Source organism: Pinus tabuliformis, chromosome 4_2 (assembly GCF_031772625.1).
Source record: "Pinus tabuliformis cultivar Carrire ecotype Pingquan chromosome 4_2, CPIR1, whole genome shotgun sequence".
NCBI classification, from domain to species: domain Eukaryota; kingdom Viridiplantae; phylum Streptophyta; class Pinopsida; order Pinales; family Pinaceae; genus Pinus; species Pinus tabuliformis.
In genome coordinates, this window is record NC_142304.1 from 872,880,490 (window position 1) to 873,024,668 (window position 144,179).

The 144,179-nt window shown below is 40.7% G+C and overlaps 1 protein-coding gene across 1 annotated transcript; it reads right to left on the minus strand.

Moving 5' to 3' along the window:
• Positions 1–8,974: 8,974 nt before the first annotated feature.
• LOC149172466 (poly(A)-specific ribonuclease PARN-like) lies at positions 8,975–85,597 on the minus strand (the record flags this gene model as incomplete). The annotated part of the gene is made up of 8 exons (XM_089426331.1): positions 8,975–9,843; positions 9,944–10,181; positions 10,347–10,461; positions 10,579–10,695; positions 44,734–44,846; positions 44,929–45,120; positions 45,262–45,392; positions 85,116–85,597. Coding segments are annotated over 8 exons (2,046 nt in total), but the record flags the coding sequence as incomplete, so codon positions are not given.
• Positions 85,598–144,179: the final 58,582 nt, after the last annotated feature.

Here is a 144,179-nt window from a genome sequence, read left to right on the forward strand (position 1 = left end):
CCTCTGCAACAATCATCTTGGGCCAACGGTGTTCATCCATGCTTTCCACCTTTTTTAAATAACTTAACAAACGAATGATTGTTGAAGCCTCCATCAGGAACATTTCAGCCTCAGCTAACAAGATCTCATATGGGATAGTTGACTTGACTTTAAGGTTACTAATGATTAAATGCTTTTGAATTCTTTCTAGTTGTCTCTACTTGTGATTTGACATGTTACTCCCCCAAACTTCACATCCATAGAGGGCAACCGAGGTAACCAACACTCCAAAAAGAGTTTTATTGGTTTTCTAGTCCCATTATTTTGCTTTCTTGCATCTGTTTTGAAGAAGGTAAGAAGTTCTCCATCCCCCTTGGATCCTTTTAGTTATGCATGTCTCTCAATTGAGCCTATTGTGAAAAACAATTCTTAGGTACTTTGATTCTTCCACTATCTCTAAGGATTTTTGCTCAAATATAAAGCTAACCTAATTCTTTTTCCACGTTAAAGAGAAGATCATGACTTTGGTTTTGCTAGTGTTTACTTGCATCCCAACCTCTTGATAGAAAATCTCTAAGGCCTTCAAATGATCTCTCAAACCATGAACATATTTTGCAATTATGATAAGATCATCAACATACAAAAGTAGCTTCACCGCATAACCCGCTAGTTGAATACCCTCTCCACTGGTGTTGTTGAGCCATTCTTCTAATTTATCAATATATAAACCAAATAAAGCAGGGAAAGGGGGCACCCCTGCTTGACCCCAATGTCACTACCAAAGCATTCTGAAAAGCCCTCTTTAGTTATGACTTTAGCACTAACTTTCTCATACAGGTTATGGACAACAACCCTATATTCACTTGGGATTCCAAGCTCTTCCTTTCTTCTCCAAAGCCTATCCCTAGGAACAATGTCAAATGCTTTTTTGAAATCAACAAAGCAACAAAAGACTTCCCCACCCTGAATATCCCATACTTTTTCGATGAAGTGCCTAAGAGTGATGCAATGATCAATTGTAGAGTGCCTTAGCCTAAAACCAACCTGTCCTTTTATGCTTTCACCCTATTTTTTTACCCAACTGTTGATTCTGCACTTCATCATGCTCCCAAACAATTTTCCAAGGAGAGGATTGACCATAATAGTGTGATAATTAGAGGTATTATTGATGTCTCCACTTTTGTAAAGAGGGATAGCAACACTTCTCCATTCAACTGGAAAATTGCCTTGTGTGATGTTGTTGAAGATCCTTTTGATGATTGGGGCCAAGATCTCAACACCCCATTTTAAAAATTTTGCATGTAGCCCATTAATGTCTTGGGCTTTACTACTTGCTAGATTTTTTATACCACGTTTGACATCCTCCACTAAAAATAACTCGGTTGTAGCGCTAATTATGGGGGGGGGCACTTTTCTCTTGTTTTCTCTCATAGAGGAGCTTTGCATATTCCAACCAATGTGTTACCGAGATATTATTATCTATTTGCTCTCTCTTTTGTTGTAGTTCACGCCAGAATCCTTTGGGGTTGTGCTTTCCCAAAGATATTAATTCATTCCTTCTTGAAGTTACATAAATTTTTATTTTTTATTTTTTTACCAGATTTTTATACTTTTTCCTGCTTTCATTGTTTGTCTCCTTCTCCTTGAGGGACCTTTCAGCAACCTTGCACTCTTCATCATACCAAGGATTAGTTGGAAAAGTGTTTGAGGCCCTCTTCTTAGGTCGAGATCTTTTGCACACCTTTAAGGCTTTTTGGATAGAGGGATCAACATATTGTTGCTTATTTCGTTATTGCATTGTCTTCCTTGTTTTTTGTTTTGTTTTTTTCCCAACAAAAGTGTTGTTTTAGAGTAGCAATAAATAGCTCTTGGTTTTCTTGATTTATGAGGATTTTTCCATTTGCATGCACTTTCTTATGACATTGTTGGGTTTGCTCTTCCTGTATCCCACTTGTGTGTATTCCCAACTTAATACAAAGAAGCACATGGTCAAAATTCATCTCCATAGGACACACCTCAATATTGAACTCTAACAAATTGTAAACAAAGCTCTGAGAGCATATTACATAGTCCATCACACTTTGACCATTGTAGGTTTTACACGTGATGCTCCTGGATATTGGCCAAGCTTTCATGGCATTGCAAATTACCATGTCATAGAGGTTGCATATGCATAACAACTCAACGCTAAAGTGTGACACACTCCCATTCCCATCTAAGAAGTCCTTTTCCACATGTGCTCTTCATTCTCCTCTAACCAAAGAGGATTGTTGTCCAAATTCCCATCACTTCCCAACTGAATACATTGATTGTTTGTTGCCCTAGCATTAAAGTCACTGATTAGAACTACATCTACTAAACTCCTGAAAGCAGAAATATCTCTTTTTAAATCAACATAAGGGGCTTCTTTATCTAACTTTGTCTTCTTGTAGAACTTCAAGTTTTGTGGGGCAAAGTAACCTGCTGCCGACCTGAATGCTACTTTGTTGTCTATTATATTGAGCCATATAAATTGCTTATTTGGATCCCCTTTTTCCACTTTCACTATTCCACTCCACCCTTCCCTTATTAGAACAATGATCCCTCCATGTCCTATCCTTGTACTAGTCTCTTCGTTCCACACTGAAATTTTATTGTATCCTTCAAATTCTAGAACCCTGCAACCCTCATGCTCATGGGTTTTCGTAAGGATAATGATGTCTTTCCCTTCTGCTATGGGCCCCAATCCCGATCCTTTCCTCCATTGGTAACCTCTACAATTCCAACTCACCGTGTTTAAATACTCCCAAGGAGCCCCACATCCCTATTTTTTATTTGTTAAGTTCTCACTGACTTGGGCTTTCCAATTTTTCAACCACGCCCTTTTTCCTACTTCTCTTGTTGATTTCACTTTCTCCCATTCCCTCTTTTGCTTGCCTTGTTGTTCAAGTGTCAAGTCATCATCTAGGTAAATATGAGTGCCTCTAAGTAGTCCCCTATTCTTTAGGATAACCATCTTGTCTTCTATACTCCTTAATAAAACTCCGACATGCTTATCCCTTCCATTTTCTGATTTCCTACCAATCCTATTTACTTGTTGAATATACCATGTTCAGTTCAACTTGTCCTTGAGAAAACCCCTTGCTAGAATATTTGTTCTTTCTTTTTCTCCATAGTCTTTTAGGCCTTTGATAATGACGTTTGTGGCCTTGTCTTGCCTATCTTTTTCTTCTCTTATTTGCCTCTTGATTTGTCTCTCAATGGTTTCTTTTTTCTCAACCAATTGTTCCTTTACCACTTGGGCCCATGATTTAGCTTCTTCTATTTGTTGTTTTAGTTTGTTTTCTCTCATTTCCATGTTTCAATTGTTGATTGAAACTCTTCCATTTGATTTGCTCTGCCAATTTTCCTTGTCTTTGTATCTTTGTCTTCCACTGCCTTTCTTTGCTCTAACTCTTGTTTCAGAGTGATCAACTCTTGCTGCCCTCTTTCCATACTATTTTGTAAGCTTATTACATGCTCTTTGAGAACTTTGTTTTCCCTTTCCAGTGTCTGATTGGTTTCCAAAATTTCTTTTGATTTGAGATCTTCATGTTGCCCCTTTAACTCAATATACTCGATTCCTTTTTTCATGCTCATGAGTTTGCTTACATAGAGCTCCGATGACCACAAGAATGGAGTGGTTGTGGGGTCGTATGTGACATTATTGCTCTCCTTTGTTTGCTGGAATAGCTTCACTTTCATCTTGCTTTGGCCTAGGTTCATCTTGTTTTGAAATTACCTCTTTATTTTTCATAATATCCACAACTTGATTTCCCTGCGCTTCTCGTAACAAATGCATTTTCGCAGTGACAATTGTATTGTTCTTTGTTGTTTTTGGTAAGATCCAAGTGAGTTTTTTTCTCTGTAATTGTCTCATCTTTTTGGCCTGTCTGCGTTGTAAAATCCTCTTGTACTGCTTTGCATTCACATAGATCAATCTCTCATTTGCGCCAAAAGCTTTGGCTTGAGACAACTTTGGGAGACATGGAGTTCAGTTCCCACTTACATTCTCTGCAATAATTTTGTAATAGGGCTTCCTAACTCCTCTTGAGATTTGGAGATTGTGATTCCAAGGTGCGCACCAACCATCCTCCAGAAGCCCCCTTAGGACTAAACTCAATGTTTGCATTTGATAACCACTTGCTAAATCCCACCTGTTGGCAATACTTTTTTGTAACTCTATGTTTCTTGGCTATTTAGTTTCCATCAAACCCTGTGTTTTTCTGCATTGGGCCCCCTTGTCCCCATGCCAAGTTATTTTAACAATATCCTTATCGGTTGCAAGTGGTTTAACAGAGGTTTAAGGGACCCATGTTTGAAAGGTTTTCAGTTTGTTTGCTAGTTTGAAACACATGTAATGAACTCAAACAAATAATCTAAAAAAAAATGGGGATGTGGGTCCGACCTGAGCTTCCCGTTGGAATCAAAACTCAACTTGGACGTTGTGCCTATCCGTTGTTTGGCACTCTGTGACCTCTATTTGAACCACTTCCTAATTGTTGCTTGAAAACACAAGAACGTTGCCTAGAACTCCGCTATCTGCCTGGAAATTCCGTTGTCTGCATGTTTGGAACCCTGATGTGTCTGTGAACTCCAATGTCTTCCTATTCGTTGTGCCTATGGACCTTTCTACAATTCATCAAAGTCACCCACACTAAAATATTCACACAACCCATATCATCATGCTAATCTAATCTATATTTGATTAATTTCACATCTCTTTTATTTATGGGCCTGGAGATAACCAGCTTTAATACCAATTTATAAAATTAATTGCACACCAAAAAATTATTTGCATTATATTATATACACATAAATACATTAGTTATTGGTTTAAGATAGAAATATTATCTTAACCACACAGTTAATTAGTTGAGAAAATATCTCAACCAATCACAAAGTAGAAGTTATTTTAATTGGACTAAATCTCTCAACTAATTCACACAACAATTATATTTATGATGGGGAATATCACTCAATATGCATAAGACAAATAGATGTTAAATTAGTCCGCAGGAAGTGATCCCTTCGAGTGGGTCTGCCCAGATACTTCTATGGACGTAGTGGCCACCAATCTAGTGTCATTGAACTACACAAACAAAAAAAATTCAATTTTCTACACAATAATACAAAAATAATATTTAAAAAAAAAAACATCAAAGTCAATCAATTCCTAAGTGATCAATATATTCCTAACCCCTAATAATAATAGAAATATAATAAATATTATATCATAAATAACCTAATAACATAAAATATTTCATATTGGGTATTTGAAAAAAATATTTGACATATTTCAAAGTGACTTCACCAAAATTGAGGCATACATATAGCGAAATATTGTCAAACAGAAATATGATAATCATTCTTTTTGTCTATCCAACTCAACAATTATCATTTGATTAGTCTTGTTTTTCAACCATATGCAATTTTATTTAATGGAGATAGTAGTGTGTTCATTAACATGCCAAACAAACATCCCTAACAAAATAACATAGAAAGTAGCAACTCATGATGTAAATTGGTCCGGTCAAAATGTCAACATATATTTTTTTTATGAAGAAATCTAACAAATAAGAGCAAAACAGCGAAGGATTTTGTCCATAATCATCTCACCAATCAGAGAAAAGATTTATCAAAAAAATTATAGTAAAAGAAAAATCCTCAATTAAATATGATTCTATTTTTTCCAAATGCATTAAAAAAATATAAGAAAATATGTCACCAAACATGCCAAACTAAAACAGTTCTGTAAAATGACAACTACACTAAAATGAAAAGGCATGGCTAAAATTTTACAATATCACCATAATAGCTAGTGATTTTCTCCTTATTATTTATTTTACTCAATTGATAATATAGTCATCTACAAAAGACATAATCTAAAATTTTGCAATATTGTTGTAAAATAATAATAATATTGTTGTCATAGTTAGTCATTTCATCTTCTTTCACAATCAAACTAAATACAATGTATTTTCTTTAGTTCTGACCCTTATATCTTGAAACTTTAAAAGAACTATAACCATTAAACGGCCCATCATTACAGCATGTTAGTTTAGATATAATATAAATTAGAAATTTAAAATATTTAAAGTCATCGAACCATCCAGCAGAAGATCCATAAGAATCTTAATGTGATAGTTCAAAATAAAAAATAAAAAATATGTAATAATATAATTCTTTAGTTTTACATTATATAAGACAACCTAAAAGCTTTAATAAAACATTTTCAAAAATTATTAAATTAGTGCATTGAGACGAGAAAACTCATCTAAAAATGCAATCTGATTTTGAAGATCAACTTTCAGTTGAAAAGTGATATTTAATATAAAACTCAAATTTTAAATTAACACAAACAATATCCCAAAAAAATAAAAAATACTTCTATATATTATATAGAGAATATAAAACTCAAATTTTAAATTAACACAAACAATATCCCAAAAAAATAAAAAATACTTCTATATATTATATATATTCTCTTTAAATAAATTTTAATTTATTAAGTATTATTTATTGTGATAATTTAATTATTAAAATGATTAAAATTATCACTTTACATAAATTTTAATTTATTAAATATTATTTATTATAATAATTTAATTGTTAAAATAATTAAAATTATCAATACTCATTTAACCTTACACTTCCTTTCTTATTCCATCCTAAATTATTTTCAATTTTATTAATATTATTATTTATAATATATATATTTCTATATATTCAATATATTCTCTTTAAATAAATTTTAATTTATTAAGTATTATCTATTATAATAATTCCACATTTAATTATTAAAGTGATTAGAATTATCACTTTAATTAATGTACTTCTCATTTAACCTTGGACTTCCTTTCTCATTCCATCCTAATTTATAATTCCACATTTAATTGTTAAAGTGATTAGAATTATCACGTACTTCTCATTTAACCTTGGACTTCCTTTCTCATTCCATCCTAATTTATTTTTAATTTTATTAATATTATTATTTATAACAATATATTATTGTAAAAAATAAATCAAAATTTATTTATAAAGAATTTGGATTTACAAAGAACTTGACTTTATTTATAATAGTGTATTATTATAGAAAATATATAAATTATTTATAATATTGTATTATTATAGAAAATATATAAATTATTTATAATATTGTATTATTATAGAAAATATATAAATTAAAATTTAATTTCTTTTCTTTTCTAGGGAACTGATATCACACGAATAGGGTAAAAGATCGTTCAAAGGGCCTATAGTGATTAGGCTTGCTTCAATCTACTTGTGTTTGCCAGGGCCACAGTGCTCATATAAGACAATTCACCAGCAATTGTGTTCAAGTTTGCTCATTCTTGAGTTTCATTGTTCATTTCAAGATCAGAGTGTAGTTTCTGTTCAAATGTGTCAAACTGGAATGCAAATTCAGATGGTACCCTGTTTCTTAGTGACGGGAACGGGATTAGATACACATGATGTGTATTCAATCGGGTAAATGAATTACACCTGGTGGAGTCTTTTACTGTCAGATCAATGAGTACGAAAGAAAGGAAGACTCATTCCTACAGCCCATATTTACTAAAGGAAGACAGTCGAACCTACTGGAAGAACCATTCCTACAACCAACCTTTTACTGTTACGCACTGTTCGATGCTAATGCCTAGGCTTTGATCCTAGCTTTAGTATGCCATATCACTAGCAGTAGAGACAGGTCTAACAATTCCTACTCCGGGTGCCGAAGCCAGTATGGGTTGGTAGGACGAATCTATCTTGGGCATTTTGAGGGATAACTGATAAACTTTATTGAAAAGAACTAATTATATCAATAATATTTTTTTAGCTTATGTCATACAAGGCTACCAATAAACTTTTGTAGTTTGGATCCTACAGTCTATCTTCTAAATAATAGAGGTCACAATCGAGCGATTTGAATCTTGGATTTCTTAGTTACCACAGACTCACATTACTTCACATAAAATTACTTCACATTACTTAATCACCAATTGAACTGCCCCCTAAAACAATTATATCAATAATTATTTACTCTAAATTAAACTCAATAAAAAAATTATGATCTTACTGAGTTATGATCTTACTGAGTGGACTTGATAAGAATAATAATAAAATTTTAAATATTATTTTTCAAACATCTACATATTTTTCAATTAAAAAACTTAGAATTTCCTAAAAATATCTTTGATGTCCAGTCCATTAACTTAGAAAATATGATTTTGTGATACCGTTCGTAGTGCTTTGCACATGCTGCCAGTTTCCTAATCAAATTTTATCTAAATCTGTGAATGTTGATAGAAAATCTCGATAGAATTTATCAAAGAAATAACAATTTCATTCATTAACAGCAGGAAATTGTGAGAATTTTTTATTGCAACCAATTGATGATGAGCTGATAGTGAATGTTATAGTTACCCCATCCTGGGCAGGGGCTCAGAAATCACTAGTTACTTCATTTTTCTAACGATCGCTTGATTTTTGCACTACATGTTTTCAAAAACCCTTCTGTATTGATTTTTGCACTACATGTTTTCAAAAACCCTTCTGTATTGATCTTTGCACTACATGTTTTCAAAAACCCTTCTGTATTGATCTTTGCACTACACATGTTTTCAAAAACCCTTCTGTATTGATTTTTGCACTACACATGTTTTCAAAAACCCTTCTGTATTGATTTTTGCACTAACACGTTCACAAAAACCCTTTCTGTATTGATTTTTCCAAGTGCAACAACGTAAAACAGATTACTTAAAATACAGCCATTGTTTTCCGTGAACAAATAAGCACTTCAAAATTCAGCCAATGTGTTTGTTGAGATTAAAGTAGCACTTTCATTTTCCCTGGGTCAGCTTCGAAAGATGAACATTGGACGTGCACATTTCTTGTTGATACAACCCATTATGTTCGTAGTTATTCTACATTTAAACACAATATGATTCAAGTAGATATATATTCCTGACCTCTGTTAGCCAGCCTATACTAACCAACACGTACTAAAAACTTAAACTTTGAACCATTGAGCACTGACATTTCAACAGCAACAACAAATACCGATTGCTATTGGCAAACTTCTTTTTGCAACTGAGAAAATAGGCAGATTACTGAAAGCTTCCGTGTGTAAAATATGGATAGCTGTAACCTTTGATGTTGATCAGAAATACATGCCGATCTCCTCACTAAAGGTTGTCTAATTCGAGAATTAAAGCACTGTTTTTGGGTGATGGTAAATCTGCAGTAGGATTGTAAGCCAAGTAACCAGATTCAGACAAGACCAACTCCAAGGAATTGGCTAAGTTGGTCCTCGATAAAGATGATTTACAAAGTTGTTCATACACAGCATAGTTAACAGCTCTCAGTCCTCCAAAACTGAAATCATCTAAGGGCCTGGACTTCGCAAACCCTGAACTTTGATTTCCAGATTGTAAATCTTGAAGAAAAAACTCTGCATACTTTGCCCTTTTGAATTTAACATATGCACAGCTCTTGTCCACCAACTGTACTCTGAAACCTTCTTGACATATTTCATGGATGGTGGTTAACATTTCTGAAAGTGCCTTAGCGGAGGAGCCAATCTTAAATCCCCAGAGGAAAATTATGTGCGAATTTTTAGAATACGAATCTCTCTCTATATTCACATCTTCCCCATTTAATTTATTGAGGCATATAGCCCCAGGGTAAAGAATATTTTCATGGCTTGCCAAGGCTCCTTTACATCCATCAATCGATATGCTCAAATCTGATGAGCTGATTTTCAATAACCGACAAACTTTAGCAAACAAATAGGTCAACCTCAGCACAGTATGGCCGTGACTTTCAGCTCCTTTGGATCCATAACTACACAGCAAAATCTGTTATTAGACCATGTAGTCCCATATGTTGGAAATAAGAACATGAATTTTAATATGTGATTCTGCATGCACAGTGTAGAGAATACCATTTAAATTCAAGGGGTACTTCCAGATCCAGAGGCAGGGAGAACTGCCTGTTCAAGTAGGAGAGAGCAGCATGCAAGTTTTTGGCCTTCTTTATGGAAGGGGTCTCCCTAGATTTAACCTCCTTCAGTAGGTGACGGATGTCTAAAACACGAGGAAAGATGCTTTGGAGAGAGCATAAAAACTCCTTCACAGTTGGCGGCAAGGGTGCTATGAAGCTTGAATAAATCATAGTAAAATCTGCAACGAACAGTACAGGTGTAACAAGTTTACATATTAGCAGGCATAAAGATATAACCCAAGATTACTCTCAGAAAATGAACTCACTGGCATAACTATAAAAGGCATGAAAGCCATTCCAATATCCAAATATCACGAAATGTACAGATGCTTGTATCAAACAACCTGTTAGGCAGTTGTAGCCAACAATGGTTTTTCCTGACTTGATGAGAGCATCAACCACGTCCTCAAATCTCAAGATCTGTTTGCATTGGTCTTTTACATGCTGTTGCAGTTCGCTCTTGAAGTAAAAGATTAATGTCAGTGTGCATCTCCACCTAATATGTCAACTCCAAGCACAAAAATAACAGATATACCTTACTGGCTAGAAACAGTTGAATGCCAAGCTTGGTTGTACCAGAAGGAAATGTTTGTCCTCCTCAGAACTTGTGAAAATCACTTTGACTTCCTTCTTTACGTCTTCTCCAACTGAGCTTCTCAATGGCACAAGATTGTGTGAAAACTCTCGTAACACCTGCAACAAACAACCTATACATTTAAAGATGCTGCAAGAGAACTAATAGATGTCCAGACTCCACATAACCCATGTAGCCATTTCATTATGAGCTTTGTTGACAAGGTATTTCAAAATGTTCAAACAAAAGCACCAATAATTCAAGAAGGGCATGGAAACATAAGGAGAAACTACAACAAAGGATACCTTTTGCACAGGTAGATGGCTAATGTCGCCAGGATACTAGAATCTGGACATTTCTAGACATCCTTCTCAACAAATTGAAGGGCTTCCACATATAGTATCCTAAAGAAGGAACTAAGATAGATAAACAAATAGACAGATATCCACTATAGATTAAGATGGACACCCATCATTTTAGAAGGTAAAAGTAGAGTTAACAAATTAATAAAATTGGACTTACGAAGGTTATAAATAGCACAACAAACTCATTATGCGGTGACTTCACTGGAAAGTGGTGCAGAGAGTTATATTATTGATCCAAATGCTCACTAGCGAAATTAACAGACACAGAGACAGCAGTGATAAGCTCAGATTACATATACAGCCACTAGATTATGGCACCAAACCAGCCTGCTTATGAATTTGCAACTATACTGTCTTACATGATTAACAAAAATGTAATTAGAAAAAACAAACTAATTTTAACAGATAATTAAAGCGCAGAATGGGCGTCATCTACAAGGTCAATGTGGTCTCCAAACTTCCATTTTCACCAGAAATATTAGACTCTTATGTGAGGCCAGATGCAGCAAAATCAACAAAGTGATCAGGCAGGCCAAGTGTAGGGTCAAGATTTATGTGAGCTGAAATACACACTACCAGGTCAGATATGGTGTCCAGAATGGTGGACCACTTTGTATGTTTCCTATGCAAAATCCGCAGTGGCCCATGGTTCCTCTTACCAGTCTCAAGGGCTAATGACATATACAGCCTCAAGGGTGAACTAGACCCCAGCCTTGTTGGCCTCTGAGTGCTCCTCAAAACCATGCTTCCAATTTGCCCATGCTAGTGCCAAGTAAATTAAACTGCCATGGGCATCCACAATGTCTTTCTCACATTTATGAAGACACTTCTTTAAAAGACAAATCTCCCTGAAAATGCAGCAGCAGTAGTGAGACCTGGAGGCTCTCAGGTAAGGACCAATAGAGTTGCCTTGATCCCAGGGAACCAGTTGGGTCACTCAGTGTCAGGCCCTCCACCAAAATGCGGAGCTCCAAACTAAACCCTCAAGTCAAACAAGAATGACCATGCTTATGTTTCAACATACCGATGACCCTTATTAAGCAGCCAATTTAAAAGCTAGAAATGATAGCCATTAACCCAAGGCCACACGGGAATCGAATGCCACGGTACTGCTAATTAAAAAAAATCACCAAATTGTAATGAAGGGGGGCTCATGTCTATGGCATTTACCCCTCCACTCCTTGACATGCTCTTGAATTGACAAGTGGAAGGGGGGGATCCACCCCAAAAAGGCAAAAACCTTTTTTAATGACCTCCATTAATTATTAATCATGGGAGGGGTTTGGTCAATACCTTAGCCCCAGTGCAGTTGCTTATCAAAATTCCCCCTCCCAAGGCTGTTGGAAGCGGAATTCTTCCAGTAGAGGAATGTTTCAGAAGCATTTTTTATATAATACATATTTTAATATAATTGTTGCATATATATATTCAAAAGAAAACATGCAAAAAGTTGAGTCAACTACAGAAAACATGAAAACATATATTTAACTACTAGATTAATGATGATCATTAAAGCATCAACCATTTGGTACACAAATAACATCAATCATTTAGTAGCTATAGCATTATCATCAACCACATTCCACAACATCAACCTTCAAGTTTCAACATATAAAATTTGTCAACAACAAAAACTAATAAATAACATCAACCATGAAATGAAGCAAAGCATCATATTCATTACCAAAGAGTTGTTAGATTCAGTCAACAGTTCAAACTTCAAAGGCAAGTTCAAAGTTCAATCTTAAAAAGTCATATAATATTTACGAAATAGGCCATAATAAAAACAAATTACTAATTTCTAGGGAGTGCTTTTAAACAGCAAAAAGAGAGAGATCTAGTATCTACTAAGCTTTCTTCTGGCCACAAGAAACTTCTAATTTCTTTTCCCATGATATATGAAGAAGAGGAGCAAGAGTAGGTGAAAGTGTTCATGGAACATGACCAGCAACTACATGGCCCCCATGTAACGCTAAACATTGCGAAGCTAAAGGCAAATCCCCTACATCCGGAAAACTGCTAGTGGATGGGGGTGGTGTGTTTTCTCCATGAATATGATCACCCAAAAGTTCAGCTTCCAAGCACTCTATAACTATGAATCCATCCTGCAAATTAGCCTCCTTTGGATTGTTGTCCCAAGTCACATATGTTGTATCATTCTTCCCTACCTCACAATAATGGGGCAACAACCTCAAATTGTAGTGCACATAAACCAAGCTTTCTAACCAATCTACATTCAAGTTGTTTCTCTTCATGTTGTGGATGAAGCTATAGGTGTATCATTCTTCCCTACCTCACAATAATGGGGCAACAACCTCAAATTGTAGTGCACATAAACCAAGCTTTCTAACCAATCTACATTCAAGTTGTGGATGAAGCTATAGGTGTATCATTCTTCCCTACCTCACAATAATGGGGCAACAACCTCAAATTGTAGTGCACATAAACCAAGCTTTCTAACCAATCTACATTCAAGCTGTTTCTCTTCATGTTGTGGATGAAGCTATAGGTGTTCCAACACCTCTCTGCAGAAGAAGTGTTAACAACCTCCAAAAGCACCCTCACCGCAAATTTATGTAGATGTGTGATATAGAAACCATACAGTTTCCACCATTTGATAGGGATTCAACCTGTCTTGATCTTTAGTTGCATGGAAGTTAGCAAATAATCCATGTTCCTTGATGTACTTGCTTAATTGACTCCGTACTTAAGTACACTCTTCATCAAGGACCAACTTGTCTAATGCAAGCATATACCAATTTCGTGCCTTTGGATTTATGTGTGGTTTTCTCCTAAACACATTGTAACACACCCAACCCCCTAATACCTTATTAGTGTTGTTGGGTGTAATCTAAACCCAATCCTCAAGGTTTATAATGAAGATGGGGTTATCAAAAATCCTCTTACTCCCATCACGTCAAATCACAATTCCAATACCACCATTGTCTTCTGCTAGTCGAGAGCTTTCCAACGATATAAATTTTATTTCATTCCAGCTATATGAACAAATTTATGCCCCTTTGAAGATTTACCCATTATGAGGCCACATCATCATCTGTACAACAACGTGGTTGACATACAGTTGTCCTTGGCTATGCATTGCTCCCACATGGGTACACCTCCTCATCTCGCCAGTCATACTGGGACCTTGCCATATGAGCAAATTTCGATATATCCCTTGTCTAAAACCTTTGGGGGTTCCAATGTCAAATATGTTGATAGTGACCATTGTGTTGATATACCGATATGGCAGATATGGCATAAACATGCATCCACTGATATGCCAATATAGCGATACTTGTTGTGCCGATAGGCTGGGGTACCAAGTTCTAGACATATCTGCAATAACAATAAAACACTTACAAACTCCTGAGGGATGATAAGCCGATGACCAACTCGGCATGCCACCTCATACCTCAAATGTCCTATCATCACCTGACATGTGGCAGAGGCTAATGTATCCTCTAACATGTGGCACTTCCTAACATGTACCACATGTCACTCATATTCCTACAGTTGGGATACTTAAATCGGCCAAATTTAGGTGGCATGTGTTGTACACGTGGCATTGCCATGTCATCCTTCATGACATGATGCTAACATCATCTTTAAAAACTTTCGATACTCGAAAGTTAATTGATAGGCCCGATAAATGGAAATAAGGTCGTCATATGACGGTCTATTGCTTGGGGCCGCAGTGTATCAAGGTCTTTCCATCTACAGTTTTGTTCATTCTCCAAGGGGCAATATTTCAATAAGCCCACTTTCGAGATGGCTCTTGGTCATGACTCCCGTTGGCCATCGACCAAGAGCTATAGCCAAGACTTCCAAACTCCTAATACTAAGGAAAGAAAACTCGAAAAGTTGTACCCGTCTCCTTTCGATAACATGGAGCTCCATAACAACTCCCAATTGAAACTATGCATTGCCTTTAACCAGGCAGATTCAAACCTCTAGTGTTGAAAAAATTGACATAGACAAAAAATATCAAGGGTCCAAAAACCATCTTCTCAGAAAAATCAGCAAAAAAATTGGCAAAAATCAGAAAACCACAACACATTAAAAAGTACGAAATATATTCATTTTTCCAAAATCAGCAAAAATGGGGGAAATATCGAAAAAAATCGCAATTTTTCCAGACATTATTGAAAAATTGGCGATTTTATCAACACTGCAAAACCTCCTCTCTAGCATAGAAAACACGAAAAGCCCTGCCTACAAGCTCATCTACAGCGACATATTGACCCTTAAACTCCTACCAACATACTAGCTTCACTTCACCATTGTGGCAAACAATAACTCAACACGATAGCTTTCATAAACGCTAAATAAAGAAAACCATTACAACCACTACAAATCTCTCCATTTGGGAGCATGCAACATACAAGAATCCCACATAACTAAAGATGAGTTGTCACACCCTAAAAGCGTCCCTCGAGTTAAGGCACGTTGACACCTCTCGACACGCGGCGCTAGTGTGGTTTGTCGTCGTGGCTTGACCAACTTACAACTACTTACACCTGGACTATGCCTCTCGCACTTGCACTTAAGTCACGAGTTAGATATGTTATGTTCGTAGAATTAACATGCAATCTTAAGTTTTAACCCAAGTACAATGCCTGTTTACTTCACTTCACAAGTATATAATCATCCATATATAAAGATATGCCAAAATAATACATAACAGTATAATGTCACAATGCTACATAAACATCAATGTACAATGTGCACCAAATTATACAAGTATAAGGGCAACCTCATCGGTTCCCAGCTTACAATGCTACAACTTCAACAAATTTCAACCTCCACTTACTTCCATGTACAACAAACCCCAACTCGTGCCACAACCCTCTAGGCTTGCTGACACAGTTTACAAAATCCAAAATGTGCCAAACGTGCCCAACTTGGTCATGTCACAGCTCTCTCAGCCAACCCATGTGATGTCTCAACACAAGTCCATCGTTTGCCCTCAAGACACGGTCATGCAACAGTCTTTCCCTACCCACACGACTATGTTGGAAATATTGAGCAAGGTGAATTAGTATTTCACTTCAATCAATTAAATTTAACTTCATAGAGCATTGATTATTTTTAGCATTAGATAAAAAACATCAGTCAGCATCACATCACATGAACAAAAAACAACACCATTCACCAATGCACAACATCCAAGACAGTAGAAAGGAATTTTTTTAGGTGGAAACCCTTCTAGGAGAAAAACCACCGAACGATTCTTAATATAGGTCTTCAAAATTTACATCAATAGGAAGCTCCAACTTCCAAGATTTTCGGCATCAACTAAAGGAGGCTCCAACCCCCTGGTCTACAGGCTCCAACCTGAAGGAAGCTTCAACTCCTTAATTTACCAGCTCCAATTGGAAGGATGCTCCAATGCCCTGATTTACCAACTCCAACTAGAATGACGCCACAACACCTTGGTTTTATCAGCTTCGACTGAAAGGATGCTTCACCACCCTACACACGCTCTGCCCAATTGTTGCACCACCTTGCTACACTAAAGTGTTCTCAAGCTCCAAGTTGAAGGAGACTCCAATCTCTTGCCTTGCTCCACCTTGCCAACCTTATATTCACCACAGCAGACCACGTTTCACAATTTTCAAACTCGGTCCACTTGTGCTCAATAAAATAAATAACATCAAAACAATTTGTCGACTTTGTCGATCTGCAATATTGGCACAAGGCCATCAACAACAATATCAGATCTTTCTGCTCACTCAATTTAGCAACTCAGTGTTATACTCTCACGGATAAACCCTCCAATAGCAAACCCTAGCATCATACTTCAATAATCAATTCTCTGCTCATCATCATTGTTAAAACCCTGATGGCATCAACATATAAACGAAAACCTTAGCAGCGTTGTTCAAAAAACCCTAGCAATAGTGTCCTGACTTAAATATGATCAATTGTAGTACAATAGCATATGCTCAAAATACTCAAAACAACTAGCACCAACACCAATCTTTGTCCACATATAAATGAACCCTAATAGATGTAGACTTTAGGTCCTCAACCCAACACTTTCCAATTGCAAACCTTGGGTCATCAATAGATCAAGAAGCCTCTCTGTTAGCTCAAACCCTAGCAATAATTTGATCAACCACAATCAACCCTGCAACGTCAGTGTCAAAACTAGCAAGCACTATATTTGCTATTTCTGCAACCACTGCAAATGCTTCAATAAGGTCAGTTTCCAAGCTCTAATATCAATGTTTTTCCCAGCTCTCAATCTGGGCCAATAATGCTCTCAAAAATCATATTAAACCATATAGTAAACTAAGCATTCTACAAATTGCCCAACATCTTCTAGTTTCCAATTTGGATCCAAAATAACTATATCTATAGAACCATATATCAAATTGAGTGTTCTATAATCTGATTCTTTTAGGCATCCTTCTACAAATTAAACCTTTTCAGTGTCAGTGGAACAAAAAACGAAGGCTTGCTAGAAAACAAAAATAGTGTCATTCCATATTCAAAAAGCATGGGACCTATTGTTGCACAAACTAATAGGCCTTGTAAAGAGGCAAAAGCTAGAGGGCATAACAACACTTGGGACAAATGCCCACTATCACCACAGCATAAGTCCCATGCTCTTCTCGGATTTCCATTGACAGGGGGAGCCTCAGTATTACTCACTTGTGATAAATGTCTTTATGATAGGTTTGAAGTGAGGCAAGGTAGCTCATTTAATGGAAAGTTCAACAAATGGTGGAAGCTTTGGGAGAAGCTAGTAAGACTTACCACGAAAAACCCCTTTGACAATAAACTACACAAGACCTACAGTTGAGAGTTGACATGAGATATATGTGCATCCAAGGTCAAGATAGGTGAGAGAAAAAGCAATGTATGATTTACTTCACCAAGGAGTAAAGAAATTACCTTTAAAAAATTCGTAAGTTGAAGGATTAGCTTCTAGGGTTCCCACTTGATGTGACAACTAGGGCGTCAAAATTTATGGAGAATCCACTATGGGAATTCCACCAAAATTTGAGGTCCTCTAGAGAAGACACAGAGGAAGACTTCTATCCAAATAAAATTAAAAAATTCCTCCAAAAGATTTTGCACCAAGCCCTATATTAGCCTTCTTATGCTTAAAGGGACGAAAAATATAGGTTAAAAGAGAGGTAATTTTCAGTTTTAGTGACCACTAAGGAAATTTGACCAGTGCCTAGACCCTTGGGAGGTTTGGAGTCATGAAGGATCTTGATATGGGATTTTCGCTCTTAAAGGAGACCTAAAGGAACAAACTTTTGCTACCCCTTTAGATATTTATACCTCTTAGACAATTGTTAATGGATTTTCAAGGATAAAATACAATAATCCCATAGGAACATTCATTCATTCACTATCAATGAGTAACACATGCAATAGCATCCAACAATTACAATTTTAAACAATATTCAACAATTAGGGCACATTAATAACCATGAGACATTATCCCATGCATTAGACATTAGCGAAAATCAGAAATCCGTTATAAAAGAGCACGTAAAAGATAATGAAGAGTATATCCATCCATAACAATGTCATACAGAAGCTCCAAAATTAAGACAAAATTATTGTTGAAAATTAAATAACAAAGCAATGGAATGCATAAAATATTGCTGCAAAAACAAGCACAGAAAACCATAAAGCAAGAGAGACACAAATATACGTGGTTAACCCAATTTGGGCTACATCCACGGAGAAACAATCAATCATTCATTTTATATTATCCAACAAAATGAAGAGATACAACCTACAACAAATCCATTGTCATTTCCTCTTCCTCTTACACGGTCTCTCCTCTTTTCTTCATGCACAGAATAATAATCCACAACCGCAATACAATTCACTCATATAAATCGAGGGTTGCCTTCTAAGGAAAAAAAACCCTAAATTAACATAATTTCTACCGTCAGATCTTCCGCCTAATGAATGGCTCAAATTGACTATGAAATTACAATATTTTGCAAGGGGTGTGGGGGGGCTTGCCCCCCCTAGACCCCCTTTTGCAGCAATAGTGGAGGGGCAAGGCCCCTCACACCCATAGTTTTAAAATTAGGTCGGTCTGACTTGGACTGACTGACCGAACCATACCACTGCCTGGACCGACTAGGTCAATTATCCGGTTCAGCAGTCGGTCCGTTACCGAACTGACCGAGTTGGTCACCGAATCAGCCGGTTCAGTAACAGATTGACCGAGCCCCGACTTAAACCGACAGGTCTTGGCAACAAGAAAAAAAGGCGGCTTGGGCGGACTTGAAATCATTTTTTTTGTTTATATTGTTTCCTAGCCCCTCTACCCCTCTCCCACGCCTATAAAGTTGATCCAACCCCCTCATATTTCCTCACAGCTATCTCATTGCATTTGTGTGAGCATTTGTGAGAAGTTGGAGTTGGTTTTTGAAGCTACATTGAGGAAGTTCTTGGGTGATCTTTGGAGCAACATTGAGGAGTTGATTTTGGAGCAGCATTTGCCATTGAGGGGTTGGTTTTTGGAGCAACATTGGTTGTGTTTTTGTACTAATCTCTATATATTACATGTATTGGACAGTGCACTAGGTGCCATTTTGATGTAATAGATATATTAATGAGCATAATTTGATTAGGTGTGTCTTTTCTCTATTATTCTAATGCTTTGAGTTTGGAAACATGAATGAAAATCTTTAAGAATATGATTTTTCATTAAAAATTAATATTAAATGTACTTTTTACAAACACTGAGTCATTGGAATCAACTAGTCTGATTCGATACACAGTCGGAGTTGACCCTTGGCCGGTTTGGAGTCCGAGTTTTAGAACATAGCCCACACCCCCTTGTCAAGGATTGGGATACAAACGCTACTGAAACAAGACCTCTGAATCAAGAAGATAATCAGACTCCACACCCAACAATCCCCCACTTGGAGACTGATTATATCAACTCCATCACTGCTTCACTTGCTGGACAATGCTTCCACTTGGATTTAGTTGTTTCTCATCTTCACCATCATACTTGAAGACCTATTGAAACTAAGCAGACCTTTGTCAACGTATCTACAAGATTCTGGCTAACGTGTATCTTTTCCAGCTTCAACTGTCAATCTTCCAAAACTAACCATATGAAATGGTACCTGAGTTGTATATGTTTTCTCTTGGAATGAAAAGTTGAGTTCTTTCCGAGATGAATAGCACTCTGGCTATCACTGTATAATCTACCAATCTCCTGCTTCTTATCTAATTCATCCATAAACCTTTGTAACCAAATCATTTCTTTACTAGCCTCTAGAGTAGCAACATACTCCGCTTCTGTTGTTGAAAGCGCAACAATGTTTTGCGATTTTGAAACCCAACTGGCAGTTGTTCCACCTACAAACCTTGTGGTGCTCTTGTTATCTCTATCAACTACCATATCTACGTCGACATATCCCTGTAGAACAGTGCTTAAAGTTTGAACCTCCAAAACATAATGCTTGATTAGTGGTACCTCTCAAATACCTAAGAATACACTTCACTACCATCCAATGCTCTTTTCCTGGATTGTTCATATATATGCTCACAACTCCCACTACATGTGCAATATCAGGCCTTGTGTAGACCATTGTATACATTAAGCTTCCAATTGTTGATCCGTATGGAACTTTAGACATATAATCAAACTCTTCCTGGGTCCTGGGATACATCTCCTTGCTTAGTTTGAAATGGCTAGCCAAAGGTGTACTAACTGGTTTTGCATTCTACATATTAAATATTTCCAACACCTTTTCTATGCACTCACTCTAAGACACTATTAATTTGCGATTTTTTATATATTTAGTTATTCTCATACCAAGGATTTGCTTTGCAGCACCCAAATCCTTCATTTAAAATGAAATAGCCAATTTTCCTTTGAGCAAATTTATTTCCTGCATGTTAAGCCTTGCAACAAACATGTCATCTACATACAATAGCAATATAATATAGTTGTCCTCATTTTGTTTCTTAAGATAAACACAGTGGTCAGAGTGACATCTAGTATAACCTTGTTCAAACAAAAACTCGTAAAATTTTAGATACCATTGCCTTGGAGCCTGTTTTAAGCCATAAAAGTTCTTCTTCAACTTATACACTAATTTCTCCTTCCCTTTGACCTCATACCCTTGTGGTTGTTGTTGCATATAGATCTCTTCCTCCAAATCACCATGGAGAAAGGTTGTCTTTACATCTAACTGTTCAAGATGCAAGTTTTTGTTGTCACTAAACTTAAAATAGTTTTGATTGAAGTCATTTTAACAATAGAAGAAAATATCTCATCAAAGTCTATATCTTTTTCTTGTGCAAACCCCTTCACTACAAGTCTCGTCGTGTACCTCTGTTTTCCTCTATCTTCTTCCTTCAACCTGTAAACTCATTTATTCTACAATGTTGTTTTACCTGTAGGAACCCTGACTAAGTCCTAAGTCTAGTTATGTACCAAGCAATTCATCTCTTCTTTCATGGCTTGCTCCCACTTCTTCCTGGTTTCTACCTACATTGTTTCTTCATATCTTTCTAGTTCACCAAAATCAATCAACAATACATAATATAATGAAGGAGAATATCATCCAGGGGGTCTACTTAACCTGGTAGATCTTCAACCATCACTGGCAGGAGTTTGAGGTGTTTGTTGTTGTTGTTGTCGCTATTGTTGTTGATCATTATGATTTCCTTGCACCTTTGAGTTTACTCTTCCTGTGATCTCGTTAAGCACTATGTACTCTGTGTTTTCTTTTTCTAGTTTCTTTACCTGCAACTGATCTTTGTACAAAACACTTTCATTTTTAATACCACATCTCTACTCCTGATGATTTTATGGTTTCCATAATCATATAAGCGATAACCAAAATCATTAACACCATATCCAATGAAGGTACACTTCTTTGATTTTGCATCAAGCTTTGTTCTGTTTTCTTTATTAATGTGGACAAATGCTTCACAACCGAAAGTGTTTAAAAATGAGTAGTTTATTGATTAGGGGCAACATCGAATGTGCTCTGGCCACGAAATTTGGTGGAGAGGTTGGAGCACATGAGATCTCCAATACCCAGAAAGGGTTTGGGCAGATTCTAAACAGTTCAGGAGATATTAAAATAATTAATATTTTTAATGGAGTCCCTAAGCCTAAACTTAGGGAAAATAAAATATTAATGTGGATTAATATGAAACTGTGTTAGAATCCATGTTGCTTGGGAGCGGGAGCGGGAGCGGGAGCAGGAGCGAAAACGGGAGCGGGAGCGACCATTTTCAGAAGTCCCCGGTTTGGGAGCGAATCCGGGAGCGATTTTTTAAAAATATATATATATATATATATTTTAATTTTTGATACATATATGTCAACAAAAACATGTAGAATGATGAATTAGACATAAAAAACATAAAAAAACATAGATTGATCATTGAACCATATCACATCAATCATCTAGAAATTATAATCGTCATCAACCATGTCCACAAGTTAGTAAAATACATATTACAACTGCAACATATTGAGTCTCATGAATCATGATTCATCAAATTCAATCTTAAAGTTTCAACTTCAAGCTTTCAAAATTGAAAATTCAATAACATTTATCATCATTAATCACCAAAGTTGTACTTGTAAGCTAAGTTTAACCATTACAAGAAGTAATATCTTAGATATTTCTAAGTCCTAACTTCTAACTGTTAACATGATATGAAATGTTATAAATTTATAAAATGAAACATGAATAATGAAATGAAATGAAACAACTTTAGTCTTTCACGAAGCATCATATTCATAATTCACAATCATTTGGTGAAGTTATAATTGCCAAGGCCCAACTTCAAACTTCAAATTTTCATTGTCACAGTGATATATTGTTTACAAAAAATATCATTATGATATGAAAGAGTCAAGAGTCAAGGACTCAAAACTCAACAATTATGAAAACTAAAGTCTAATAGAAACTAAAAAAGACAAGTAAACTGTAAATCTACATGTGGCCCTTGCCACGAGAGTCTCCAGGAGTATACGCAGGTCGTGGTGGTCTTCTAGGAGTCTCCCGCACAGACCGACGACCAGAACTAGAACCTCCACGTGAGGGTGTAGATGGAGGTGGCGACAGCAAAGGAACAAGACTCAGACCTCGAGCACTGTTACTGGATGGTGGAGGTGGAGGTGGAGGTGGCATGGCTGCTGCAGCTGCTTCATCTTCATCCCTTACAAGTTCCTCTTCCAGTTCTTCAATATGTACAATGCCATCCTCCAAATTGTCATCCTTTGGGTGATTGTCCCAAATTTTATATGTGGGATCCTCATAAGCCCGATCACAGTAATGACTCAACAACCTCAAGTTGTAGTGCACATAAACCAAGCTTTCTGCTCGGTTTTCATTGAGTCTGTTTCTTTTCACATTATGTATGTAGTTGTAGGTGCTCCAACACCTCTCTACAGAAGAAGTATTTACAACCTGTGAAAGAACTTTTTTTGCCAATTTTGGCAAAAGTCCCTGGCCGCCATATGTTTCCCACCATGTGAGAGTATCAAATCTATCTCTGTCGTCCATTGCATGGAAGTTACCATACAAACCAGTGCCACTGAAGTATATGCCTATTTCAAGGCGCACAACTGCACATTCCTCCCTGTCAGGTACCAACTTTTCTAATGCTTCCAAATATCCTCTAGTTACCTGTGGATCTAAATGGGGTTTGGTCCTAACCCCACCCCCTGCTACAGGTTGGCCCAACCAAGATGTAGAGTAGTATTTTGGCGTAAGGATATACGCCAAGCAATGTAGTGGAAGATTAAGTCTATTCCACTGTTCACACACACAATCGTGAATCAGTTTGTACAAGTCGGGATCTCTGTTATGAACAATATCTTTTATTTCCCCCAACATGGTATCCATCTGCTCATACACCTCGCCAATCACTAGTTTGTCTGTATCTGCAAACCGAATCATGTGATAAATGGGCTTGGTGAAATCCAATACTTGCCTCACACTTGTCCAAAACTAACCATCAAGAGCGACCTCCTCCACCATTTCAAAACCTCCCTTGTCCGCTGCATTTGTAGCCCTTTCCTTTAATACCTACCAATGTGGACTTGATACCATGCTAGCCAATGACTCTCTTACCTTCAAAAGGCGCCTGAAGGTGAGGTAATAGCTATCAAATCTGGTCTTCGCAATCTTCAACAACTCCAATCTCGAGTGACTGCGGAAAAGGCCATGGGTATTGCTATGATTTGTAATAAATTTTATCATTTGTTTGCCTTTCTTGTACAAATCACCAATCCATTGGTATTGTTCATTTTTGTTCTTGACAATATCATGCAACAGAAGGTTCAATGTGTGAACCAAACATCCAAACCAAAATATGTTGGGGTATTTATCCTCAATAATTGCTCCCGCTACCTTACAATTAGGAGCATTATCAGTGATGACTTGGATGACATTGTATGGCCCAATACGGTCAATTGTTTCAAGTAATGCTTCTGCAATGTTGATGGCGGTCTTGAACTTGTCTGAGTAATCATGTGCAATTAGAAAGATGGGACCACTAACAGACACAGCAAGAACACTTATCAATGGCTTGCCTTTTACATTTGTCCATCCATCAGATACAATGGGCACCCCATGGTCAGTCCAAGAACTTGTCATTCTATTCAAAGAATGTGATATTTTTGCTTTTTCATGATCAAGGCCAACGGTTCTTGCCTTGTCATACCCAGGGCTCTTGTATCCTTTAGGGGCATCATTTATGGCAGAAACCATTTCGTGTCAATAAGGTGAGCAAAGAACATTGAATGGTATCCCACATGCATAGAGAAACCTGTAAACCTTTGAATCCACATCATTCCTACACCCCTCATCAAGGAAATTTGATATGGTTCTATGCCTTAAAGATGATGACCCTGTGCCTCCATATCCGCTGCCTTGGGAGGATGCTAAAGGAGTTTTTTGTGATTGTGAGCTTGGTTCAAAGAAACCCCTTGATTTTTTTGATCTGTATTGGGCTTCCTCCTCTTCCCTTATGTATTTGGCTCTATCCGCTGCTGACACCGCTGTACAAGTTTTGATTCCTATTTGTTTGTCTCCATCCCATGGCCTTTTCCCGCAAAGGTGTCTTCTAACACGGGTGTATGAACCTGTGTAATCAGTGTTGCAATGGGGGCAATGAAATTTAGTGGTTCCACCCCCTCTCCCTGTTTCAGCCCTGTTAACATATTTCCACAATGGGGTTTGGTCTTGTTTAGTTTTTTGAGGGTCATGTTCACCCTCGTCCAACTCCTCCTCACCGGGGTTTTCATCAATTCGACTTTCTCCAACTTCTTCATCCCCCTCTTCAGTTTGGCCCCTCCGTTTCCTACTCTCAAGCACCATAATAACCATAAAAGGGACCAAGAAGAGGAAAATGCCAAGAAATATAGCCAGGTCCATGGTGTTTGATGTTTGTAGGGTTTTGAATCTGCAAATTAATTTAATTTATTGGAATTAATTAATTTAATTTATTAATTTAATTTAAATTCATGATTTTTAAACTAAATAAACTAAATTAAATTAACTAAATTACTACCTAACTAAATTAAACTAACTAAACTAACTAAATTACTAAGTTACTTACCTCTGCAGGCTTGCTCCTCGCTCCTCGGCGCTTGCTCCTCGCTTCTCCTTGCTCCTTTGCTCTTGCTCTCCAACAAACTCAACTCAATGAAGTGATAATGAAGTTTTTTAGGCTCATTGGGCTTTTAAAACAAAAAAAACAAAACAAAAAATTATAAATTTAATTTTTTTTGAGGTCCGCGGAATTTTTTTTCCGCCGGATCGCCCCCGGCGCCGCCTGAAACGCTCCTAGAGCGAAATTTTAATGCCCGGGAGCGATCGGGAACGATCGCTCCCGAGCTTAAAATTTCGCTCTGGGAGCGACGGAGCGACCGCTCCCGAAAATGGCAGGGAGCGCAAATTTTTTTTCGGGAGCGGGTTCGGGGGGGGGGCGCTCCCCCGCAACTATGGTTAGAATGGTCCAAAAGACATGGATCAAGCCAGATCTAATCTTAGTCGTTGATTAGGGACTTAATATCGGTCGTTGATATGTCAACAGGAAAAGTATAAGAGGAAGCTTGAGTGTCACTTGGAAAATACACCAGAGTGATCAGTGATTCTATTCTCTAGAGCGGGGTTTGCTAAGAGAGATAGAATTAGTGATCGAGAGTTGCAGCTGAGGGGCATTGAGTACAAAGAGACAGAGAGGCAGAGATAGTGTCGGGAGAGCAGCGCAGTAGCCGGGAGAGTAACGCAAAGCCATCCAGGGCTCACGCAGGGCCACGCAGAGGCAGTCGAAAGCTGCGTAGAGCCTCAGAGAGGCCAGCGTTGCTGACGCAGAGGGCCAGAAAGCTGACGCAGGGCCTCCTAAGGCTGACGCAGACCCATCCAGGGTGACACAGGGCCAACGCTGGGCAGAGAGAGGCTAACGCAGTCCAGAGAGGGCAGACGTTGGGGTTTCTGGGGCAGATTGGTGCTAAGGAGCTGTCGAAAGGATTATCTGAGGTTTCAGCCAGGTGATTTGTCTCAAACTAAAAAGTATTACTGCCAAGGAAATTCTATGTTGTGTAGGCCAGTTTCGGCACCCAGATTGTACTTTGATATTGCTTAATAAGAAAACCCTCAGATAGCTGCACCGGTTTTCCGACATTGGGTTTTTCCAGGGATAATGGTCCAAAAATAATGGTGTCATATGGTGTGATTGTTTTTGTTTCCTTCAGTTGTTGATCTGTAATATGTTGAGCATGCACTAGTGTTTATTTTCAGTATTTACATTGTAAATAACTTGTTAAGTAACATAACAAGTAGGTAGGAATAAATCAGATAAAGTGCATGGAAGGTTTCTAACTAAGTAGACTTATAAACTTCAACATGGTATCAGAGCGTGATTGCAGATCACAGGAGGACTAAGGACATCAGCCGAGCGGAGCAATAGCAGCACAAAACAACTGTCCCGAGGTGACAGAAGTTGCATCATCAAGGGTGAGCCGAGAAGAGACAGCGCAGAGGCTGAGGAAGGCAAAGGGAGCCTCACGCAGAGCCACGCAGAAGCTGGGAGGGCTGACGCAGTTGGCTAAGGAGGCCGGGTTGCTATTGTCGGGATTGCGCAGAGCCTAGGAGCTCTCACCTTTAGGTTGTTAGTGTTTAAAAGGTTGTGGGAATATTACAGAGTGGTGTTGGTGACGTACTGTAGTCAGAACAATACCTAACAGAGCAAGGCCAAGAGGAGGGAGTTGCTACCGAGGGTTTCTAGCAAAGGAACCTGGATCAGTGGTGCGGTTGCACAAGACTATCAGAGTAGGGGGCATCTCGACAACGGCAGAAGGATTTCCAGGAGGGAAATCGGGACTTAGAGAGAGTCTAGAAGAGAACTTCCAGAAGGGAAGTAGAGACTCAGAGGAGTCGAACAGAGAACTTCCAAGAGGGAAGTAGAAGAGCATCATGGCACTACACGGAGTAAGAGACCAGGATAGACTGGACAGAGTGTCGAACTTCGCAGTCTGGAAGGCCAAAATCTTATCCGTACTTGACAGAAATCATGTCAAGAACTTCGCCTTGAAGGTTATAGCTATCCCAGTCGACCCCAATGATAGTGACAAGTACGAGGAGGCAATGGCAAAGGCCAAGAGCATCATCCTTGACGGGGTCAAGGACCATGTAGTACCACTCATTGTCGAGAAGGAAACGGCATATGAGATGTGGGAAGACCTCAAGAAATTGTACCAACATACTTCTGTGCAGAGAAGAATGCTACTTGAGAATCAGTTGAGGTCGTATCAGATGAAGAAGGGAGAACCGATTGACACCTTCCTCGGAGGACTGAATGAGATCCGAGATCAATTGACTGCTATAGAAGCCATGCCGGATCAGGTGTTGATGGTGAGGACAACCCTGAATGTTGTCTCAGAAAACTGGGAGGTATTTGTCCAGAGTATACTAGGTAAAGGGACTCTCCCACCTTGGGACGAGATGTGGGTGGCTTTTCACCAGGAAGAGATCAGACAGTAGTCGAAGACGAGTAGCAGCAGCAAGGGGATCAAAGTCAAGCAGGAGGAGGAAGATGTTGCCCTAGCATCTGAGGGAAAGCAGGAAAAGCGGAAGAAGAAGGATCTCTCCAAGATCAAGTGCTTCCACTATCGGGAGCTGGGTCATTATGCGACCAAGTGTCCAAGGAAGAAGAGTAAGGGAGAGTCTTCCGAGAATAAGGCAATGCCAGCAAGGGCAGAGAAGGAAGTGTTGACAAACGATCACTATGCCATGAGTGCACACGCACCACTTGAGCGGAAGTGGGGAGACATAGAGCTGTAGTCAGGCGGACTACAGGCGATGAGGGGCAGGATCCTCGAGGTACCCAACCTCTTGGATTAGACCTTGCTACGGAAGCCCCGAAGAGGAGTAGCAGGATTGGCTGAGTCGGGTAGAGACAGATGTGGATGGAGCGACAGAGAGAGCTACAATGAAGGAGTCTTGAGACAGAGCGAGGCTAGCAAGCTGCAACAGTGCGAGAGGCATAGGAGTGTTGCACTAGTGCAGGATGACACAAAGAGGTGTGTAACGAAGTGAGATGCAGGGGGTTGTTGCAACAGTGCAGAGGTCGGAGAGGGAGCACTTGTCAGCGACAGAAGGAGCTTCAGCATCAATGGGTGTCTCTAGCCCAACAAAGAGGTCAGATTGGGAGATCAGTTATTTACTTCTCAGTAGCTAAGTTGCAGTGCAACAGTGGGCAGCACGATGCAACATGATGAGAGGAGGTGCAGTGCTGGGAGAAAGGACCAGCGGCAGCACGGATGCAGAGGGAGCTATCGTAAAGATGCAGCAGTGGCAATGGCAGAACCATGGGCAGCAGTACAGGATACAGCAGTGTAGAGGATGGTGGGCAGCAGGTCTAGCATCAGCACAGGGACCAATGCCGGATGATCAGGGTAATACTCAGTAAGGAGTATTACTAGAGCACACTCCTCGCTAAGAGGGAGTGTTGATTTGGGGTAGCATCGGATATGCTCTAGCCACAAAATTTGGTGGAGAGGTTGGGGCACATGAGATCTCCAATACCCAAAAAGGGTTTGGGCAGATTCTAAACAGCTCAGGAGATATTAAAATAATTAATATTTTTAATGAAGTCCCTAAGTCTAAACTTGGGGAAAATAAAATATTAATGTGGATTAATATGAAACTGTGTTAGAATGGTCCAAAAGACATGGATCAAGCCAAATTTAATCTTAGTCGTTGAATAGGGACTTAATCTCGACCGTTGATATGTCAACAGGAAAAGTATAAGAGGAGGCTTGAGGGTCACTTGGAGAATACACCAGAGTGATCAGTCATTCTATTCTCTAGAGCAGGGTGTGCTAAGAGAGATAGAATTAGTGATCGGGAGTTGCAGCTGAGGGGCATTGAGTATAGAGAGACAGAGAGGCAGAGATAGTGCCGGGAGAGCAACGCAGTAACTAGGGAGAGTGACGCAGAGCCAGCCAGGGCTCATGCAGGACCACGCAGAGGTAGTCGGGAGCTACGCAGAGCCTTAGAGAGGCCAACGTTGCTGACGCAAAGGGCCAAAAGACTGACGCATGGCCTCCTAAGGCTGATGCAGACCCATCCGATGTGACGCAGGGCCAACACTAGGCAGAGAGAGGCTGACGCAGTCCAAAGAGGGCAGACGCTGGGGTTTCTGGGGCAGATTGGTGCTGAGGAGCTGCCGGAAGGATTATCCGAGGTTTCAGCTAGGAGATTTGTCTCAAACTGAGAGGTATTACTGCCAAGGAAATTCTCTGTTGGGTAGGCCAATTTCGGCACCCAGATTGTACTTTGATATTACTTAATAAGAAAACCCTCAGATAGTTGCACCGGTTTTCCCACATTGGGGTTTTCCAGGGACATTGGTCCAAAAATAATGGTGTCATATGGTGTGATTGTTTGTGTTTCTTCAGTTGTTGATTTGTAATATGTTGAGCATGCACTAGTGTTTATTTTCAGTATTTACATTGTAAATAACTTGTTAAGTAACATAACAAATAGGAAGGAATAAATCAGATAAAGTGCATGGAGGGTTTCTAACTAAGTAGACTTAGAAACTTCAACATAGTTTACCTTTTTACCTGTCCATGCTTCCTCTGGAATACCCACCATCCAAGGAACTTGAATGTCCTCTATTTATTAGATAAACAACAATATCTACAACATCTGCCCAAAATTGTAAGGGCATTCCTGAATGCAATGTCATGCACCTTGCACGCTCCATGATTGTCCTATTCATCTTTTTTGATACACCATTTTCTTTTGGTGTTTTTGGAACTGTCTTCTCTCTACGAATTCCATGCTTTGAACAGTAATTATCAAACTCCTTGCTACAATATTCAACTCCATTATCTGATCTGAGACACTTCAACTTCTTTCCTGTCTCATTCTCAACCAAAGCTTTCGTTTTCTTAAAAGTATCATACAGCCACCAGCTAGCTCATTATGCCTTTTCTCCATCACCTGAGCCATCTATGTGGTCCCTCGCCCATCTGCTGTGATCGTATGTTTGAAGGTGGGCCTACCAAACCTAAAGGTATGCCTTGTCATTTGATAAATGAGTATTGTAGTTTGCTTATCATGGACACTTCTAGGCATGGATTAATGGAGGGATTCGGCGGAAAGAATGGACTAGGTTTGTGCTCTTGTCCCCTAGACCCCTTTTAGGTATTAACCTTAGATTCTAGTCCCGTGGGATCTCTTTTACTGACCATTTGGCTCTAAGGATGGTTTTTCATGGGAAACCCCGATTTTGGTTGCATGGTCCAGCTCCCTTCTCTGCTTATATTACCCTCTTTCCATTCATTATTAACCCATTCATCATTTCTCCCACCTGGGTCCACATTCCTCCACTGGGTCCACAAAGGGTTAGCATGCCCCTTCCCCTTGCTCACACCTTGGGTCATGGCCTCGAATGAAGCCTGGAGGTTGATAAAGCTAAAAAGAAAGATAAAAGCATATATGGCCACATTCAACAGGAAAATGTACCACAAAATGCAAAAGATGGTCGGGACAAACACATTTAGCACATGGGCAAAAGTCAATACATGAGCTCTACCCCATCATTATGGCCATCATCTTGGTTCCTACAAATTCTATGAGCCTCCTTCATCATATAAGAACCTGTGATTGTCCCAACCCCTGGTGGACAATGAACCGCCCCACCTTAAAAGGTGGTATTCACTGCTATATCTTATACATCGGGCTCTTACCCCTTGAGCCCCGAGCAGTTAGTCAAAGAAAATCATAAAAAAGCAAATGGCATATAAAGAAGAGTTGAAAAATCAAGGTCGAGGCACCTGATGTACCATGATTGCTCCCTCCTAGACATTATAAATCCAAGTGTAGGCTTCCCTCTTATTAGCTACCCTTGTACCCCAGCATGTGACTCAGCGCTGCCCCTTCTCATCCCCCCTATTTCATTCACCTATTTGTCACATGCCACCACCTTTTGAGGGATGTACCTTGACTATATTATCCCCTTTAGAAGTAGAAACCACCTAATAGGATTATTGGTTAACCCCATTTGGAATTTAGAAGACATTGGCACATCCCGAAGTCCATTATGGAAGGGAAGGCCATTATGAAGTCCCCACTTGTGTTCCATGATTGGTAAGCTCATTTACTCGATTTCTCTAATGAATTGTTGTACTGAAAAGCTAGGGGACGCATTAGATCTTATGAAGGATTGCAGATGGTCTCCATGTTGGGTTTGGTCTCCCTATACGGGGTCCTAATCCTCCAGAGGGCTACATTGGCACATGTAGGGTGTGTATTGAGAGCCATGGGCCTCCACAACAGCAGACATGGATCCCCATAGCCATTCAGAAATTGCTCGTGGTTCACCTATTGGATGAGGAAGATGCACCTGATCCATCATGCCCAGCTAGCCCAAGATTTGCACCACACACTTGGCAAATGATCCAGGAATTGCGCGATGATGTGGCATCACCTACACCATCATCCTAGCCCTTATGGGCGATATACAAGCATCTTCGATTTGTTTGGAGACCCATGAAGACACTTGTGTGCCCCCCACATGTAATTTGGAGCACAACAGGTTATTACAAGGGGCCAACCCCTTGTCCACTGCTTTTTAAGGTCCTATTCTTCATTCACTCATGGACCTCATTAGGCCTCTTAGAGGGCCCTACGACATGCATAGATTATTATTTGACCTCTTGAAAGGCTTACTCTTTCATTTATGAGCTAGTTGGTGGGCGTGTTACCAAAAGTTGAATTATTAGAACATTATTTTATTTTTGGGGCTTATGTAGGCGAAGTAGGCTAATTCGAACTCCTAAGTTGCGTATAAATACAAGTGAGATGAGTTCATTTCTCATCATCACTTTGGATTGGATCTTTTCTCTCTCTTGAGAATTTCGCACTTTTTCTAGAGGATGAATTGGAGCGTTATGGATGAATTTTGATGTGTGGATATTGGTCTGTCTTCTCTTGGAGCTTCTCTCTTGTCAGTTGTGAATGTTTGGATATATTTTGTTACATGTAAGTACATGTTTTTAATGTTATTCTTGTTTACTTTGTCATATACATTGGACTGGATTTTCGTTGTTCTAGTGCTAATTTTTGCATGCATTTATTGCTTAAAATTGTGGAATTTTGTCTCTATTATAGCATCTCTCAATGTATGGGCCATGTAATATGAACGAAATCTTCTAGGGGTAATTCTATCAAAGAATTTGACCTTGATAAGCCATTTCCTTTGCACATCAAAGTATAAAAGTTGCAAGATTGCTTCTCCTTGACCTAGAAGGCTAGCAAAGTGGTCTTGAGGCCTCATTGACTGGGAATCAAAAAATCCTCCTCATATTCATCATAGACTCCATTCTCCCAAAGATTAAGGCACTGATCTACCAAGAGGAGGTCACCAAAAATCACATGCTTTCACTTTCTTTCAGGTCTAGCCAAGTTGGGGCACCTAGGGCATCAATTTCCTAACAAGCTAGAACTCCAAAAATTTCGATCTCTTAGGGTCTAGTGCGCTGGTGTTTCCTCAAGGTCTCCTCCAATTTTGAAGCCATTCCAACGCTGGAGTTGGGAGAAAAGCCAAGCCCCAACTCTAGGATCAAACTTTGCCTTAACATCCGCAAGGCCAGTACCTCATAGGATCAAATCAACACTTTCAAGAGAAAATTCTTTCTTTGATCTTTTCCCCACCTTGTCTAGGGTAAGTGTTGGAATTTCTAAGTTTAACTTGTTGGAAATTCTTCCTGTACTATCTGGTTTATTTCTTCCTACTTGTTTAATTACTTAACAAGTTATTTACCATGTAAATACTGAAAATAAACACAAGTACGGTATCAACATCTACAGATCATCAACTGAAAGAAAAGAAACACACAAGTGACACTGTTATTTTTGGACCAATGTCCCTGGAAAAACCCAATGCGGGAAAACCGGTGAAGCTATTCAAAGGGTTTTATTATTATGCAGTTTTCAGAATACAACTAGGGTGCCAGAAATGGCTCACCCAATAGAGAATGCCCTCGGCAGTAGTACCTCTCCTCGGAGACAGATATTCTGGCTGAATAATCACCGGATGAACAATCCCACAGCAACAATTGCAGCTCCCATTGCTCTGCATCACTCTGATAGGGACTGCATCACCCTATCCGGCTCACCAACACCCAGTCTGTCCCACGAAATCCTTCCAGCGCTGCCTCTTGGCCCTGCATCAGCTCTGCTAGCCTCTGCGTCAGCTTCTAGAGCTTCTGCGTCAGCCCCTAGACCCTCTGCGTCTCACACGCTGGCCTCTCCTGGCTCTGCGCAGCTCCTGGTTGCCTCTGCGTAGCACCCAACTGCCTCTGCATCAACCTCTCCGGGCTCTGCGCTGTCTCTCTGGTACCAACTCTGCCTCTCTGCTATGTATTCACTACCCCTCGCTGCTGATCACTGATTCTATCTCTCTTAGCAAACCCCGCTCTAGAGAATAGAATGACTGATCACTCTGGTGTGTTCTCCAACTGACCCTCAAGCCTCCTCTTATACTTTTCTTGTTGGTCCATCAACGGCCGAGATTAAATCTCTAATCAATGACAAAAATTAGATTTGGCTTGATCCATGACTTTTGGAACCTTCTAACCCAGTTTTATATTAATACTCATTAATATTTTATTTTTCCTAAGTTTAGACTTAGGAACTCCATTAAAAATATTAATTATTTTAATACCTCTAAAACCGTTAGAATCTGCCCAAACCATTTCTGGGTCTTAGAGATCTCATGTGCTTTAACCTCTCCACCAATTTTCATGGCTAGAGTACATCTGATGCTACCCCAAATCAACACTCCCTCTTAGCAAGGACGGTGCTCTAGTAATACTCCATACTGAGCATCACCCTGATTATCTAGCATCAATCCCTGTGCTGATGCTAGGCCTACCAACCCAACATCCTTTGCACTGCTGCATCTTGTCTATTGCCCATGTCCCTGCCACTGCCACTGCTACATCTGTACGGCAGCTCCCTCTGCATCCGAGCTGCTGCTGGTTGATCCTCCCAACACTGCATCCCCTCTCATCGTGCTGCATCGCGCTGCCTATAGCACTGCCACAACTAACTGCTACACTGCAACTTAGTTACCAAGAAGTAACTAACTGATCCACCCAACTCTGACACCCGTGTCAGGCTAGAGACACTCCCAATCTTGAAGCTCCCTTTGGCACTAACAAGTACTCCCCCTACTGAACTCTGCGGTGGTGCAACAACTCCCTGCATCTCGCACCGTTGCACACCTCTCTGTGCAATCCTACACTGGTGCAACACTCCCGTGCCTCTCGCACTGTTGCAGCCTGCTAGTCTCGCATTGTCGGGGGCTCCTGCACTATAGCACTCTCTGTCGCTCCATCCGCATCCATCTCTACCGACATCCGTCAGTCCTGCTACTCTTCGGGGCTCCTGTAGCAAGGTCTAATCCAAGAGGTTGGGTACCTCAAGGACCCTGCCCCTCATCCCCTGTAGTCCTCCTGACTACAACTCGATGTCTTCCCACTTCTTCTCAAGTGGCACATGAGCACTCATGGCACAATCGTCATCCTCCTCGACTTCTTTCTCCGCCCTCGCTAGCGCTGCCTTGGTCTCAGAAGCCTCTCCCTTACTCTTCTTCCTAGGACACTGGTTCGCAAAATGACCTAGTTCCCCACAATGGAAGCATTTGACCTTGGAGAGGTCCTTCTTCTTTCTTTTCTCCTACTTTCCCGCAGATGCTAGAGCCGCATCCTCTTCTTCCTCCTTCTTGATTCTGACCCCTTTTCCGCTACTCCCCGCCTTGGTCACCCGTCTGATCTCTTCTTGACGAAGAGCCGCCCACAATTCCTCCCAATCTGGAAGGCTCGACCTGCCTAGTATGCTCTGGACAAATACCTCCCAATCCTCTGAGACTGCATTCAATGCGGTCCTCACCATCAATTCCTGATCCGGCGTGGCCCCTATGGAAGTTAGCTGGTCACGGATCTCCTTCAATCGACCGAGGAAGACATCTATCTGCTCTCCCTTCTGCATCTGGTATGACCGCAGCTGATTTTCAAGTAACATCTTCCTCTGCACAGAAGTATGCTGGTACAATTTCTTCAGGGCATCCCACATCTCATTTGTCATGTCCTTCTCGGCAATATGTAGCACCACATGATCCTTGACCCCATTAAGGATGATGCACTTCGCCCTGGCCATTGCCTCCTCATACTTCTCATTTTCAGCTGGGTCAACTGGGATCGCTATTGTTTTCAAGGTGAAGTCCTTGATGTGATATCTGTCTAGAATGGACAAGATCCTGGCCTTCCAAACCACGAAGTTGGATGCTCCATCCAACCTATCCTGATCTCTCAGTCCATTCACGACCATTATGTTGCTCTTCTTTCGACTCCTCCGAGTCTCTTTACTTCCCTCGTGGAAGTCCTGTGTTCGACTCCTGCTGAGTCTCTCAACTTCCTGTCTGGAAGTTCTCGGTTCGACTCCCTCTGAGTCTCAATTTCCCTTCTGGAAATCCCTCCTCCTTGGTCTTGCCCTGTTAGGTATTGTTCTAACCACAGTACCCCACCAGCTTCGCTCCGCAAATTACCTGCAGCCTCCTATACCCCAGCAACTGAAGGATTTAGCCACATAGCTCTGCGCAATCCCAGCACCGGCAAATCAACTCCCCTAGCCAACTGCGTTAGCTGTCCTGGGCTCTGCGTGACTCTGATTCTGCCTCCCTTAGCCTCTGCACTGCCTCTCTGGCCCAGAATGATGACGCAGTCTCTCTGCGTCACTCCTTCCTCTGTCGCCTTCGCATGGATCAGCGTTGTCACTCAGGACAGCTAAATCTGCTGCTACTGCTCTGCTACCTGATGCCTTCAGTTATCATGTGATCTGCAACTTGGCTCTAATACCATGTTGGAATTTCTTAGTTTAACTCGTTAGAAATTCTTCCTATACTATCTGGTTTATTTCTTCCTACTTGTTTAATTACTTAACAAGTTATTTACCACGTAAATACTGAAAATAAACACAAGTATAATGTCAACATATACAAATCATCAACTGAAAGAAAACAAGCACACAAGTGACACCATTATTTTTGGACCAATGTCCCTGGAAAAACCCAATGTGGGAAAACCGGTGCAGCTATTCAGAGGGTTTTATTATTATGTAGTTTTCAGAATACAACCAGGGTGCCAGAAATGGCTCACCCAACAGAGAATACCCTCGGCAATAGTACCTCTCCTCGGAGACAGATATTCTGGCTAAATAATCACCGGATGAACGATCCCACAGCAACAATTGCAGCTCCCACTGCTCTGCGTCACTCTGATAGCAACTGCGTCACCCTATCCGACTCACCAACGCCCAGTCTGTCCCACGAAATCCTTCCAGCGCTGCCTCTTGGCCCTGCGTCAGCTCTGCTAGCCTCTGCGTCAGCTTCTGGAGCCTTTGCGTCAGCCTCTAAACCCTCTGCATCTCACATGCTGGCCTCTCCTGGCTCTACCCAGCATCTGGTTGCCTCTACGTAGCACCCCACTACCTCTGCATCAACCTATCCGGGCTTTGCGCTCTCTCTAGTACCAAATCTGCCTCTCTACTATGTATTCACTGCCCCTCGTTGCTGATCACTGATTCTATCTCTCTTAGAAAACCCCACTCTAGAGAATAGAAAGATTGATCACTCTGGAGTCTGGTGTGTTCTCCAACTGACCCTCAAGCCTCTTATATTTTTCTCGTTGATCAATCAACGACCATGATTAAATCTCTAATCAACGACTAAGATTAGATTTGGCTTGATCCATGACTTTTGGAACCTTCTAACCCAATTTTATATTCATACTCATTAATATTTTATTCTTCCTAAGTTTAGACTTAGGAACTCCATTAAAAATTTTAATTATTTTAATATCTCCCAAACCGGTTAGACTCTGCCCAAACCATTTCTGGGTCTTGGAGATCTCATGTGCTTTAGCCTCTCCACCAATTTTCATGGCTAGAGCACATCCGATGCTACCCCAAATCAACAGTAAGAACATCATTGATTGCCATACTCATTTATCCTATCCTAGACGGGGTCCACTTGGTCTAGTGTGGTCCTATTCGTTTGAAAAGACAATTCATCAAGAACCATCCCAAATACCAATTTCAAAACAGTGTTTAGGGATTTGGAAACTCTTTCACAAATCATATCCCCAAATCCTAACCCTTAAATCCTCTCATTCCTCTCCTAGAAGACATTGTACCTTTCTTAGAAAGCAAGCAAGCTCTATCCTTTAACCTCTTATGGAAGGGGATCATTTGGGTCACTTCACATCCACTCATTGATATATCTTTCATTGGTGACTCCATAATATACCAGGTCTCCTCCCATCGGTGAAAGTCTGTAAATAGTAGGGAGCCTTAGCTGAGGTGACAGTGGGCTAAGTCTCCATTTGTTGCCCTTGGTCGAGCAATTTCCCTTTAGGGATCCCCTTGAGGTCTCCTGCTAGTTTGAGCGGTAATAGACCCAAATATCACTTTTCCCATTACAAGATTTGCTCAATGAATGGTAAGGGTGGGGGGTGAAAACATTTGAGGACCATGCATAAATGGTCATAAACAAGGAGGGAAAAGAGGAATCCAACTCACGCAACCTTTCTTGTAATGAAAATATGGAGAACTCAATCACCAAGCTCATAAACTTTCGATGAATAGAAACCTCGGGCATATCCTCCTCATAGCATAACGAGATAGATTGCTTATCCACATCCACATTTACATTTTCCTGATTATCAAGGGAGGAACAAGGTGGACTATGATCATCATATCTTGGGAAGAACCACAATCCCCTTTCAGAGCATTGAGAAAGCTCCTCAATTTCATGGCCCTCAAGAGATTCATTAGGAGGGGCACAGGCTCCTCTTGGCTTCTAATCAATGTTTTAAAACTCTAACTCCAACTCCGACCCGGCCGAGGGTCGACTCCGACTCAGTATCGACTCGGCCGGTTTGATTTCAATGACTCAGTTGTTGTAAAAAATACATTAAATATTTATTTTTTTATAAAAAAACATAATTTTAAATATTTTCATTCATGCTTCCAAACTCAAAGCTTTAGAATATAGAGAAGACAACATATGATCAAAGTAGGCTCATGAATATATCCATTATATCAAAATGGCACCCAGTGCACTGTCCAATACATACATGACGATGATATAGAGATCAAAATAAAAACACATAACCAAGGAAGCAAGAAATGGCCTCTACAACAAAAGTAAACAGTGAAACATCACTAGTCACCACTGACCAATACTACTAGCTACTGCTAGAGGAGCCAACATCATCTGGCTCAACCTCTGAATCAAAGTCAGACAGGGAAACCCATGGCTCCTCATCATCATCATCTCCAATTGCAACTGTAGAAGTGGTAGCACTAGCAGGTTGTGCAGCAGCTGCACGCTGAGATAGACGAGATATGCGCTTCCGTCATGGCTGAGCAGAAGAAGCGCCTGCAACTAGAGGACTTGGCTAGTACAAGTGGATCTGCATTCAACTGAGCATTTTGTTTAAGTGATGCCACCATCTGTAAATCCAAATCAAGTTCCTCATCAGAATCAAACTCTGTTGGATGACTCTCCACTACCCAATCTGATGTTGGATCAATATCTTCTAACACAATGGGATCTGAATCAGGTCTTTTGTTCAGAAATTGGTTGCGTCTGAGCCGGAGGTTGTATTGTACATAGACTAGATCATTTAACCGTTTTTATCCAAACGTTTTTTCTTCGTGTGAATCCTCTCAAAGACAGACCAATTGCACTCACACCCAGTAGCACTACAAGTTTGACTTAAAATACGAATTGCAAACTTCTGCAATTTAGGACAATGGCTACCAAAAGCCTCCCACCATTGTGCTGCAAAAACATAGTAGTATAATGAGTTAGCTCAACAAAATTACAAATTATATCCAACTTTCAAATTATAAAGGATTTAACAAAATAAGTATTAAAAATTTGAATTGAAATTTTCGTCTACCTAGCTCATCTGCTTCCCTTGCAATCTTTGCTAGGTTCTTCCCAAAGATACCTGTGGCTTTGCTGAAGGTTGTGATCTATCGGCGTATCTCCAGCTAATCACACTCCAATGGGATCATGCAATCAATGCAGTGAATCAATCCATCTCTAACCTCCCCACTCAAAGCTCCTGCGCCTGAGCTTTATAATGATACTGTGGGTTCCAAAAATACCCAGCTGCATGTATAGGGCGGTGGAGTTGATTGTTCCATCTTTCATCAATGATTGCCTAAATGGGCCCATACTTAGCCACTTTATCCTTGTATGCCCTCTTTATTTTCTCCTTTGCTTGATCCATAGCCTCATAAATGAAGCCCATAGCCAATCTTTCCCCATCCACCAACTGCAACACCTTAACCAGTGGCTCAGCAACCTTCACAATCTCTGTTGCCTTTCTCCAAAATATTTCTTCATTAACTTTCTTTTTCAATTCTCTGCCTTCCTGTTTGAGAGACCATTGGCTTTGATTCCATTCATCACTGGAAAATATCTTTTGCAAGTTTTTATGTTGTGAAAGCATAGATTGCAATGTCAAAAAATGAGTAGCAAATCTAGTGATGGCAGGCCTAATAATATCTCTGCCCCCTGTGTGTCTCCTCATAAGGCTCAAAATCCATGAATTACTGTAGATAAATTTTGTTATGCTTTTGGCATGATTTACAATGTTTTTGACCCAATCTAATTTGCCAATATCTTCAAGCATGAGGTCTATGCAATGTGCAGCACATGGGGTCCAAAAGATGGTTTTGTGTTTTTCCTCTAACAGATTACCAGCAAGAACATAGTTGGAGGCATTATCTGTGATGACTTGAACAACATTAGCCACCCCCACCTCCTCAACAACCTCATCCTATAGCTGAAACAACAATTGTCCATCTTTCGCCCTATCAGATGCATCAACTGATTTTAGAAACATGGTTCCCTGTGGGCAAAAGATAAGAAAGTTTATGATGGTACGGTTCCTTTGATCAGTCCATCCATTTGACATGATGGTACATCTTGTTCTTGCCCATGAGTCTTTGATATCTTTCAAATACTCATTAATGGAGGAAATTTCTTTCTGCAAACGATACCCCTTTCCAACAGCAAATATGGCATCAAACATAGGCTCATAATATGGTGACCGAGAAGCATTGAAGGGGATATCAGCATCATACCATCATCTACATATGTAATCACAAGCAGTCTCCCTCAATTCTTTCTTCCAATGGTCATCTAAAGTGGGCTGCAAAGTTCTACTAGCTTCAAGACCATGTGGATATGATAGAGAGGAGGGTGTGACAGTGAAATAATTTTTGATATTCATATCACCCTTCTTTTTCATTTTACCCTTACCCTTTTCTTGAATAGACTCCAAAGAGGGAGGAACATATCGGAAGGGGTTGGATGCATCAGTAAAAGGGATAGAAGAAGAACCCTCAAAATCAAAATGGGGTTTAGTAGCCATCATTTTTTGTATACTCCTCTTCCTCCCAATTTCAGCCTCTATTTCTTTTTGCCTAGCCTTTTCTTTTTTAAACTTCTCAAAGCTATTTAACAACTCCTTCCTAATCTCCCCAATTTGTGGTGATTCACATGGAGTAATTTGGCCTCTAATCCCTGCCAAGTGTTGTTTCAGCCTATTAATGGCCCCAGGACCATCCTTAATTTTTCTATGGCAAAATTTGCAATGCATTTGACTATCAAGCATTTCAACATATGCCCAAGCAGCATCTTTCACTCTAGGTGCCAATTTTTGACTTGGAAATTAAAGGAAAAAAATATGAAAATGAAAACAAAAAAATAGCATTGCTTCAGTGTTCATTTCTTTCACAAAAAACACTCTTTTCAATTTCCAGATTTGCACAAAAAAATAAATAAGCAAAAACATATTTTTAGAAGTTAAAAAAAAAAATACCTCTAGGCACAAACTGCCTCCTCAAAGTTGCTCCAATAAACCAACTCTTCAATGTTGCTCCAATGGCTGCCCAAGAAGCTCCTCACTCTTGCTCCAATGCTTGCCCAAGAGTCCCCACTTCTGCTCCAAAAACAAACTCCAGAACTCTTCACAAACTCCTCACAAATTCTCACTCAAATGCAATGAGATGGTTGTGAGGAAATGAGAGAAGTTGGATAGGTTTTATAGGGTTTGGGAGAAGGAAATGGACCCCAAAGAACCCAAAGACACATTAGAATGGGCTTTGGAGTACCCAAAAACCCAAGTTTAAAAAAAAATCACATTACGGCCGCTTCCACCAAAACGGCCGGGTTGTTACCGAACCGGCCGAGTCGATAACCAACTCGGCCGGCTCGGTAACAACCCGATCGGTTGAATCGAGCTGACCGCCGAGTCGACTCGGTCATGCAATGACTCAGTCTGACTTGGCCGTTTTAGAGTCGATTTGGTCGATTTTTAAAACAGTGCTTCTAATGACATCATGATCATTGGAACGAGGATCACCATCTTGAAACATGTAAAATAGGCCTCTCCAATGAGCCATTTATTGCCATACAAATCTTCGTAAGATCTTAGATATGGAGTCGCCAGGATGAATTTAGAAATGCCTAGAGACATGCTTGCTTCACCCTACAAGCATTGACCTTAAAGTTCAATGAAGAACTAGGGCTTCGTTCTTCCAATGGAGTCGCCAAATGATATATCAATAATGTCGTATGGGGAACAAAACACACATCTCGTGTCCCCTGCAACGGCACCAAAATGTTATTGCTCAGACTAGCAAGAATCCTAAAGCAAATCCTTGAAGGGCTATTACTAGGTCGAGGGCAACAATGGAGCAATAGCCCGTTGTCACCTGGACTAAGGCTCCCTACTATTTATGGACTTTCACCGATGGGAGGAGACTCGTTATAATAAGGATCACAAAATAATGGATCAATGATAGGATGAGAGGTGATCTCAGAACCCTATTCACAAGAGAGGCTCAGAGATATGGCTTGCTTGCTTTGAAAGCAAGATGAAAGGCTCTCTAAAAAGGGCCTAAGGGAATTATAAGAGCTAAGGTTTGAGTATATGCCTTGTTAAGAAGATTGTTAGCTCCTAAAATCCTTGTGGAAACTTGGCTTCCAAGTGGTCTTTGTGAAATTGGCTTCAATAAGTTGTGGGACCACACGGGACCAAGTGGACCCAAGGTTAGGTCAAGAGAATGGGGTTGAGCAACCAATGATGTGCTTGACCTAATCTGGGAGGCGAATGGGATAAAGGAAGGAATTTTCAATGAAAGGTCATGCAATGATCCTAGTGAGATTTCCAGCCTAAGGGAACCAAGGGCAAGATTCAATCTCGAGGTTAGGGCTTGGGATATCTCAAAATCCCACCGTTGGAATTTCTTCAAAATTGGAGGGCACCTAGGAGCCAAGAGATCGAATTTTTTTGATGGGTGGCTTGCAAGAAATTTGATGCTCTAGGAGACCCAATGGTGCTAGACCTAGAAAAGAAAGGAAGGAAACATTTAGGGTTTTAGGGTGATCACCTATGGTGGACCAGTGCCTAATCCTTTGGCGAGATTGGAGTCAACAAGGAGGCTTCAAAGACAACTTTGCTTAGCATTAGGGCAGAACAAAAGCAGCTTCAAGGACTTTACACTTCGTTTTGCAAAATAGATGGCTTATCAAGATGAATTTCAACCATGAAACATCCCTAGGAACATTCATTCATTATGCATGGCCTATACATGAAGCAACACTATCTAGAAACAAAAATCCCACAACCTCGCATAAATGGATGCAGTAAATTAGCCCTAGTATAGCAAAATCCCAGCAACAATGTATGTGAAAAATTTCGATTTGCCTAAAATAATGTACAAGATAACATATCCAAGAATATATTTGGAAGATTATGCATATCCATCATGTCCTAATATCTAAGTTGTGTGAGGAGCTAATAAAAGATTTGACCCTTTCTTTGCACTTTTATGATCTCTGTATAATAAACTATATACTCAAACTCATCCTAGATTTATTTCCAATCCATCAGGAATTTAGGCAAGCTGTGAATTAAGAGAAAACCAAGAGGAGAAAAAAAATGACAGCCAACAACACACAGTAATTTGCTGAAGGAAACTGTTAGGTATAAAATTATCTGCTTGAGATTACATCTTTAGCCTCATTATAGTCCCTCACTACCACGCAATTAATGCAATTAAAACAAGGAAAAAAATTCTAGTGCAACTACTCTAGTATATACATTTTCTTTCAATATCTAGCAAGCACATGACGCTAAGAGAAGGATAGCTCCCCCTTCAGAGATTGTTAAACAATATATGAGCTTTCTCTAAAACCTCTATCAGGAATTTGTTTCTCTTGACATTGGAGGGTATGGGACTCCTCATTCGGTGATCCCCCCGGGATTGTACAGATGAGCCCCCTTCAGAGATTGTTAAACAAGATATGAGCTTTCTGTAAAACCTCTACCAGGAATTTGTTTATCTTGACACTGGAGGGTATGGGACTCCTCATTCGGTGATCCCCCCGGGATTGTACAGATGAGCCCCCTTCAGAGATTGTTAAACAAGATATGAGCTTTCTCTAAAACCTCTATCAGGAATTTGTTTATCTTGACCTTGGAGGGTATGGGACTTCCTCATTTGGTGATCCCCCAGGGATTGTACAGATGAGCCCCCTCAGCCCTAGTCACTGCCCAGGGATATCATCTGTCAGAGCATTGGCCCTTTCATGGTGATTGACAATTACAACAGTGAGCCCATATCCAGGTCCCCACCCTTGCCATCAGTCATCAGGACCTGCAAAACTAACATTTTCTTTCCCTCTCCTATGCAGTGCCAAGATCCTCAATCTTGGTTCTCCTTTTATATCACAGCATCCATACCCTATACTCCTATTTTTTTCTGCTGGACAGTTAGTTTTTAGTTCCTTGCTAGATACGCTCTACCTTTACTCTCACTATTGATCTAAGAGTTGCTTTTGCATTCCCACGTTGACTGTCAGTCCCTTTGACCTACTTTTGTGGCCACTCTTTGGACATTAATAGAATTATCTTATCATCTCTGAGTAACCAATCTTTCTTTAAAAATTAATCACTCTTCTTTCTTTTTTATAAAAAAGAAAAAAGAAAAAAACTCATCTTTCAAGTTCAATCTCCAACCCGTCATGAACTTAGACAAAATCTCTGGTAAGCAGAAATGAAAGGAAACATTAAATTGAAAGCAAGAAGCACTACTCTACTGTATAGATAGAAATTGGTTTTAGATTGGGAATGTGTCAAATTGTGAATTATAGTCTAACCTCTAGAATCAACTGCATTTGGCGATCACTAGCAGTAATGATTCTCAAGCATGGTCTGGAACCAAACATTTCATTGTTGAAAATTGTTGTCATGAGAGAGTGCACCAACCTACCTGTAACAGGTGTAATTGCATCATAAGCATACTTGCCTTAAAGCATAGATCGTAGTCAACATGAGAATGCTTAAACAAGTACCTTTGGAATCATTATTAGAGGTTAGACAAGCATCTCTCCAATGTTGTACTTGTGACCTAACCCTTTCCATGAAGATAATATCAGCAATATAAGGATTCTGATGTGGCAAGGCAGGATAAGTTCCAAGCATACTTGAGTTCCTACCTCGCTGATTTGCAGCGGATTCTTGTGCCTTTGATGAATATGAAATACCTATCATAACCACAAAATTATGACATGTTACAATCTCAAATGCTTCTTATGCAATGTTCTTCACAGATATAATTTATAAAGATAGCTTTAACATACAAGAGGTTAGAGAAACAAACACACTAATTTTTTGCTTGGACTCACCATTATATACCCACGAGTTAAAATCAAAACCCTTTTGAGCCATAGAAGTTATGGATGATAGTTGGCATGAAAAGCTGTAAGAAGGCATCCCAATCCTCAGATCATCCCGTGGAAATAGATGAAAATTATACCTGTCATATAATTCAAGTTTACAGTCATGAAAAGTTCTATGCCATCTCTACGAACATGTTATTCTGTTGAAAGTACCAACATTGCATGTAATTACAAGGTCACAGTGGACTAAGTACTACTTTGCTAGTTGATGCCACGCACAGGGATCAGTTTTCCTGAAGAATTGCTAATATTAAATTTAGATAAGTATGATCAGTATTTTAAATAAATTAGCATGATCAGTATAAAGACCAAAGTTATCAATTAAGATTTATTACCCCATCACAATAGACTTAAGGCACAGCTCTCAGAAACCCTTACATTGACTCAATGTACAGTATTTTTCTCACAATCAACAGGATGCTCTGTGGCAGATACAACATGCCCTACTCCAAATCTCTCACAAATTACAATGTCCCCCTTTCCCTATATTGCAGGAAGGCCCTAGTTTTTAATGTAATAATTGGCATCAAATTAGTAGCATGCAACAACCAGATAAGGATGTGGGTATCTAATATCGGAAAAGAGTGACATGTAAAAGAAAGTAGCCAATTTCCGACCACTGAATAATTCGCATCAAATAAGTATCATGCAACAACAACCAGATGAAGAAGAGGGTATTTAACATGGGAAAAGAGTGAAGTATAAAAGAAAATAGGCATTTTTCGACCACTGAAATAATCAAATTGGCATGTTACGATAACTATGTAGAAAAGAAAAGCTGTCAATTGGTGTTATCTCAGGTGGTTGGGCAGAATGGTTGTTATCTCCCCCACCCAGGTTCAATTCCCTGTGAGTGACATGATGATGAGAAATATTGTTGTAATGGCTATGTTCCTATGAATATTTTTGTATTGACCCTCATTACCCAGGTTCAATTCCCTGTGAGTGACATGATGATGAGAAATATTGTTGTAATGGCTATGTTCCTATGAATATTGTTGTATTGACCCTCATTCTCGCCCTCAGGCTGAGAGAGAGGATGATTTCCATTGAAAAAAGCTATGTAGAAAAGTCATAAATAAATAAACAATCAAGAAAGAAAACATGACGTAATTAAAGACAATAATGTGGATGAAATTGTAGAAGTAACATAAATATAATATTTGGGTATAAAGAGGAAGAAAAAATAAACAAGAGTTGAGAAAATTCCATTGTGTTTTTGTTTTAATGAGAACTTTTTGAAAAGAAAAAATACTCAAATAGAACTACAAGTGCCTACAGGTTGCTGACACATGCTAATATATGCTAATTCGTGGTTTAGTTTAAGATTGAGCTAGATTAATGTTGAAACATCCTGCCCAAACCCTTCTTGACTCCTCTAGAGATTTTGGAGACACGTTATCGGCCAGGAAAGGAGAAAGGGGACATATTTGGTTGATTGCCTAGCAAGGCATGTGTTCTGCACCTGGCACAACGTATTTGTAATTCTTAAGATAATGAAAAATTATTCTGAAGATTAGAGAGAAATTACAAGTTCTAATTAATACACTGAAAGCGTGCGTACATAATCGGTAGTACTTTGCTTGCCTAGAATATCATACACGGTGCACTCTGCAATCCTAGGAGATGACACATATAACCTTTAAGTTTGATAAAAGAATATGAAATACCTTCTGATGATGACGATTTCTTAGAAGAGAAGATCTCTCTTGTATAACCTAGGAATGCTACGAAATCCCTAAAGGCGTGACACTTTAGAAAGGACACAATATTCCCTCTTAACTAGTCCTTGGATAATATTCAATTAAATAGCTTAAGTAGTGACTTATACTTGATTGACTTTTAGCCTGGTAGGTTAGCTCAAGTGGTTGGGTACCATGATTTTCAAGCAGGGTATCTCAGGGTCAAGTCCTTGGGCTGGCTACCTCTATTAATAAGTAGTAGGCTTCTATGATTTGATACTCTATGTCCCTATCGGGTCAGATGTACTTTAGTCTAAGTCAGTGGTTTATCCTAGTTACCATCTGCAGATGGCATAGAAGTCTCTAGGGTTTCCATGTGAGGTTACAAGGAACAGAAAAGACTTGATTGACTTTGGCAGGCCATAACTTGATTGCTCTTTAACAAAAGTGTGATATCTTACAAATGAATGGAATCATCTCAGAATGAACCTCACAATGGTAGCATCAATAAAATGACTTTAATGTTTAGACACCACATAACAGAATTTATGGTACAACATATGATTCCTATATGCGGTATAGGTTGTCGGTTGTGCGACGTAAGGGAAGTTGTTTGTTAGGGTTCAATCTTTGAACTCCATTATTTGTTTTATTCAAGGAATGGAAAAATGGTATTGGTCATGGCTAGGGTTTTATGTTAGTAACATTTGTGAAGGTCCCTACAACAACTAGGATTTCAAACCAATGGGGCTATTCTCAGACATAGAACCATGATGTAGTTATACTCACAAAGGGCATTGTAAGCCAAATGTTTAATGATGAGAGCTTCATGAAATTAAGAATCAAGGCCTTCATGGCATGTCCCCTTGCTCAAGCTCAAGATTTTTGGCCGCTTCAAGGTTTGGAGGCTACACATCTGCTTCACTCATTTCAATTTTTTAAAAGCTTGCTTCTTCAATGTTTCTGATTTATATTTTATTGCAGTTTTATTCCAACCCAATACTATCACGTTGTGTTATCTGGTTCAGCAAAAGAGGCTGTATGTATCTTTTAAAGGTAATATATTAACCTTATGGCTTTTTTTAAAGATTGTTTCTTAAGTGTTTCTGATTTTTATCTTTTTGCTGTTTTGTCCCAACCCAATGCTATCATCTCACATTGTTTGCTTCAGCAAGAGAAGCTGCATGTATCTTTCAAAGGCATTGATATTAGGCTTAGGGATCCGACAGGAATTGTTAATTATCCTCTACGGTCTCCTAGTTGGTTCATTGTATCCACCCCTTTACCTAAGGAAATTATAGTGTAAAGGGAAGTCGGTGTATAACCACCACAAACTCGACCTACCTTGTGTGCAAAATAAGCTTTTAGCTAGTTCATATTGTTGGCCAAAATAGAAGCCCTCTTTTTCCCTCCGGATGGTTGACCCGACTAGTAGATCCAGCAGTCCAAGTAAAAACTTTTTAGAGGTGGGCCAAGATAAATGATCCTTTGCATAGAAATAGGGCATAAGGTACCAATCCACATATATTTTGGCGTTGAATCTTAATGTCCTTCATGACACTTTAATAGTAAGATTCCCACTCATTTGCCAAATGAGCCTTTCCTGGCTCATAACCCTTCCCCTATGGCAATGAATATTGCAATTAGTGAGAAATATCATGGCGCCTAAATGAATTTCAAGTTTGTCATAAAGGTATATAACGAGGTAACAAGTTTGAACCTGACCCAATTTTCATTGATCATGTTGAATATAACAATACATGTGAAAGTAGAAGTAACCATGGAGCGCTTGGGAATTTCCTAGTCACAATCCCTTATAAGAAATAAGAAAGGCTAAGTTGTTGGACAATTATGAGCCTTGTGGATAATGTGTCTTATGCAAGTATTCCAGTTATGGTTAGTATAAGGGAGCCAATAAAATGGAGTTGTGTACACAAGGGACAAAAGGAGCCACAAAAGGACAATCAAGACTGTAGAGGGGAGAGAGAGAATGAGCTCGAGCTAAACAACTATGGTGAACTAGTAAATGAAACAAAAGGAGGTCATACAATTGCTGTTGAGGCTAAGTTTCATGAAGGCAATGCAAAGGTGAACTCTATTCGGCACAATTTAAGAGACCCCTCTTCCAAATCACCCCAGGCAAATGGTAGCAAGTTTGAAAGAGGTCAATCTATTGTTAACCCTCTGTATGAGGGGAAAATGCACTTCAAGTGCAACAAATACCATGATCACAATCCCATTTGTGCTTTCATTCCTCTTGATGATTATGACACAAAACAATCAAGACTACACTGACTCAATGGAAGCCCAACACTCCAGACCCAACCCTTTTTAGTGAACATGGATACATAGCGAGAACCTATTATGTACAACTTCTCTCTTCATCAAAGGATTCCTCAATTTGGTTTTCTCATGGTTGAGGAGGAGCTTCTACTAATGTCTATGGAGAACCCTTTGAAGACCCAAGAAGGTGTGGATCACTACACTAATTGTGGCCCTTCAAAAATGGGGAAGGTGTCACACATTAATCTTGGATGGACTTCCCTTGATGTTCCCCCCCTTCCCCAACTATTGACAAGGAAATTGAGGCGTCAATCAATGTGTACCACCACTAACCCTTAGTTAAAAACACTGATGTGCATGCAAGCCCTAACCCCACTACTAGTCCTTATTTTGGGTTTGCAAATATGCAATCAATGCCAAATCGCAATACCAATCCAATAAACTAGCCAAATCTAAAACAGGATTTTAAATTTTATGAACCACAACAAGAATTCTAAGTACGGTTGTCAAAATTTAAAGCATAGGGGGGTCATTCTATTTTTCCTGCATCGAATGCACAATGAAGATGCTTTAAACAAATGGTTGATATTAAACTAGGAGACTACAGGGAATTCCTTGAACTCGTATTAGGGCCTAGCATCTAAATACCTTTACTTACCTTCAACTCTAATGTTGCCAAGCAGAATGTCCTTCAAGATGGCACCTAAAACATTGGTGGTTCACTGGCATATGTTTAGTTCTAGCATTCCAATGCCAATCTTAATGACCTTTCCCAAGTGCACTACCCTTGTGGATTGAGTTCCCAAGTGTTGGAATTTCTAATTTTAACCCATTAGAAATTATTCATGTACTATCTGATTTATTTCTTCCTACTTGTTCAATTACTTAACAAGTTATTTACCATGTAAATACTGAAAATAAATACAAGTACAGTATCAACACCTACAGATCATCAACTGAAAGTAAACAAGCACACAAGTGACACCGTTTTTTTTGGGCTAATGTCCCCGGAAAAACCTAATGCGGGAAAATCGGTGAAGTTATTCAGAGGGTTTTATTATTATGCAGTTTCAGAGTAAAACCTAGGTGCCAGAAATGGCTCACCCAACAGAGAATGCCCTTGGCAGTAGTACCTCTCAGTCGAAGACAGATATTCCGACTAAAACACCGAATGAACGATCCCACAGCAACAATGCAACTTCTGTTGCTCTACGTCACTCTAATAGGGACTGCGTCACCCTATCCGGCTCACCAGCTCTCAATCTGTGCCACGAAATGCTCCTAGCACTACCTCTAGGCCCTACGTCAGCCTTTCTGGGCTCTGCATCAGCCCCTCGACCCTCTACGTCTCACACGCTAGCCCTCTCTGGCTCTGCGTAGCTCCTGCCTACTTCTGTGTGGCCTCTAGCTGGCTATGCGTCCCTCTCGGCTTTGCGTTGATCCTCCTAGTACTAACTCTACCTCTCTGCTATGTATTCACTGCCCCTCAGCTGCAACTCATATCCCTCAATCAATTTCCTCAGCAAACCCTGCCCCAGAAAATCGAGTTCTTGATCTCTCTTGGTGTGTTCTCCAACTGACCCTCAAGCCTCCTCTTATACTTTTCTCGTTGGTCCATCAACGATCGAGATTAAATCTCTAATCAATGACTAAGATTACATTTGGCTTGATCCATGACTTTTGGACCCTTCTAACCAAGTTTTATATTAATACCCATTAATATTTTGTTTTTTCTAAGTTTAGACTTAGGAACTCCATTAAAAATATTAATTATTTTAATATCTCCCAAACTGGTTAGAATATGCCCGAACCATTTCTGGGTCTTGGAGATCTCATGTGCTTTAGCCTCTACACCAATTTTCATGGCTAGAGCACATCCGATGCTACCCAAATCAACACTCCCTCTTAGCGAAGACTGTGCTCTAGTAATACTCCTCACTGAGTATCACCCTGATCATCCAACATCAGTCCCTGTGTTGATGCTAGGCTTCCCTGCCCAACATCCTCTGCACTGTTGCATCATGTACTACTGCCCATGGCCCTGCCACTGCCACTGTTGCATTCGTACGGCAGCTCCCTCTGCATCCGTGCTGCTGCTAGTCCATATACCCAACACTGCATCCCCTTCTCCTCACGTTGCATCATGTTGCCCATAGCACTGCCACTGCTAACTGTTGCACTGCAACCTAGTTACTGAGAAGGAAGTAACTGATCCACCCAACTTTGACATCCCTGTCATGCTAGAGACTCTCCCAATTCTGAAGCTCCCTCTACCGCTAACAAGTGCTCCCTCTGCCGCTAACAATTGCTCCCTCTATTGACCTCTGCGTTGTTGCAACAACTCCATGCATCTCGCACCGTTGCACACCTCTCTATGCTATCCTGCACTGGTGCAATACTCCCGTGCTTCTCACACTGTTGCATCCTGCTAGCCTCTGCACTGTCCCGGGGCTCCTTGCACTCTAGCACTCTCTGTCGATCCATCCGCATCTGTCTCTACCGACATCTGCCAGTTTGCTACTCCTCTTCGGGGCTCCCGTAGCAAGGTATAATCCAAGAGGTTGGGTACCTCGAGGATCCAGCCCCTCATCGCCTGTAGTCCATCTGACTACAACTCGATGTCTCCCCACTTCCTCTCAAGTGGCACATGAGCACTCATGGCACAGTCGTCATCTGTCTCGACTTCTTTCTCTACCCTCGCTGGCGCTGCCTTGGTCTTAGAAGCCTCTCCCTTTCTCTTCTTCCTAGGACACTGGTTCGCAAAATGACCCAGTTCCCCATAATGGAAGCACTTGACCTTGGAGAGGTCCTTCTTCTTCCTCTTTTCCTGCTTTCCCGCAGATGCTAGAGTCACATCCTCTTCTTCCTCCTTCTTGATTCTGACCCCTTTTCCGCTATTCCCCGCCTTGGTCACCCGTCTGATCTCTTCTTGACAAAGAGTCGCCCACAGTTCCTCCCAATCCGGAAGGATCGTCCTACCCAGTATGCTCTGGACAAATACCTCCCAATCCTCTGAGATTGCGTTCAATGCGGTCCTCACCATCAATTCCTAATCTGGTGTGGCCCCTTTGGAAGTTAGCTGGTCACGGATCTCCTACAATCGACCGAGGAAGACATCTATCTGCTCTCCCTTCTGCATTGGTATGAATGCAATTGATTTTCCAGTAACATCTTCCTTTGCACGGAAGTATGCTGGTACAATTTCTTCAAGGCCTCCCACATCTCATTTATCGTATCCTTTTCGGCAATATGCGGCACCACATGATCCTTGACCCCATCAAGGATGATGCACTTCGCCCTGGCCATTGCCTCCTCGTACTTCTCATTTTCAGCTGGGTCAACTGCGATCGCTATAATTTTCAAGGTGAAGTCCTTGATGTGATATCTGTCTAGAATGGACAAGATCCTGGCCTTCCAAACTACGGAGTTGGAAGCTTCGTCCAGTGTATCCTGATCTCTTAGCCCATTCACTGCCATCTCGCTACTCTTCTTTCGACTCCTTCGAGTCTCTCTACTTCCCTTCTAGAAGTTCTCGGTTTGACTCTCTCTGAGTCTCGAGTTCCTTTCTGGAAATCCTTCCTCCTTGGTCTTGCCCTGTTAGGTACTGTTCTAACCACAGTACCCCACCAGCTTCACTCCGCAAATTATCCGCAGCCCCTTATACCTCAGCAACTTGAAGAACTGAGCCTCTAGGCTCTACGCAATCCCGACACTGGCAAAATTTTGCACCTCCTGGCCACAGTGTCAATCCTTCCTCGCTGAGAAAGATGACCGGCCACTGCATAGGTCAGGTCTACTCCTCTCTGCCACTGCGCGATCCTCCTCTTGGCTCGAACTAATGACGCAGGCACTCTGCGTCACCCCTTCCTAGCTACTTTCTGCTAGGAAGAACTTCTGTCACTCGGGACAGTGGTTTTCTGCTACTACTGCTCTACTCAGCTGATGCCTTCAGTTATCCTGTGATCTGCAACCACGCTCTGATACCATGTTGGAATTTCTAATTTTAACCCGTTAGAAATTCTTCCTGTACTATCTGATTTATTTCTTCCTACTTGTTCAATTACTTAACAAGTTATTTACCATGTAAATACTGAAAATAAATACAAATACAATATCAACACATACAGATCATCAACTAAAAGTAAACAAGCACACAAGTGACACCGTTGTTTTTGGACTGATGTCCCTGGAAAAACCCAATGTGAGAAAACCAGTGCAGCTATTCAGAGGGTTTTATTATTATGCGATTTCATAATATAACCTAGGTGCCAGAAATGGCTCACCCAACAAAGAATGCCCTCGGCAGTAGTACCTTTCAGTGGGAGAGATATTCCGACCAGTGTTTTAATATTCGTCCGGCTCGAACCCGACTCGGCCGAGTTGGTCCAAGTCAAGGCCTCACCGGTTCGACTTGGCCAGTGAACCAGTTCGACTGGCCAAGTTATCACTGGCTCGGCCGAGTCCAAGCCTACTCGGCTGGGTTGGATGACAGCGGCCTGTGAACTAAAAAACAACGATTTTTTTTTCATTTGATTTTGGGGGACTCCAAAGTTTTCACTATGATACTTTAATGGTTTTTTGTCCCTAAATAAGTTTATCTCGCTTGACCTTGAGAGGTTTGTTTAGGTGGTATCACATATGTAGTAGAGATTCCTTAAGGGATAGCTTCATTCTTCTTCAAAACCTTCCAATAGGTTCTTTGCCCCTTTCTTAAAGCGAACCTAACTTTGTGTCCCCAACCTTAGCCCTCCAAAGATGAGCATCGAGCCTTGAGTTGATTCCACATGATGCTACACCCCTTGACGAGCCTCCAAATGCTAAAACACTAAACTTAAAAGCTTGGACGTTGGACTATTTAATGATATGCCCAAATGGACTAAAGATGCCCCCTGGTTGGCCTTGACCCTGTTTTGGTGGATGGTGCCTTCTTCCAAAGCACAGATGAGGATGGTTATCATTGAGATGACTTAGGAGGGCTAGCACATCCCTCTTTGATGGCAATGCTTACCCTTAGGGGTGCCATGTCACTCACATGCTTGAAAAGGGTGAATAGGGTCTCTCCTAGATGACATCATGGTGGAGGATGCACCTTTTGAAGATGTACACATGCACTTTGGGACTTTCTTGGAGTGAGAAACACTCTTGGACCCTTGTATTAGTTCCTTGATGACTTACAATCTATTTTGGAGGATAACGCCATCTCTAGCCTCCTTGGTTATGTGTTTTTGTTTTGATCTCTATATCATCATCATGCATGTAATGGACAGTGCACTAGGTGCCATTTTGGTATAATGGATATATTCATGAGCCTACTTCAATCATATGTTGTCTTCTATCTATATTCTAATGTTGTGTGTTTGGAAACATGAATGAAAATCTTTAGTTTTTTTATAAAAAAATAAATATTTAATGTATTTTTTACAATGACCGAGTCATTGAAATCGAGCCGACTAAGTCGATACCGAGTCGGAGTCGGAGTTGGAGTCGACCCTTGGCCGAGTCGGAGTCGGAGTTGGAGTTGACTCTTGGCCGAGTCGGAGTCGGAGTTGGAGTTGACCCTTGGCCGAGTCGGAGTCGGAGTCGGAGATTTAAAACATTGATTCCAGCTAAAACACCGGATGAATGATCCACAACAAAAATGCAGCTTCTGCTGCTCTACTTCACTCTGATAGGGACTACGTCACCCTATCTGGCTCTCCAGCTCTCAGTCTGTCCCACGAAATGCTCCCAGTGTTGCCTCTAGTCCCTGCGTCAGCCTCTCTGGCTCAGCGTCAGCCTTTCTTGGCTTTGCGTCAGCTTCTGAAGCCTTTGCGTCAAACCCTGGACCCTCTACGTCTCACACGCTGGCCCTCTCTGGCTCTGTGCAACTCCTGGTTGCTTCTGTGTGGCCTCTCGCTGGCTCTAAGTTCCTCTCTCGGCTCTGCGTTGATCCTCCTAGTACTAACTATGCTTCTCTGCTATGTATTCACTGCCCCTCAGCTGCAACTCAGATCACTCACTCAATTTCCTCAACAAACCCTGCCCCAGAAAATCGAGATCTTGATCTCTTGGTGTGTTCTCCAACTGACCCTCAAGCCTCCTCTTATACTTTTCTCATTGGTCTATCAACAGCTGAGATTAAATCTCTAATCAACGGCTAAGATTAGATTTGGCTTGATCCATGACTTTTGGACCCTGCTAACCCAGTTTTATATTAATACCCATTAATATTTTATTTTTCCTAAGTTTAGACTTAGGAACTCCATTAAAAATATTAATTATTTTAATATCTCCCAAACCGGTTAGAATCTGCTTGAACCATTTCTGGGTCTTGGAGATCTCATGTGCTTTAGCCTCTCCACCAATTTTCATGGCTAGAGCACATCCAATGCTACCGCAAATCAACACCAAGGTTGTATGCACATCTCCATCCTTTTTGTGGATTTGATTGTCCAACGATTTAGCAAAGTATTGATAACAAGTGGCCATTGTAACTCCTTATGTGTGAACCCAAGGGTCTATGATGAGGTAGATTTGAAGCATAGGTTTCTACCATTCATCTCAATTTTAACCACATATGGAGTGTGCCAGCAAAAAGTCCACTACTTGAACTTCCCCAATACCTACCAAGCCCAAGATCATCTCATCTATAATTGCACCCACAACAAACCTAAACCGTAACTATCTAAGGACTCAATGGCTCCCGGGCCTAATTCTTCATCCACCATGATCCTGACTCTTTCCCTTGAACCAATTCCTTGATAAGATATGCCTATGCCTAAGGACCCTCGAACTTCGTTCTCTATGATTGATAAGCAATCCAAGCCCTCTTCCCATTTTTTAATGTAGCCTAACACCGATCCTCCATTCCAAGAGCAATGGAGATTGATAATAGATGGATAATTCAAACAATCAAGCAAAAGGAGACCAATGCCCTTCTTGGGTGGACCAAGAACCTAAGGATCATGGGGCTAATTCATGTCCCAAATTCTCTTAGGATGCAACAATGTACTCAATGGTGAGAAGTGCCTTTCAATTGTGTGATTTCATGTCCAAGAATAGTTTTAGTAGCCTATGTATGGATTTAATCCATCATGAAGCTTTCTATCATGTTTTGGAATGTAAGAGAGATGACTATCACAAGTCAGAAGATATGTTACAGAAAGCCAAGCCTAATGCAATTTTCCTCCAAGAAGTTAATTCTGTTGGTTTTGGGTTGCAGTGCCAAACATGTTATTGTTAGAAGGGCGGTTTGTTACTTCTCAATCTAGAAGGGGTCCTAGGAGGGATTTCAAACGGGCAACTACTAGACCAAGTGGAAACAATGCGACAAGGACCCACTGTCACCACATCGATGGGAGGAGTCCCGTATAAGGAAATTATTAGGAATAAGTAGTCAATGATAGGATTGGTAGTGATTTCTAGAGCCCATTCACAGGAGAGACTCAAATGATAGGGTTTACTTGCTCTAGAAACATGGTGTGGGGCTCTCCAAGAAAGGCCCAAAGGATGCCTAGACCTCGGGATTAGAGATATTTCTTGATGAGGGATGCCATAGACCTAAGATTCTTAAGAGAAAAGTTTTCTAGGTGGCCTTGTGAGGTAAGGAGTGATGGAGGTGTGGGACCACAAAGAAGCCCAAGGGAACCCAAATAAGACCTAGGGATTTGAGTGAATCTTCAAACGAAAAGCCAAGGTCAAGCAAGGGGGAAAAAGGGATCAACAATAGATGAACTTCCTTTGAGTTTTCAGGCATATGGGATCCCTTAGAAAGCCACTAACCTAGAGAGACATAAATCAAAGCGATTTTGGAGCTAGAGCTTGGTGTATCTCACAAACCGACTGTGACATTTGCTTCAAACTTGGAGGGCCATTGGAGGACACCCCAACGAAATTCCTTGCCAACTTGCTCAACAAATTGATGGCTAGAATGGAATTCGTTGGATGCCCTAGCTAGGTTGTTTGTGCTTGGGGTAGAAAATTTGTGGAAAAGGGAAAATTTTAGTGTGATCATCAAGGACTTGAGACCAGTGCCTAGCGAATTATGGAGAATAGAGTCAAAGTGAAATTGATTAAGGGTTTTTACTTTACCAAGGAACCTTCCTGCAACTTCGCATGCCCAAAAGAAGCAGAAGCAGCTACAAGGTCACAATAAAGATTTATATCTTGACTTACCAAGTAATGGAGTTTCAAGGTGCGAAGAGTTAACCCACCCTAGGAATGTTTCAATCTTCTTGTCAAAACGGGTAACATATGCAACGAGCCAAGATTACCAAGTGTTTAAGAATTTTGCATCACAATTAGGGCACAAAATAACCATAGCAATAACATTCCTTACATTAGACCATAAGCATTAAAAATTTTGCATAAGAAAAGCACTTACATGACATGAAGATTATATACATCCATTACACTTGCAAAAATGAAGCTCCAAGGCAAATAACAAATATCCAAACATCAAAATGCATCAATTGATCTCCAATTCATCCAACAATAGCAGGTCCAAAACCTTTTCTCCAGAGAGACAAATCCAAGTGATGATGAATTAGAGAGAATGCCTCTCTTCTATTTATACAATCCTCTAAGGGATTCGAATGGCCTATTTTAGACTAATAATGCCCCTAAAGTAAATAATGTGCAAAATAACAATACTTTTGGTGACAAGCCCACCAAATAGCTCCACAATATGAAAAATAAACCTCTCAAGAGGGCCAAAATGATAGATAAGTAGCTAGGAGGGCCATTGAAAGTCCTAGTGGAGTACAATATGTGCCAAAATGAGCAGAAGGGCCCAAATATAATGATAAAGGGGGTGGCTCCTTGATCTCCAAGCAAATGACCTGTGGTGCTCCCAAGTGGTTTTGGGGGCACAAAATCATCCTCATGGGTCTCCAAGTGAATCGAGCAAGCGTGTATCCCATCAGCAAGGGTCGGAACAATCATGCAAGCCCTCCCTTTGTCTCTTATCGTGAGTCACAACCTCATCTGGGGCCGAGAGCATCTGCCAAGTGTGCGGTACGAGTGTGTAGCCGGTTGGGCAAGGTGGTCTAGGTGCATCATCATCAATTAGGTGGAACACAAGCGCGTAATGGATAGAATTGAAGGATCCCATGGCATGGCTATCTACTCTATGCTATAGTGAAGGCCCATGGATCTCAATGCACACTCTACAAATGCCAATATGACCCTTTGGAGGGCTTAGACCCTGTATAGGGAGACCAAAACCCAAGATGAAGACCCACCTGCAATCCTGTATAAGATCCAATGCATCTCCTCAGCTTTCAGTACAACAAATCATCAATGTAATTGAGAAAATGAGCTTACAAATCATGGAACCAAGTGGACACTTCATGGTGGCATACCCTTTCATAATGGGTTGTAGAGTGTACAAGTGTGTACAAGTGTCTCCAAGTTTAAAAAGGAGGTTAATCAAGAAACCTATTAGGTGGTTTCAACCTCTAAGGGAGTGATAGGTCCACAATACATCCCTCAAGTGGCAAGTGTCATGTGATATAATGATGGAACGGAGTGGGGGCATCAGGGGAAGGCTCCACGCCATATGCCATAGTAAAAGGGTAGCTATGATAAGGGAAGCCCACACTTGAGTATATAGATGTAGGAGGGAGTAATCGTGGTACATGAGTTACCTTGGCCTTTGTTTTTCCACCCTGTTAGCCTCACTCATATGTCATTTGCCTTTTATTGATTTTTCTTATATAACTGCTCGGGGCTCCAAGGGATGAGAGCATGATGTGAATGATGTAGCAGTGAATACCCCCTTAAGGTTCAGGAGTTCATCGCCCACCAGGGGTTGGGACAATCATGGGTTCCTTAATGATGCAGGGGGTTAATATAGGGGGGCCTATCAACCAGGGTGATGGCCACAATGATTGGGGGTAGAGCTCATGTTTTCCTTTTGCCCACGTGCTAAATTTGTATGTCTCGACCATCTTTTGCATTTTGTGGTACATTTCTTGTTGAGAGTGGGAAAATTAAGCTTTTCACTTTCTTTTTAGATGCATCAACCTCTGGGAGATCGTTCTAGGCTCCACCCATAGTGTGGGCAAGGGGAGGGAGAGGCTAACCACTTGTGGACCTAATGGACAAATCTAGACCCAAATGGGAAATATGTAAAAGGGTTTATAATGAGCAGAGGGGAATGATGTATGTCATGTCGAGAAGCAGGACCACGCAATAAAAATCAGAATTTCCCATGTAGTGCCATTCCTAAAACTAGTAGCCAATAAAGGAGATCCCACGGTACTAGGATACAAGGTTAACCACAAAGTTGGACAAGGGGACAATAGTACAAACCAAGCCCATTCTTTACGTCGAATCCCCCCATTAATCCATGCTCAAATGTGTTCATGATAAGTAAACAAAAGTACCCAACTACATAATGAAAAGCCATACCTTCAGGGTTGGAAGGCCCACCTCCAAACATACGCTCAGAACAGATGAGCGAGGGCACACAACGGTTGGCTCACGTGGCGGAGATGGTGACACATCGAGCTATTTAGTGGTTGCAAGGGGTTGTTGGTTGTCAACTAAGGACCATCTAGGAGAAAAATTTCTCCTATGGGTGTCACCCACAAGTGGTGGGTAACAAGGCCCCTACTGCACTTTGCAGCACTCCCAAGGACGCGATGGTTTGGTTCTAGCTCTTTTTTCCCTTTTACAAACTTGTTACTTTTGTGGTTGGGCATTGTTCTAACCCTTTGCATACATGTGTAGGTCACAATTTCGATTTAGGATAGGTTGTTGAGGTTTTGCTCCATTTATGCCACCAATTCTAGTGCTAACACATGTATTCTTTGGGATTGGTGTTGAAATGTAACTAGTATCGGTCTTCATAATTATTGTATGGCTCATGACATGATGTAATCTTTATGTATTTGCAAAGAGAAGAAAACAAATTCATTGTAAAATATCAAAGATATTTATTTTTATAAGCATGGGTTTCATGCTCTATTTATTATGGTTATAGGTCAAAGCACCCATTGTGTGCTTCTACAGTTGAGTCATGAGTCATTGCACTTGTCATCATGTTCTAGACCCTTATTGGGCCTTTCATATCAAAGAAGAAAAATCATTTTTATGTAAAATGGTCATTTTCAATTTCGATTTAGGATAGGTTGTTGAGGTTTTGCTCCATTTATGCCACCAATTCTAGTGCTAACACATGTATTCTTTGGGATTGGTGTTGAAATGTAACTAGTATCGGTCTTCATAATTATTGTATGGCTCATGACATGATGTAATCTTTATGTATTTGCAAAGAGAAGAAAACAAATTCATTGTAAAATATCAAAGATATTTATTTTTATAAGCATGGGTTTCATGCTCTATTTATTATGGTTATAGGTCAAAGCACCCATTGTGTGCTTCTACAGTTGAGTCATGAGTCATTGCACTTGTCATCATGTTCTAGACCCTTATTGGGCCTTTCATATCAAAGAAGAAAAATCATTTTTATGTAAAATGGTCATTTACACCTCCTCCACCAATTTTGCCTGCTTCCTCTTCATGTCTGCCTCAAGATCCTTCAAGATCCTTCATGTCGGCCTTATTGAAAGTGATTCAACCTCTATAAATAGGCAATACACTCGACCTATTGGGATACATCATCAAGAAGTATTCGATCTGCAATCTAAGTGAAGGAAGAAAGTGTGAAAAGCATAGAAGAAGGTCTAAATCCATTGCAAAGGAAGATGACCCATGCGAGAAAGGAAGGACCCTTTGTCAAGCTAAGAAAGACCGAAAATTCTCTCTTTGTCTATTACACATGCGAGAGAGTCTGAGATAGAACAACAAGTCGAGGGTAAATAAGTTGCAGAGATAAAAGGAAGGTCGAGATCCTGATTCGAGCAAAGTCTGCATTGACTTGGTTTGACTTTGATGGTATAACAGCTAGTTGTCTTGGGCATTATTGTCTTGATGAAGGAAGGATAATTGGAAGACTGACTTGGTGGATGGAGGAAGACCTGTTGTTGGTCTACAGGTCTTGGTTGTCTCATTTGATTTGGTTCTTGAAGGAGACGAGATTTTGGTTGGGTTTTCCCCTAGGAAAGGGGTTTTGCCCTAGTTGAGAGCCTATATCCTGTTGAAATATGTAACTAGGTTCGGTCTTCATAATGATATATGTAACTAGGTTTGGTCTTCATAAAGAGAAAATAAATTTATAATTGTCATTCTTGGGCATGGGTTTCATGCTCCAGGGAAATTTATTTTTGGATCAAGCACTCATTGAGTGCTTCTAGGCTTGTTATTGAGTCTACAAGTCAATTGAGTCATTGTTGTGTATGGAAGACCCTTTTGGGCATGTTACATATTGTAAAGAAAATTTATTTTAGTCAAAAATAGAGTTAAAGACCCTCCAAGACCTTGTCAAACAAGTAGCAAGAAGTCAGCCTACATGAAGGGACATGTCGGCCTAAAGATAGCAATTTGTACCCCTCAAAAGCCTATATATAAGAAGGAACTCGACCTCATTTGGACACACTCTCAAGCAAGTTCGATCTCCTCAAGATAGAAGTTGGAAAAGGACGAAAAAGAAGAAAAGCAAGATCGAAGTTTTGGGCCTCTCTTTCTCTTGTGTTAGGGTTTCTACAGTTGTTGGGCAAGTCGAAGTGTTGGATAGTTGTTGGGGTTGAAGTTGCAAAAGAAACTGTTGGGGTCGAAGTTGTTGAAGAAGTTGTTGGGGTCGAAATTGCTGGAAAGAAAGCTCATAAAGAAGAAAGGTTGACTTGGTCTTGGAGGGGTCTTTGTCAAGGGTCTTAGGTCTTGTAATTCGTCACTTGAAGATTCTATAACAAGAGAAGAATTCTTGGGTTTTCCTCTCAAGTGGAGAGTTTTTGTCCCTAGTTGATTGCCTACATACTGTGACCTCTTGTCTCATTGTTATTTATGATTTGGTAGTTGTTTGATGATAAGAACATTAAATGTAATCAATAGAAAGAAAAAGTTAATCAAGTTAAGTAAAAATCAGTGAAACATGAATCTCCGATCACTCGCGATTAATCACGAGTCAAACTCTGCTCTTCCCTCAAACGATCCGATTCAACTATGGGCGAGTCAAACTTGCATTGACCGTGTTTGAATCGTGGTCAATGTGAGTTTCACTTGAGACTCACCGATTAATTGCGATTTAGGCGACTGAGGTGATTTTCAACCCTCAACTCAAGGGGCACAGGTTTTAACTTTTAGGGTTCTTGCATTTTTCGCTGCATAGTTTAGTTAGGTTAAAAATTAAAAGTCAGTCTGTAATTGACTTTTCTCACTACTCGGCCTACAACTCATACGTCGAGAAGGTAATAGAGGCATGGTTTCAGTTTCAATTTACTCCACGTAATAGAGTCGTAATGTAATAGAGGCGCAATGTGCAGTGTGCTCCACTGTAGCTTCAGCATGTGCTTGGTCAGAGATTTCAGTAGCAAACCATTATCGTATCATTTTAGCAGCAATCAACAGATTTCAATTACTGTTGTTTTATTGATTAGTATGTAGTATTTTATAAACTTTTAGAAGCAGGTGCTTCTGGTTCGATGTAATCACAAGTTAGGAGTCAAGAACCAATACTTTGGATCATGTTTGGACTCATAACATATATGAGATAGTTATTCATTCATGATATTTTGGACATCTATTGATATAATGCATTGTTTGGACATGGCTTTACTGAATATCAATGAAAAATGTTTTGTTTTGTTTTGTTTTGTTTTGTTTTGTGTGTGTGTGTGTGTGTGTTTTTTTTTTTTTTTTTTTTTTTTTTTTTTTCAATATATGTGTATATCTTAAATTATTGAATTAACCGATTTTTCCCCATTTTTCCCCAATCAGATTAAAACTCTTCGCTCTTTTGCCTCGCCGATTTATTGCCGATTCCGAGTCTGGTAACATTGGTAAAAATACATCACAAGCAGTTATCAAAGTAACAGAAATCACCTAATCTAGCTGCCCTAGATTTCTCAACATATCTTGTGTCCTTGTTGTTTTGATCTTTATGCATTTATGTTTTGGTAGTTAAGTGATGATAAGAAGATAAAAGAAGATAATAAGAACACAAATAAATCCCAAGTAATTATCAAGATAAGAAAATATTTCTACCTTTCTGATTTTCTAATAATTGGGTGGCTTCCTCACTCCCAACTACATAATGGATCATTGGGGGAGGGCTTCAATATGATGGAGTGGTCAACAAACAAAGATAGTGGTGTTGACAATGTTCTTTCAAATTTGGAGAAGTGGACATGGTCTAAATGTAAGGCTTCTTTACAAGTGTTTGATCGTAACTATATAAATAGGGATTTGGATTATGGGGCTTAGTTCACGTAGTCCTACTTTAGTGAAGCCATTGATAGCATTCAAGTGCAACAAGAATGATTCTATGGGGATTGATTCTCTCTAGAAAACTTTGGCCAATGGATGTGTTGATGCATACCACAGTATCTAATCACCTACCTATTCTAACTACAATCTCGCTTAAGCAATAAGTTATTTTTTCTCCATTGGTAAATCTCAAGTTGCATGTTTCAAACTTGGAATTTCTTGACTTTAAAGCTTTAGTCCATCCAGTGTAGACTCTTTCCCCTTAGCCACAAGGGGGCATTGAATGGTTGATTTCGTGGGATGTAGCTCTTTGTCATAAGGTCAAGTTCATGCAAATCCAGCGATGGTTGATTACTTGTAAGCGGAGGTGGGAATTGAAGAAGGCTCGAAAACAATGTGAGGAGGTTTAAGTATTCTTGGAGGAGGATTTGCACAACCCCTCTCTCCAAGAAGAAGAAACATGGTGGGAGATGGTTGTACAAAGAGAGTATATTGCCAAGGATGCTAGAGTTCGTGAACACCTACAATTGGTCAATAAAGGTGATATAGACTCTAAATTCTATCTTGAAATTTCCAACACAAAGTTTATGTTGATTGCATACTTGACCTTCAATAGGAGGATACGTCATTAAAAAGAAGACACCATCAGGATCATAGAACTATTTGCTGCAATTTTCAACACATTTTTCTACCTTATCTGCTCTCTGACTCTGTCTTAAGCTTGACAAGCCTGCTATTGAGGGATTCCAAAGAAGGTTAGTTTGGCGAATAAGAACTAGTTGGAAGTTTTGCTCTCTAAGGAGGAACTCTTTGAAGCCTTTCCTCTGTTAAGAATGTAAGTCACCAAGCATTGATGGTTTGTCTTTTCAACTTTTCAAGGCAACGTGGGATATTGCTGGTAGTGACCTTCCCTCCATGACCAATGAGGACCTCTTTTAGTACCTTAACAACCTCTCTTGATTAAGGAGTTATGAAGATGATCCCAAAGAATAGATCCATGACCCTTATTTGGCTTCCTTTCAAAGGGAGACTATTTCAGCTTCTAGTCTTTCTCTTATCTTGGAGCTTTCTTCCAATTCCTTGTTGAGTGTTTCTTTAATCTTCTTTGCTTCTTCTAATTTTGTTTTCAGATTGATGATGATCTTTTCAGAGTCCTCAGATTGTTCTTTTAATTTACTTAGTCCCCTTTTCAATTTCGTGACATTTTTCTTTTTTGCCTTCAAATCATCAAGAGCACTTATCAATTCGCCTTTCAAGTCAACTTCTCCTTCCACATTTTCTTCATCCTCAAAGACATCTTCATTTTCAAAAGCCATAAACAATACATGTTTTGAATCACTGTCGCTATCACTATCACTGTCAGACGCATAATTGTCTTCCTTAGTAGAAGCTTTTCTTAGGCATTTTTTTTACTTTGTTTCTCGTTCCCCTTTTGATTTTTCTTTTTCTTGGGAGCTTCATCTTCTTCATCGTTGTCATATAGTTTTGCATAGGGACATTTTGAAGCAAAATGACCAATTCTTCCACAACTAAAACATTTTAAAGAGAACTTACCTTTGTACTTGCCAGTTCCTCTCTTGACTTTCCTTGCGAGGTTTGCTTCTTCTTCATCTGAGTCCTCGTTGTTACTTTGGCTGGACTTATGTTTTGGTTCTTGCTTGTCTTCCTTGAGGCCTTGAATGTTGCTTTGCTTGTAAATTAGAATCTCATGTAGCTCATCCATGCTAAGATTGTCCAAGTCTAATCTATCTTATAGGACATAAACTTTAGGATTAAATCTTACTAGAAGAGATCTTAGAACCTTTGCATAATAGTCTTTTTATTTGTTGGTTTTCCCAATCCTTCCAAGGCATTTGTTACTTCATCTACATGATGAAAATAAGATGCAATATTCTCGTCTTCTCTCATCTTAAGTTGCTCAAAATGTTCTACAAAATGGAAGTTTTGCTTCTTTGACCTTTGAATCTCTTTCATACATGTTTTGAAGCTTGCCCCAAAGCTCTTGAGTTGTTTTACATCCCAACACTTTAACATAGACAGATTCAAAGAGTCCACTTATAATGGCATTCTTGGCTTTGGCATCATTCTCAACAAGTTTCTTACCTCTTTCATCTATTGGAGAAGAGAATGGTGCAATGTAACCATTTTCAACAGCATCCCAAATTTCATATCCATGTGCAAGTAGATATACTTGCATCCTTCCACTCCATAGTGCATAGTTATGCCCATTAAACAAAGGAACTCCATTCTTGGTGTGCTCCATAATCTCCCTTCAACGGTTAGACTGATTGTACAGGACATGCTCTAATACCAACTGTTGGAAATACTAAGAGGGGGCTGAATCAATATTTCACTTACAATTAGTTAATTTATCATTTCAGAGCATTAATTATCTTCAGCATAAACATATATCAATAGAGCACAAAATCAAGACAGTAGACAAAAAAATTAGGTGGAAACCCTTTTGGGAGAAAAACCACCGAACGCTTCTCTAATAATTTATAAGTACATCAATGCTTCAGCTCCAACTGAAAAGGGGAGCCCCAACTCCCTAGTACTCTAGAAAAGTGTTCAAGTTTTATTAGGCAACTCCAACTCCTGAAAGGATGCTCCTACACCCTGTTTTACAAGCACGCAGTTGAAGGATGCTTCAATGCCTTACAAGCAAAAACTTGTCCTTGCACCACCCTACCACCTTGAAGTATTTCCAAGCTCCAACCTGAAGGTGACTTCAACCACCTGCCTAGCACCCCCCTAAAAATGATAATGAATTCGACACATTATTGTGGGCTCTCGTACTAGGGACAATGACTCATTTACAATGAATAGACTTTCGCCAAACTATTGTGGGCTCTCGTACCACAGACAATGGCCCACTTACAATGAATTATACGACAATAAAACTTCAATGGTGAAGCTCCTTACAATTGCCCTTACACTACAAAAACCCTTACTTCAAAATCCTTCCTGCAAAAATAGTAAGAAACCATTACCAAACATGAATCAAATTGTTCTTCTTTCCAAACAACTATAACATATAATACCAGTGAAGTGTTAAACTGTTGTACCTTGTTAAATGATTTCGTGGGAATGTCGTAAAGCAGAGAATGCCAAAACCCTCACTGTAAGTGCAAAACTTTTAGTGATGAAATTGTGTAACCTTTACTACCATATCTGGAAGAGGCCCTAACTATTGTATGATGAAACTCTTACTGCCTTCTTCAGAATGATAAAGTACTACAACAGAGGTAACTTGTGAAGATAGTCTATTGCTTGTCTCATCTCTTTAACACCAGCGTTGACTTGATGGATAATCAGCCATTCAAGCATACCAAGATACTTCCCATTGTAGAACTCCAAGTGAAATAAACCAAAAGAAAATAGGCTTGTTCGAAGAGTGTACCTCAGGATTGCTTTAGGAGATGCTGTTCTTAAAATAGATCTTGTTCCTCCAATTCTCCAATGCACGGATCACAAGTACAAAAGTCAACTGAACTAGATGCATAGACAGTAGGTGTAATTTCATATATATGCTCAAGGGAACTTCGTTGGTCAAGTAGCACACTTAAGCCTCGGAATCAAGTGAAATCAGCCATCAACATTCCTTACTATTGTCGAGGTGATTGAGTAGATGTCAGACTTGTAAATTTTTCAAATAGCAATTAGGGCTTGGATCCTCACTGAACTAGAGCTAGAACAATGTGAAATACTTAAAGAGAAAACTAGTTGCAAGAAGGAGATATGTCAAGGATCAAAGTAATAGTTCTTGGGCTGAAATATTCAATGCTAATCTTAGGGGCTGTAATTATTATCAAACCTTACAGGGTGGAGAAATAATCATTATTTGCTTCAATAATATTGAATCTTCAAGGGTCCAAACTGTGCAAGAGAAAAACACAAGTAGATAAACCCTCAACAAAATTGTTCCGTCGTTGGTGCAGTAGTTGCAAGATGTTAATATCAATCCAACGAAATTATCTTAAGATGTAATGCTCCACCTGCAAGAATATAAGGCCAACGAATCCCTTCTCTGCCCAAAGAATCCCTGAAACAATAAAAAATACTCCTGCAATGTAGACCGCATGGTACTTCAGAAGCAACAAGACAAGACCGCAAGTCTTAAGGTTTTTAGGCTTCTAATCAAAGGCTTCTTTGTTGCTTTAGATAACAAGCCCTTACACACAGAGCCGAGAATTCTTCGTTGGTATAGAGATCAGAATGTGTGCCCTAGTGAGGGTTGAAACCACAGAGATGAAACACAGAGGTTTGCAAACAAAACTGCACTTGTATTTTCTTCGTTGGTCCTGCATAAACTTATACAAATGAAACCCTTTATCCCAAGATTTTTAACCAAAACCCTTCAATTTATCTTGCGTCCTTATTATGTCTTCAGGACTCCTTAAGGCCGAGATAGTCAAAACTTTTGGTCACACAAAGATATGTGTTTTAATCATACTTTGGGAGGGAGATCTTCTTCCCTTATATACTTTTTTGTTAATTTTAGTTAACAATGGTATGTTCTTGCTTAGCACAATTTACTTCAATGTTCCTTAGCAGCCCAATAGCAATTTCCAATTTCCAATAGCAATCACATTAACAATAAAAGCATATAGAACATGAAACAAAATGCAGAAGACAAGCCAAGACAAGAGGACACCACATTTGGCGGATGCCAGGGAAAAACCCCAATGTGGAGAAAACCTTTTGATCGAATTTTCTTATTATTTTATCAAATGTTTAGCAGAGAGAGAGTACAAAAGTCAAATTGACTTGCCCAATTCAAAGTCAAAACAACCCAATAAATTTATGCAGTCAACCGCAATCAAACTTCAACCCTAACCAGAAAGTCAATGTTGGTCAAAACAGCAATAAATTATCCTCAAAACAGTGAGGTCTTCCTAGTCAAACTCGGCGTCCAACAATGGTCAAATTCAACCCAAAGCAGTCACAAAATCTGCAGCCAAACTTGGTCAATCGTGCAGTCAACCTGTAATTTGGGTCTGCGGTCAAAGTGCACATAATGCCTCGGTTTCTATTCCAAAAGATGTGGCCAGTTGAGACAGAAATAACCCTAGAAAATCTAAGTCAAATGATGCCTGGAAGGTCACGGTCAACGTTGGTCAAACTGCAAAATTCCTTGTGATTTTCGGCCCTGAAATTCAGTTTGAAATTTCGTCCTCCTTGATCCACACGTGTGAGAGAGAAGAGTGCCCAATGTTGTACGAACCAATGAGAGAAGGTGAGAGAATGTGTAAGTGATGAAGATGCCAAATAAGGTGAGAGGACACTTGTATTTATACAATTCAATGAGGGTGAAGACTCATGTCCATTGGGATTCATGAACCTACATGATAATGTAGCCGACCTAAACAAATTGAACATGAGTGGGCATAAATTCAAAATCATACTTTTGCTTGTCCAAATGAGATGATCTTTATATCAATCTTGGTCCTCTCGAAAAGAGGAATCTCATGCCATCATCATCTCCATCAAAAGAGTTGTCACGACTCCCAAGGCGGAATTTGGCCCTAGTTGCCAATTTTAACACTCCCTGTCAACTAGGGAGAATTCCACCTGCCAATCCATCCATCATCATCAAACATCATGCCATCTTGTTGTCATGAACCATCTCTATATCTCATCTCTGCTATGTTGAACACTAATATGAATAATGAAGAAGAATTGATTGAGAGTGAGTCACAAGACCTTACCAATCTCCACTGACAAAAGTCAATCTAGCAGTAGAACGTCAATCAACCTTGATCCCAGATCAAGTGGTTGAACACCATGCATCCTAAACAAAGGGAGTACGGCAGTACACGATGCGTCCATCGGTAGTGCTATGGTCCCTATCCACTTTTCCCAACTCATTGGCCAGATGAGAGGTACTTCCCATGAGTCCTGGACTACATGGGTAGGATGTATGTTGGGGCATCAGCAGGAGAAGGTGAACCACTCATCCTGCTCATATGCCATAGGAGAAGGTGAACCACTCATCCTATACATATGTCAATCATAGGGGAAGGTGAACCACTCACCCTACACACATGTCAACCATCATGGGGTATCACAAGGGAAGGTGAACCACTCACCCTGTATATAATGCACCAATAGGGAAAGGTGAACCACTCACCCTATGGTCGCTCATAGCTCCAAGAAGTACCCCAAGCCCCCAGGAGCTCCCAAAGCTCAATGTCCAACTGAAGCGGGACCCTCATGCGAGGGTCTTTCCACGACTCCAAGTCTCTCTCGGAAGGCTAGGAATTTGACCTTCCCCAAGGGCTTCGTGAGTATATCTGCAACCTACTCATCAGTCCTGATGTGTTGTAGCCTTATTGCTCCGCATTGTACCATATCCAAGATAAAGTGGTACCTGATATCAATGTGCTTGGATCGGTCGTGGAACACGGGATTCTCTAAAAGGAGAATCCCACTCTGGCTGTCGCAGAAGATCACAGTGGTATCCAGCACATGCTCAAATAGCTCACTGAAGAGCTTCCTCAACCAAACAGCTTCACAACAAGCCATACTAGTTGCAATGTATTCGTCCTTGGCGTTGCTTAGTGCAACCGATTTCTGCTTCCTGCTCATCCAAGAAATTGAAGCAGAATCCCACTCTTGTTGTCGCAGAAGATCACGGTGGTATCCAGCACGTGCTCAAATAGCTCACTGAAGAGCTTCCTCAACCAAACAGCTTCACAACAGGCCATACTAGTTTCAATGTATTCGTCCTTGGCGTTGCTTAGTGCAACCGATTTCTGCTTCCTGCTCATCCAAGAAATTGAAGTAGACCCTAATGAGAAGCAACATCCAGATGTGCTCTTACGATCCACCACATTGCCAACCCAGTCAGCATTTGTATATCCATGCAGCCTCAAATTCCAGACAATGTATCTTAGTCCATAATTGATTGTGCCCCGAAGATATCTCAAGAGATTCTTAGCAGCAATCCAATGTATGTGATGAGGCTCGTCCATAAATTGACTCAACGTATTCACAGCGAAGCATATGTTAGGACAGGAGTTTACCAAGAACATAAGGGCCCCCACAAGTTGTCTATATTCGGAAGGGTTTGCCAATTCGGGCCCAACAGCACTTCCACATAGCTTCTTGAAGTTGAGTTCCATTGAAGTAGACACAGACTTGCAATCCACCATCCCATATTTCTCGAGCAGCTTCACAATGTATTTTCCTTGAGAAAGGAAAAATCTTACCTGGCTTTTGCTAGACCTCCAGGCCTAGGAAGTAGTGCAATAAACCTAGGTCCTTCATCTCGAATTCGAAAGCCAACTCCTTCTTGCATTGATAAATGAGAGGGTCTGCACCTGTGAAAAAGAGATCATCTACATAAAGGACCAGAATGAGAAGCATGTCATTTTCAACCTTGAAATATAAATTAGGATCAACTTCACTCCTTGTAAATCCCAGCTTCATAAGATAGTTATCAATCCTCCCATACCAAGCCCTGGGGGCTTGCTTCAACCCAGAGAGGGATTTCTTCAACCTGCACACGTGTGTCCTTCGATCTTGTACTTCAAACCCCAAAGGTTGTTTCAAGTAGACTTCCTCCTTAAGCAAGCCATGCAAGAAAGTAGTCTTAACATCCATTTGGTGTAGGCTCCATCCTTAAGAGGCAGCGAGAGCAATAATCGAACTGTTAAAATTGGCAACTAGGGCCAAACTCCATGTGGGTCATCTTATTTATGGCAGCTGATATTTTTCTTGGACTCCTCTCATCGAGAGGTGTAGGATTGATCTAAAGATCATCCGATTCCGATAAGTATTCATGGATATATGAATTCATCAATGTCGGCTAGCAACTAAACTACCCGCACTTGTGCTCCACGTTTTGGTATAAATACAAGTGCCTTGCAAGTCATTTGTACACACAACTCTCTTGAGATTTCTTCTTCTCCACTTGTTTTGGGTTTTAGTGGAAAGAAGAATCTATAAGGGAAAAATGCAGTCCTAGAGGATGATGCCCTAGCCGCAAGAGGTGGTCTAATCGCAGTCCAAGAGAGGAGATCTGGGCACAGTAAAGAGGCTCCTTCACAGCGTAAAACTGCTCCTATACGCTGCCCTAATCTACCCTAATACGCTACCTAAAGGATGCCCTAATCCGCTGTCATGAGGAGGCCTTAAATGTGCCCTAGCCGCAGATCTAAGGAAGGGTTACAGCGGACGCAAAATGTGCCCTAGCCACAGGTATCATCACAGCAAAAGAGACTTCTAACACAGACCTAAATCACAGTCATCTTAGCTAGCTATTAGGCCGAGTTTGAGGGCTAAACGCATGATGATTGTGACATGTTTTGAGGACCGAATGTTGTTGTGCTAGGCCGCAGGCCATAGCACCACAACTAGGCTTGCGTAGGGCAGCAAAGGGCTATCATATGCCCTAAGGCAGTAACGCAGCTAGGGAGGGGTTCTATTAAGGTATGTCGTAGTCCTTCAAAGGCTGTTTGGAAGTCTGTTGGAGAATCGAAGGCTACAACCATATGAAAGTTTGAGCAGCAAGTTTGATGTTGCTATGTGAAAATAGGTAGGACTGTCTTAACATGAAAGTTGTCCACCTAGTATTAGAATGACTTCCAGTGCAGCATATAGAGAATCCTCTTAACAGTGAACTATGCAAGAAATGATAAGATATGACAGTGTTGAAGCAGCATGGTGTGGAATGCTGCTACAGCATGACAGATATCATAAAGAAGTGTGGTGCAACATGTTGTGTGCTTGGTAACAAAGTGCAGCACTGTGATAAAGGAGTGCCAGCATGATGAAGGCAACATGGTGCAGTATGGAGCAGCAATAGTAGAGCATGGTAATGATGAACATATGGCAGCAGCAAGAACATATGACAGCAGCAAGAAGGTATTGCAGCAACAGAATGATGAGGTGTTGCAGCATGCATTTGGGTGCAGCATAGTGCAATGAAGAGCTCAGCATAGTGCAGCATGATGAGACAGAACAATGATGGGACTGCCATGTCCAACGTTGCAGGAAGCGCCCCCCCCCCCCGGATCCTAGGCCGGAATCGCGCTCCGTACGGAAGCGTTCCGGAAGCGCCCCAGGAAGCGCGATTCCAAAAAATCCGAAGCGCGATTCCGTTTTTTTAAAACGATTCCTGGTTTTTAGGAAGCGTGGGCCCCGAAGCGCGCTTCGGATGGCGCTTCGGGCCTCCGAAGTGCCACGCTTCGGGCCCGGAAGCGTGCGCTTCACGCAGCGCTTCGGAGCGCTTCCGAAAAAACCGCACGGGAAAGGGAAAATACATAATTTTTTTTAATTTTTTTTTAAAGTTAACTTAACTTAGCAATGAGGGGGTGGGTTAGGGTGAGTTTAGGGTGAGTTTAGGGTGAGGAATGAAAAGAATAAAGCCCCCATTCATTCCTCATTTTCTCACTTTGAGTTTATGAGAGTTGGAGAAGAGAAGAGAGGAGAGGAGAAGAGAAGAGAAGAAAGGAGAGGAGAAGAGAGGAGAGCTTGGAGGAGTGAAGAAGGAGGAGCTAGGAGAAGGAGGAGGAGCTTGGAGCAAGAGCTTGGAGGACTTCATCTACAAGAGCTAAAGAGGTAAGTTCAAACCCCAAACTCCCTTGTTTTTTTGAAAAAAAATTTGTATTTTTCTCCTCCCTCTCCTACTCTTTCCCATTGTTTCTACTTGCTCCTTTATTTACAGGTTGTCCACCACCTATATCCATATTCCAAGATGGTGTTCTTTTGGCTTCTATGTATCATTCCACTCTTGGTTTTAATGATGGCAAGGGTGAAGAATAGAAGGGAAGAAACAGAAGAGGACATTGGTGATGGTCCTAATAGTAGTGACCCAATGTATGATGAGGAGGAAGGGTTTGAAGAGGAAGGGGATGAACTTGAAGGGGACACTGAAGCACAAGATGGGAAAGGTACATCAACACCCTTGTGGAACTATGTGACCAAACTTGATGGGGGAAAGGGTGGTGGATCTTACAAATTTGTGTGCCCTCATGGTTGTCATGGAGGAAAACCATATTGTGGTTCATATACCCGTCTGAGGAGGCATCTTTGTGGGGTGCTGGACAGTGATGAAAAAAAGGGTTCTGTGGGGGTACAAATTTGCCCAAACATTTCAACTGAAGAAAGAAGAAAATACATCCAAATAGAGATGGCTGCACAACAAAAAAACAAGAAACCAAAAACTCATTCTGAATCAAGTGCAACCTCTAAATTTGGTAGTTGCTCATCTCCTCATGGTACTTCTGCAACCTCTGGAGGTAGAAGAACAATAGGGGATTTCCTTAATGTTGCTGGGAGGGATGATGTGGATGGAAAGATAGTCCGTTTTCTTTGTGCTTGCGGTGTACCATTCAATGTGCTTCGCTCTCCCTATTGGCATGACATGGTAAAGGGCATCAATGAAGCCCCAAAAGGATACAAGGCCCCCAACTATGAGAAAGCTAGAACAGTGTTATTAGAAAGAGAAAAAGCTAAGGTTCAAAGAGCTTTGACACGTTTTACAAATGAGTGGGTGGATTCTGGGGTATCCATTGTATCAGATGGGTGGACAAATATTAGAAACCAACATTTGATAAATGTTCTTGATGTTTCTTCTAGTGGTGCAGTATTTATTGCATGTCATGACTCCTCCTCCATCAGTGCAACTGCACAAAACATTGCAGATCTCCTATTGAAATCAATCAAAGATGTTGGTCCGAATAATGTGGTTCAAGTGATCACAGATAATGCAGCAAATTGTAAGGCAGCAGGAAAAATTATTGAGCGTACTCATCCAAACATCTTTTGGTCTAGGTGCCTGGTTCACACATTGAACCTTTTGATGCATGATATTGTGAAACACAAAGATTGTGGGTGGATTGCTGAGGTTTACAGGAAAGGGAAGCAGCTCATTAAATTCATCACAGGGCATACAAGGGTAAACTACTTCTATGGCACTTACTCCAAGTTGCAATTGCTTAAAATTGCAAAGACAAGATTTGCTAGTTATTACCTCACCTTTAGGCGGCTAGTGAAGGTGAGACAAGCTTTAACTAATCTGGTGTGTGCTGAAACATGGGATGAAATTAACACTGACACAGATGGTGCTAATGCAGTCAAGGACACTGTTCTTGACAGTTACTTTTGGTCACAGGTTAAATATATTTTGCAATTCACCAAACCAATTTATTACATGATCAAGTTTGCAGATTCAGATCGACCAGTAATTGGGGAGGTGTATGAGCAAATGGATAGCATGTTGGGGCAGATTAAAGACATTGTTGAGCCTAGAGATACCACCTTGTACAATTATATTCGTGTAGAGGTGCAAAACCGATGGGAAATGCTAAATATTCCATTGCATGCATTAGCATATGTTTTGACACCTAAATACTATCATCCATCATGGCTTTCAACACCAGCACCTGGGGGGGGAAGCAGGAGAAAACCACACCAAGATCAAGAGGTTCACCAAAAATATATGGCTGCATTGAGTAAATTAATCCCTGATGAGGAGGAGGCTGCATTGGTACGGAGACAGGTGAGCAACTATACGCTCAACACTGGTCCATTTGGGAGCATGCATGCAATTAGAGATCGAGAGACTTTTTCTGCTCTTGAGTGGTGGAACATGCATGGAGGGGGTACTCCACTTCTACAGAGTTTGGCATTGCGGGTGCTATCACAGGTGGTAAACACTTCTTCTGCAGAGAGGTGTTGGAGCTCTTATTCTTTCATCCACAGTGTTAAAAGGAACAGGTTGAGTTTAGACCGGGCAGAGAGCTTGGTTTATGTTCATTACAACTTGCGATTGTTGTCCCATTACTGTGAAGATGCAAAGTCTAATAAAGACTTGTTGATTTGGGACAAGAATCCAGAGGAGCCCAATTTGGAGGATGGAGTGTTGCGACTAGAGCAATTAGAGGATTCTCTTTTCCAGGTATGTCCATTGTGGTATGAATTTTCCAATTTTCCCTTATAAAGCATTTCTCTAATTCATGTTTTTAATTTTTTTGTTAACTAGTGCTTTTTTTTTGCATGAATTTTTTGAGCGATTCTAGGATGATGATGACCGTGTTGATATGCCACCACCCCCATCTGGTCCCTTGGTTCCTAGGTTCCATGGTTCAACACCAACAGCAGGGGGTTCTTCTTCATCAGTTTCAGTGCCACGACTTCCACAGGCACCATCTTCTTCATTGCCACCACGTGGAGGCCCGCCACCACGTTCTATTCGTGGTGGAAGGAGGAGAGATTAGTAGATATATTCACAATCTACTACTTTTTGTCATAGATTACTCATTAGACTTGTAGACTTGTGAATTTGAATTTTGAACCTTTTTGGCTTGGCGGTGACCAAGTGACATATTTTGTAAACATTATTATTTGAATTTTGGACATGACAAATGTTGACAGTTGCTCACTTGCTAGATAAATCATAATATGCTCTATGTTTTATGTTTTATAATATGCTTAAATGTTTTATGTTTTATAATATGCTTAAAAATTTGATGTATGTTTGTAATAGCTAGAATATAGATGATTGTTGTACATACTAGTAACTACAATGGAATCATGGATGCCATATCTATCTTGATTTATGCAAAAATATGCATGTTTTCATGTCTTCTACAATTAATTTGGTATTTGGGATGTTTGTTTTGAGTATAAATGCAAAAAAATATAAAATATATATATATATATAGCAGACGCTTCCGCGGACGCTTCGCTTCCTAGATTTTTGGAAAATGACGCTTGACGCTTCCGCGCTCCCGCTTCGTGCAACATTGGCCATGTCATTGTGCACCAATGGCACAATGGGACAGCAAGCATGGACAACATGGTTCAACCATGGCACATGGGACAACAGTGCAGCGTTAGGTGCAGCAGCCATGAGGTCCAGCATTGTGATGATGGGTGCAGCACGGTGAGGTGCAACACGATGATAGGTGAAGGAGTCACCTTGGAAAATTAGTTGAAGCAGCATGTCTTCAACTGATCTCATGTAACATCTTCTTAGAGATGATCTATGCTCTTATCTAGATAAGTCAAAGTGTTGACTTCTGTTGTAAATGTACTATCTCTCTCTCTCTACTAAACTATTGAAGAACATATACGAAGAATTGATCAAGGGTTTCCCCACATTGAGGTTTGCCCATGGTTAGCACCACATCTTGTGTCCTCTTGTCTTGGCTTGTCTTCTGCGATTTATGTTTATGTTCTATCTGCAATTTACTTTAATGCTGATGTGATTGCTAATCTGGAAAAGATATTGAGCTAACTGTGAAAATTGAAATAAATTGCTCTAAGCATAGAACATACCTAAACTTAACATGGTATCAGAGGTGAGGTGAAGACAAAGCCCAAGCCCAAGCCCAAGCCCAAGCAAGAGTGAAAGAGCAATCACCGAAGACAGTTGGGAAAGGACAAAAGGATCAATGGATTTCTCATCCCTCTTCAAATTCACCAAGGGTGAAGTCGAAGCAGAGAATATTATCAGAATGGCGCAGCAGAAGTTTCCGATGGCCTAAAGATCACTTCAATGAGAAGTCTGGATCTAAGGGTGGAAAGAAAGACCGATGCCTTGTTTGCAATAAGTTCGGCCATTATTTGAAGGAGTGTCTGAATGGCAGGAACAAATAACTTGATGATGATAACAATCATTCCAGGGACATCTTCAATGATCAGAGGAATAACTGGTAATGCAAGTCATCAAGGAAATGGTTGACTCTTCAGAGAAAGCAAGGAACCCCAGGTATGAAGAATCAAATGTTGTTTTTAATAAAATAAAGAAGTATTATCTTGTATTGGTCCTCTCCTTCAAATTTTGTGGGAATCTGGCTTATTGATTATAGTGCTTCAAGGCACTTCATCGAATAGAAGGGTGCTCTCTCGAATTTGGTAAGAGATGGAAACAATCATGGGATTATACTTGAAACCGATGCCACCTATCCTGGAAAGGAAGTAGGAAATGTTACCCCTCAATTGAATGAGGGTAACTCGATTCATTTACAAAATCTCTTTTATGTACCTGATCGCAAGAAGAACCTGGTGTCCATTTCGGCAATGGAAGTCAAAGGTTTCAGGGTGGCATCCATTGATCGAAAGGTACGAGTTTGAAAATAGAATTTTCAAAGATGGTTTTTCTCATGGGTTCAGGGTTTGCAATTTGTATCAAGTTGCAAGATGGTCCATTGGGGATCATGTCAATTGACATATCTCATCTATAACACCGGAGATCTACTTATAGGGCCCTACCCGATGTGAGTCAAATGGTGACAGGGATGCATGAATTCAAAAAGAGCATGAAGGTACATGTCTGAGATGTACCGAATGAAAATCTTACAAGGGGACCATTCCCCTTATGTAGTAGGTCCACAGGTTTGGAAACACCCAAGGAGTTTGAGATTCATGATCAAGAATCTCATGTATACAGGTGGAAGAAAGCCCTCTATGGCTTGAAGCAAAACACCCTGGGCATAGTATGAGAGGATTGATAGTTGTCTGATGAAGCTAAGATTCACTAGGAGTGAAACTGATCCAAACCATTGCTCGAAGGTTGTGGATAATAGACCTCTCATACCGACACCTTCTAAGGACGACCTATTTCTAACAGGTGCAGACCCTCTCATTTGCAGAAGTAAGAGGGAGTTGGATTTCGGATGTGGAATGGTAAACTGCAAGCCCGTGACTACCTCGAGGATCTTAACTTTCAAGAAGTTATATGGTAGTGATGCCAGACCAGATTTGGGAAATGCCTCTAAGTTTCATAAACTCATTCACATTGATGTTCTTGGTGAACTTCCATCCAGACATATGTTTTGCAATTAGCATGATGAGCTCATATACGGTTGAGCCTCATTGGATTGGTGCCAAGAATCTTTTGAGATATCTTCGAGGCACAATCTCTCATGAATTGAGATACACTACCGAAAATGTGAAGTTGCATGATTATTCGAATGTTGACTAGGCAGGCAGTATGGAGGATCGCAAGAGCACTTATGAGTGTTGGTTCTCTTTGGATTCTACTTCGATATCATGGATGAGCAGGAAGCAGAAGTTGGTTGCTATAAGCACCGCCGAGACCGAATACATAGCTACGAGTATGATCTCGTATGAAGCTACCTGGTTGTGGAAGCTCTTCAGTGAGTTGTTTGTACACATGATGGATACCACCGTGATCTTCTGTGTCAACCAGGGGGGGATTTGATTGTTGAGGAATCTCGTATTCTATGATTGCTCCAGCAGATAGACATCAAATACTACCTTATCAGGGATATGGTACGTCGATGAGCGAGGAGGCTCCATCGCATTGAGACTGATGTACAAGTCGCAGACATTCTGTCAAAGCCCTAGGGAAAGGTCAAATTTGTGACTTTCCCGAACGACTTGGAGTCGTTGAGAGACCCTCTTATGAGGGTCCTGCATGTTGCATGCATTGAGCTCTAGGAGCTCCAGGGGGCTCGGGGTACTACCGAAGCAACACGCGACCATAGGGCGACTCACCCTCCCTAATGGTGCACTGTGTACAGGGTGAATAGCTCAGCCTTCCCCTGTGATACCCCGAGGCGACTTAGGGACAGGATGATTGGTTCTTTTGTTGAGGCATCCTACCCATGCAGTCTAGGACTCATGGGAACTACCTCTCATCTGATCAATGAGCAGGGAAATGGGGTTAGGGACCATAGTAGTACTATCGATGGACGCATCATTGTATTTATCATACTCCCTACGCTAGGATGTCCTCCATTGTTCTGAGATCAATGTAACTGATTTGGGATCAATATGAGTGGTTTGAGACACTCTCTTGTGATATTGATCTGGGATCAATAAAACTGACTTCGGGTCAGTAGAGAATGGTATGAGACATTCTCGATCAATTCTTCTTATTCATGGTTAAGCAGAGCAAAGCAGAGCAGGGCACTGATGGCAGAGATAGTACAGTCTGGCAGATGGATCGGCGGATGGAGTTCTCCCTAGTTGAAAGGAAGTGTTAAAATTGGCACCTAAGGCCAAACTCCATGTGGGTCATCTTATTTATGTCAGCTGATATTTTTCTTGGACTCCTCTCATCGAGAGGTGTTGGATTGATCTAAAGATCATCCGATTCTGATAAGTATTCATGGAGATATGAATTTATTTGTGTTATGGGACAATTAGTCAAGGTTGGCCAGCAACTAAACTGCCCCCACTTGTGCTCCACGTTTTGGTATAAATACAAGTGCCTTGCAAGTCATTTGTACACAACTCTCTTGAGATTTCTTCTTCTCGACTTGTTTTGGGTTTTAGTGGAAAGAAGAATCTCTAAGGGAAAAACGTCGTCCTAGAGGATGATGCCCTAAACGCAGTCCTAGAGGATGATTCCCTAGTAGCAAGAGGTGGTTTAACCGCAGTCCAAGAGAGGAGATTTGGCCACAGTAAAGAGGCTCCTTCACAACCTAAACCTGCTCCTATAAGCTGCCCTAATCTACCCTAATACGCTGCCTAAAGGATGCCCTAATCCGTTGTCATGAGGAGGCCTTAAATGTGCCCTAGCTACAGATCTAAGAAAGGGTTACAGCTGATGCAAAATGTGCCCTAGCCGCAGGTATCATCATAGCAAAAGAGACTTCTAACGCAAACCTAAATCGCAGTCATCTTAGCTAGCTGTTAGGCCGAGTTTGAGGGCTAAACGCATGATGATTGTGACATGTTTTGAGGACCGAATGTTGTTGTGCTAGGCTGCAAGCCATAGCACCACAGCTAGGCTTGCGTAGGGCAGCAAAGGGTTGTCATATGCCCTAAGGCAGCAACGCAGTTAGGGATGGTTCTATTAAGGTATGTCGAAGTCCTTCAAAGGTTGTTTGGAAGTCTGTTGGAGAATCGAAGGCTACAACCATATGAAAGTTTGAGCAGCAAGTTTGATGTTGCTATGTGAGGATAGGTAGGATTGTCTTAACATGAAGGTTGTCCACCTAGTATTAGAATGACTTCCAATGCAGCATATAGAGAATCCTCTTAACAGTGAACTATGCAGCAAATGATAAGATATGACAGTGTTGGAGCAGCATGGTGTGGAACACTGCTACAGCATGACAGACATCATAAAGAAGTGTAGTGCAACATGTTGTGTGCTTGGTAACAAAGTGCAACACTGTGATAAAAGGAGTGGCAGCATGATGAAGGCAACATGGTGCAGTATGGAGCAGCAATAGTACAGCATGGTAATGATGAACATATGGCAGCAGCAAGAACATATGGCAGTAGCAAGAACATATTGCAGCTTGCATTTGGGTGCAGCATAGTGCAATGAAGAGCTCAACATAGTGCTGCATGATGAGACAGAACAATGATGGGACTGCCATGTCATTGTGCACCAATGGCACAATGGGACAGCAAGCATGGACAACATGGTTCAACCATGGCACATGGGACAGCAGTGTAGCATTAGGTGCAGCAGTCATGAGGTCCAACATTGTGATGATGAGTGCAGCACGGTGAGGTGCAGCATGATGATGAGATGCAACACGATGATAAGTGAAGGAGTCACCTTGGAAAATCAGTTGAAGCAGCATGTATTCAACTGATCTCATGTATCATCTTCTTAGAGATGATCTATGCTCTTATCTAGATAAGTCAAAGTGTTGACTTGTGATGTAAATGTACTATCTCTCTCTCTCTCTGCTGAACTATTGAAGAACATATACGAAGAATTGATCAAGGGTTCCCCACATTGGGGTTTGTCCCTCGCTAGCGCCACATCTTGTGTCCTCTTGTCTTGGCTTGTCTTCTGCGATTTATGTTTATGTTCTATCTGCAATTTACTTTAATGCTGATGTGATTGCTAATCTGGAAAAGATATTGAGCTAACTATGAAACTTGAAATAAATTACTCTCAGCATAGAACATACCTAAACTTAACAGGAACGAATAGTGGTATATCAAGCAACTGGTGCAAATATCTTGCCATACTCCACTCATTCCTTGTGAGAGAAGTCTCGAGCAATGAACCTAGCTTTATATTTTCAGCTCTCCCATCAGCTCCATGTTTGATTTTGTAAAGCCATTTAGATGCAAACACAAACTTTTCCTTTGGCCTAAGAACCATGTCCCAAACACCATTCTTCATGATTGATTCGTATTCTTCATTCATCGCATCCTTCCAGACTTGGTGCTTTACGGCTTCTTCGAATGTACATGGCTCAGATTGAACAATAGTACTCATAGCAACAACGTACCCTTGATACTTATTTGGCTTCTTACTTTCATGAAATGTCCCTCTTGGAGCAACACGTCCTTTAGCATCTTCGAGAGTATCCTTAAGCCACAAAGTTCTTTTTCTTGAGATAGAGGAATCACCAGGTGGTGGATCAATGGGATCCATCGGGCCTTCAACATCAGGCATAGATTCATCTGCCAAAGGTTCAATTTGTTTATTTGCAGCATCATCATTCTCTTTTCGTAGAATGGGGAGATCTTTGGCTTTCCCAAGGATAGTGTATTCATCGAATGTAACATCATGGCTTACTTCCACATCTAGTTGACCAGGCACATAGATTCTATATGCCTTTGAATTTTCACTGTAGCCCACAAATGTTCTTTTCTTGTACTTTTTTTTTGCAACAGCAGGTGCATTTGAAGGAGGCTCCACCACTCTTCCCTTTACATAGTCCATTGCATCATGCTCTTCCAAAGTCATATTCCATGCATGATAGTCAGATTTGTCCTTGAGCTTATCCTCATATTTGAAGTAGGATGTAGAAGCCATTGAAGCTAGACCAAGATTCTTGTCTAACAGTTTTCCTTAGTGATTGCTTTTCTCTCTCTTGATTGGCCTTTGTCTTCACCTGGGCTCTAATACCATGTTAATTTTAGTTAGCAATGGTATGTTTAATGCTTAGCACAATTTACTTCAATGTTCCTTAGTTGCCCAAAAACAATTTCCAATTTCCAATAGCAATCACAATAATCACATTGATAGTAAAAGCAGATAGAACATGAAACAAAATGCAAAAAAAAGCCAAGACAAGAGGACATCAAATTTGGCAGATGCCAGGGAAAAACCCCAATGTGCGGAAAACATTTTGTTCGAATTTTCTTATTATTATATCAAATGTTTAGCTGAGAGAGAGTACAAAAGTTAAATTGACTTGCCCAATTCAAAGTCAAAACAGCCCTGTAAATTTTTGGAATCAAACTTCAGCCCTAACCAAAAAGTCAACATTGGTCAAAATAGCAATAAATTATCCTCAAAACAACTCGGTCTTCCCAGTCAAACTCGGCCTCCAACGTCGGTCAAATTCAACACAAAACAGTCACAAAATCTGCAATCAAACTTGGTCAACCCTACGGTCGACCTGTAATTTGGGTCTGCGATCAAAGTGCATAGAATGCCTCGATTTATGTGCCAAAAGATGTGGCGTGCTGAGACATAAGTAACCATATAAAATCGAAGTCAAATGATGCCTGGAAAGTCACAGTCAACACTGGTCAAACTACAAAATTCCTTGTGATTTTCAGCCCTGTAATTTAGTCTGAAATTTCGTCCTCCTCGATCCACACGTGTGAGAGAGAAGAGTGCCCAATGTTGTACGAATCAATGAGAGAAGGAGAGAGAATGTGTGAGTGATGAAGATGCCAAATGAGGTGAGAGGACACTTGTATTTATACAAGTCGACGAGGGTGAAGAGTCGTATCTATCGGGCTTCATGAGCCCACATGATGATGTGGCCGACCTAAACAAATTGAACACAAGTGGGCATAAATTCAAAATCATACTTCTGTTTGTCCAAATGAGATGATCTTTATATCAAACTTGGTCCTCTCGAAAAGAGGAATCTAATGCAATCATCATCTCCATCAAAAGAGTTGTCCCAAGGTGGAATTTGGCCCTTCAATTTATCATGCCTCCTTGTTATGTCTTCGGGACTCCTTAAGGTCGATATTTTCAGAGCTTTTGGTCACACAAAGATATGTGTTTTAATCATGCTTTGGGAGGGAGATCTTCTTCCCTTATATACTTTTTGATTTTGGAGGTAAAATCACAATTGAAATTCAAACATAATGGAGGGAAAAACCCCTTTGAGGGTATTTTGAATTTTAAATTCAAAAGACCCAAAACCCCCTTTTTGAAATTGACTTTTTTTGGTCAACGAGTATTAATAAACCCCTCTTAACATTGTAGCCTTTGGACCACCGAATAATTAAAATGCAACTGCCATGTCCTGTTAGCTATAAGAATTATTTCCTTGGATCATGCACGATAAACAAGGCTTTTCACTTGGAGTTATGGACCAAGATCAAGGGTCATTATATTTAAAAATTCATATCTTCATAACCATGCAAGCCCACAAGACATGTCATATACCATTGAAAGCAGAATGACGAGGAGAGTATGTAGAAAATCCACGAAATTCTGCAACTACTAATATGAGCAATTTGAAACTAATTTTTTTCATATAGACACAAAATTTCTCGACCAATTTCGTGGCGGAACAAAAACATAAATAAATACACACCACACAATTCAACAACACATTTTTTCTAGGGAACCAAACTGAGAAAACCCTCTGCTTGTTTGAGAATTTTATTGATAGAATATTGAGCAATAGATCTCTTACAATACAACTTTGTTTCAATAGAAACCAATTTGATTTCCTCTGCTTGTACTAAGTTGAAACACCTACAAGACCCTGATCTCCTTTCCTTCTCCTTTGTGCAATCCTAGAGGCCTATTTCCTAGCGCAAATCCTCCTAAATACTAGTGCATAGGCTGCTCCTATTTAATAGGAATTTCCTCCTATTTCCTAGCGCAATTCCCAAGGAAAATTGCTCTCTACCAACTCACATACAAGCTCCTTCTTGTTCCGCTCTCTCACAAGCTCACACACAATACTTGTGCTCAAGAAGAATGATTACAATTGTGCCTTTGCTCATCCTAATAAGCAATTCAAATGGCTAAATCTGGTCAATTATATTTTAGGAATCAAAATTGGTGATTGAGTTGTAAACTGAGTTGAACCAGAGTCACACAACTCGGACTTATCAACAACAAAGTGGTGTCAACTTGGCATCCAAGAACACTCAAAAATAACTTGGCTTATTACAAAATCAGGGAACATATAGTCAAAAAATCAGCAAGCACAAACTCGACTAGACTCCGCAAACTTATGCACCAAACCCGAGTCTAACCCATTTTGACCAGTAGTTTTGATGAAGTTTTGACTTGATGCACCGGCTCAGAAAGCCAAGTCGACTTGGGAGTACTTTGCAGAGCTATAGAGAGTACTGTTTCTGTGAGCAGATAGACACCACTTGGGCTGGATTCTAAGCTGGAGGAAATCCATTCTTGGTGGTACAGACACTTGGACACTTGTGCATGTTTTTTTAAGCATTTCCAAAAATAATAATAATAATAACCTTCAGTCCAAGTGGATGTTGCGGCCAATGATTTTACAGGCTCGGGGTTTAGGCCTCAAATGTCAGACATTAAAAAAACAATATGAATAACAGCAGCAAACATTTATAAGTCACGTTAACGCTAAATTATCAATTCATTGTTGTATTCAAAAAACAACTTACGGAAATGCAATAATTTTGGAGTCCGACGCCCATTTGAAGGGGCACACTGCAAACTGTAGCAGCTGGAACTTCTCGGCATTGTCTTTTGCCTTATAATAGGCAGTCTCCGAGGTGTCGAAGGGTAATATTCGGTGCCATGGGGCTCCATGGGAGCCCGTGGACTGTAGAGAAACGGATATAAAGTCCGCATTTCGAATGTCTTCAATCACCTGCTCAATGGCGGGCCCGAGATTCGACTTCGTAACCTGCTTGAATCCCCATCGTTTGCTAGTCTGACTGCCTGCCCATGTGTCTCTGAAAAAAATGCCGCCTGTGAATGCAGAGAACCTGAGAATATTTTGTTTGTTGCATTTTGCATCGGAGTCATCAGATTCGAGGTTCTCCAACTCTGGAATTCGGAAAACAAGTTTCTCAGCAGAAATCAAAATCAAAAGCCGTGAAATCCTGAACCCTAATACCGGCCGCCCATGTTCCGACAATAATAAACATGATAATCACGTAATTTACTCACATTTTCTATATAGTACCGTATGGTTGTGATTTTGTGCAATAACCACCGTTCGCAAATCATGGGGAAGTGAGTGGAGCTTATTTGGAATTTTATTGGGCAGGGTTTTTGGTTGAGTTATATAAATTTTTTATAATAGTTTAATTTTATAGATATAAGTTTTTTAAATTAATCATATAGTTAAGATTCGGTCAATATTTCGAACTAACTAATTGGTAAAAATGACTGAAAGCAGATATATATTTCACACACAAAAGTGTATGCGCTCAACACACACATTACATTGAAAAAATACTCTAATATATAGATTTTTTATCTAACTTATTCTTAATTTAGAAGGAGAGGTTGAGAGAATTTCTCAACCATCTCAAACCAACATCTTAAATATAGGATGTAAGCATTAACTCCAACATACTCTCTTAATGCTTACATTACATAAATTTATTGAAATCATCCACAAACAACAAAATACACAGTCATTCTTTAACTGGTTTACAACTTATCAGTATAGAATCCATCAAATTGCCTCATAATCCTCGTAAAGGTGTAGTCGGCAAGTTGGATTCCCGAGTTCAACTCCTGAACTCCCGAATCAAGGACCTCCCGAAGTCAATCACTGAATAGTGTCCGAAGTAGTCGCATAACCTCATTAGAAGACCACTCCCACATCTTCAACAAACGAGGGATTTTTCCCAAGATCCGCAACTACCATATTATCTGGACAACCATCCATCTTGAGCCTTTTCACTGAGTTGTTCTAAAAAAGTTTGAGAGGTTCAAATTCTTCATTGAATTCATCATCAGAATTCAATGGATATTCATCTACGGCTAAATTTGTCAATGCTTTCCCTTTTAACAGATCACTAGCACGACTTTTGCAATTCCACATTGTATACCCAATTTTCCTGCGATAGTAGCATTCAATTTCACTTTTGTTTGCATTTTTCTTTTTCATCCTTGTCTTTGTAAACAATGCATTTTCTATTCAAGAGTTCTCTTCCGTATCCTCCGGTTTTACTCTCTTTTCTTCCACGAGAAGTGCTGCAATTGTCTCATGCAATTTTTGTGAAGTCATTTGACTCAAAGTGAAGACAACATTATTATAACTTGAAGGAAGACTATTTAGTAATATTGCTTTAGCATCTTCATCCTCCACCTTGGCACCTGCTTCAGCTAATTGTCTTATAAGAGACATTAAATTGTTTACATGAGTGGACATAGATGTCTCTTCATTCATTTTCACTTTAAATAATCGCAATTTTACGGAAAATTTTGCATTTGTAGCTTTTACACCAAATCGCTGAATCAAATGTTCCCATATTTTATTAGATGGTTTAGTGAGATCTACAAGATGTGATTGTGAATCTAAAAGAGCAAGTCCAATAATAGACTTAGCTTTGCCATCTCTATTTTTCTATTCAATTAATTATTTAACATCTATAGGTCTTACATCTGAACCATTCACTATACCCCACAAATTTTTCTTCATTTGAATTTTTAATTTACCGTTTAATTTTTCTATAACCATAAACTCCACAATGAAAGAAGAAAATGAAATACCTTTTAAACTTAAGCACCGATGTATCCTTATGCAATTAAAAAATGCTTCGGTTTCTTTGTGAAAGCGGCATGCCTTGGATGAAATTCGAACAAGACAAAACAAAACAGCGTTGTACAGTGAACTCGCGGAAAGAAAACAGTCAACGCTCCACGGTTTATTCTAACAATGAACCTCCATCGCACCAGTCTCCAACACAACCTCCAATCTACGCCTCCAACACTCGAACACCTTTAACGTTGACCGCCACGCACGCTCAAAAACGAGAGAATCTACCTTCTTATACCCTGCGACTGAGTTCTACTGAAAAAACTCATCTACGCTTCACGGCTTACATAATATCAGGTAAGTTTGCTTCAAATCTTATACAATAAGAAGATGCATTCCTGATTGGAGCACTGCTATTATGAAGAATGTCGGAAACTCAAACGCACGACGATGCTTCATGTCGCATTCTCTACGGCAGCCTCCACACCGTTTGAAATTCTCTCCAAAGAGAGTCTGCCCACACTGCATTCATCAAATGCGATATCTTATTAACCAGAAAAATACAAAATTGCCAGAGGACCCAACTCTTATTCAGGAAACACCCTTTCAAATTCCGCCGGAAAGCAATTCGCCCACACTCCGGAAGATAAAAAAATCGCTGAAAGCACACATATATTTCACACAAAGGTGTATCAGCGCAACACACACATTACATTCAGAGAATACGAATACTCTAATATAGAGAGTTTCTCCGATCTAACTTATTCCTAACTTAGAATGAGAGATTGAGAGAATTTCTCAACCCTCTCAGACCAACATCTTAAATATAGGATGTAAGCATTAACTCCAACACTAATGTGGTTCATCTTCAAGGTGAGAAATCAATCCATCTAAAAACTAATGTGGTTCATCCTCAAGTGGGAAATCAAACGATCTAAAGGAATAAATAGCAAGGATGTGTTAGTGGTTGAGAATTAGTTGTTGGTAAATTAGTTAATGAGAAAAATAAAATATTATTTAAGAAAGAGACATCTAATAAAATATTATATATTTAAATTAAAATTTAGTCATTATAAAGTATAAAATATTTTATTAATTAATAATATTTATTAATATTTATATATTTTTATTTGCTATGGGTTGATTTGTCCCTATTTAGTTGAAAACTAGCTGTTAGGAATAATTTAATATGATTATTTATTAAGATTTTCAATGATAATTGGTGAGGGTTTAGCTTAAAATAGAAAGAGAGTATTATGTCAAGATGGGAGATAAAACAAAAATCAAAAATATTAAAAAAAATTGCTAATGGGATAAACATAAGAAATTAAAGAATGTTAATAAGGATAGTAACTGAAAAATGATGAAATCGGACTGAAATAAAAGCAGAGCAGGGATAAGAAAGGGTGGAAGAATCATGAAGAGAGAGCCGGAATCCAAATCTTACTCAATTTCCAACCATCGTCCCTATTCAAAATGTTTGCATGCCTTTCAATCTCATGCGCTTCCCTAAGTTTCATGTGATGGAAATGATCAACCCTAGCAACGACCTTGGAATATTCAAGGCAAACATGGTGTTTTGATTTCTCTGCATGCTCGGCTAGGGTTGATGCACGAGATCAACTGTGTTTAATGTCTGCAGCATGTTCTTTGATTCTCTGTTTAATAAACCTACATGTTTCTCCAATATAGGGAATACCACAAGAGCAAGGAACAAGATAAACACCTTTCGTGTCTTTAGAGTCAACAGGGTCTTTAACAGACCTAAGAGAATTTTTAATGGTGTTGTGAGGCTTGAACGAAAAAAAAAAAAGCATTGATCTTCCTAAGGATATGGGCAATCATATCCGTGGTTCCTTCGATATATGGGAGATAAACCTTGGAGATAGGTTCGGCACGAGCAGGTTTAACTCTTGGCGCTTTGCAGGCCTTGAGGCTTTGAGATCTACTATATCTATTATTTTTAAAAACATCAAGAAGATGTAATTTCTCCTACTAGATGAAAGATTCTTAGAGCACGAGTAACAAGAGTGTTGAGAACCCCGAGTTTCTGAGCCGGGAAATGATGATCTTGATGTAACCTCCTTTCTAACTTACTAATATTAACAATTCTTTACCTAATACTCTATTTCTATTTTAAGCAACTTCTAACAAATTATCATTGAAAATATTAATAAATAATCATATTAAATTATTACCAACAACTAGTTTTCAACTAAATAGGGACAAGTCAACAAATAGCAAATAAAAATATATAAATATTATTAATTAATAAAATATTTTATACTCTATAATAGCTATTTCTAATTTAAATATATAACATTTTATTAGATATCTCCTTCTTAAATAATATTTTATTTTTCCCATTAACTAATTTACCAACAGCTAATTCTCAACGGCTAACTCTAGACAATGATGCATCCCTGCTATTTATTCCTTTAGATCGGTTGATTTCTCACCTAGCCCTGAGGATGAACAACATTAGTTGGTTCAAAACGTCAACCAAATCCTAGCTATGTGATTAATCTGGAAGACTTATATCTACATTATGGATCACAAAGTCTTAGATCTAACAATTTAATTTTATGATTATTAATCTATCGTTTTGTCACATTAGGTAAACAATTGGTCAAATTATATATATATATATATATATATATATATATATATATATATATATATATATATATATATATATATATTATTAAATTAATCTAGATCTATTTAAATTTTGGATTTACTAAGTGTTAAGAGGGTTCAAAACTTTTTTCATATAAAAGAGGTTTGTATCATAAGAAGTTTGATCCCTCTTGAAGCTTGGTAGATTTAGAATTAAGATGGATCTAGGTTGGTAGTTAGGTTAGAGCGAAAAGGGATTTGATCCCTCTCGACACTTGGTAGATTCAGAGTTAAGATGAATCTAAGTTGGTAGTTAAGTTAAACTTTAAATTGATATGTAGGATCTTCTTGTTTGTGGGACAAATGACTAAGGAGGTATATATACTCTAGCCCCTCGAGTAAATGGGGAAAAAAAATTAAACAAGTTTGACTAAAAAAACAATTGCATAAATAAGTACACTTAAAAAATAGTCAAATTAAAATGGGTGGCTTTCTCAATAAACTTTTGTCATCAAGTGAAAGCCCTTTGAGTACCTCTTTTTCACCCTTGTTAGCATTATATAGTGAGTGTTAAGTGGAGTATTCGAGGGGAAACGGATATTAGTTTTTGAATCAAACATGTTCACCCATGTGAGCATTGTGCAATAATTATTAAGTGATAGTTCAAGGAGAAATTGGGCAATCGCACTTGTGAGCATAGCTCAACAAGTGATATATGAGCTATTTAAGGAGAAATCGATGACACTGTTTCAATCTCGCTTCTTCTCCCATGTGAGAATCATGCAGTAAGTGTAAAGTGGACTACTGAAGATGGAATTTTTTCCCTTATTGAATGACACTTATTGGGCATGAGTTGTACTAACTAAATTTTATATTATATAGCCCACTTGTATTTTATAATATTAAATTGCAAAACACCCTAATGCTTAAATAAAATAAGAGGGCATTATAGTGTATAAGGCACAATACTCACTAAACTTTTAGTAGTGGGTTAGTAAGCTAAGCAAGCTTTGTTATCAAACGGAGGTGAGATGGGATGGGAGGATTTCATGGCTAAGCACGCTTGAGCTATAGTCATAGTAAGATGCTTGACATTCTCAGTAAACCCTAGTTACTGGAAGCAACTAGTGAATGTAACCATTGACACTTTGTGATTCATTTTGTTAACACTCAGGTTGTCCCTTGGCTCCTTAAGGGATACGGTTGAGGTAACCACAAACCAGTCTTTGGATTGCAGGTCCTAGCCTACCTGCAATCAGAGAGGGCTCTCTCTTAATAATTTAGCTTTGTTTAGGGTGATTTTAGGCTAGTTATGTTGCTCTTGGGTTTTGCTTTGATTTTGGTGGGAAGGGTGATGCTTTCAAGTAGAGTTGGGATGCATAGTGTGAGAAGTTCAAACCATTGGGCATGGAGTCATGGATTAGGGCTGCTGGTGCATTTTCTTGGTCACAAGAGGAATACAGAGCAGGATAGCTACACATAGAACAACATTCAAGCTGAAATAAGGGTGAAATGAAAGTCAGAGATGAAAGGCAACTAAGAATCTTTTATCTAGCTAACAGAGGGAAGGTGAATCAAATTTATCTAGGAGCAGTCAAGAATTCCTAAATAACAGTCATACATGGATGAAATAGAGAAAATATGAGCCATGAGGTATTCACATTTATGCCTAAATCAGAAGAAAACATATAGAAATCACAGAAACTGAGCAAAGAGTGCTGCTAAGCAAATTCTAAGCTAGTCTTTCTTTCTGCAACTTGGACCATGACTTATAGATGATATAAACATATATAAATTGAAAACAGAGACATGAAAGACTTATTGAGCCATGTAGAGGCACGAGAATTCCATAATCAGCTCTTTGGCCATCAATTTCACAACCAGCAGTTCCTAAACAAGCATTCCAGCAATTCTTTGATTATAAAAGCTCTCAATAATACAGTGCAAGTCTCACAAGGAGACATCAACCAACCCTTTTAACAATGCCGAGGGTCGTTTAAATAGAGAAAATATCCCAAAAAATATCTAAAAAACAGATCTTAAACAGATCTGAGGGAAATCTGTCTTTAATTCTAACTTATGCTTGAAATAAATGCGAATATATATCTAAGCGGTGCGTTGGAGGCAACCGCATCAAGAAATGAGGCTCTCGGGCGTCCTTTGGTGGTTCTGTGCAATATTTCTGCAATAACTGCACTTTGGGCTTTGATCCGCGGCGTTTAGGTGGCCTCATGTGCAATAACTGTGATCGGTGAGCTTTGATGGCTCTGAGCTGCTTCTTTGACTTTGAGCGATCCCTTTTTTTGTCACCTGCTTTGCATTTAAAGTCCTCCGCTGATATTTTTCACCTGATACACTCTGCCGCAACACTGATACTCTTTACTCTAAGTCTGGGCTCTTTCCTTCATTGCTTAAACACTTTTCGTTGCTTAATCGCCCCTTTTCTTTTAATTGATACACTTCAATACCAAAGTCGCCCATGCCTAGCCGTTGTTTGGCCAAAAGAACTGTTGTGGGGCTTTAGGAATGCTATCAGCGCTTGGCCGATCGAAAATAGCTTTTAAAATGATGGGATCACTACAAACTAGCGGAAGATTGCGGACTGGAGGATTGCCGGGGCCAAATCCTGCTGCTTGGAGCAATTTCGGGCCTTGGAGCGATGAAACATAGGCCAAGAATCAATGGGTTTAATGAATCATCAATGGATTTTGCGATCGGACAAGGGTCTTTTGTGATCAGAAGGGATTCTTGAGGCCTCGGAAGGGGTCCTTAATGAAGGGTTAATGAAGGGTTTTTATAGATCAAAGGAGGGATTTTATGCATAGGAAGGAGTCCTTTGCATTAGGAGATGGTTTTTAGAGAAAAACAAGGGTTCTTACTAAGTTTCAGGCAAACTTAGTAATTCCCAAGGGATATTTATGGTTATTTTTCAACCAAAGGGAGGGGATATGTATATAAGGGAGCTATTTAACATATTTTAGTAATGGGAAGGGGAAATAGATGGGGATTTACATAATAAGTTAGAGGTTAATATGAAAATGTAAAGAAAGCGCTAAGGATAGAAATCTTAGGCTTTTAAAGGGGAAAAATAACTTTGTAGAGGAAATATGCACTCCTAAGTAAAGTCGATCTTTACCAAGGCAAATGAATGAAATATGATGATTTTAAGAGATATCAAGCAGATCTTGACATCTTTAGGGGAAGTTAGTGAATGTTTTGGGGAAAGAGGAAGAAGGGGAAGTTAGACATGCCTCTCTTGAGCTGCTCCAAATGGATTTTTGCCTTGCAATTGTGATTTGAGTAGATATAACACTTGAACACATGACATGGATCACAATTCCTCATTCTGCCACCACAAAACTACTTACCCAGCCTAGTTACCTAGCATTTTTTCTTCTTTTTGGTTTGGGTGCACTTGAACTAGCAAACCCAGCTTTTTCAACTTTTCTTTCAGCTATCCTCCTATCTAAATCGATCCTTAGTTCTTCCGGGGCTCAGATTAAGCTGTTGAGCACCCTTGTTTCTCTACCTATCTACAAATCTGCCAAGATTAAACTGTTTGGACAGATATTCATTCTCTACTTTCTAAAACAAGCAATTGAAACCTAGGGAGGCCAAGATTAAGTTGTTTGGCCTTCCCTTAACTATAAAAACTCTTCAAAATGTTATGGTTCTTCAAGAATGGAATTCCTCAGAAATATGGAACCTTTGCAGCATAAAAAGATGACATATTTGACATGTAAACCGACAATCATGAAATATGAAAACCTATTGCAATAGGAAGCTAACACATTTCACTAGTTTCAAAGACACTTTCTTCAACCTTGTGAGAATTACCTAATGTAATTAGTGTTTAGTGGATTGTTCACATTAGTAAAAATTTGGTCACTAGGGATTAATATTCATGACTTTAGCATCAAATGCGAATGACTTTAGCATTAAATTCTCCACAAAATTAAACCTTAAAATTATGGATTGTTACGATCATGTCAGTCCATGTGGTTAGCTCGAGTGGTTGAGCATTGTGGATTACAAATAACAAGTCTCGGTCTCAATCCCCAAATTGACTATATACAATATGTTAATACTCATTGTCCTTACCTAGTTAGGCATACTATAGTTTTTACACTAGTTACCACTTGTTGATGGTAGTGAAGTGTCTCGGGGCTTCCCATGTGTGGTTACATGAAAATTTAAAAATAAAAGTACTAAGGTCATGTGTGTAGCAGACTTGGTTTGTTGTTGTAACTCTATTATTATGATATAATTGTAATAGCCCCGGGTTAAGTTTCCATGTAAATAAAAATAAGACCAAGGTCATGGGACACATATTCCAAGCTTAATGGGGGGAAACATCACATTGGGAGTCACTTGTGGTTTATTTAGAGCTAAGAAAATTGGAAAAGGCATGGGAAAAGGCAAAGAGGCATTAATTAGCATTTCTTTATTAAAATAAAGGAAAATAGGAGAAAAGGAAGGGGAAGAGACATAAATTTGCATGCAAGGGAAATTAGAGAGAAAATGAAGGAAAATGAAGAAAAAAAGAGACATCAATGATAAAAAGGCACCTGAGAATCAGTTGACATCTTTTGCCCATATTTGGAGCAAGTGTAGCAAAGGAAAGAGAGCAAGCACTTGGACAAACAAGTAAAGGAAAGAAAGGAAAATGATAAGCAAAGTGATAAGGTGCTCAAAAAATAGCTCAGAGTTCAAAGTTGTATGATCAGTGTGGAACCTGGATGAACACGTAGTGCTCATCATCGTGAATCTGCTGCAACTCGTTTCGTGCGAAATGGACACCGTATGCTCCCAAAATCATGTTCTGTTCACTTTTCCAAATAGGCGATTTGTTTTATAAATTTGACAGCCCAGTCAGCAGTCTGTACTGCTGATGTGGCGTTGACTGTGTAGGTCTATGTGGAAGTTTGACTGGTCAACAGGCTCAACGAACCACATTGGGCCAAATGGCACGTTCTCATGGGTGCAATTTGGCGTATTTTTATTGGGTGGTTCATGGCTAACCACGGGCTAACACGTGGCCTAGCCAAAGGCCGCCACATGGCGGCCAAGGGCTACCAAAATGTTGGGTCAAGTTTCGGGAAGCAACAACGAGGGTCAAACCCGCAACCTCCCAACACGAGTCCAAAGCCTCCACCTATGCGCGAAATCAATAGTTCTTAACTATATAAGAACTCAGTTTTTATTTGAATTATACATGTGCGCCATTTCGGGGGAGGGGCCAGACCACGAGAGCTGCCCCTTGGACATGACACCATCATGCAACCACTATCGGAGGGGAGCGTGGGCCCAGCCAGCGAGGGCGGGCCATTGGCCTTAACCCTAAGCAGGGGGCCCCCATGTGCCCAAAATTTTCAAATTATAGGCGTTGGAAGCTAATTAAAGCGTCTGATGATTTCCCCTGAAAATTGGTGAAATTGTGGCTTTGTTAGCGCGTTTTGGGGCAAATTTGTAGGATGGTGCTGGATTTTGGGGAATTTGCGATGCGATTAGCATAAAATTTGGAAAGGCCATAACTTCTTTAGTTTTTGACCAAATTAGGAGCATAAAGAGGATACACAGGCATTTTTGGGCATTTTGGAGTCATTAGAACATGTTGCACGACTTTTTGAGCATTAAACTGATGTATTCACACTTTTGAGCATAATAGAGAGGGTCAAGCCTTTGAAACCTGGCCCAAAGAGACGTAGCCCAGGAGGGGTGAACTCCTTCATCATATGTTGTTGTGATACTATTTATGGTGATGTTTATGTCTGTTATATGTTGTTGTTCAATCATTTGTTTAATTTAATTTGCATATAAAATTTACATAAAAGCACTCAAAAACTCATGTTTTAAAATTGCAATTAACCTCATGAATCCTTAAGCACTTTTAATATATTTTGAAAAGGAATTTAGTACAACAAAACTAATTTTCCCAATCAGATCAAGTTTGGTATCAGAGCTCTTGGTTTTCTTTGTGCAAGAAGGATTTAACTGTTTGTAAGTGAATATCATGCTTACAAGGTTGAAGCTCAAGAGAGGAGAAGGGAAGTTGGTTGAAAGCCCTGAAGTTGGGTCAAGGAGAAGGAGTGCAAGGTTTCCACAATCTCCACCACCAGTTCTTCCTCAAGTTGCATTTGAGACTTCAGTGAGAATGTATCATGAAGGAGAGCCTACAAACATGACAGAGGATGAGAAGGTCTTTAGGAAGGCTTTCTTTGATATGACAGAGATGGTGAAGGTCCTCTATGAAGAGACGAATACCTCACTGCAGGGTGAAAGCTCCGAGCCTCCCAAAGGAGAAGGTTCTTTAAGAGGAGGAGGTAATAGAAATGGAGGTAAACCTCCAGCCTCACCACCATCGTCTTCATATTCTTCTTCACAGGTATCTTCGCCCTCTTCCACTAATACAACCCTTACTCATACTCATCAACATACCTCAAAAGGAACTGGTAAATCACCCATGTTAAAACTTGATGTTAAATTTTAACTGCCCATGTATAATGGTGAAGTGAATGCATAGAAGATTGATAATTGGGTTCATCAGTTGGAGGTCTATTGCAGAATTCAAAACCTTCAAGAGGATGACATAAAGATTCAGTTAGCTTCGTTGAGGCTTGAAGGTGCAACAATAGTATGGTGGGAATCAAAGAGACAATAAGAGATACTAAAAAAAACACGGTAAGATCTCAATTTCTCGGTTTGATTTCATTGCTGCAATTAAAAGACAATTCTACCCTCTAACACATATGCAGAAAGCCTCATGAATTGGCAGAACTTTAGACAACTTAAAGGTCAAAATGTGCAAGATTATACCCAATAATTCAGGAAAAAATAAAATAAAATAAAGGAAGGTCTATAATGTTAGGTGTAGATTTGCAATCACAAGACATGTCGCTGAAGTACATAGGGGGTTTACACAGTTACCTTAGGCATACTATTCCTGTGTTTAATCCTAATAATCTAGACGAGGTGTGTGTGCAAGCCACTCATCTTGAAGCAAGAGGGAAAAATACTCCACAAGAGGGTAGTAAAAAGCCATTAAAGGGTAAATGAAAAGAAAAAGGTTTCAAAGGGAAGGGAAAGAAAAATGTGTAGATTTGCAATCACAAGACATGTCGCTGAAGTGCATAGGGGGTTTACACAATTACCTTAGGCATATTATCCTTATGTTTAATCTAATAATCTAGATGAGGTGTGTGTGCAAGCCACTCATCTTGAGGCAAGAGGGAAAAATACTCCACAAGATAGTAGTAAAAATCCATTCAAGGGTAAATTAAAAGAAAACGGTTTCAAAGGAAAGGGAAAGAAAAATGCATCCATTAAGAAGGAAGGAGAGAAATTAACATGCAAGCATTGTTCCAAATAGGGTCACGATGAAGTTCATTGTTGGAAGATTCATCCCGAAATGAAACCAAAGAAATTCAACAACAAGCGAAAACAAAGACAACTACAGCCACTCAACAGGATTTGGGATTTGATTCGGGCAATGAAACTAAAATTATAGCCATGGGTATGAAAGGAAAATAATCCATTGTTAGCACTAGTACTTCAAATTTACACAATGAAACTCCAAATGAAAAGAAGAGGATAAAACTTTTTCACATAAGGGTAATCTCAAAACATAGAAAAATTGATACTCTTTTTTATGGTGGCTTTCAAGCCAATCTCATCTCTAAAAACATTGTAAAAAGTTTCAACTTGGAAACCATTCCACATCATAAGCCATATCCATTAGGATGAGTGTGTGACAATGCACAATTGCAAGTAACTAGAAAGTGTAAATTGAAATTCGCCATTGCTGCAAATTTCATAAATGAAGTGGAGCTTGATGTTGTACCATTAGACATATGTGGTATAGTTTTGGGAAAATTGTATCTCTATGACAGAAAAGCTATCTTCCATAGACATGAAAACAAATACCATTTGTTCAAAGATGGAGTAGAATATATTGTGAGAGCCCATAACAAGAAACTAAATCTTTCACTTGTTAATGCGGGGCAGATGAAAAGACTAGTGAATTCTAGCAGGATTTATGTGCTTCTAGTGATCAAACCCAAGAATGATGTTGACAATGAAGTTTCCAAGGTTGTGATTCAAGATTGACATCTGAATTGGTTGATGTTGTTAACCAATATGGTGAGATGTTTCAGGAACCAAAAGGATTGCCTCCCAAGAGAGGAATCCAACATGTGATACAATTGTAGCAAGATAGTCCTCTTCCTAACATTTTTTTTTTTTTTTTTTTTTTTTTTTAATAAGGCTAATTCTATTATAGTACAAAAAGGTCAAAAATTACATCAGAGTTACAACAAGGCCATGGCCTTGTAAATCTTGCCCAGAAATTGACAATTTCCCAGATTTACACCTTCCAAAATTGAACACAGTCAAAATTTGGATTACTATCTTATGTTGTGTCTTCTCCTAAGACTCGAAACAGTGACTCTAAACAGTACGTAACAGGGACATGCTGAGATAGACAAACATGGCGATGATGAGCACCACTTAAACATGGACTGACTGACATATAGACCCATACTGCCGACACATAGACATACAGACCCATACTGCCGAACTGATACATAAACACAGGATTCAAAGACAGAGTGATGCTCCTGCGGCCTAGGCTGCCGAGAGCGAACTGCTTGACTTGATCATTCATCGTCCGTGGTGTAGGGCGCTTCCTCAACTCGGCACCCAAATTGCAGAGAGTCGTCAGAATCGGAGAGAGGGACCACCGCGCTGGAAGGGAGACCCTGAACAGGCTCGCTTGGACCCGCAAGAGCTGCTGGAGTAGCTAAGGGGGAGCTTTCCCTAACAGGGCGTTGCAGGTCAATTATAGGCACTGTCCCTTGAACTTGAGGTGGGTCTTCCAGAGTTGCATATGCCTGATCTCTGAAAATATCACAATGCTCAACAGTTACAGAGACAATAAAAGTAGAATTGGCGAGTGTGCAGGGTATTCGATACCTGACCGTAGGATGCGCCTCATGTCCACAATCAATTATGCGTTCGCTCCCCAGCCCTCTGCCTCGTCCGGCTCTGTTACCATGGAGGTGTTGCTGCTCAGACGTAACTTCGACGGAGGAGGAAGGAGAAATGGGGCAGGCCTCTGAGTGGTAGCCCGTCCGCGAGAGCCTCCGCGTCTACTGCACATTCTCAGTCTCTCACCCCGCATTGCTGGATAAAGAAGAACCCGCTTGCAGAAACCCGGAGAGGATGGATTAATTAGGACAGGGGTCGCCGAATTTGGCTCACAACGCCTGGGAATTGCTCTCAAGCTTGTGACGGTCCCTGAATTGGCCACAGAGCATGAATGCCCTTGCTCGTTCCCCCCCTCCACCGAGTAATGCGCTATTGTTGCAGCGGAATGCCAGACGATTGCAGAAGAATGCGCAAGTGTAGCAGGAGCTCCCGATTTATTAATCGCCATCGCACAGTTAGCCAGGAGACAAATTATGGAAGACAAGACCAGCATTAATGCCCTCGTTGATATTCCAACATGCGAACCTCTCTTACATCCCGCGAGGTACTGCGTGTCACACATGGGCTGACCCCTGCCCATGTGACTCCCCATCTGTCCGCCGCTCACCTTAAGCACCCGCATCCGGGAATCCTCTTCCTAACATTGGCATGTACAAGATGTCAGTGATGGAAAGTGCAAAAATTAAAAAAGTAGATTCAACATTTGTTGGATAAAGGGATCATCAAGCCAAGTTCTTGCCATGTGGTTCACCTATTGTTTTGGTGTCAAAGAAGGATGGAACATGGCACATGTGTGTGGACTTCTGTGCATTGAACAAGATTACGGTAAAGAACTGTTACCCACTGCCTAGAATAAATGATTTACTTGATCAATTGAAAGATGCAAAGCATTTTACTAAGTTGGACTTAAGGAGTGGCTAACATCAAATTAGAATTATTGAAGGAGACATTTGGAAGACAACATTCAAAACAAAACAAGGTTTGTTTGAATGGCTAGTTATGTCTTTTGGTTTATCTAATGCTCCTACTACCTTCATGCGCGTGATGAATGATGTGTTGAGGCCATTTCTTGATGAGTTTGTTATAGTTTACTTAGATGACATCTTAATTTTTAGTAAATCTCGTGATGAACATGTCATGCATGTGAGAAAAGTACTTGAACATAGTTACCAATCAAACGGGAACTATTACCTCAAAACGGTTACTCCAACCCAAAAATCCATAAAAAAAAAACATGAAAAAACACCTTGAAATCGAAAAGTGTTGATGTCAGAATAAAGTAGTAGTAGTAGTTGTTGTTTTTTTTTTTTTTTTAAGAATAAATTTTCAATATTAAAAAAAAACAGTAAAAAACAATAAAAACCATTTTGTTTGGTGCAAAAAACACCTTGAAATCGAAAAGTGTTGATGCTGGAATAACGTTTTTTTTTTATTATACATTTTCAACACATTTTAGTAATGACGTTAAAAACAAAATATCGTGACTCTGAAAAATTTTAAATTTCCAATGATTTTCAAGCATGACATTAACTATAAATATCGTGTTTTTGAAAACCCTTAAACCAACGATTTTTAAGCATGACATTAAATTTAAGATATCACTTCTTTGAAAAACCTTAAAATTCCAATAATTTTCAAGCATGGTGCTAAGAAAGATTATTTGTAATTGTTTTCAGCCATAACATTAAAGATTATATATATCATATATATATATATATATATATATATATATTATATATTATATTTTATTTTATTTTTTTTATTTTATTTTATTTTTTTTCTACATCCCGCCCGAGCTCGGCCCCTTCGGCCTTTCCCGATCCCAGTGCATGAGCCCGATCAGTCGAGGATCTGTGATCGAAGACTGCGATCAGATCTGTGCGCTGCTCCACGTTCCAGATTTCAGACCCCTGCGCATTCCTGACTGCGTGTGAGACCGATCAGTCGAGGATCTGCCCAAGCGAGGCCCACTGGTCATGGAGGATTGATCTTCGCCTGTCAAGTCAGATCTAGCGCCCATGGAGGTGTTGGGCATCTCCCAGGCCCCTCCCTATCCTCCTCCGTCGACGATTTCCTCAGCTGAGGCGTTCAGTTGGCTTCTGGATGGGCTACCCAAGAAGAAAAATGTAGAAGCGGCGAAATTCATCAAGAAGCTCGATAATATCCCTAAGATCTCTCTTCCTCCGGAAACCCCGATCCAGGTTGCTCTGTCCCTGTCCGAGCAGGCTCTCATAGGCCAGTTTATTGATCTATGGCCATCTCCCAAGTCAACAGAGAGTTGGGTCAAAAGAAACTGGTCGCTGCTGATCAAAGAAAGTGTGACCTCATATTTTCCGGGACGAGGATTCTTCCTCTTTGAATTCACCTCCAAAGACGATAAAGAGTTGATCTTTCGAAATGGTCCTTACTTTATGGGCCCCTAGGGTCTGTATCTGAACAAATGGACTCCTGACTTCGATCCAACAGTAGACGTACCCAAAGCTGTCCCGGTATGGGTTAGGTTTCCCAACCTCCCAGTTCATTACTGGAACTGGGATTCTTTGATGCATATTGGAAATGCCCTAGGGAAATTCATAGACCGAGTGAACAGTAAGGATCAATATGACTGTGCAAGGATCTGCGTTGAGGTGGATCTGGAGGAGGGGCTTCCGGAGGCCATCAAACTCAAAGTAGGAAGTTGGACGCATGTGCAGAAGCTAGACTATGAACAGTTGCCCTTCAAATGCCAGAAATGCCAGGTTTATGGGCACTTCGCCAGAAACTGCCCAACGGTCAATGAAGCAGCTCAAGGGAAGGAGGCCGGCTGGAATCAAGTTAAAAGATCCAAAATGTCTTCCAAGACCCAGAAGCCGGGAGGAACTACCGGCAAAGGCCCCCAGCAGGATCCAGCTCAGCAGATCCAGCAGTCCCAGCCCAAGTTCACCCCAGAGAACAGGTTCGATCCTCTTAGCTCCCAACCAGAGGACTCCCATGAAGTGGTAGTTCAAAAGCCAGAGTCCCCAGACAAAGGTTCCCAACCCCCCAACTTTAAAGACACGGGAGTCGCAAAAAGCTCAAAAGGAACCCCTGATGTAGACGAGGAGGAGGATCAAGAATAAGAAGAATCGGAGGAGGAAGGAGAAATAGGAGAATCCCAATCCTCTGTAAGGAGATCTACAAGAGGGCGCAAAATGGATTAGGAGAAAAGAGAGCATGTAACGTACAAAGATAAACTACAGGGAAGTCAACCAACATTGGAGAAGCTGTTAGCAAAAAAGCTGAAGATGGTAAGAAATCAGCATCAAGGCTCCAAGGGAGCCCAGCCAAGCAAAGGTAAATAATGAAGATAATCTCCTGGAACTGTAGGGGTATGGGCAACAAAAACAAAGAAGAGGCTATACGAAATATAATAAGAATAGAGGTCCCCGACATACTCCTTCTCCAGGAGACTAAGATGGAGGAGCCAGATTTTCTTCAGGTAAGCAAAAAACTTTGGAAAAAGAGTAATGCAACAACTGTCTCAGCCCGAGGAGCCTCTGGAGGGTTGGGTACTCTTTGGAACGAAAGCAGGTTTTCGCTGGTGGCAGAGGCATCAAATACCCACTGGGCGATGTTAAAGATGCAACATCTAATTACAAAAGAAATTTTTTGTCTTTTCAACGTTTATGTTCTGGTCAACGCTGAAGAAAAAAAGACCTGCTGGGACTCCTTAAGGCAGCAAGCAGATCTGGGCAATCTGGAAAATGTCATCATAGCAGGTGACCTGAACATCACTCTGCACTCTTCTGAAAAGCGAGGAGGCTGCATTGTGCGAGACCCGGCAAGGGAATGGGTAGAGGATCTCCTCCAAGACTGGGATCTGCTAGATATCAAGCCTACCTCAGGTAAGTTCACTTGGTCCAATAAAAGAATAGGTCTTGGCCATATTGCAGCAAGGCTGGATAGATTCTTGGTGCATAGCTCCTTTCTTCTGCTTGGCCTAGACGCTAGCATGCACATTCTCCCTTGTAGCACCTCTGATCATAAGCCAATCAAGCTAATCCTTCGAGCTCACGCTGACTTTGGCCCCATTCCCTTCAAGTTTAGCCCTTTGTGGATCAAGGAACCCATCTTCTTGCAGATTGTCAAAGAAAGCTGGTCCCAGCCTGTCAGTGGATCTCCATTTTATATTTGGGAAGAAAAACTCAGGAGATTGAAATCAGTCCTAAAGTGCTGGGCCAAATCTCTTGTCAACCCAATAGCTGAAAAGAAAAATATCCAAAGCCAACTTGAAGCCCATCAATTGATCACTGAAGAGGCATATATATCTAGAGAAATCTTAGACAAAGAGGTTCATCTCCAACAACATTACCATAAATCTTGCCTGGCCGAAGAGGAAACGTGGAGGATCAAATCGCGTTGTCTTTGGCTAAAGGCAGGCGACAGAAATACCTCATTCTTCCACAAACAAGCTGAAGCCAGGAAAGGTTTCAATTCTATAACTGAAATTAAGGAAGCTGCAACCATACACAAAGACTTTGCAAGCATTAAGCATGCAGCCCATCAACATTTTAAATGCCTGTATAGTGAAGAGACGAATATGAATCAGAACTTTTGTTTGCTGGACGGGGTACCCACTTCAATAACTGTTGAGATGAACCACCATCTAGAAAACAAAGTCACAATGGAAGAAGTCAAAAGGGCCCTTTATGCCATGAACCCAGATAAATCCCCAGGCCCTGATGGTTTTTCCGCCTCTTTTCTCCAAACCTGCTGGCACATAGTGGGGAAAGATTTATATAAAATGGTTCAAAAATCGCAGGCTTGCCAGAAACTAGGAGGAAGTACTAACTCCTCTTTCCTTGCTCTCATTCCCAAGGAAAAGGGAGCCAACTCCTTCAATAGGTTTCGCCCCATATCCCTCTGTAACATTGGCTACAAGCTGATCACAAAAGTTATTGCTAATAGGTTGAAGCATATTCTTCCTAAAATCATTCCAGAGAACCAAGGAGGCTTCATCCACGGAAGGCATTTGGTGGACAACTTCACACTAGTCCAAGAGGCAATTCTATCAAGTCAGCAGCGCAAAGAACAAGGTATGGCTATCAAACTGGATCTAGCAAATGCCTTTGACCGAGTTAATCATAGTTTTCTTTTGAATGTGTTGAAAAAATTTGGTTTTGGGGTGAGATTTATCAATTGGATCCGGGCTTGCATCTCATAACCATGGATCGCTCCTTTAGTCAATGGTAGATCTGCAAGTTTCTTCAAAGCTACAAGAGGATTAAGACAGGGCTGTCCCATGTCTCCTCTGCTGTTTGTTATTCAAGCTTCAGTTCTCAGTTTCCATCTAAACAAAAAAATGCAAGAGCAGGAGATTTCAGGGATATCCATAGCGAGGGGGGTCCAAAACATAAATCACGCCTTATTTGCAGATGACACTCTGCTTCTTGGGACAGCTTCGATCCACTCAGCCAGAAGATTTAAAGAGATGCTCGATGAGTACTGTATGGAGTCTGGTAGCAGCCTCAACAAGGGTAAGTGCCATACTTACTGCTGGAACACCCCGCCCTCTTTGCTCAATATCATCACCAGATGCCTAGGATTTGCAGCTTCCTCAGAATGGACATCGTTCAAGTATCTGGGTCTACCTATTTTCCTCAAGCGCGCCTATAGCAGGGACTGGATGCCGCAGGTAGAAAAATTTAAAAGCAAACTCCAGGCATGGGGAGCAAATTGGCTAAATATGGCAGGCAAGACAGTTCTCATTAAAGCCGTCCTTAGTAGCCTCCCGTTATACCAGTTCTCTGTGCTTCTAGCGCCCATTGGTATACTCCAGAAAATGGATCAATACATTAGAAACTTCTTTTGGAAAGGGGTAAACACAATGAGAGAAGATTCCCGCTTGTTAAACAGGAGACTGTTCTCAAACCTAAGATGGAGGGTGGACTCAATTTCAAGAAGCTCCCTCAGTAGAACATAACAATGGGAGCCAAGCTCCTCTGGAGATTAATTGCTCCTAAACCAGCCTAGGCACAGACAACACTCTCGAGAAAATACCTCAAAGGCATGAGATTGAGATGTTTAGATGGACCTTTACCTCAAGGAGCCTCATCGTTTCGTCAACCTCTGCTCCAAAGTTGCCCCGTTGATTCAATCCAAAGCCTACTGGATTCCCAGAAATGGGAAAAAAATAAGCATATGGAATGATCGTATAATGGATCGCGAGCCTATAGGAGATTGCCCAAAGGTGAAATCGCTGAAAGAATGGTTGAAGGTAGTCGGGAAAACTAAGCTGTGGGACATATCCGCATGGAATGGAACGCAATGGGCGGGCTGGAGTCTATCGGATCCGCCTTCAGACCTCCACCAAGAGATCATCCACCTCTGCGAATTACTAAACGGAATTGCACCCACGCGCATCAACAGGAAAGATAGGCGAGGCTGGGGCGATCAGTCGGCAGGATATACAGTTGCCCAGGGATATGCGTGCCTTGCTGCAATCCCAAATGTGCCTCCAGACCCGGCCCCGTGGAAGACAGTCTGGGGCATCTCCACGCTGCCAAAAATTGATTTTTTTTGTTGGCTTTTATGCCACAGGAAAATATTAACCGAAGATAAACTCGAGAGGCGCGACTTCTATGGACCGTCCAGGTGCTCCTTGTGCCAAGACTCTGAGGAATGCGCCACGCATCTGATTCTCAATTGCAAGTTCTCCATTCAGGTCTGGAGAGAACTGATGGACTATTGGAACCCCAGATTCGAGCTTCCTGCCGCCATAATAGATCTGTTCGCCACTTGGAAAACCTGCTATCCCGGGCCCTCTCCCAAAAATAAAGTGATCAAAGCGGCCTGGGCATCACTGCTTAAAATTTGCTGCTGGCAGCTATGGCTAGAGCGCAACAGCAGAATCTTCAGGAACATCCAACACAATGCCAAGACGGTGGCAGCCAAGGTAAAGATTCAATTAAAAGAATGTTTGGGAGAACATAAAGATGACTCTAACCTCACCCAGCTAGACAGAGATTGGGGGTCCTCCTTGAGCCTGCATTTTCATCAAAATATCAGAAGCATGGCTCCTCCTGAGGAATGGCAAATAAGGGGAAAAGGTAGCGAGGATTTTCAAAACTGGATCCTCAAGCAAAAGGTGCACTCCCTCTTCTTCGACGGGGCAGCAAAAGGTAATCCGGGCAACGCTAGAGCAGGGGGAGTAATTAAAAACATTGACGGTGCAGAGATCCTCCACTTTGCCTGGGGTCTAGGAATCAATTCCAGCATCCAAGCTGAGGCATTTGCCCTCTACCAAGGACTCAAGCAGCTCTTGAAGCTGGAAATCAAGGAGGCTAATATCCTTGGGGATTCCGAAGTGATCATCAAACTCATGGTGACTAACTCTACTCCAAGGGATTTAAAATTAGCAAGGCTGATCCAAAGAATCAGAAGCATGGCAAAGCTGTTCCAAAATCTGAAATACTATCACGTGCTGAGAGCCAACAACAAGGAGGCAGATCTTGAAGCCAATAAAGCTGCACAGCTATCGGCCGGGGCAATGAAAAGAGACGGGGAAGAAGCATGGGTCCCAATTCCTTAAATCATTTCAGCAGATATGTTTTTGTGCTTAATTCTAAAGCTGCTTGTTTGAATATTTAAACTGGGGCAAATTGTAGAAATAAGCACAATTGCTGATCCCAAAAGGAGATGGAAGTGGAAAGCAAATCTAATAGCGTCTCAGAAGGATGAATCCAATTGGATCGTGCCCACTCTTACTGTAATCAGAAGACTGGTATTTAGACCGACCCATTAATACAATCCATAACCATTCTTGTTAAAAAAAAAACATTAAAGATTAAATATCACGACTTAGAAAAACATTAAAAATCTTGACAATTTTTCAACCATAGAATTAAAACCAAAGATTATGACTACAAAACAATCTTAAATTTTCAAAATATTTTAAGCATGACATTATGGCATATATATATATATATATATATATATATATATATATATATATATATATATATATATATATATATATAATTGAGAAGCAGTGTAGGTGAGCTCAACCCATTGTAATGAAAACTTAAAGACCAACAATGAAATTAACACATTGTGGGGCAGACTCAATTCATTATAACAAAAAATTTAAAATCAACTATCAAATTGCACATAATAGGATCGGGTTGCTAGACAAGCATCGACACATACACTAACAATATATATATATTCTCATATATGAGAAAACAAAAATTCAAATATTGAAAAAAATAAAAATAATACAAGTAATAAAACATGACAAATAAGCTTTATAGTGAATGGTTACAAAGGAGCGATGAAGGAGCGCCGAAGCAGAGGTTTTGAACGCAGGCATCCTAGGCCTGATGGCCTGGGTTGAGGCAGCGCTGTTCGAGGTAGATCGGGTGGCAGTTCCTGTCGAGGTGCAGGTCGAGACAGATGGTGGAAGTTTCAAGGCGGATCGGGGCAGTTTTTAAATTTTTTACTATTGCATTGGTTTTCCTGTTTAAGCCGGAGATTCCAGGCAGGCAGTAGCAGGTAAAGGGTTGCATGCAGCATTGTTATTCGAATTTTTTATTTGTTTTTTACCATGGTAAAACCAAATGAAGCTGTTGACCTAAACCCGGCGCCTGAGGATATTTTGACGATGTGGGGGAAAGAGGTTACTGCCCAGAACGTAGTCAAGTTCTTCGGGTCAGATGGCTGCCATGCACCCGCTGATCTGGCTACAGAAGGCGTTTGGAGCATCCAAGGCACAAAAGTGCAGTCAGAGACAGAGGTTGGATGGGCAGGACCGAGAATCAAAGGAAGGAAGGGTCTCCAGGCACCGGTAATATCGGAAAATGATCTGTCCCAGGATCCAGCGTTTCCTCATGGCTGCAAAAGAAGAACCATCGCTGGTACAGTTCGCCTGCAAGGAGAGCTAGAAGATATCAATAACTTCCAACCAAAACAGGGCGTATGGAGGTCGGTTGGAGGGGAAGCAGGTGCCGGAAGGGTTTCGTTGGAAGGAAGGCTCCAGCCACCTGAAAGTGGGGGATATCCCTGTAAGGAAACGCAGAAATCTGGTCCATGCAATGAAAAATGCACCCTCGGATCAAATAAGGGTTTGAAGGCAGGGAAGGATGGCGGAACCCAAAGTGGTGGGAAGGAAGCAGAGGCATCCGGAACAGGAGCAAATATAAAGAAAAGCTTGATTGAGGGATGCAGGGGTTCTCTGGAGGACTCAGCACTTAAAGATCAAGTGGCAAGGCAGGGTGGTCAACAGGACCTGCAGGAGGTTGAGAACCAAGTCCTGATAGGAGAGGAGGAAGACCCTGCACAGAATAAGGCAGTTGGTAAAAGTAAGAAGGAAAAACTTCTAAAAAAGAGGAAGGGTGGAGGTAATTTGATCCTAGGTATGGATGTCCAGGTGGAAGATGCTTTAGCTGTGGCGGAATGTACACTGGTGGGTAAAATTAGAGGGATGGAACTGTCAGGTAAATCTCTGAACCAGTGGGCAGAGGCCCAATGGAAGGACTCCCCTGCAACCTCGTTTAGAGTCACGGGACTGGTTAAGGGATGGTTTATGGCCAGCTTCAACAAGAAAGAAGGAGCGGATTGGATAGCAGAGAGGAACTGGGCGTATGGGAAGCGCCCGATCCTGTTTAAGAGGTGGACGCCGCTTTTTGACGCAAAGAAGGAGAAGGTGGACGAAATACCAGTATGGGTTAGAGCTCCTGGTCTTCCGCCATTTCTGTGGGTGGAATCGGTGTTCAAATCCATAGGGGATGTAGTGGGCACATTCATAGAAGCTGATATGTCTTTTCTGCACACGCATGAAAGAGCGATGGCCAGAATACTTGTTCGACTAAAACCCAAGGATGGCCTATTAGAATCAATAATCCTACAGTACAAAGATTATGTGTATGAGCAGCCTTTGGACTATGAACACCTTCCTTTCAGGTGTCATAGATGCCATCTTTATGGGCATTTGGCAAGGGACTGCCCCTTGGGAAACCGCAGGAGAAGGCCGCAGAAGAAAGGTGAGCGAACAGGCAAAAATTCGAGGAAGGAGAAAGAGCCTGTCCCTGAGGACACCCAGGAGGATCCTGATATGAGAGGAAATCAGATCGAAAAGGAACAGGCTATCAGTCAAACCACAAATCTCGAGCCAGTTCTTCCTGCGAATCCAAGCCCGCTGGAGACGAAGACAGTGGATTTTTCATCTGATAGAACTAATGTTGGATTGGAGAACCCAAACTTTTTGCAATGTGAGTCCGGTGAGCGCAAAAATAAAAATATGAAGAAGGAGAAGGCACCGGCTTCTGAGGTCATCCGGGTGGATCCTGATAAGGATTCTCAGAGCGAACAGTTTCTGGCAAACAGTCACGCTTCAAAGGTCGAGGGCGTTATAAATGCGCCACAATGCCACTTGGAGCCGAATGTTCTGAAGATTTCAAACGAAGGATCTGAAGGTGTTTTGGAGGATCCAATCATCCGGGAGGATCCTGATAAGGAGGCTGCTCAGAACGAAAAGGCTCAGGCAAGCTGTCAAGTTACAAGGGCCGAGGTCGATACACAGGTGCCTCAATGTCGCATGGAGCCGAAGGCGTTGGAGTTTTCAACCGAAGGATTTGAAGGCGGATTGGAGGAGCCAACCTGTTTGCATTGTGATTTGGGCAATCATCCGATTTCCACAACGCTGATTGATAACGCTTCAAATATTGAAAATCCGGTAAAAAACAGCGTTTCAGTTGATCAGCCCTCGACAGAAAACCGTATTGAGGCTATTCATCTGAGCAGCGAAAATGGTCCTCATCATGGTATGTCCTCGGCAGTGTCCACCCCGACGTGTCACTATAATCTTAGATCACTGGACAAAATATCGGGTAAAATTCTTGAATCTCCTGGGCCGGTTGGAGGATTAGGCTCTTCCACATCTCAGGTTTCCAAAAGAAAAGGCAGGGGTAGGAAATCAAATTTGTCAAAAGCACAGGTTAAAGCGAAATTTGACGTAGCAGATGGGAAACAAATGTCCATTCCTGGGGCGCTTAGAGCAGCTATTCCCCCTGACCAGGTTGTCAAATGATCCTCTTGTCATGGAACTGTAGGGGTTTAGCCAGTAAACCCAAAAAACTGGCCCTAAAGGAGTTAATCTCCCGTTATAATCCGGACATTCTCTTTCTTCAAGAAACACTAGGTAAAGGCCTAGAGGTGGAATCAGCTCTCAGAATTTCTTTCCCAGGATGGACTTTCCATGCTTTAGACGCGGAGGGGCACTCTGGGGGTTTGGCTATTGGTTTTCGAGAAGGTAGGTTGCAGGCCTATAGCCTTTGGGGAATGGATCATGTTCTTGGGCTGGAGGCTTTTTCCGCAGAGATTGGGTTTCCTATATTGTTTCTAAATGTTTATGGGCCTTGCCAGGGAAGAGAATCTTTCTGGAATTGCCTCTTATCCAAGTCTCTGCTGAAGAACAGAAGTCTGATTCTAGGAGGCGATCTAAATTTTTCAATGGGAAATGTGGAAGCATGGGGTCCTTCTGCCAGGGAAGACCCGCTCTCGGAATTTTTTGCAAATTCCCTTCAAGCTCATAACCTTATAGATGTGAATCTTATTAAAGTAAAACCTACTTGGAGGAATAGAAGAGCGGGGGAAGGAAGAGTGGCAAAACGCCTGGACCGCTTCCTCATAAGCGAAGATATGACAGCCAACATTCCAATGTTCAGGCAATGGGTAGGAGAAGGAGGGAATTCTGATCATTTTCCTATCCTAATGGAGCTTCACAAGCCTCCCCTCAAGCCTTCTCCTCCTTTCAAATTTAATGCTTCCTGGCTGCAGGAGGAGTCTTACAACATCCTTTTCAAACAATATTGGAGACACACGAACAGCTCTGTGATGCAAAACAAGGGAGCTCTATTCATGGATAACTTAAAGCGTCTGAAAAAAGCAACCATCGAATGGGCAAAAGCCAGGAAGAGCAGTCAACTTGAGGAGCTGTCCAAAATTGATGCTGATCTTAGAGCCATGGAGGATCCTGAAGCAGAGGGGTACATAAATCAGGAATCGAAGGACAAGATCTTGTTACTAGAAAAACAAAGGAACAAGATTCTTTTGGACAAAGAAGAGGAGTTGAGGCTAAAAAGCAGGGCAGTTTGGCTGAAGGCAGGTGATGAGAATACAAAATTTTTCCATAACTATGCCAAGGGTAGGAAAAATGCAAATACTATCTGGAAATTAAAGGATCAGGGTGGAAGAGAAGCTACATCTTTTGAAGAACTCTCAAGCATGGGAAAGAATCATTTCCAGAGTCTGTTCTCCGACCAAGGAGGGATTACTCTGGCAGAGGTGATCAGGGTAGCCCAATGTTTCCCCAGGTTTGTTGAAGAGGAAGAAGCTGAGAATTTAGTGGAAGAGGTGACAAAAGAGGAAGTTGAAGCTGTTGTAAAATCAATGGCAAAAGATAAAAGTCCAGGCCCTGATGGGTGGACTATTGAGCTGTTCAACCATTTCTTTGATGAAATTGGTGATGAACTCACAGGGGTTGTGGAAGAATCAAGAAGGAAAGGGGAGATTTACTCTCCTTTCAATGCAACTTTTATAGCACTCATTCCAAAGAAGGAGGACCCGATTTCTTTTGAAGATTTCAGGCCTATCTCCCTATGTAATTGTGTTTATAAAATTATAGCAAAAGTCATTGCCGTGCGCCTGAAACCGGTTCTCTCAAGAAATATTTCAAGTGAACAATTTGGTTTTCTGGATGGGAGACAAATTCACGAAGCAATAGGGGTTGCACAGGAGACTATTCATAGCCTAAGACAGACTATCAAGAAAGGAGCTGTGATAAAGATAGATTTGTCCAAAGCTTATGATAGGATCAGCTGGATTTACCTCAGGATGCTGCTTACCCATCTGGGTTTCAAGCTGGAATTTATAAATTGGGTAATGGGCTGTGTTTCCAGCGTAAGCTTTGCAGTCCTTATAAATGGGGCCTCATCTCAGTTTTTCAAAGGGCAAAGGGGACTGAGACAAGGATGTCCATTATCCCCGTTACTTTTTCTCCTAGTGGCAGAAGGGCTTAGTAGGTTGATCCTGGAGGCAAGGAGAACAGGTTTGATCAAAGGTTTGGAAGTAGCTGTAAATATGTTCATTTCTCACCTTCTTTTTGTAGATGACATCCTTCTTTTCACAAATGGAAATCTGAATGAATTGAGAGAACTAAAAAATATTCTTGACCTATTCATGAAAGCTACAGGAATGCAAATAAATTTCAACAAGTCTCAGCTAATAATGGAAGGTTTCAGCAGATTGGAATGCGCTCAAATCTCTGCCATTCTTCCTTATGAGGTTTCAAACATGGAGACCCCTTTCAAGTACCTGGGTTTCTGGCTGAAACCAAATTCTTACAAAAAACAGGATTGGAACTGGTTGGTGGCAAAAATTGAAGCAAAGATCAACCATTGGAGCTTCAGGTGGTTATCTAGGGCAGGTAGATTGACTTTGGTCAACTCAGTGTTGCAAGCCATGCCAGTCTTCTGGGCAGCACTAACATGGATTCCAAAAGGGACTCTCCATAAGATAAAAAAGCTATGTAACAGGTTTCTTTGGTCGGGCTCTAAGGAGGATTCTGTTCTTCCTTGGGTTGCTTGGGACAAGATAGCCAGACCTAAAGATTGGGGCGGCTGGGGGATAAAGAACCTAAATGATTTCAGCACCTCCCTGGCAGCCAAATCCGGTTGGAGGCTTATAACTTCTGAGAATTTGTGGACAAGGGTTGTGAAGCGCAAATACATAGATCCGGAGCCTTTGGAAGAATGGATCCGTAAACATAACAAGAAAGGAAGGAATGTATCAGTGATATGGAAAGCCACTACTGAAGCTTTTAAAGTCATTGAGCAAGGACTGGCCTGGCAGGTGGGGAATGGTGAAAATGTTAGGATAGGAAGAGACCCATGGGTAGGATGTAATGAACTTTTTGATTTGTCCCCTGGGCTTCTTCGACATCTGGAATACAAAGGCATTGTGCATCTATCACAGGTGGAGAAAATAGGGCAATCTACAATTTGGGGGCAATCTTGGAAATCAGCTGCAGACCTTGAAATCAGTCCCCTGTGGTGGAACGAATGGCAGACTTACATTCAAGAATTAGAAAGATCCAATGTGAGAATAAGAGACAGACCGGACCAGCTGGTCTGGGCACATGCTGACTCAGGATCTTACGCCCCTAAAGCAGGATACTCTTTCTTAATGTCGAGAAAAGGATGGGAGGATCCAAGCTGGTGGGCAAAATCTCTGTGGAAATTAAAATGTCCTAAGAAAGCCAGGCTTTTTTTCTGGTGTGTGCTAAAACATAAGATACCAACTTGGGACGTTCTCCAAGCAAGATTCAAGCAAGGGCCTGGAAGATGCCCACTGTGCAAAGATGACTCGGAGACCATTCATCATCTCTTCTTGGGATGCCCTTTCACAAAGAGGGTGTGGAAGGAGGTTTCCAATCTATTAAAAAAACAGCTTAGATGGGAAGGGGATTCCGTATTGGCTACTTGGGAACAGTGGTGGAACCATTCTTCAGAAGGAAATCTAAGAAATCTGCCTCCTATTGTCTGCTGGGGAGTATGGTTGGCCAGGAACAGAAGTCTGTTCAAAGACAATATCCCTTCAGCAGAAGCAACAGCTATTCAAAGCATAGCAGTTTACTCCAGTATCCCTGAGCCGGAGAACACAAGGATCAAACCTCAGAGCAGGGAGGAAACTATCAGAGCAGGTGTCCCGTGGGCCTACTTCGACGGGGCCTCACAAATCAATTCAGCTGGGGCAGGAATAATTATACATTTAAACGATTCTCATTCTTTAATGGCTTCTGTGGGTCTTGGTACTGGATCAAATAACTATGCAGAACTTTCAGCCCTGAAACTTCTCCTCTGTTGGCTGGTCCATAGGCACATATGCGCAATCCAGATTTTTGGAGATTCTTTGAATGTAGTTAAGTGGGTAAACGGAAATAGCAGGTGTCAAAATTATATGTTGAGGCCCCTCCTTGAAGAGATCTTGTCTTTAAAACAGTCCTTTAACCATTTCTCAATTGCTCACATCTACAGAGACAGAAATGAAGACGCGGACAGGTTATCAAAAGATGGTTTATTGCAGGCTGTGGGTATCTGGAAAGTGACTGAAAAAGAGCAGGAACAGACACGAGTTTCGGATCTGCCTCCTTATGCATAGCTGTGTTTGTTTCAATTCATGTTCATAATCGTTCAGGCTGTAGCGTTTTGGCTGATCTGCCTCCTCGTTCAGGCTGTAGCTTTTTGTTTCAGTTCATGTTCATAATCGCACTTGCTGATTGATATGAACTTGATTTAACTATCCAGAATCCTTGCGCACATTTTTATGTGAGCGCTGTTTTATTGCTGTTGGGCGTTTTTATCCTTTTAAGAAGGCACCCGGAGCTGATTGTGTAGCGTTGATGGAGATTTGGTCTGTCCAAAAAGCCTGAAATTGCTCATTGATCCCAAAAGGGAAGCAACCTGTAAATGTACAGGGAACTGAAGGCTATATATATGAATTTGTGGCCGCTCAGAGATCCTTCTCTGGCTTGCTGAGGGAGAACAACCTCACAGACCTGAATGCTGTTTATGCATCTGCTTGTAACCTTTTATTTTTTTATAAAAAGTTTGCTGTTTTTCTTTTGGAAAAAAAAAAAAACATGACAAATAAAATCAAATATAAAAAATATATAGTAATGACATAGAAAAAAACTAAAAAATGTAAAAAAAATTAACCATACCGTGTAAAATTTAAAAAATAAAAGAGTAAAATAAAATAAAAACCAAATAAAAAAATAAAATACAACATTTAAAATAAAAAAAAAAAAACTTAAAAAAAAAAACCCCGTAGTGACCCCGAGGCCTAACTTTACGGGGTGGCAAGGGGACGATTCATTAAAAAAAAAAATTAATAATAATAATAATAATTCACTTGTAAAAATGAAAAATTTAAATAAAAAAAATAATTAAATAAAACAAAAAAATAAACAAAATAAACCAAAAAAAATAAATCATTTTTTAAGTTTAAAAAAAATAAGTAAAAATAAAAACATCATTTAAAAAAATGTTAAATAATTATAAAAAAATTAAAAATAAAAACAAAACAATTAAAAAAATAAATTTAAAATATTTAAATTAAAAAAAAATTATTGTTTTTTAATTATATTTTAAAATTTAAATTTAAATTAAAAAAAAATTAGAAAATAAACAATTAAAAAAAATAAAAAATGAAACAATTAAAAAAAATAAAACAATTATAAAAAAACAATATAATTTTTTTTTTAAATATATATATATATATATATATATATATATATATAAACAATTAAAACAAATAAACAATTAAAAAAATAAATAAATAAAACAATTACGAAATTCCATAACCCCTTCCCTCTCGCTTCCCCACCTGGCCCCCATCGCACCTCCTTCCCATCCCCTCTCCCCTCTCCCCTCAACTACTCGGTCCCCACCGCACCCCCCTCCCCTCCTTGCCCGAGCCCCCAGCCAGCGGCCAAGAGGCCGGGTGGGGGAGAGGAGAGGGGAGGCGAGGGTGGGGAAGGCCGAGAGTGGGGAGGCGAGGGGGGTGCAAGGGACGGGAGAGGAGAGGGGTTGGGAGGCGGTTGAGGGAGGCCGAGCGACATTTTTTTTTTTTTTTTTAAATTGTGTTTTTTTTTAATTATAATTTATGTTATTTCTCTATTTTTATAATTTTTGTTTTTAAAAAAATAATTCTTAAATTTTTATTTTATTTTATTTTTTAATTTTGTTTCTTTAAATTATTTAATTTAATATATATATATATATATATTTTTTAATTATTAGTTTTATTTTTTTTTAAATGAGGTTTTTTTTTTCATTATTATTTAAAAAAATGTTTTTAGATTTTTTTGTGGATCAATTTGTTTTTCTTTAAATTATATTTTTTTTTTGAAAAAAAAAAAATTGTAAAAAAAAAACAATGTTTTTTTAATTCAGTTATTTATTTATTTATTTATTTTACGAGTTAATTTTGGTTTTTTTTGTTGGGTCATATATATATATATATATATATATATATATATTAACATGTTTTATGTTTTTTATTTTTGTTATGTTTTTTTATTTTATTTTTTTATATGTTTTATTACTAACATGTTTTTATTATTTTTATTTCTTGTCATGCTTTATGTTTTATTTTTACATTTTTATAGATTTTATTTTATTTTTTTTGTCATGTTTTATTACTAACATGAAAATCACCAACATTTTAAAAAAATCATCCACACTTGATTCATTAGAAAATTTGAAGTGTAAAAGCTAAGCCCTCTAAACAAAAAGGGTTGATGCTCATCAACACTTTTCAAAATTAAGATGAAAATCACTAACAACAAAAAAAATGTTCACACTTGATACATAGAAAAATAAGTGTAAAAAATAGGCCCTCTAAAAAAATGTGTTGATGTTGCATCAACACTTTTCAAAATCAACATGAAAATCACTAACATCAAAAAAAATGTGTTGATGTTGCATCAACACTTTTCAAAATCAGCATGAAAATCACTAACATCGAAAAAATGTTCACACTTGATACATAAGAAAATTTGAAGTGTCAAAAATATGCTAAAAAAGTGTATTCTGGCATCACCACTTTTCAAAATTAGGTGATTTTTTGCTACTTCAAAAAAACGGGTACCAGTTCAGATTCTCGTTTGATATGTAACTATGTTCTTGATGCCTTAAAGAAAGAATAGTTGTATTTAAATATGTCAAAGTGTAAGTTTGGAAAAACATTTTAGTTTAGTTGGGTCATATTGTTGGAGGAGGTGAGTTGAAAATAGATCCCTCCAAGGTTGATGTCATTTTGAATTGGTCAAGGCCCAAGACGGTTATTGAGGTAAGAATTTTTTTGGGAGCAACCCAATATTGGAGGAAATTCATTGCTAACTTTTCTTCTATAGCAGCTCCTTTGCATGCATTGATTAGTGTGAAAAAGGTTTTTCATTGGGGAGGCAAACAACAAAAGGCCTTTGATGCATTAAAGGAAAATATTAGCTCATATCCAGTGCTTTCACTTCTAGACTTGAGACAATCATTTGAAATCTAGACTGATGCTAGTGACTACGTCATGGGTGCAGTTCGCAACGTGGTAAGCCTATCTGTTTTCATTTGGAAACTTTCAATGGTGCAGTGATTAATTATCCTACATATGACAAGGAATTGTATGCATTGGTGCAAATGTGAAAAAGTGGAAACACTACTTGATGGCTAAGGAAAAAATCATTCACATTGATCATCATCCATTGCAATACTTGCAATCTCAATCTAAGTTGCATAATATAAGCACTTCCAATGGATGGGTTTTATTCAACAATTCCACTTGGCAATAAGGTATAAGAAAGGTATCTACAATAAAGTTGATGATATGCTTTCTAGGCCTATTATTAGTCCATCTACTTTACTCAAGCATAATTATGTTTTGCGTGAAAGTTATATTGAACAATATGCATTAGACAATGACTTTCAAGATGTTTATGCAAGCTTGAGTCAAGGTAATAAAGTAGAGGAATTGGATTATCATTTGCATGATTACTTGTTGTACCATCTTGGCACACTTTGTATTCCACAGGGAAAAAGAGTGAACATCATAAGAGAGGCACATTGTTATGCTCTTAACCTGCAAAGCAATACCCAAACATAGAATTTGCGAAGAAAAGATACCGAGAACACAGAATATGCGAAGAAAATATACCTAGAACACAGAATAGCAATGATTTTATTATTCAGAGAGAAATGTTCACAGGCCTCTTCGAGGGGGCAACCTCCAATAGAGCAGAGCTCGATCACAAAACAAGACACAATACTCCTCGCAGGGAGTCTCTATCCTTTATATATGACTCATACATGCAATACCACGGGCCACTATCGTGGGTTTTATTAATACCATCTATCTAATACTACCGCCCATTTACCATCTATCTAATACTACCGCCCATTTGCAACTAACTGTGGTCCCGTCATTAATTGCGGGTTAACCACTTACAAATATTAATATGGGCTTTATTGACTCTTGACTATGACGTGATCCCATGACATAAATAAGGGGGTTAGGGTGGGACCCTAACATGCCCTCCCCCTTTAGACTAGCCTTGTCCTCAAGGCTGAAGCTGCGGAAACTGCTGAAGAATAGTGGCTGGTTCCCAAGTTGCATCTTCCGGAGAGGTGTCTTTCCATTTGACGAGGACCTCCTTAATCATGCGGCCGCGCAGGTGCTTGTCTCGGGTGTCTAGAACCTGTTCAGGTTGAAGCCAGATTGACCCTTCTTCGTCTAACTCAGGTAGACTGGTTTGAACTCGGCAATTGTTCCCAATCACTTTCTTGAGGCACGATACATGGAAAACTGGATGGATTTTTGCCGTAGGTGGCAAAGCCAACTTGTAAGCTACTTCTCCAATGCGCTGAAGTACTTGGTATGGTCCGTAAAATTTTGGAGCGAGCTTTTGACAACCCTTATCTTTGAGTGATGTTTGCTTATATGGTTGCAGCCTCAAAAAGACTTGATCCCCTTCTTGAAATTGGCGCTCTGAGCGATGTTGGTCGGCCTGTTGCTTCATGCGGTTCTAAGCTTGATGAAGATTCTCGCGAATGTGGGCGAGCATGGTTGCGCGATGTTGTAGGAGTTGATCCACTGCTTGTACTTTGGAGCATCCCTTGAGATAAGAAGTAGGGGAAGGCGGAAGTTGACCATATACTGCTTCATAGGGAGTCATTTTGGTGGTAGCATGATAGTTGGTGTTATACCACCATTCAGCCAGAGGTAACCACTGTGCCCAAAGGTGTTGCTTCTCTGAAGTGAAACATCTAAGGTAGGTTTCTAGACATTTGTTGACAGCTTCGGTTTGACCATCTGTTTGCGGATGATATGAAGTACTGAGTTTGAGTTGAGTGCCTTGTAGTCTGAAGAGTTCCTGCCAAAAATTGCTGGTGAAGATCGGGTCGCGGTCGGACACTATTGAAGTGGGCATGCCATGTAATTTGAAGATCTGATCCATGAAAGTTTGAGCAACCAAGGTGGGTGTAAACGGGTGGGGTAGGGCGCAGAAATGAGCATACTTCGACAGTCGGTCCACAACCACCATGATGACTGACTTGTTCCCTGACTTTGGAAGACCTGTAATGAAATCCATAGAAACCTCCGTCCAGATTGAGGCCGGAATGGGCAATGGTTGTAAGGTGCCTGGTGTGTTGATGGTTTCCCCTTTGTGGCGTTGACAGACATCACATTCGGCTACGAAAGTAAGGACGTCCTTTTTCATGCCTGTCCAAAAGAATGATCTTCTGGTGCGAGGATACGTCTTCTGAAAGCCTGAATGTCCTGCACTGGGAGATGAGTGCAATTCTGTCAAAAGGCGACTTTTGAGGGTAGATGTTGGTGATCGGACGACTCTGTCCTTGTAGCGAAGAATATCATTCTGCCACGAGTAGCCCGTGCTGGAATTAGGATCTACCTGCAATTGAGAAATGAGTTGGGAGAGCCCTGGGTGTGAAAACCATTCCCTGCGAGCCTCTTCAATCCAGTCTGGAATGGGAAGGGAAATTGCGAGCAGAATACTTTCCTCCTCAAATTGGCACGATAATGCATCTGCTACCCTGTTGTCTTTCCCTTTTTTGTAAATGATCTCATTATCATATCCCAGCATTTTGGCTAACCATTTGTTTTGTTGTGGGGAGGATAGGCGTTGCTCCAAAAAATATTTAAGACTGTGATGATCTGTGTGGATTTGGAAACGTCGCCCCAATAAGTAAGGTCGCCAGGTCTCGACTGCATGTAAGATGGCCATCATTTCCTTCTCGTAGGTAGATTGGCCCAGATTCCTCCCACTGAGTTGTTGGCTTGTGAAGGCCAATGGTCGCCCTTCCTGCATTAAGACCGCCCCAATACCTGTACCCGAAGCATCACTTTCAATGACAAAGGATTTGGTGAAGTCAGGTAGTGCTAAGACTGGAGTGGTACACATGGCGTTTTTGAGCGCGGTAAATGCCTGTTGTGCTTCGTCGGTCCAGAAGAAGGAATTTTTCTTTAGGAGTTGAGTGAGGGGCTTCGCTATGCGGCCATAGTTGCGGACAAATTTATGATAATAGCCTGTGAGACCCAAAAATCTTCTCAAGCTCTTCAAAGTCTTAGGTTGAGGCCATTCTTGCATTGCCTGGATCTTTTTGGGGTCCACCTTGACACCTTCACGCCCCACAATGTGGCCCAAATACTCAACTTCTTCCATGCCAAACGCACACTTAGACATTTTGACAAATAAGTTATGCTTGCGGAGTAGTTGCAAGAGTAGATCTACATGCTGAAGATGTGCCGCCCAGGTGCCACTATAGATGAGAATGTCATCGAAGAATACAAGAACAAATTTTCTGAGATATGGTTTGAGGATGTGATTCATAAGACTCTGAAAAGTAGAAGGGGCATTACAGAGACCAAATGGCATGACCAGGAACTCATAATGGCCTTCATGAGTTCTGAAAGTCGCCTTGGGAATGTCGACTTCCTTTATGCGAATTTGCTGGTAGCCGGAGCGAAGGTCCAACTTGGTGAAGAATTGAGCCCCATTGAGTTCGTCCAGCAAATCGTCAACCACCGGAATGGGAAATTTATCTTTGACTGTCAATTTGTTGAGGGCTCTGAAGTCGGGACACATCCTCCACTCCCCATCTTTCTTGAGGACCATGACCACTGGGGATGAATAAGGACTAATGCTGGGACGAATGACACCTGCTTCCAACAATTCCTTGATGATTTTTTCTATTTCATTCTTTTGAGTGAACGGATATCGGTATGGCCGCACATTTGGGGGTTGAGCCCCTGGAACCAAGGTGATGCTATGATCATGTTCCCCTCGCGAGGGTGGAAGCTCATGAGGCTTGTCAAAGACCGTCCGATGGGTATTTAAAATCTGCTGCATCTCAGGATGAATTGGCAGAGGTCTGGTTTCAACTACCTGGATGGCATTAAATTGCGCTACCACTCCATGATGGCCCTTTTTTAACAATTTTTCCATCCGATGCGAGCTGATGACCGAGGGGGCTCCCGCCTGGAGGCCACGGAGGGTATGTGTGGAGTTGTTCTGCTTAAAACTCATATATAACTCCTGGAAATCCATTGTGATTGGCCCAAGGGTGCGGAGCCATTCAGCACCTAGGACAATGTCGCATCCCCCCATGTGTATGGCAAACATGTGGGTTTTCAACTGATAATCCCCAATTTGAAGTTTGACATTTTCACAGCGGCCTTCACATTTCATTGTGCCCCCATCTACAATTTGGACTTGGAAGTTAGAAACTGCCCTTACAAAACAGTGCGCTGCTTCGACGATTTTTTGATGGATGAAATTATGGGTACTTCCACTATCAATCAGGACTATTACTGGGCGATGTTTAAGGAAACCCCTGATTTTGAGAGTTTGAGGGGAAGAGATTCCTGCCAACGCATTGAGCGAAATAACTGGGTCGTCAGATACAATCTCCTTTTGGCTGTCTTCTTCGATCGCCTCTGGTTCCTCAAGAGGTGGATCTTCCTCGGTGGAGCTGTAGTCAGTGGCATCTATTTGAAAAAACTTGGGCTCCTTGCATTTATGACCCGGGGAATATTTTTCATCACAGTAGTAACATAGTCCTTGCTTCCTTCTTTCGGCCATTTCCTGAGGTGACACCTTTTGGACCTTAAGTGTCTGAGTCGTGGTGTGAGCTTGTGGGGGACGACCTTTAGTGGGGAAATTGGGGCGGCTGTATTGGGCTGTTATGGCACGTTCCACCTTACGGGCTACCTGGCAAGCCTCCGTCCATGTGGGAGGGTGGTGGAGTAGAACTTGAGCTTTGATGGCTTCTTTAAGACCACTGATAAAACATTCCGTGTAGAACTCATCTGAGAGATGCTGAGTGCGGAAGGCTAAGGCTTCAAAAGCGGTGATATATTCATCCACTGTACCCGTCTGTCGGAGCTTAGTGAGATGGCCCAAAAAGGAGTCTCCCTGTTCAAAGCGATCTTGAAGAGCTTTGGCAAATTGGGCCCAACTCGAAAAAGGTGCATTGCGACGTTGATGCCATTCCGCCCATTGCCATCGTTCATTGTCCAAGTACATGGTCGCCACTCCAATCTTAGTCCAATCATCTTGGAGACGATTTAATTTGAAATACTGGTTCATTTGTGCTAGCCATGCGGACGGGTTAGAACCATCAAATTTCTGCATATCCAACTTGGGAGGTCGCTGACTGGGTGGTGGATGGGTGTGCTGACTGGGTGGTGAATGGGTGTGCCAGACGTGAGGAGAGTGGCTAGACTCACCCTCATGGTGTATATGGTCATTATAGGGTTCCTCAAGAGCTGGCTCCTTGCCCTTATCGAGTGCTTTCCGTACCAGGCTCGATAGTCCATCAAGCGTATTTTTGAGCTCGTTCATATCTATTTCAAGTTTGTCTAGTCTTTCATTGGCCATTGCTTGAGCTCTAGTTTCTACCATACACCAACTTGATGAAAAATTGGGACCGCCAATTTTTTTTTTTCTAAGAAATTGAATGGTACCACTGTGCTCAGCTCGTTGTCCTGATGCTGATGGGCTAGATCACAAATAAGCACTTCGGAAGATCTCAGACTCGTTTTTTTTTTTTTTTTGGAAAACTCCTAACAGAGTTTTACTCCTTCCTGATCAATACTGCAGTCGCGAAATCCTCAAAATGTCAATGCCGCCAAAAGTCCTGCGAAAATTATATCCAGGTACAGGAACCCTTCACAACTACTCCGATCTGGTGGATCTGAGAGATCTGAATGGTGGAACAACTGCTGCTGCTGATCTGGAATATCCAATCTGGTGGATCTGAGAGATCTGAATGGTGGAACAACTGCTGCTGCTGATCTGGAATATCCGATCTGGTGGATCTGAGAGATCTGAATGGTGGAACAACTGCTGCTGCTGATCTGGAATAGATGATGTGTGATCCCCAGATAGAAAGGGAACTATGGTCTTGGGGAGTGTCAGGTGCTACAGATCGCAATATACATAAGGGTCTGACAGTAGTACTCGGCCCAATGTTTCAGGGCTCTAACTAAGGAGGATCGACCGTACCCTTAGCCGTACAACCCGACTACCCTATCGTATGGGCGAGTAATCTCTCCGAGTGCTATTCCCGGTGTACTGTAGCCACAAGACGGCCGAAGGTTTATCTAAGGTGAGGCTTCAAGGTAGCTAGGGGGCTTCCTATATACCCAGAGGGTACGTGGAAGACAGTCCGTGCGCGGTTCTGTCTAATGCACTACTACTCGAAGGGGTACCCACAGGGGTTACAAGGGAGTCCAACAGACGTGACCACCTCTTGTATTTCCTGCGTGCATGCCTCCCCAAATTCGCAGGTTTATGCGCTTAACGACAGATCCCGTGGTTTAAAGACGCCGGAACACGTCTCTAGCCAAATTTTTTTTTTGCTAAAATTTGGAGATCCCACCAAGCCCTGGAAAGTGCTCTGATACCACTTGTTATGCTCTTAACCTGCAAAGCAATACCCAAACATAGAATTTGCGAAGAAAAGATACCGAGAACACAGAATATGCGAAGAAAATATACCCAGAACACAGAATAGCAATAATTTTATTATTCAGAGAGAAATGTTCACAGGCCTCTTCGAGGGGGCAACCTCCAATAGAGCAGAGCTCGATCACAAAACAAGACACAATACTCCTCGCAGGGAGTCTCTATCCTTTATATATGACTCATACATGCAATACCACGGGCCACTACCGTGGGTTTTATTAATACCATCTATCTAATACTACCGCCCATTTACCATCTATCTAATACTACCGCCCATTTGCAACTAACTGTGGTCCCGTCATTAATTGCGGGTTAACCACTTACAAATATTAATATGGGCTTTATTGACTCTTGACTATGACGTGATCCCATGACATAAATAAGGGGGTTAGGGTGGGACCCTAACACACATACTTCTATTATTGCTAGTCATTTCGGTGTATGTAAGACGGTGGCACATCTATAGGGTATTGTTATTGGCCTCATATGCATGAAAGTGTGTCACGTTTTATTAAAGGATGTTCATTATGTGCAATCGGTAAGCCTACCAATAGGAAGTTAGGATTGTACACACCACTTATGGTTCCTTCATGACCCTGGGAGAGTGTTTCTATGGATTTTGTAGGAGGTCTTCCATTGTCAAAAATAGGTCATGATTATTTGTAAATAGTTGTGGATAGGTTAAACAAAATGTATATTTTGATGCCATGTAAAAAGCAAATTACAGTTGAACAAACTGCTCAGTTATTATTTCAGAATGTATGGGTGCATTTTGGATTGCCCACATCCATTGTCAGTGATCGAGATTCTCGCTTTGCTGGGATTTTTTGGTCAAGCTTGTGGGGATTCATGGAAACCAAATTGAAAATGAGTACAACATTTCATCCACAAACAAATGGTCAAATAGAGGTGGTGAACAAGGCAATGATACATTTTCTTCGTGGGTATTGTAGCAAGCATCCTATGTTGTGGGATAAACATTTGCACTATATTCAACATGCTTACAACTGGGCCAAGCACTCTTCAACTCAAACATCGCCATTTGAAGCATGTTTGGGATACTTGCCTAAGTCTCCTTTGGATTTCATTTTTGGAAAGATGTTGCTATTGATGGTCATAGTGACATAGAGAAAGCAAGAAGGTTCATTGAACAAATATAAGTGGTACACCAAAGAGTTCAAGAACAGTTGGAAAAGAGTCAAGGCAATTACAAAGCAAGGCACGACAAGCATCGTGTAGATCAAAAGTTCCAAGTCGGTGATGAAGTTTGGCTTCACATTAGAAAACAGAGGCTCCAAGGAGAAGGTAAAAAGCTAAAACCAATTAGATATTGTCCATTCAGAATTCTGGAAAAGATTGGTAACAATGCCTTCAGGTTGGATTTGCCTTCATATATGCAAATTTATGCTATTAATGTTGAGAACTTAAGGTTGTATGAGCCTCCTTTGATTGAAGATCAAGGAGAAAATGTCCAAATTCCTTCGATTGAGGAATTTTCTCCTGAACACCTTGATGAACTACAACAAGGCACCATTCTTGACAGAAGAACAAGGTGTTCAAAACGAGGGAATGTGGATTACCTTCGAGTGGGGCTCAAGGGAACAAATCCTTCAAAGGCCAAATGGATCGAGATAAGAAAGGTGAGGGAACCATACCCTCACTTGCTGGACAACTAAAAGTGATGTTTTGGGGCCCGAAAGGCTTCCAGTGGGGAGGAATAATTAGGTGCTCAAAGAATAGCTCGAAATTCAAAGTTGTCATATTAGTGTGGAACCTAGACGACCATGTAGTGCTCATCATCCTGAATTCTACGCAACTCGTTTCGCGTGAAATAGACAACGTATGCTCCCAGAATCATGTTTTGTTCACTTTCCCAAATAGGCAATTTTTTTGTAAAAAATTGACAGCCCAGTCAGCAGTCCGTATTGCTGACATGGCGTTGACTGTGCAAGTCTATGTGGCAGTTTTACTGGTCAACAGGCTTAACGAATCACATTATTCCAAATGGCACGTTCTCATGGGTGCAATTTGGCGTAATTTTATTGGGTGGTTGGTGGCCAACCATGGGTTGACACGTGGCCTAGCCAAAGGCCGCCACGTGGCAGCCCAAGGGCCACCCAAAGTGTTGGGTCGAGTTCCGGGCAACAGCGGGGGTTGAACCCGTGACCTCCCAATACGAGTCCAAAGCCTCCACCAATACGCCAAAGCAATAGTTTTTAACTATCTATATATATATATATATATATATATATATATATATATATATATATATATATATATATATATATATATATATATATATATATATATATATATATATATATATATATATATATATATATATTTGGTTGCTCTGCGCACGAGGAACCACAGCCACAGCGTGAGACTGCGCGCAGCTCCAGCACCATGGCCCCAGGAGGGGGCCGCAAACGGGATCCTCCCCTTCCACCTGAGCTAGCTGCGTTCCGGGATCTAGTTGTGGCATGCATTAAATGGCCAACAACCGAAAAATACCAAAAGTTGTCAAAAGAATGGATTCCATCCCCACAATTTCTTTTGTCGATTGAAGAACCATGCAAAGCAGCATTGAACCTAGCAGAAAGAGGGCTTATTGGATAGTTCACTGGGCTATGGCCCTCGCCTAAAGCTGTAGATGCCTAGGTGCAAAGGAATTGGCGATCTTTGGTCAAGGAAGGTATCAAAAGTCACTTTGTCGGCAAAGGCTTCTTTATATTCGTATTTGAAGCGACAAAAGACAAAAACCTCATATTCAGAAACGACTCGTATTTCATGGGGCCTCAGGGTTTGTATCTCAATCAATGGACTCCAGACTTTGATCCGACACAGGATGTGCCCTCGGTTGTCCTTGTCTGGGTGTGCTTGCCCCATTTACCTCTGCATTGCTGGAACCCAAAATCCTTAGAAACCATAGGCAATAAACTTGGCAAATACATCGATCGAGCAGAAAGGAGGGACCAGTACTCCTGTGCGAGAATTTGCGTAGAAGTAGACCTGGAGGAAGGTCTCCCTGAAGCTATTAAACTCACGGTGGCTGATTGGACTCACATACAAGTGTTAGATTACAAGCAACTCCCATTTAAATGCCGACATTGCCATGGCTATGGGCACTTTGCCACGCATTGTAAAATGAAATCAGAGGATTTGGCCGAGAATGTGAAAGGAGATCAATGGACTCAGGTCCAAAAACTAGGAACATCTAAGAAGAGCAACAAGAACAAAGGGAAAGCATTGTCCACGGGGAGTGGTCCTCCTCCCGAAGCCCAAGCAGAGGGAAGCTCAGACCCACCAAGAGCAGACATACCCACAAATCCCTTTGAAATACTCAGCACACCAAAAAAACTCCAAGATCCAGTAGATAAAGAGGTTGAACAATAGGCCATCATCATGGAAGAAAACAAAGGCAAGAGGAAACAAGCTCTCTCCAAATTGGAACTCCAAAAGGTGTCTCTAGTTCCCCAACCTATGCAGATATGACAAGGAAGAAGACCCGGGAGGAAATCTCACAGAGAGGCCAGAGAAGAAGAGGCAGAGAGACAAAAAATGCAAGGCAGCCAGCCCACGATTGAGATGTTTATCGGTATAAATACTAGAACTAGGCCTCCCAAGGGAGGTATTGCCCCACCCTCTATCAGTAAATAATGTGATTAGTCTCTTGGAATTGCAGAGGACTGGGGAATCCCTCAAAAGCTGAAGCAGTCAAGAACCTATTGAAATAAGAATTTCCTGAGATCCTCATGCTCCAGGAGACTAAAATAGAAGGCATAGCCCTTCTGGAACTTAGCAAAGTAAAATGGAAAACAAAAGCTGGAAAAGCTATAAGCGCTAGAGGTACATGCAGTGGGCTAGCCACTCTCTGGGAGGATGACAAGTTTCAACTTGAGAGCTCCTTTCAGACGCATCACTGGATTTACACTGAACTCCGACACCTTCCAAGTAATATTAACTTTTCTCTCTTTAATCTTTATGTACCTGTCCTCTATGCAGAAAAGAAAGAATGTTGGCAAACCCTGACCGATTTCCTTGAAGCCTACTCCCTCAAGAATATAATTCTTGCGGGAGACTTCAATCTAATCCTCGACCCAAAGGAAAAAAGAGGAGGAACCAGTAGCAGGGACCACTTCCTTCCCTTAGTGGAAGACCTAATTCAACAATGGGATTTATTGGATTTTAAGCCAAAAAAAGGGCTTTACACATGGACAAATAACAGAGTTGGGGTGGAGCATATTTCAGCCCAGTTGGACAGATTCCTACTTCAGAGCACCTTCCTCTCCAAGAAGAAGATCATTTCCACAAATATTCTGCCAAAGTTGATTTCAGATCATAAACCCATCCTTCTTCTACTGGAAGAAGAAGAAAATTTGGGGCCAATCCCCTTCCAGTTCAGCCCTCTCTGGGCAAACAAAGTTGGGTTTATGGGTACAGTCAAGAAGCCCTAGTCCATCCATGTTATCAGATCGCCTAGCTATGTCTAGGAGCAAAATATAAAGGCCACCAAATCGGCCTTGAAACAATGGATAAAAAAGCCCACAAACTCCCCCACTAGTCATAGAAAATAGAACACAAACTAGCTGCTAGATCTACAAATGGGCCTGGAGCTGCAAGACATAACTTGCTCAAAAATACAGAGCGAGAAAGAACTCCAAATCAGCACCCTCCGCTCATTCATAGAGGAGGAAGAATCCTTGAGACTCAAATCATGCAATCTCTGGCTTGTGTCTGGAGACAGAAAATCAACCTTCTTTCACAAGCAAATTCAAACCTGTCTTTCTAGAAATCACATTGCTGAAATCACCTCGCCAGATGGGGTTGTTATCAAAGGCACAACTCTGATAAAAGAGGTTGTAACCTCTCATTTTTAGCAGCTGTACAAAGAAGAAGGTGTGGAGGATGATGAGGAAGCTCAAGACTTCCTCAAGAACATTCCAATGTTGGTTAACGAGGAGGATAACTCAACACTCTTGAAGCCCTTCACTGAAGACAAAATCAGCAATGTCATATGGAATATGGAACCAGACAAAGCTCCAGGACCCGATGGGTTCTCCATATATTTTTATAGAATCTGTTGTGACATCATCAAGGCTGATTTGTACCGAATGATCAAAGGCTTCCTCTGAAAATCCAAAGTGGGAAGAAGCACAAACTCCACTTTCCTAACACTAATCCCTAAAGAAGCGAACCTGATGGTGTTCGACTGCTTCAGGCCAATCTCGCTATGTAATGCGTCCTACAAAATTCTCACCAAGTTACTTGAAAATCGAATAAAGCCTCTACTGGAAAAACTCATCTCACCCAACTAAGGAGGGTTTGTCAAAGGTAGACATATCCTGGACAACATGATACTGGTGCAGGAAATCATCTATTCTAGCCATCAATGCAAAGAGCAAGGTATGCTCATCAAGATGGACATGGTGAATTCCTTTGACCGAGTAAGGCACTCTTTCCTCCTCCAAGTTCTTTCTACATTTGGTTTCAGTTCTGAATTTATAAAATTGATTAAAGTATGTATTGGGGAACCTTGGATAGCCGTTTTAGTAAATGGCAGGTATTCGAGGGGCATTAGGAAAGGCTGCCCTTTGTCCCCTTTCCTTTACATTCTGATGGCAGACTTCCTAAGCCGTAAGATCTAAGCAGAGAAGCTTAATGGGACACTTCCAGGCATCAGGGCGATAAATGGAACAACCCCAATCAATCATGCCTTATTCGTCGATGACTTTATCCTTATGGGAGGAGCCTCCATTAAAATAGAAAGGGCCTTCAATGGAGTAATCCAAAGCTTCTACAGAGTCTCCGGAGATATGGTCAATAAGAGGAAAAGCGGAGTGTATGGCTGGGCGGTAGACCAACAAACTATTCTCAAGATTTCCCAAGCCCTGAGCTTCACCGACTATGTCTCTTAGGACAAATTCAAGTATCTAGGCTTGCCTTTAACATTGGGAACCAGCAAAGCCCCTCATTGGATGGAAATTATCAGAAAAATCAAGGAAAAAATAACTGCATGGGGTGGATAGTGGCTCACCACAGCCAGGAAGTTCACTCTTGTTAAGTCAGTACTCTCATCCCTTCCTATCTACTAAGCTTCATTCCTTTTAGCTCCAAAAATGATCACCGAACAACTAGATAAGCTGATTCAAAATTTCCTATGGCAAGGAGGAAAGGAGAATAAAAAAAAAATCATCTTGTAAGCTGGGACATAGTGAAAAGGCCAATATCTGAAGGTGGACTACAGGTAAGAGATCCCGGGATGGCCAATCTGGCTTTGGGAGGTAAGATTCTCTGGAAAATCTTCTCAAATCAAAGATATCCTGTAAGTGAAGTTCTAGTTAAAAAATATCTGCATGGACTCTCAATAAAGAATATGGAAGAAGGAGCTTCCCACAAAGAAACCACGTTGTGGACGCTCTGCAGCCAAGGTTGGGAGTCCTTTAAAGATCATCTCTATAGAATCTGAGGAAACATAAAAAGAATTGGATTGTGGGAAGATAAGATCATGGGACTCCAACCCCTAAATCTTGCACCGGAAACTGCAGATTTGCACAACTAGCTCATCCAAAAAGGTATTCACAAACTCGCTGACATATGCACTGGGGATTCCAGTGGGAATTGGAGTAATTGGGCTCTCCACCACCCCCCTGACTGGATGCTCCCTGAAATCCATCTCTTTCTAGCTAAGCTCTTTGGTCTGGCTCCTGTGCATCTCCATTCGAGGGACAAGTGGGGCTGGGGGAAGATCGGAGCTTACTCAGCACAGTAGGGCTTTGCAACTCTTTAAGAACAACCACCTCAGATCCACTCTACAAAGCTTTGGTAGCATGTTTGGGACCCATTTGGCTTTCCAAAAATCAATTCCTTCTACTGGATTCTCATGCACAGAAGGGTCCTCACTGGAGATAATTTAGAGAAACAGGGAATTATTGGTCCCCATAGATGCCCTCTCTGCTGCAAGGCTCAGGAAACGATTGAACACCTGTTCATCGACTGCCCCTTCTCTCAAGAAGTCTGGTTGCAAGCAATGTTGGGGCTCAACGCCCAAATTCCAGAGCAGCTTTCAGTAGTTAGTCTCTTCGCCACATGGAAAGAGCGCTATCCTCACACTTTGAAGAGAAAATCAACATGGGCTAAAATCTGGAATGCAATTCCAAAATACATTTGCTGGGGAATTTGGTTGGCAAGGAATGAAGCCATATTCAACAACATATTACAATCCACCAATACAGTGACTGCCAAGGCCAAAGCTCTGTTGTTGGAAGCTTACAAAAATAGATCTCATAAGTCGAACAATTCTCTACTCCCCGAAGAGCTCAGCTGGCTAGGTGAATTCCTGAGATGGGCTAGTGACAAAAAGAACCTCTCCCGACATTGCACAATCCAGAGTGGCAGTTTTGGATCCTTGAGGCGGACTTTCAAAACTGGTGGGAAAATCAAGGCAAAGTCACGATATTCTTCGACGGAGCCTCCAAAGGAAACCCAGGGATATCAGGTGCAGGAGGAACAATCTACTCCTCAGACGGGCACAAAAATGACAGCTTCACTTGGGGCCTAGGACAGAGCACTAACAACCAGGCCGATATTCTCGGACTATTCAAAGCGTGTTAGCTTGCCCAGAGGAACAGAGGGGAAAACCTTCAAGTCTTCGGCGATTCTGAAATCCTAATTAAAATCCTAAACACTAGCGACCAACTCAATAGCTCTGCGCTTAATAGGACCCTTGAAAGAATAAGAAAGATGTTGCAAAACTTCACTTCCTGCTCATTCTACCATATCCTCCGAACTCTGAACAAGGAAGCTGACATTATGGCAAATAAGGGATGTCTATTAGCACAAGGTTTTCTGTCAAAGAACGATGTAGAAACTAAAAGGAACCCAATTCCTTAGCAAAGAAGGACAACTAAGCATGGACAGGGTAGCTAAGGCAATGTCTTTGTTCACACTCCCTTCGCAACAGTTCTGTCTCCATGAAAGTGCAAACCTTGGTGAACGCAACATTCATCCAAATCGCATCTGAATGCAAAAGATCGACACTGATCCATGGCTTTGACACAAGTAGACAAACGTTGTTGGAAAGTCAATCATCGCAACCATTGCAAGTTATGACTGATCGCTGCTCCAACAATATAATTCGAACCACACAACCGGCTTGCCACAACCAACGCGTTCACTTAAGCATTTAGCTCTTATCCACCGAGATAAAGGAAAGGAATAGCAATGTCATAGACTACAGCTATCGAGTTGCTGGAAGCAATTCTGGGTAAGTCAAGTTGTCTTATCCCACCAAAGAAAAGTTGAAAGAAAAAGCCAGGCATTTAGACTCTAAGCGCAAAGCAAGGAACTCTCAAGGTATCCCAAAAGAATATGTTGGGTCCCTATAATACTAGTGATTACCCCATTACTATTGTAGTTATACCCCTTATTTATATTGTTGTGCCCCTATTACCCCCATATTGTTATTTCTGTGCCCCATAGAATCCCTCTATTGTTATTTTTGTGGCTTTATATTATTATTGTTAGGTCGGCTGGATTATATTGTGACTCCTTAGACTCCTATATATAGAAAGGAGGTTTTGTCATTTGTATCATCCAAGAATTGTTCATTTATGTAATGTAAAGGAGGTTGCCCCCTCGAAGAGGCTGAATTCTAAGGCGTGGATCTCTCTTTTCTATCTTTTTGTGAGCTGGTTTCATAACATTTGGTATCAAAGCTTTGGATTCTAGGGTTTCGCTGCTCCAAACAAGTCATCGTGGAATTTTCGCTATAACTTTTTTTCTGTGACGTTTCAGAAGTCGCAAAAAAAATCCATTTGAGAAGAAATCGCGCTGAACCTTGGGTCCAAATTTCAGAGCTTTTTGCACGACATTTGCGGAGATATGATCTGAGGAAGTTGGTCTTTTTGCAGACTCCTGAATTACATTCAAAACATGTGACCTGGGGAGAATCGTCATAACTTTCTCTCTGGGGATCGGATTGAAATTTCGTAAGAAGGTACAAAAAGAGGACGGACTGTAGTTTCTTGTGTGTGTGTTTCAGATTCAAAGGTTGAAACAGTGACTTGTGGCACGTCGTACAAGTTCGCTCTACTGAACTAGTCTAAAAGCAATTCACTGTGGGAGATTTCACATAACTCTTCCTTGGAGAATCCAATTTGGCTCAGACTTGTGGCATTGGAAAGAGGACGCAGAAGGCTACTACAGGTAGCAATTTTAGAACTGGATGATCCGAAATTACAGAGATACATTAGATTCAATATCAGGCTTCTATAAAGTGAAAAAAGGTGTGTAGTTTTTTTTTAAATTTTTGTGTAAGCTTGGTTTAACGGAATTCAAAGGGCATAGTAAAGCATTATTATCGGTAACTGATGCTCCGAGGAAAGAAAATGCAAACACCTAGTAAGGAACCTGAAAGCTCTAGCATGACTCATGAAGAAGAGGAATAAATGCTACATGATATATCTAAATTACAAGAACAAGTGCAACAAATGTCACGCTCACAAAAGCTAACAGAAGCTAAGATAAGTGGTGTGGAATCTAAGATAAATGGTGTGGAATATAAGATAAAGGGCATGGAAGCTAAGATGGAGGATTCGATGGCATATTTGAAGATAGATTTGAAGACAGATATGGAAGAATTGAAGAAGTTGCTACAAGAAAGGGTCACTAATGGTGAAAAGGTAGTAAAGGAAACTCATGATAAGAACAAAAGAAATGTTAATCATGATTCCATAGACACTAATGTTGGATCGAAGAATCACCATATTCCAAAAATCGATATGAGGAAGTTTGATGGCAAGGATCCCGCCACATGGATATTACAGATGGAGCAATTCTTCGATCTCAATAATGTGCAAAACGCACAAAAGGTACGTATGGCAACTGTATATTTGGAACCAAATCAGTTTGTATGGTATCAATGGCTTTGCTCTCGTAAACAATTTATCACTTGGGCAATTTTTACGGAAGAATTGATAGCACATTATGAAGATACAAAAAGCAACACTTTTTTTAGCCAATTGATAAGTCTCAAACAAAAGGGTTCAGTAATGGAGAACATTGAGGAGTTCCAAAAATTGAACATAAGGGTAAAAGATATTCCAGAGGAGCATAGGATTGATGTGTTCATAGGGTCTTTAAAGGATAATATCCAACATGATGTTCGCCTTTGGGAACCTGATTCATTAGAGAAGGCATTCAGGTTAGCAAGAAAAATGGAAAGCAAAATTATGGAAACCAGGAAGCATACTACTCACAACTATAAAGATGGAAGTGTTGTTGCCCCTAGTCTTCCACAACCTATAAGGTTGACACCATAACAATTGGAAGAAAAAAGAGCAAAAGGGCTATGTTACAATTGTGATAGCAAATACACTAAAGGTCATAAGTGTGCTGAGAAGAAATTATTCTACATAGATTGTGAAGAGGAAGAAGAAAAGGAGCAAGAAAAGTCAAAAGAAGAAGGTATACTCAAGCTGTCTTCTACAGAACCACTCCAAATCGACTAAATCGCCCTCTTGCTTGCTCAACTGATCGAGGTAGGGTCTTCTAGTGCGTTTGAATGCTTGAAACATGAAATGATGGGCTTGCATATATATGTTTATCACCAAGAAATGTAAGGAGAAATGGATTTGGGTGATTGCTTGTTCATGTAGGCATTATGCTAGGGTTGATGTTTTTTTCAAGGCTTTAAATCCCTATTTATTCCCTCCTTGTTTCCTATTAAATTCACAAATGTCATAATATGTTTATATCTTATCTCATTTGCAATAAAAACTAAATCTCTCATCCCAAAATTCCTAAAACCCTATCCCTCCCCCAAATCCCTTTACAAAACCCTAATGCCCTTTCATGTATTCTACCCAAACCCTAATACCCTCCACACGGCAAGGAAAATAAATGAACAACAGCAAGGATAAAAAATGTTATGTAAAAAGAGAAAAGAGCAATAATATGGCAAAATGACCAAATACAAAAAAAAGAAAAAAAAAAAGAAAGATGTTGCTGTGCATAGTCATTGGAAAATAGAAGACACACTGTTGTTGCATATCCATAGCAAAAACAAGAAAAATGCACCTGTGTATATGTATAAAATGGACATATTGCTGTAAATATTGTTTGCAAAAGAATATTGTTGTGTCTCCCCAAAACCAAGCTCTGTTTTCCTCTCTACCCCTTCCCTAAAATCCTGTTCAATTAAGATCCCTTTTCCCTTATGACAAGATGTAAAAGAAGCCTTGTTCCCCTATGTACATAAAATCCTTTGAAAAACACTGTTTACCTTATGATGTACATTGAAAAAAAAAAAAAAAAACTCAAAGGAGCAAGCTATCTATGCTGTCCTATACTCCTGTTGCAAATGCATGTCCTTTCCCTTGATGACTATCATACGTATTTTCCCTAATAAAGTATTTCTTTGCAAATGATTTCCTAATGATGGAAGATGAGATGATATGTTTGACATTTTGTGAATTATCCCTTAAAAATCCCTGTTTTTACATATTTTCCCATTCCTTATTAAAAATCCCTCCCCTAACATTTCCCTTATGATTTTTTCCCCTTGAAAACAACATACTTCTCAGCATTTTTGCAGGCAAGGGCAGCAGTTTACTCTATCTATTTGCTTCACTTTGCTCAAAAGCACCATGTCAACCACTGAAACCTATGAGCAAGGTGATGACCGGTCTTCTTCCACAGAGATCGAGGTACAACAGAGGCCTTGTAAGGGTGGCAAAGGTGGTCATCATAGGAGAGAGGAACCCACCTCTTTGGCAGAATTGCAGTCCTGTCCTATGGCAGTGAATTGTTTCCGTTATATGTCATGTTTTCAGTTCTGTGAGAGGCTTGCCCAGATTCAGCACCACAGGGAGTTGGCCCGCTTATTTGTTTTGCACCTTCATTATGGGCAGGTCACTCTTGCAGGGGTGAATTTTGTACTATCTCCGGAGGTGATTTCAAAGGCTACCGGGATACCAAATGTGGGTGAGGTGTGGCCCAAGCGCAAAATGCTGGATTATGTTTATTTTGAGCCATATGTCAGGCCAGCATTCATGAGTCACTTGTCAGGGGTCTTTCCCTTCAGATTCCTCCGGGGGGAATATGCTCCGATCATGCGGCTTATCATGCATTACTTCACATGCGAGGGAAGATTTTCACAGGTCTTCTCTTGTCACATTCGCCTGTTGATGCACTTTACCCGAGTGAGGATGATGAACATCCCGGTTTTCTTCTTCCAAGACATTCAGAGGATGGTGTTCGTGTTTTAGAGGCAGTCCCCAACTCAGCAGCATAGGAGTTTGTGCCATCATGGTCTCATCCAGCTCATTGTTTCCCATCAATTGAGTCAGCAGGGCATTCCATGGGCAGACTTCATTTCTCATGAGTTCTTTACAGTGCCACCACAGCCACAACTAGAGCCAGAGGCCATTCATGAGGAGGGAGGTCCATCTCACCAGCCCGAGATCATTGTTCCGAGACAGGTTGCTTCCTCACCTCAGGTCACCTACCAGAGAGGTCACAGGACCTTGTTTGCAGCAGCTCGACGAGTACTTTCTCCACAGCAGGTGGAAGGGGTCTCGCCATCATCATCTACAGGTCAGCGAGTGTTATCTCCACATCAGGTGGAAGGGGCCTCGCATTCTTCATCAGCAGAGGCAGTACGGGAGGGCAAGCAGCCCATGGTTGAGGACGAGAGAGTTGGCGATACACATCATGATTTCATTGACCTTGATGCTCGCTCCCCCACTTCAGATTTGCATGAGATCATCCGACAAAGAGAGGTGAAAAACCGCTTGTTACAGCAGAAGCTTGACATGGCCCAATGGACAATAAACTATCTTGAGCAGCGCAACAAGCAACTTGAGGATGAGAAAGAGTTGGATGAGCTGTGGAGGATTCAAAGTAACCGAGTCATCAACCGTAGGAGGCCCGGTGACTTGCTGCCCAAGGAGAGGGAATCCATGCTTATCCGTGTGAATGCACACTTGGAGAGACTATTGGAGAAAGCCAACCAAGACAAGAGGCTGCTACGGAACATGAAAAATCATTATTGGGCGAGAATGCATGTTTGCAAAGCAAAGATGGAGATACTCCAAAGGAAGTTGTCTGAGGCCCGCAGGAGGAAGAAGAAGACCAACCCGCTCCGTATCTTGGCTGAGGCCTCTCTCACTCACCATGATACTCATTAGCCTCCTCCTAGTAGCAAACCCAAGAAATTTTGAGAATTTTGAGACATTTTTGGCATTTTTGAGAATTTTACAGGTTTTGGCCATTTGAGTGGTCTCACCCCGCGCGCGACCAGTCACGGGGAAAGCTCAGAACGGGGAAAACTCTACATTTTTGGAATTTTCATGCAAAAATACACTTGCCTATGGATGGGTTTCAGATTTTATGAAGATTTGGGCTTCCAAAAGCTCAAAATACATGCAAATTTTGACTTTCTGCCCCTTTTTTGAGTTGCAGAAAGCTGCCTTGGGAGAAATGACTTTTGAGGGGTCAAATCAACTCCAAATTCAGAAATTCCAGTGGAGTTGGAAAGTAGACTCACAGACCTTTCCAATGAGCTATCTTGCACCTGATTTGGACACCAAGAAGGCCCTCAAACAGAGCTGTCAATGCGCGCGACCAGTCAAAGTGAGGGGCGCGACCACTCATAGAAATTTCACTGTTTTGACCAGTTCGGCCAGCAAAACACTGTTTTTACTTTGGTTGACTTTTGAGGCATGTAAATGATGGATTTTTGTGTAATTTTGATAGCACTTGGATACATTTACTCTCCTTTGACACTTCTAGAAGTTTCTTTGATGTAAATAGTGAATATTTAATGCATGGATAGATTACCTAAGTTTTAGACGCAAGTTGTTTTGACTGCCTATTATCTAGTGCTCAGTTTAGAATTAGTTGAAACAACTCCTAGGAAGCTGAGCTCGACCCCTAGAGGTGGGGAAAGGAGTTAGATCATCTATATTATGCCTTCTCTTGCTCATTTTTCATGGTTGGACTCTTGAGGGAGAAGCTCCTATTGTATATTTTACTTGTATCTCTGTAATTTGAGGAAAAGGAGGACCAGGGTTTTTGCAGACATCATTGGGATTCTTGTGGACTCTTGTGTTGATGGTGTGTTCTCTTATTGTAATTGTGATTGTGTTTATGTGTTCCATCTCTTTCTTTACTGCAGCTTATTAAACAAATGAAGTGATAAAGTTTGAATTCATGCTTGCCATGCTCAGCTTTCAAATTTGTTTAATGTTTATGTTTTCCACTGTCTAGAGAGGATTCAAAGTCATTGTTTGCCCTCTTTAGCTTCTCTTTTTTCTTCCTTGATCATCCATCTCAGCTAAAGGCATCAACACAAACTCCTACCTTGCCCCAAAGACCCACCTGCAAAAACTGAGCTCAATCCCCGCACCCTGAATTGCACTCCCTCCAATTGCCACCAAAAACCCTAAAAACTTTAGATCAACCTTCCTAATCAGTTTACTAGCCTAATATTAGTGTTAACTTGTTGGTCATCTCACCCCATTGAAAATTTGCCGAGATAGACCGGAGAGAGCCTTCTCATACCCCGTAGGGCTAGCTACGAGGTGAAATGGTTTGATGTTGCCTTGAAGGTTTACCTTCCTCAGCCTAGGGTGAAATCTCAAGCGCTAACATATTGGCGACCATACTGGGGAGAACAAACTGATCTTTTGTTCATTGACGTGTTATTTCATAGGTCTTAGACGGAGCCTGAAGTTACGCCAGGTAGCCTTCGAAAACGCTCTTGTTTTACATCAGCGCAAGTAGATAAACGCTGCTTCAGTCAATCTCCGTGAGCTTGTGAATATAACGCTGCTTTGACATCTTATTCCCATGTATTTGTTAACTCTGAGCCGTGGATGATAGGTTGAGAGTTTTCACAGGTTGAAACGCTTTTTCTTTCCCAGTTATTATGAGAAAACAAGCTGGCTACAGCTCCTAAACCCCTTTTCAGATCTCATTCATGCCCGGCTATTTTTGAGTATCTTGAAGATTTAGATTTTGACGAAAGTTTTGAGTTGTCTCTGTTTAAAACAAAATCTGAAAGTGCACTTGCTACTCTAGTTCCTAATCCTGATTTTGCAGCTGCTATTGAATTTGAGAGGCATAATAAATTAGTTGAAAATTTCATTTTGAGGAATCTCCAGACACGTGTACAAGCTACAACTCTTGCTGATTTCCTTGAAAATATCTCTGGTCATATTGGATCTTCTATCACGGCGCATGAACAGGCAAATCCCCCTTATATTGCTATCACTCCCATAGTTACTCATCCCCCATCTACAGTTGTTTCGCCTTCGGTTTCACACATTGCTTCTCCTCCTCTTACTCCTCATACTGCCACACCTACCCCGCCTGCTACTCCAAGATCTACCTTACCTAGAAAAATGGCAGCCCGGTTTGCCCCACTTGTATTGCCTGCTAATCTTCATGATATGCCTGCTGATTACCAAAGTAAAATTCCCATGTTTGATGGCACTCCACAAAGTATTACAGCACAACAACATATCGATAAAATGTCCACTTTCTTTGATCTATATGAGTTAGATGAAGAAGATGTTACCATGCGGTTGTTCGTGCAAACATTTGCCGGAGAAGTAAGAAAATGGTTCAGAGGGTTGGCAGCTAACAGCATCACCACCTTGGAAGCACTCGAGAATCAATTCTTGGACCGATGGGAAATAAGAAAAGACCCACTGCAAATCAATGCCGAGTACAACAACCTCAAGCGAAATCCGGGTGAGTCGGTTCAAGACTATATAATCAGATTTAATTTAGTGTATAACGCTATACCCGATGATTTGAAACCATCAAGAAAGTCTGCATTGCTTAAGTTCTCGGATGGTTTCGATCCGGAGATGGCCTACTCACTGCGGGACCGAGATCCTCCTACCTTGGAGGAAATGCAGAAAATTGCAGTCAGTGTGGAGGCTAATTTGAATGACAAAAGGGCAAGAATGAAAGCGGAGAAGAAGGTCACAATCAAAGAAGAGGCAGCATCCACTTCTCAGGTTCTTCGTACAGTTGAGGAGATGAAAAAGGCACTCCAAAATCTTAGTCTTGGCAAACCGGAACCACAAGTTCGAAACCCAAATTTCAGAGGTCAACAACAGCAGCCCCAATATAGAATCAAACAGCGGGAAACACGAGCACAAGAGGCGGCCGTGCAGCAGCCAATCCAACCTCCATTTCAGCAAAATTATGTCACTCAAGAATCAGAGGATGAGGGTGAAGGTGTGGGTGAAGAAAATCACTTCTTCACTCCCGATGATCTGCCCACATACATCACGGAGGAAGAAGAGCTGATAGGTAATGCATATACATCTCAAGATGAGCATTACATTTTATCTAATGATGTTGTACTTCACGATGAGTCTGAAGAGTATCAAAGAGGTTACTTACACGCTTTATCAGCTCAGCAAGGCCAGCAAAGGCAATTGAGAAACCGGACAATTCCCATAAATCCGATTCAAAAGAGGGTGGAAAACTTGGCAAAGAATGGTGCTGCTGTTCCACAGAGAAAAGGTAAAGAAGTCATGGATCCTTCATCAACTCAAACAGTTCCAGCAAACAAGATGGATCAGCCATCAAATGTACCCAAAGATAGAGCAGAAAAACGAGACAATCCGGCAAAGGAAGGTGAAAAGAGTCAAGCATTCAGCATTGAGAATGAAGTTGCAAAATTGAAATTGAACATTCCATTGACAGAAGTCATGAAGAACAGTACATATCGAGCACAAATTTCCAAAATGTTCAACATTGACCCAATGTTAGATGCGGTGAACGTAGAGGATGACCAGCCGGAATTGATCTTTGGGCCAGCTCTAAATGGTGAGTCCCCCGAGAGTGAGGTTCCTCCATTCTATATCAGCTTGAGAATACATGATTATGTGCTTCATAATGCTATGTTCGATTCGGGAGCGTCACATAATTTAATGCCCAAGGCAATTATGGAGAAGTTGGGGCTTGATATTACTCGAAAGTACCATGATCTATATTCATTTGATTCCAGCCGGGTTAGATGCATCGGTTTAATTAAAGATTTGGTTGTTAGTCTGGATCAAATTCCCGCAAAGAATCTATTGATGGATGTGGTAGTGGCGGACATTCCTCCACGATTTGGCATGCTCCTCTCAAGGTCATGGGGATCCAAACTTAAAGGTACTCTTCAGCTGGATTTTTCATATGCTACTATTCCGGTGTTTGGACAAATGAGGAAAGTGTATCGAGAGCAAAAGATGAAATATATGATTACTAGCAAGGAAAAGCCGGTAAATCATCCTGTAAATTATGTACAAACAGATTTAGAATCTTTTGTTTTGTTTGCGGAAAATTTTAATGAGATAGATAGTCAGTTAGTTCAGGTAGAAGATATCCCAGGCATTGCAGAAAATTTCAGAGAAGTATTGAGAACGGGAAGTGAAGAAAGGACTGCTGTCATAAGGTCAATCGCTGAAATAAATGGGCAGCAAATCATGACTGCAACAACATCAGATTTTCAGCACCTAGAAGATGATGAAGAGGGTCTTTGGACTATGGATTTTGATGGTGCAGTGGGCAGCGATGGTGCTGGTATCGATGTGTGGATTCGAAGTCCATTCTCAGCCCAAGATCGAGTTCCAAGCAAGGTACGAGTATGTTCTTATAAATTAGCATTTGATTGCTTGAATAATGAGGCAGAATATGAAGCTCTTATTTCTGGTTTGAAAATCCTTCTGAAGTTAAAGGCAAAGAAAATAGCAGTATATGGCGACTCCGAACTAGTTATCAAACAAGTCAAAGGTGAATTTCAGGCCAAACACCCACGTATGAGAGCTTATAGAAATGCTGTTTTAGATATCCTGAAAAGATTTTCTGAACATACTTTGACATGTGTGCCCCGGATTCAAAATGGTGTTGCGGATGCATTGGCAAAAGCAGCAAGTAATTTGAAAATACCAATGAATTCAAGCAACAAGTTCGAAATCTATGTGAAGCATCGTCCTACAATCCCGGATAATCAAAGGTGTTGGCAAGTCTTCCAAGATGACGAAGAGATCAAAGACTTCTTACATGGAGAAGGTAAATTTGAAGAAATTTCAATAGATCTGGAGCCTGAAGGAGTGAATCAAATGGATGTTTTGCAGCTGAAAGACAATTATATTCCTAAAGGGTTAATTCCTTTAGAGGAACTTTTTGATCAAGATGATGTGGCCCGCAAGCCAACTTTGATGCCGACAGACGAAGGTGTGGAAGATGTGAATCTTGGGACCGCCGAGAATCCAAAGATGGTGAAATTATCAAAAGCATTGCCGCTCAAGGTAAAGAATCAATACATTAGATTATTGTCATCATTTTCTGATGTGTTTGCTTGGGATTATTCAGATTTAAGGACCTATGATACAAGCATTATTCAACATACTATTCCCATAAAGCCAAATCAAAAGCCTTTTCGACAAAAGTTGCGGAGAATTAATCCTAAGTTGCTGCCTTTGATCGAGAAGGAAGTCAATAGGCTCTACAAGTCTGGAATTATAGTCCCTATTCGCTTTTCTGATTGGATCTCCAATCTAGTGCCTGTGAGAAAGAAGACCGGTGAAATACGCTTGTGCATAGACTTCAGAAATTTGAACAAAGTATCTCTCAAGGACAACTATCCGCTGCCCAAAATGGACCACATATTGCAGCGGGTAGTGGGCGCTTCAAGGATGTCATTGCTAGATGGATACTCCGGCTACAATCAGATTTTAGTGCACGAAGATGATCGTGACAAGACAGCCTTCACTACAGCTTGGGGAACATTTCACTATGCCAAAATGCCATTTGGGTTAAAGAATGCCGGTGCTACATTTTAGCGGGCAATGGACATGGCCTTTGCCAATGAAAAGGATGTATTCTTAGTTGTTTATCTTGATGATCTAACTGTGTTTTCCAAATCAGATGAAGAGCATTTGTTTCATTTGACTAAAGTGTTCCAAAAATGCAGAAAATATGGCATTTCCTTGAATCCGAAAAAGAGTCTTTTTGCCATGGGTGAAGGCAAGTTGCTGGGACATATCATTTCCAAAGATGGTATTCGAATTGATCCTGCACGGGTGGAAGCAATTCAGCAGCTAGAGCAGCCCCGAAACAAGAAGGAAATACAATCTTTTAATGGCAAATTAAATTTTCTGCGCCGCTTCATTCCTAACCTTGCAGAGCACCTTAGAGAGATAACCAATATGCTTCGGAAGGACAGCGAGATAAAATGGACCGAGGGGGCGGTCAAATATTTCAATTTAATCAAGGTAATCTTGTCTTCAGCCCCAACCTTGATCAGCCCCGATTATACTCAGGATTTCATTTTGTTTTCTTTCACTTCTGAGCATACATTGGCAGCCGTATTGATGCAAAAGAGAGAAGGAGTGGAGAGGCCAATTGCATTTTTCAGCCGAATCATACAAGACGGGGCACTGAATTATAATATCATTGAGAAGCAAGCGTTGGCACTAATTAAAGCTTTGAAAGATTTCCGGGTATACATACTCAACTCTCATGTATTGGCATATGTTCCTAGTGCAGCCGTAAAAGATGTTTTGGTACAAACGGAGCCGGAAGGTAGGAGGGGCAAGTGGATTGCCGCTCTTTTGGAATATGATGTTGAAATCAAGCCTACCAAGCTGATTAAAGGCCAAGGTCTCGCAAAATTGATGGCTGAAACAAACCTTCATGCCCTTGACATCAACTTGATTGCTGCCTTATCCGATGTTGATGAAGAAAATTCAGCGGTTCAGGTATCGGATATTTTTATTACTTCTCCTTGGTATGCTGATATAATTTATGTGCTGCAAAATGTATCCGCACCTCCTGAAATGTCAAGAAACAAAGCAAGAACATTGAAGCTAAAGGCTGCTAAGTTTTGTATTATGAAATCTGCACTTTATTGGAAAGATCCCGGTGGCATCTTGCTGAATTGTTTGGTTGAAGAGGAAGCAAAAGCAACAGTAGAAGATTTCCATAAAGGCGACTGTGGAGGTCATTTGTTTTGGAAAACTACAGCCAATAAGATCTTGCAGGCTGGTTTCTATTGGCCTTCTCTATTTTCTGATGTGTACAAAGCGGTGAAAAGCTGCCATGAATGCCAAATATTCCAAGGGAAGCAAAGGTTGCAGCCATTGCCTCTCAAACCGGTGGAAATCAGCGCACCATTTCAGCAGTGGGGCTTAGACTTTATTGGCGAAATTCACCCAGCATCATCCGGGCAGCATCGATGGATCTTAACTGCCACTGATTACTTCACAAAGTGGATAGAGGCAATTCCCACTTGGCAGGCCACAGATTCGGTAATCATCTCTTTTCTTGAAAATAATATCTTGTCACGTTTTGGCTATCCATTCAAATTAATCACAGATAATGCAGCAGCCTTTAAGTCCAATAAGATGGTTGATTTTTGCTATAAGTATAACATCAGTTTTGGGCACTCCACCGCTTATCATCCGCAAGGCAATGGGCTGGCCGAATCATCAAACAAGTCACTAGTCAACATTATCAAGAAGATGCTGGAAATTAACAAGAAAAGTTGGCATAAGAAGTTGGTAAATGCATTATGGGCTGATCGGGTAAGTCAAAAGAAGTCCATTGGCATGTCGCCATTTGAGATTGTTTATGGAATTGATGCAGTTTTTCCAACATCACTTAGTGTACCAGTCGCGAGATTGCTTCAAGAAGCGGGAGAAGATCCGGATCCAATGCAAAGGCGAATCAATCAAATGGTTCACTTACAGCAAACAAGGGAAGAGGTTCTCCAAAATTCTTTAAGGTTGCAAGAGCGTATCAAGAAAATCTATGACAAGAAGGCAAAGTCGGAAAACT